Source organism: Medicago sativa, chromosome 3 (assembly GCF_051527215.1).
Source record: "Medicago sativa cultivar Bolivia chromosome 3, Bolivia_mono, whole genome shotgun sequence".
Classification (NCBI taxonomy): domain Eukaryota; kingdom Viridiplantae; phylum Streptophyta; class Magnoliopsida; order Fabales; family Fabaceae; genus Medicago; species Medicago sativa.
This window is the reverse complement of record NC_140751.1, coordinates 34329453-34473179: the sequence shown is the minus strand read 5'-3', so window position 1 is coordinate 34473179 and position 143727 is coordinate 34329453. Positions and strand designations below refer to the sequence as shown.

Below are 143727 nucleotides of genomic sequence, written 5' to 3'. Positions count from 1 at the left end.
ACAAAACAAGGAAAACTAGAGCAATTTTTTCTAATGGTGTTGTGAAGAGATTTAAGAAGATACTGGTACTCTACACCAACTATTGCAAAGAAGGAAAACCAGAGAAAGATGGGAAAATAACAATACTCAAGAAACAAAAAATGAAATTTTATAAACTACAGTAACTAAAAGAGATTCTAATCCTTTTCAATTTTGACAACGAAATTAATCTTCAAATTAGTAAAAGTAAGTACCACAAATTACTATTCAATCACAATTATTTTCAACACCAAACGTGAATCCAAGTGTAGGTAGTTAAGCACACTAAAAACCTTAATAAGTAAAACAAAATAAACCCTAAAATTGAACCAAGAATCAGGTACAAGTTTATGGGAACATGCTTGATTTGTTGAAGAAAACACTGAGAAATTAAAAAAAAAAATACAGATAATCCACAGATCTGGAGAGAAGAGAAGAGAATCTTGGATACCTTGAAAGATTGATTGACCAGCTTGAGAAGTTTTTGGAAGAAATTGATTGAAGAGCAGCACAGGAGAAGTTGATTGAAGAGCAGCACACTGAGAAATTGATTTTGAAGTTGGTTTTAGGGTTATGAAAGAGGGAGATGAAATTTTAGGGTTATGAGAGAAGCACACGAGGGAAATTTTGTGAGATAAGCGGGAGATGAAATTTTCCCAATTAAAACCCTCAAAAATATTAGCCGTCCGAAATCCGTCTCAATATTTCACACGGTTTTGGGACGGAATTGTTTTTTTAAATAAATCCGTGCGAAATCCGTGGGAAAAAACCCTGTTTGAACATGTGCTAAAATTTTCACACAATTTTGGGACGGATTTGAGACAAAAATTCCGCTCCGTTAAAACCGTCCCAAATCCGTCCGAAAAATTCAGACAAATTCGAATCCGTCCGAAAATTCCGTCCGAAACCACTGTTTTTTTAGTAGTGTTAGAAAATTCCTTACAAAGAGATGCATTAGTAGAACCAAATATTATATCATCAACATATATTTGCACAACAAGAATGTATTTCCCAATAGTCCTTCTGAAGAGTGTTTTGTCAACCTGACCTCTTTTAAAATCATTTTTGATCAAGAAATTACTCATTCCATCATACCCAAGTCACTCGTTTTTTGTTACAAACTCTCCCTATAAAAGGAGAAGTTCGCCCCACTCATTCTTCACACCGAAAAGAATTTCATTGAGTTGTCAGGAATTCTTTTCTTCTCTTCTCCCTCCGACTTGTGTTAACAAGTTTCTTCTGCTTCTACTCCTTTCTGTCCCTTTCGGTTTCAAATAGAGCGGTTACGTAACGTATCGAGTGGCTTCGATCAATCGATTGAACCATATTCTAAGAGTGTTCTTAAGACCATAGTCCCTTCTTCGGTTTAATGTCCCTTCGGAATTAAGAGTGGTCTTAAGTTCATAGTCCCTTCGGAATATAGAGTACTATTAAGATCATAGTCCCTTTTCGTAATACTAATGTCCCGTCGGAATTAAGAATGATCTTAACAGTATATAAATTATTTCAATAATTTTCTATTTAATGAGAAATGGTAGTATCACCATATTTGAGTGGTCGTAGTGCCATATTGATATTTTGGAGAAGTTAAAGTTAGAATGGTGGTAACACCATATTTGAGTGGTCTCAGCACCATAATAGAATGGTAATAATACCATATTAATTTGAGTGGTTTCAATATTAAAGAGTGGTCTTAGAACCATATTTGAGGGTGTAATTCTCGAACGATTTTCTACAGTGCAGTAGTTAATCGAACAGTTGTAGCTGGGCTTGTTTTATCCTGGAGGCGGCGTGGTTGATAGTCTACCTTGCACAACTTTGGGTAGTGCCACGAAACGTCTTAAAGAGAGCGACCTAGTCGTGACTCAACCTAGTAACAACTTCGGTAGATAACAGAATTTGGAAATCCAAATTTAACAGTTTGGAAATCCAAAAACAACAGACTCAATGCTGGATTGTGATGATTTAATTTAAGATAAATAAAACAAACAAATAATATTGCAAAGAAGAGCTAAGAGGCTTGCCGTGTTATGTATTAAAGTACGCATGTGTTGTTTATGGTTATGGAGAAACAATGGAGAAAGGGCCTGGTGTGGTGATGCACATTCTCTCTCTTACTTTCTGATTCTCTATTTTTTATTAAAAAATAAATAAATTACATGCATATGTGTTGTCAAGTTCTTGTTGGATGTGCCCAAATGCCAAGTGTTGGTGCCGTGACCAAGGAAGAGTTTCTCACCTTTGAGAAATTTATCTTCATTTTTTAACCTATGATAATTTACCATATAAATTAGTGTGTTCATGCCTGGCAGTTGAGTCTAATGGAATATGTTAGACCATGCATGGTGAATCTATGTCTGGCTTGTTGTAAAACTAGCCTCTTCTCAATCCCTCCACCGTCTTTATCTCCCCGTAATTTTGCAAGTACTTTGATGTTTTTTATGGACCACAAAACTCATCTTCTGAGAATGGTGTTTATATGGGACTGTTATGTAATTTGTAGTCAATAATTTGCAAGTACTTTACCTCATCATGTGTTGCTACTTAATTATTTGCACAATCTTCTGAATCATGAATTTCCTCATTACCAGCACAAAAGACTTAAAAAGGAATGCAAAGACGGGGCAAAGAACTTGACCCAGTAAATAAACAAACCATAATAGGTATAATAGATTGTGTTTAGCAGAAAAGTGGAACAACCTAAAAGTAAAAGACAAGCAACCCTAAACGAAAAACAACAGAACCCAAAACAAACACCTACATGGAAACAATCTAACGAGTTAAGGTACTGGCACGAAACGATACTGCAACTAAAAGAAATTGTGTGCAAAAGTTCAAAACACCTAGAAGATTGGTGAGTGAATCCGACCATCAACATAGAAGCATATCGACGACAACACTTTATTTTAACAGGACTTTTGACCCGTACGAAGCACGGGTCTATTAAAAAACATATATAAGAGTTTAACAAAGATACAATGTTGAGACTTAAACCATTCTAATATGCCTTTCCTGGGCATTCGAAAACAAAATGTATGAAATTTTATATGATTAGCATTTCAAAAGAAAACTTTTTAAATTGATATAATACATTCAATCAAACTTATATCAAACTAATTTTGATGTTAATAATTCAAAATTAAAATATTCAGTAATTAGAATTTTATTAATAATATCCAAACTCAAAATCATAATGAGAATACTCTAACAAACTCATATGAATTGATTTCTCTTAATTTGGTTATATTTAATATAAGAGTACTACATAGCAACAAACAACCTTTTGTCATCGACGCTAGTTCCCTACATTCCATAACTGCTATTTTTTTTTCCTTCTAGCAAATCTATTTCATGATTAGCTTCTCTATTATTTTTTTAAAACGGAATAGCTTTTCTATTGATATGAACAAACATAATATGCCAACTACAAATTCAAGAATGCTATTATAGTTAACTTAATAGAGCAACAAACTCCATCCTATTTCAATACCTAGTCCTGCTATGATTGTTAGAAATCTCCTTGAATTGCATAAGCAAGTTACATAGCTATATCATGATTTTGTCTTGCAGCATATCATGGTCATGAACCTTTACTTTCGTCCCTACCATAATGACAACATAATAATTTGTGACAAGAACCAATTATGCAAAATATATACACCCAACCATTTACGCAAAATATATACACCCAACCATTTATGCAAAATATATCTTTTGGTGGAATTTTATGTCCATACTCTAACATTAGTGAATATCGACTGTGACATGGCAATATAGACATTTTAGGCAATTTAAGTGTGACATATAATCATAAATATGCATGTATATCTTTATTCAATTTATCAATTAAAGATAAGGAAAATGCTTTTCTCTAGAAAAACTGCATCAAGAATTTTTCAAGACACAGCTGACAAGTTTTAATTGCATGATTTATTTGTTCACTTCCTATTTTTCAGCCACACCTCCTTGAATTGTGGCAAATAGTGCATTGTGATTGGCTGCTCTTTATTCTTGATGTCATTTTTCTAGAGATATAGCATTGCTCTAAAGATAAACATAAGTAAACATATCAACCGCCAAAGAAAATAATTTAATACTGATACTTTTTCAACATCAAAAGAAGTCAAATACACAACCAGCAAAAACTAAACCAAAATGTTGAGCATGATGTCAAGACAAGCGATATGTCAAGTAAGATGTCAAGACACATGACAACACATATAACAAATAACAACTTTATTATAAAGATCCCTTCAAATAATAAATTAATGCTAAAGACAGAAAGTAAAAGACATAAGTTATTTGTTAACCCAGTTCGGTGCAACGTCACCTACCTCTGAGGGCTACCTAGTCAGGAAGGAAATTCACTATAATAGTATTAGTTTGAAGCCGGCACAGAAACCTCCGGTCTACTAGCTTCGCACCTAATCACTACCCGTGTAATTTCTATCTAAGACACACAATATATGACACCCCTTTCACTTCCCATCAATCACTCACTAGTGATAATCAACGATTATAAATGAAATGGAGACACACTCCGTGAAAAACATAATCCACTCTTTCTTAAAAGCTTATGAGTGACTCAAAGCTTACAACTCAACTAACAGTCCAGCTCTAGCATCAACGAGATACAAGATTGGCTCACAAACAATAAGGACAGACTAAAACCCTAAATGACACTTTTGTAAATGACGACTTCAATAAACAATTAGGTCTTGAGTCTTCCTTTATATAGCCTAAATGCATAATGGGCTTGATGCATAAAACGGGCTAAACACATAGCTGATCCACACAGTCTTCAACACAATATTCTGAAACAAATATTTTGTTTTCTCAAATGTTACAACATCTTATTTAAGAAACACGACAAACTTAAACCACCTATCACTGCTTCTAGAAAATACGCTTCTTGGTAAACACTTCACGTGAATCATATCTTCATAGAATCTTCAGAGATCTCACGTAAAAAATAAAACATCCAAGAAAGCTAAACAAGGTACATTATGATGTCGTACCAACATGTCAATACATCTTGTCCGGCATCTTGCTAGAACACTTGTTTTAATAAAATACAACCAACTATAGTCTACAAACCTAACACCAAGGGTCAAAGAGAATGATTTTATTAGGTTTACTCTCCAGAATCGCTTGTTTCCTTAATCACTAACTAGTTACCTCCTAGGTTCAGCAGATTTTACTCAGTATTAGTAATGTCACCTCATAAGTACTTACTACTAGGTTCAACTCGGTTTCGGTATCTTTCGCTAGTTACTAACTAATTACTTCCTAGACAAATAGATATTAATATAGGAGCAATAAATATCAAGATATAAGAAGCAAGATATTAAATAATTCATAATAAAACTAAATAGCGAACAGAAAATAAATAAAGTCAAACGACATTATATTAAATAAATATCTAGCAAAATTAAATAGAGGTTCATCTTAGAACTCTTACCTAAAAAGAATTATTAGTTACACAGGGTAACTAAAAACAAATTACTAAAGATAAAAACATACCCTAAAAAATCAAGGAGAAAATAGAAACTCCTCTGAATCTCTAGAATTGCCTTCCTCTTGAACTGCCAAAGTTCTGAACGAGAAATTCTGAATGAGGAATGCTAGTCTTTATAGTGAGATTTTCTAACTGGGTTTTGGCTAAAAATGTGAGATTTACCTATAAGAAAGCATAAAATAACGTCTGCGCCCCTCGCATTTTATGTGCTCGAGGCGCATGAGCAAAGGTCTAGGCGGATAATTGTGCACCTAAAGCCATGCTCTAGGTGCATGGAAAGTTTTTTCCACGCTCTAGGCGTATGGTGTGCCTTCTTGGGCCCTGTTTCCCTGATTTTCCGTCGTTTTAAGTCTTCGTCTTCAATTAACTTGCTTCGGAACTTGGGAATAGAATTCCTCCCATTGTAAAGTCTTCTGAGGCCTCTTGAATCTTCATTATTGGTCTTCCCAAAGTCTTCACAAATCTTCGAATGTTCTTGATTTGCCGATTTGCATGATTACGTTGTGAATTACTTCAAAAACCTCCTAAAATTGCTATGTTTTGGGAAAACTAGAATTACAAACTCAAATATAGAAAACATTACAAAAGTCCCAAAATCATAGGCAATCGTTCTAATACTCCTCCTTTTTGCTGCTAAAATCCTCTAAAATTGACTGAAAAACATGCTAAGAATAACATAAGATGACATGTCATCACAACCCCAAACTTAAATTGTTGTTTGTCCTGAAGTAAGGATGGAAAAACATATTTTATTCTTTGCATTTTTTCAGGAAAAACATACCTTTCTGGAACTTGTGCTTAGGACATCATTCATCACATTTATAGCAGAGCGGCAACTAACTTACCACGTTACATTCAAGCGCGTCCGGCTAGGCGAAAGTAACCTATATATTCTCAACCATATCCTTTTCCATGATACATGTACATATCTCCTAAATCCAGTAGGGCTGGTCAAGGCATTTTCCCACTCCAGTTGTCATGTGATTGTACCTTGCTATAAATTTGAAACAATTCTAAACAGACAGTCAAAATCAGATTATTTACACACTAGAGGACTTTAAGGGTTATAACTTGGCTTATGTTAACGATGGATGTATTTAGGAAAGTAGGCTAACAAAAGAACTTGGAGTTAGTTCACTATGATGGTGAGAAAAACACAAGAAGGGGGGGTTGAATTGTTTTAGCTTTTTCTTCGTTTTCTCCTAGGCTGAAACTACTGATCAGAAGCAGATAGTATTCCACTTCTGAAGTAATGTTCAGAATCTAAATGCAGCGGATAAAACAAAGAGAGATAGAAGAAAGACACAAAGCAATTATACAAGTTCCTTCCACAAACCGGAAGTAGTCTTGTCCCCCTTGCCCTTCCAAGAAGAGTTCACTAAAATGTAATATCTGATCAAAATTGCTCACTGCTACACTTAGCAAGAGACTTCAAATTACTCAAGCACAATTGCAAGAGATTTCCTATGCTCCTGAACTCAATCAAGAGACTTCTATGCTCAAGCACAACTGCAAGAGACTTCTATTCAAACAGAATGACAAAGAAAAATGTTTGAGGTTGAACACTTGATATACAATCAGTGGTGTTCACAATACAAATCAGATACAGACTCTTAAAACTCTAGAATTTCTAAGCTATGAAAGTTGTTAAGAAATTCTAAGTGAACTTTTGATGCAGAACAATTTTGACAGAGATTTGGCACTTGTAAATTGTTGTTGAGTCCTCGCCATTCTCTAAGTCTTCACTCCTTTATATAGAGGTGTGAAAGAGACGTTGTGAAATTGCCAGCACATCAAAATAGAGTCATTTGAAGCTTTGATCAATCACCAATGATCTTTTGCCTGATATGGTTATTGTCCTATGAAGGATCAATTTCAAATCCATTCCAAGTCTAAAGGAACATCGTTGTAGGCATAGCTGTTATTCTTGTCCTCCCTTGTTTTTCCTTCCAAAGTAGGATCAATTAGAATTTTCTCTGTTTCTTCCAACTTGGTTGCATTCCTGTCATAGACATACGCCCTAACCCAGAATTGTCTGACCAAAGTCTTGTATGTTGGGCCATTCAACATTTTGAAGTACTCCATCAAACCTTGCGCTTCATAATAACTTCTGATATCACACCCATGATGTGCCAGAGAGATGATGTCTACAGGATTCTCAGTCGAATCCTGAGATCCCATTCTTCCAGGGACATAGTCCTTCCTTTATTCTCATATGCTGGAGCTTCTTGCATGCTTGATGACGTTTCTGGAACTGAACTAGATGATGTCATTGATGTTGAAAGATGTTTTTAGGGTTTTTGATTGAGGAAGATAAATTGCTTCGCAGAGAACTGAGTGAAAGGGGAAAGTGTAGGTTGTGAAGTGAGTTGTGTGTGTTTTTGTCTAAGTGTTTTGAGTAAAAACGATTGCAATTCAGTAGGGGACAAACAAACACAGCATTAATGACATAGAGGGTGCGAGATAGTGTATTCAAAGCTAAAAATCATCATTGCCCTCTTACGTTATACACCAGTACACATATGTTACGTTAGAGTTTTTCAGAGTAACTGCCAAGCTAGTAGGACAGGTGTTACTAAAAAGTAACTTCCAAAGTTTCCACTAACTCTGCTATTTAGGAGCACAAAATCCAACTTCTGGGGTTCAGATGTTGATGTCATCTTCAGAAGCACATTTTCCTCAGAACCTCAATAAAGAGCTTCTGATGGACTATAGCTTCTGAACGACTTCGGGACCTAAATTCCTACTCATGAGCAAGCAAATTCTAATCAGACACAAAATGCATGTTCAAATTTTTCTATGTAAAATCAAATCTTTCCACAGTTAAAGGTTTAGTAAATATATCAGCCCATTGATGCTCAGTATCAATGAATTTTATATCTAAGATTCCCTTTTGAACATAGTCTCTAATAAAGTGGTGTTTCATTTCAATATGCTTGGCTCTTGAATGTAGAATTGGATTTTTTGACAAACAAATAGCAGCAGTTTTATCACAATAAATGGGAATACTGTTAGCATTAATCTGATAGTCTTCTAACTGGTGTTTCATCCAAAGTAGTTGTGTACAACAACTTGCAGCTGAGATGTATTATGCTTCTGTTGTAGACATAGCAATAGTTGCTTGTCTTTTGCTAGCCCAAGATATCAGATTATCACCTAGAAATTGGCAGTTGCCGCTGGTTGACTTTCTTTCAATCCTGTCACCAGCATAGTCAGCATTGATCCACTGTCGCACGCGGATCAAAACGAGTGATTCTATAAAACTGCAGATAGCGACAATGACTCGAATCGTCTCACAAGGATTCTCGATTTTATTAACTAAAGGACAGTAACGGTAAAGGGGGTTTGTTTAGATGTTCGATTTAACAAAACAAAGTAAAAAGTTGATTATTGAATAAGATGAAGAGGCTAATTCTACTGGTACGAATTTTGGCTTATCATCGGTTACTGTAACTCCAATTCGCAAAGCGGATTTATTACTATTTGATTATGAGGTATATTAGACAAGCGCTAATATTATCATGTGAAGTATATTCCGTTTTACCGCATTAAGCATGACGGTTTAAAGTTTTAGGCGAAGCTAACGAAAAAGCTAAGTTAACATGCGATTAATATTAGGAATATGCCAACAATCAAATTTAATCAATTCAATCCTATGAGAGCAATCGAATTAAGCAAACGAAAGCAATCGTATTAAGCATGCGATTTCATAGAAAGAAGAATTGAAATGAAATCAAATATACATTGGAATTAAAATAACCTCAAAAGCCTGAATCCGTAACCAGCAGAAATTTGCCTTCTGGATTAGTTCTCCATTACACGATCATACAAGGAAGAGTGAAATCTCATTGAATTTATTATTGTCTCTCTCCCCTTCTGCCTCTTACACTGAAGATTATAGTGTATATATAGTGACTTACGTGATATGGCAGCTGTTGTACATTCATAGCACTAAGCTTAAAATAAGACCACTAACATATTAATGCTATATCTCTAATATGCACTAAGCTTAAAGTAAGACCACTAACATAATAATAATGCTATATCTCTAATGGAGGCTAATGCTGTATCTTTGTGGAGTCCAGACAATAACAAATTCTGTTTACAACCCAACCTGGTCGAATACACAACTCAGGCCCATAACAAATGATGCAAAAGCAAATAATTATTCTTAATGCAGCAACTTCAACAAATTATTCAGGTCTTCTACGCTCCGAATCAGCTTATGGCCAAAACATGAAAGTTGTAGCTATTTCTCTCAGCTTTCCAACGCATATTAGAACGTGTCGATCCGATACTCGTAGCTCCCGTTATGAATTTTTTTTCGTGAAAGCTGCAATTGCTGAAAATAAAATACGAAAATCAAATTAAACCAAAAATAAACTAAATTAGAAAAACATTATAAAACATAAAAATAAACAAAGAAAAACATAGAAATGCTTAAGTACAAACATGGAAGAATGTGCATCAAAATGCACTGATCAAATTCCCCCACACTTGAACTTTTGCACTCCGAGCAAAACTCAAGATTAAAGACTCAAGCAATTAGCACATTCCAGGACTCAAGGAGCATAGCAGTCATGAATAACATCTTATAACAGGCGCAATGAACAAGGTGGCTATTAGACTAAAAACTGCATCAAGAATGATAGAACCTCACGGAATATATAAGTATAAAGTGCACTCAATCCCTCGTGGTGTGTGCAATTTGTATAAAATGGAGTGTGAGGGTTAGTATTTGCACTCAAAGCACATCATCAAAGTTAGCACTGCCATAGGCTTGACAAGCCTCTTACATCCCCAAAGATGGAGGACATCCACACAATGACGCACATACATGTACAGATCAAAAGGTCTTTATTCAGGTTGTAACGGGGCCAAGGTACAGGTGGAATAAACCTAAGGAATACTAAGGCATAAATCAAAGAGGATAAAGAAGCATGAATTCATTGAGTAGCAAATATGAGTGGTGTTTGAGATTTACAAAATACAACAACATAATAGAACTCAACACCATAATTTCTTCATATCCTATGATAGCTTTTTCACAAGCCTTCACATCAGAAATTGCCCACAATACAACTTTCAGCACATAATTTTTTTTCTTCATTTTTTTCATTTTTTTTTCATTTTTTTTTTTATCATCTTCCAAACCAACATAATATTTCCCTTTCCCTTATCAGATCAAAATTAGAACCATAATGAGCACCCCCACACTTATTCAAAATTTAAAATTCAAGCTCCTTCATCCCCTAAGATTGGGATATAAAAAGAATGGATAAAACAAAGGCTTAATTGGCTTGTAGTGAGGTAATAAACAAGAAATGGGATAAATAGCTCAAAGGGGCTTAACAAAGGGATAATAACATCAGGGTAGGCTTATTTGGCTAAAAGTAGGTTATGAAAGAAAGATGGCCTAGATCATTTCCGTACATGCATGTGAACAAGTGTTTCAAGAGTCAAGGCAAACCCTGGAAGTAACTAACAATATGAGTGAATTCACACAAGAAACAACGAATGTTGGAAGCTCAAAAACTCACAAGGTTTCTTGTTCTATCACAAATGATGCACAATCTAGTATCAAGTCAACTTATCACACTACAAAAGTAAAAAAAATGTTATCCACATCATGACATACAACTCTACGCCTAAAACAATGAAACTACACATAACAATTGTTGGCATGCCAAAACTATAATATTTCTTTTCTTTTTTTTTTTAATATGAAAGAAAAAAAAAAATTAAAACCAACTAAGTGTAAAATGCTCCCCCCCCACACTTAAATCAGACATTGTCCGCAATGTAACAATTAATATAAAGTGAGAAAAAGGAAGGAACACACCCGAGGAGCTAAGGGGTAGCTGCTGAAGGGTATGAAGGCTCCTCCAAGGAGAGCTCTTCAAAAATTTCTTCTTCAGGCATCAGATTTTCATGGAACAGCTTCAGCCGCTGTCCGTTTACTTTGAACACTTTGTCCGTACCTGCACTTTTAATCTCAACTGCACCATAAGGGAAAACATTAGTAACAACAAAAGGTCCAATCCATTTGGACCGAAGCTTACCTGCCATGACTTTTAAACGAGAGTTAAACAATAAAACTTTTTGGCCAATTGAGAACTCCTTCCTAGAAATCATTTTATCATGGAAGTGCTTAGTTTTTTCTTTATAAATCCTAGAGCTTTCATAAGCCTCTAGCCTAAGCTCTTCAAGCTGTTGTAATTGTAGTTTTCTTTCAATACCTGCTTGTTGCATCTCCAAATTACAACTTTTTACCGCCCAATAAGCACGGTGTTCTATCTCTACAGGAAGATGACATGCCTTACCAAAAACAAGTCGATAAGGAGACATCCCAATGGGTGTCTTGAAAGCTGTTCTTTGAGCCCAAAGTGCGTCTTCTAGACGGCGGCTCCAGTCCTTCCTGTTTGGCTGCACCATTTTCTCTAAAACTTGTTTGATCTCCCTGTTTGAGATCTCAGCTTGCCCGTTAGTTTGTGGGTGATATGCCGTAGAGACTTTGTGCACAACTCCATACTTCCGGAGCAAAGCTTCTATGGTGCGGTTGCAGAAATGAGTGCCTTGGTCGCTTATGATAGCTCGCGGTATTCCAAACCTGCAAAAGATATTAGACCTGACAAAATCTGCAACAACTCTAGAATCATTAGTCCTAGTGGGGATAGCTTCCACCCACCTTGAAACATAATCAACAGCAAGTAAAATATAGAGAAAACCAAATGATATAGGGAAGGGACCCATGAAGTCGATTCCCCATACATCAAATACCTCACAAAAAAGCATTGGTTGCTGAGGCATTTCACTCTTACGAGTGACGGTTGTACCTGCTATCTGGCACTCTTTACAAGTGAGGCAAGTCTCATAAGCATCTTTAAAAATAGTGGGCCAATAGAACCCTGAGTCAAGGACTTTTCTGGCAGTCCTTTGCGGACCAAAGTGTCCCCCTACTTGAGATGCATGAGAAAAATTCAAAATGGATTTAATCTCATAGTCGGGGACACATCTCCTAATTACCTGATCACTACCAAACTTCCATAGATATGGATCATCCCAAACATAATATTTGGAATCACTCTTGAGTTTGTGGATTTGTGACCTTGATGCACCTGTAGGTAAAACACCAGCAACAAGATAATTAACAATGTCAGCAAACCAAGGGGTGATCCCATGCAAAAGTAAAAGTTGCTCATCAGGAAAGTCATCCTGAATGGGGGAAGGATCTTTATCTCTCTCTATCCTGCTCAAGTGATCAGCCACTAAGTTTTCAGCTCCACTTTTGTCTTTAATCTCTACATTAAACTCTTGGAGCAACAACATCCACCGAATCAATCTCGGTTTTGCTTCAGGCTTCTTCAACAAATACTTTAAAGCTGCATGATCAGTAAAAATAACAACCTTGGAACCTAGCAAATATGATCTGAATTTATCAAGAGCAAAAACAATAGCTAGAAGTTCTTTTTCCGTGGTAGTGTAATTTGACTGTGCAGAATCTAAAGTCCTAGAAGCATAATAAATAACATGGGCAGCCTTGTCAACTCTTTGCGCAAGGACAGCCCCAACAGCATAATTAGAAGCGTCACACATAATCTCAAAAGGAAGAGTCCAGTCAGGAGGTTGGATAATAGGAGCAGTGGTCAATGCTTTCTTCAAGAAGTCAAACGCTTGTTTGCATTTGACATCGAAGTTGAATGTGACATCATTCTTCAATAAGTTTGATAGCGGAAGAGCTATCTTGCTGAAATCCTTGATGAAACGCCTGTAAAAACCTGCATGACCAAGAAAAGAACGAATCTCGCGAATGCAAGACGGGTAAGGTAGTGTAGAAATCACATCAATCTTGGCAGGGTCAACAGAAATTCCTTTTTCAGAAATTATGTGACCAAGAACAATTCCCTGCTCAACCATAAAATGGCATTTTTCATAATTTAAAACAAGGTTAGCCTCGATGCATCTCTCTAAAATCATATTTAGACTGTTTAAACATGCATCAAAAGAAGAACCATAAACAGTGAAATCATCCATAAAAACTTCCATGCAATTTTCAATGAAATCAGCAAAAATGCTAATCATGCAACGCTGGAAGGTGCCAGGAGCATTGCAAAGACCAAAAGGCATCCTTCTGTAAGCAAAGGTACCGAACGGGCAAGTAAAAGTGGTCTTTTCTTGATCCTCTGGTGCAATATGGATCTGAAAGTAACCTGAAAAACCATCAAGAAAACAGTAATGTGATTTACCAGCAAGCCGTTCAAGCATTTGATCAATGAACGGTAAAGGAAAGTGATCCTTTCTAGTAGCCTGGTTCAATCTCCTGTAATCAATACACACTCTCCAACTATTCTGAACTCTAGTAGGAACAAGTTCATTTTTTTCATTTTTTACCACTGTGAGTCCAGATTTCTTAGGTACAACCTGCACCGGGCTTACCCATTTACTGTCAGAGATAGGATAAATGATACCTGCTTGCAACAGTTTGGCTACCTCTTTCTTCACAACATCAAGAATCAAAGGATTAAGCCTCCTTTGGGGCTGCCTAACTATTTTCGCTCCATCCTCAAGTAAAATTCTGTGCATGCACATCGATGGACTAATACCTGGGAGGTCAGCTAATGTCCACCCAATTGCCTTCTTGTGTTTCTTCAAAACCTGCAAAAGCTTGTCTTCTTGATCGAAATCAAGGTTAGAAGAAATAATAACAGGGAGTTTTTCATTACTCTCCAAATAAGCGTATTTCAGATTTTCAGGGAGTTGTTTCAGCTCTAAGGACGGGGGCTGCTCGATGGATGGAGTGGTTGGGGCAGCCGGAATATCAAGAGCATCAGTTGCAAAAATAGCTTCATCGGCAACAACTTCACATGTAGGAAACATATCAGTCTGCAAGGCATCATCAATCTCAGCACATACAACACAAAGGTTAGTGTCAGTACAATCAGCACATGAGTAAATATCATCGAAACCAGATAAAGATGGAAAATCAAGTGAAAATAATTCAGAACAAGTGTCATCAATCAGCTCAGATATTAATTCAATATGAAAAACGGAATGATCTTCCAAAGGATGTTTCATTGCATCGAAAATGTTAAACTTTACGACAATGTCACCGAATTCCATGGACATGGTTCCATCGTCAACATCAATTTTTGTCTTCGCCGTTTTCATAAACGGTCTTCCTAAAATGATTGGAGCTCTGCTTGTCTTAGTTTCTCCTTCCATGTCCAGAATGTAAAAATCTGCAGGAAAAATTAAATCGTTAACTTGAACAAGGACATCTTCCACTACGCCAGTGGGACGTGCATTGCTCCTGTTCGCCAGTTGGACGATCAAACCTGTACGCTGCAAAGGACCAAGATTAAGGTTATTATAAATAGAAGTAGGCATAACATTAATGCCCGCTCCTAAATCAAGCATGCAATTCTCGAATTTACTATCCCCGATGGTACAAGGGACAGTAAAAGTTCCTGGATCCTTCTGCTTTTGTGGCAAGAGCTGAGTGATGGCTGAAACATTTTGCTCGCCTGTAACTTTTTCAGATGGAGGATTGGGCTGAATGAAAGAAGAAATATTTCTTCCCAAGTTGACTCTTTCACTTCCTTTCATCTTCCTCTTGTTCGTACACAAATCTTTCAGAAATTTTGCATACTTAGGAATCTGTTTAATTACATCAAGAAGCGGAATGTTTACCGCAACTTTTCTGAAAACATCCAAGATCTCTCTTTCTTTGTCTCCCTCCTCAATTCTTTTATTCTTCAGAACTCTATGTGGGAAGGGGACTGGTGGTACATACTCTTTTTCTTTATTTTTTTCAGTTTCTATCACGTTAGAAGAAGGTGAAGAAAGTTCAGCAGGAGAAGGTTCAGATGTTACCTCAATGATTTTTTTATTTTTTTCGGGGGCGGGTTCTGCAACTTTGCCGGATCTCAAGGAAATTGCACTTACATTAGCAGGAGCCTTTGGATTCACAACTGTTTGGGCAGGAAGTTGGTTTGACCCTTGGGCTTGCATGGTGTTCATTTGAGTAGCAAGCTGTCCGAGTTGTGTATGCAAGGTCTGAATGCTAGACTCGGTTCTTTGTTGGAACTGGAGATTATTGACGGCCATTTGTTTGACAAGGTCCTCTAAGGAAGGTCCGGAAGGTGCAGGGGCAGCCACTTGGGGTGGGTTCTGTTGTTGGCTGGATTGTGGGTTTCCATATCGAAGGTTTGGATGGTTCCTCCAATTGGGATTGTATTTGTTGGTGGACAGGTCAGGAGTGTTGTTGTACCGGTTCTGATTGTTGCCTTGATTATAAAGGTTTGCTGCGTAGGCTTGGGGTAACTCGGTGATAGACTCGTCATGCAAAATGGGACATGTATCGGTAGGATGTTCAGGAGAAGTACAAATACCACACAAGTTTGTTGCTTGAGTCTTACCCATTGCCAACTGCTTCACTAAAGAAGTAAGCTCGTCAATTCTGGTTTCTAAAGCTTTGTTGGAAGAAACCTGAATCTCATTCACACCCTTGGTTTGGACAGAATTGCTTCGAGTGTTAAACTGCTGGGAGTTGAGAGACATATTTTCGATCAGGGCTTTGGCAGCAGCTGGAGTTTTGTCAACAAGTGCTCCACCACTAGCAGCATCAAGAATGTTTCTATCCATTGGTAACAATCCCTCATAAAAGTATTGGATGAGCAATTGTTCAGTGATCTGGTGTTGAGGGCAACTTGAAACTAACTTTTTAAATCTTTCCCAGTACTCAGCTAATGACTCATTGTCCTGTCTAATTCCACATATCTCTTTTCTGATTGATGCAGCTCTGGAGGCAGGAAAGTATCTTTCTAGGAACACTTTTTTCAGGGCATTCCAACTTGTGATAGAATTCGGCTCAAGGTAATATATCCAATCTTTAGCTGCACCTTGCAATGAGAATGGAAATGCTCTGAGCTTGATATGATCTTCTGTAACTCCTTCAGGCTTCGAAGGTGTAGAGCACACAACCTGGAATTCTTTGAGATGCTTGTGCGGATCCTCACCTGCAAGACCATTAAACTTTGGCAACAAGTGTATTAAACCAGATTTTAGTTCAAATGGTGCATCAGCATCAGGATATTCAATGCATAACCCATTGTAATTCACATCAGGGGCAGCCAATTGCCTTAAAGTTCTTTGGTCAGCCATATCTAAAACAATTTCAGAATCTGAATAAAAAAAATTATGCAGAAAGTCAGAATCAGAGTCAGAATCAATTGTAGATGGTGAACTAGTGCTGGCCTGGAATGCTCTACGACGAGTGTGCAAAGTTCTTTCTACCTCAGGATCAAAATCAACAAGATTAGAACAAGAAGACCTAGTAGCCAGGACTAATGCACATCAATGCAGCAACAATTGTGAAAATGCTAACAATATCCCTAATAGTCAAAAACAAACACAATGAAGGAAATCGATTAAATAAAACTCGAAAAAATACAAAACTACCAGAATTGATCTAATTAAGCAAAATAACAATTTTGAGAATTTTTTTCGAATATTTTCCGAAATGGTGAAACAGTAAATAATTCATTAAAAATAGAAAAAAAAAAGAGGAATTTGAAGATTTGAGGTCGAAATCCCTTAACTCTTCTAGAGTAAGGGACAAATGATCCCACGATTTTTCTGCTCCTAATAGTCGAGACCGATTTTGAATTCAACGCAATTTTCCCAAAAACCGTTTTTTTTTTTTTTTTTAACAGTGAATTGGACAAAACCGTGACAAAACTAAACCTATGACTCTAAAATTAGTTAATAATAACAAGAGTCCCCGGCAACGGCGCCAATTTGATCCACTGTCGCACGCGGATCAAAACGAGTGATTCTATAAAACTGCAGATAGCGACAATGACTCGAATCGTCTCACAAGGATTCTCGATTTTATTAACTAAAGGACAGTAACGGTAAAGGGGGTTTGTTTAGATGTTCGATTTAACAAAACAAAGTAAAAAGTTGATTATTGAATAAGATGAAGAGGCTAATTCTACTGGTACGAATTTTGGCTTATCATCGGTTACTGTAACTCCAATTCGCAAAGCGGATTTATTACTATTTGATTATGAGGTATATTAGACAAGCGCTAATATTATCATGTGAAGTATATTCCGTTTTACCGCATTAAGCATGACGGTTTAAAGTTTTAGGCGAAGCTAACGAAAAAGCTAAGTTAACATGCGATTAATATTAGGAATATGCCAACAATCAAATTTAATCAATTCAATCCTATGAGAGCAATCGAATTAAGCAAACGAAAGCAATCGTATTAAGCATGCGATTTCATAGAAAGAAGAATTGAAATGAAATCAAATATACATTGGAATTAAAATAACCTCAAAAGCCTGAATCCGTAACCAGCAGAAATTTGCCTTCTGGATTAGTTCTCCATTACACGATCATACAAGGAAGAGTGAAATCTCATTGAATTTATTATTGTCTCTCTCCCCTTCTGCCTCTTACACTGAAGATTATAGTGTATATATAGTGACTTACGTGATATGGCAGCTGTTGTACATTCATAGCACTAAGCTTAAAATAAGACCACTAACATATTAATGCTATATCTCTAATATGCACTAAGCTTAAAGTAAGACCACTAACATAATAATAATGCTATATCTCTAATGGAGGCTAATGCTGTATCTTTGTGGAGTCCAGACAATAACAAATTCTGTTTACAACCCAACCTGGTCGAATACACAACTCAGGCCCATAACAAATGATGCAAAAGCAAATAATTATTCTTAATGCAGCAACTTCAACAAATTATTCAGGTCTTCTACGCTCCGAATCAGCTTATGGCCAAAACATGAAAGTTGTAGCTATTTCTCTCAGCTTTCCAACGCATATTAGAACGTGTCGATCCGATACTCGTAGCTCCCGTTATGAATTTTTTTTCGTGAAAGCTGCAATTGCTGAAAATAAAATACGAAAATCAAATTAAACCAAAAATAAACTAAATTAGAAAAACATTATAAAACATAAAAATAAACAAAGAAAAACATAGAAATGCTTAAGTACAAACATGGAAGAATGTGCATCAAAATGCACTGATCAAGCATCACAAAATCCAACCAACTGATAATCTAGGGATTTCCTATAATGGAGTCGAAGATTAGTTGTTCCTTTCAAATACCTGAAGATTCTCTTAACAGTAGTTAAATAAGATTCTCTAGGATCTGATTGGAATCTTTCACGCAGGCATACACTGAATAAAATATCCGGCCTAGATGCAGTGATGTATAACAAAGAACCAATCATACCTCTATACAGCTTCTGGTCTACCTTTGTTCCAGTATCTTCTTTGCTTAAGGTGCAGGTTGGATGCATTGAAGTGTTGATCACTTTACAATCTTCCAGCTTGAACTTCTTCAGAAGCTCTTTAGTATACTTTGTTTGATGAACATATACTCCATCTTTACTTTGATTGATTTGAATTCCAAGGAAGAACTTCAACTCTCCCATCATACTGATTTCAAATTCATCGTGCATTAACTTAGAAAATTCCTTACAAAGAGATGCATTAGTAGAACCAAATATTATATCATCAACATATATCTGCACAACAAGAATGTCTTTCCCAATAGTCCTTCTGAAGAGTGTTTTGTCAACCTGACCTCTTTTAAAATCATTTTTGATCAAGAAATTACTCAGTCTATCATACCAAGCTCTGGGAGCTTGTTTTAAGCCATATAGTGATTTCTTAAGTTTGTATACATGGTCAGGATGCTTAATATCCTCAAAACAAGGAGGTTGCTTGACAAACACTTCTTCTGATATTACTCCATTGAGAAATGCACTCTTTACATCCATCTGATATAATATTATGCCATGATTTACTGCATAGGATAGAAGTAACCTGATTGCTTCCAATCTTGCAACTGGAGCAAATGTTTCAGTATAATCAATGTCTTCTTGTTGACTGTAAACTTGTGCAACAAGTCTTGCTTTGTTTCTAACTACTTCACCTTGTTCATTCAACTTATTTCTGAATACCCATTTTGTTCCAATAATGTTCTTCTGCTGAGGATTGGGTACCAGATCCCACACATCATTCCTTTGAAATTGATTAAGATCTTCCTGCATAGCTAGTATCCATCCATCATCTGAAAGTGCGTCATCAACTGTAGCAGGTTCAATCACTGACAACAGTCATATCATAGACTCTTCTTGTCTAAAATATGATCTTGTTATTCTAGGACTCTCTTTGTTTCCAATGATTAGATCCTCAAGATGTGAAGACTTGTACTTAAATGTGTTCTTCGATTGATTAGCTTGTTGAGAGCCATCTTGAGCTTCATCAGAAGCAACTTCATCTTGTGCTTTTGGAGTTGGTTCAGCTTCTGGACTGTCTTCAGATTCAGCTATCTGATCAGGTTCTGGAGTATCTTCAGGAACCTGTATATCTACAAAACTTTCATTTTGCTCTGGTGTTTTACTTCCAGGCTCTTTGTCATCAAATTTAACGTGCATTGATTCTTCAACACACAGTGTTTCTGAATTATACACTCTGTATGTCTTTGACCTTTCTGAGTAACCTAGAAAGATTCCTCTTTGGGCCTTGGCATCAAATTTCTTTAGGTAGAGCTTTTTATTTAGAATGTAACAGGTACATCCAAATTGATGAAAGTAAGAGATATTGGGTCTTATTCCCTTAAAGAGTTCATATGCTATTTTCTCCAAGATAGGTTTGATATAGATTCTATTTTTGACATAACATGTTGTATTCACTACTTCTGCCCAGAAATGTTTAGCCAAATTGTTTTCATGAATCATGGTTCTAGCCATTACTTTTAAAGTTCTATTCTTTCTCTCTACAACCCCATTTTGCTGTGGAGTTCTAGGAGAAGAGAATTCATGGACAATTCCAAGTTTTTCACAAAAATTTTCAAATGGCTCATTTTCAAATTCTCCACCATGATCACTTCTTACTTTTAAAATCTTCATTTTTTTTCAGACTGTATTTGAGTGCAGAAGTTGCTGAATACATCATAAGCATTATCCTTACTTTTCAAGAATTTTATCCAAGTCCATCTGCTGTAATCATCAACAATAACTAATCCATATTTACTTCCATATAAGAATGCAGTGCTAACTGGTCCAAATAAGTCAATATGAAGTAGTTCTAAGGGTCTGGAGGTTGAAACAATGTCTTTTGTTTTAAAAGATGATTTCACAATTTTCCTTTTCTGGCATGCTCCACAAAGTGCATCTGAATGACAGTCAATGTCTGGTAGCCCTTTGACAAGTTGTAACTTACTAAGTTTAGAGGTTAATCTCCAGTTAGCATGTCTCAACCTTCTGTGCCACATCCATTTCTTATCATTCACTGACAGAAGGCAAATTACCTTCTGGTCAACCAGTTCAAAGAAGTTAATTTTATAGACATTCTCCATCCTCTTTCCCTTGAATACTATGGACTTATCATCTTTGTTTATTACTGTGCAGTTGGTCTTTTCAAACATCACATCATAACCATTATCACAAAACTGACTGATACTCAAAAGGTTATGTTCAAGACCATCACACATTATTAGTTGAGATAGAGGAGTTAACAATAATTCCTGTACCAATGATTTTGCCAGACTGGTTGCTTCCAAACTTCACATTTCCTCCTTCTTTCATTGTGAGGGGGAGGAACTTAGACTTCTATCCTGTCATATGCCTTGAGCAACCGCTGTCTAGGTACCATGATTTTTGCTTTTCCTTTGCTCTTAGACATATCTGTAGCATTGACAATTTCAGATTTAGGTACCCATAATTTTATAGGCCCTTTCAGGTTAGTACTAGAAGTCTTACTTTTCACATCTTGTACCTTGTGTTGTAAGTTTGGTAGCTTCTGATTAATCATTACCTTAGGTTTAATACCTTTTGGTTTTGATTCCCTATGAGCAACAACTGTTTTGTTCTTCTGAAGCTTAGACTTCAGGACCTCAGATTCAGGTTTCAATAGACTCTGAGGAATAGGTTCTGATCTCGTCAGAATCTTGATCTTTGAAGTCTTAGAATCAGAGTTTGTCATTCCCTTTGGCTTAGAGTTCTTTGGCTTTGATGTAATCTTAGCCTTAGAGCTGGAAGCTTCAGGTTCTGACTGAACCACAATTTCAAACTTAGCACCTTCAGGTACAAAGAAGGTTTTCAATCCTTCCTTGATGCATTCACAACATGCTTTATGACTGATTTCATTAGGTTTCCCTCCTGAAAATCCAATCCATTTACCATTGTTTCTGTAAATGCTGTAAATCATTGAAGCAACATTGCTTCTGTCAATACCAGATATGATAAAATCCTCAAGAGCAATTTCATGTTTGCTTAAAGACTTTCCATTACACTTTTCTTGTAGCTTCTGACAAAGAAACTTGAGCTTCTCTTCATAAGTTTTACAGATGAAGTCAAAGCCTCTAAGTCCTTCTTCAGAAGCTTTCAGATCCAATAGAGTTAATTCTTGTTGTTTCATTAACTCAACATATTTTTCTTTTAAATCTTTCAACTCGTTGGTTCTTAGTTCAAAATGTGTAAGGAGTTCTTTAAGAGACTTAATAAGTTCTTCTCTGGAAATTTTAGAATATACCACATTTTCATCTTCAGAGTCTGAGTCAGGATCTGCTTCTGAAGTCACAATAGCTACTAACCCCATAGCTACATTTGCTTCATCTTTAGCTTTTTCCTTTTCAGACCCAAATTCACTATCTAAATCTTCCCAGGTTGCCATTAAACTCTTCTTAATCTGCTTTCTGAATTTCCTTGTGTTCAAACTTGATTTCTTTGACTTATCCTTTGATTTCTCCTTCTGAATATCAGGGCAATCAACAATGAAATGTCCAGGCTTCTTACAGTTGAAGCATCCTTTCTGATCTTCTTTCTTGGAGCTCTTGTTACCACTTGTCTTACTCAGAAACTTCATGTTCTTCCTTGCCATATACTCAAGCTTGTTGGAGAGCATAGCCATCTTCTCTGTAGGATCTTCATCAGAGTCTCCATTAGGTGACTCTTCTTCAGATTCAATAGGTTTAAGAGCTTCTGATGACTTCCCTCTAGATGGTAGAGCAATAGATTTACTCTTCTTAGCAAGCTCATGCTCATTTAGACTTATCTCATGAACTTTGAGAGAGCTGACAATATCTTCAACACTTAAAGTGTTTAAATCTTTAGCTTCCTCAATAGCAGTAACCTTAGGTCTCCATCTAGCAGGAAAGCTTCTTAGTATCTTGCTAACATGATCAAAAGCAACATAACTCTTCTTCAAGATGTGTAGTCCAGAGACTAGGGTTTGAAACCTTGAGTACATCTCCTCAATAGTTTCATCACCCTTCATCTTGAACAACTCATACTGATGAACAAGCATAAGAGCTTTTGCTACTCTGACTTTCTTGCTCCCTTCATTGTTTGCACTAAGAGAAGCAAACTTTGCCTTAGAAGTGAATTTGTCACTCATCTTCATGTACTCTGCTTTAGGTATGGCAGTGACAAGTGCTCCTCTGATAATATGATGCTTCTTGTAGATTTTCTTCTGAGCAAGAGTATGTTTCTTTCTATCAACAGCAGCTCCTTCTTCATCAAGGACCAAGTCACCAACACCATCTTCAAGTATGTCTCATAATTCTTTATGTAGACCCATGACATAGCTGTAGACGTTGGTTTTCCACCGAGAAAATTCTTCAGGATCTCCATTGAACTTAGGAACTTTTCCAGAGTTAGATTTCTTGTTGTCACCATAATCATATGGAACAGCATTGTTGTTCCTAGATCCAGAATTGAAGGAATCACCAGACATGTTTTTCTCAGATCTTTTTTTGTTACACTTTTAAGTGTTAAGACAACAGACCAAGGCTCTGATACCAAATAAAGGTGAGAAAAACACAAGAAGGGGGGTTGAATTATGTTTGCTTTTTCTTCGTTTTCTCCTAAGCTGAAAACACTTATCAAGAGCAGATACAGTTCTGCTTCTGAAGTGATGTTCAGGACTAACTTGCAGCGGATAAAAACAAAGAGAGAAAGAAGAAAGACACAAAGCAATTATACAGGTTCCTTCCACAAACCGGAAGTAGTCATGTCCCCCTTGCACTTCCAAGTAGAGTTCAATAAAATGTAATATCTGATTACAACTGCTCACTGCTAAACTTAACAAGAGACTTCAAACTGCTCAAGCACAACTGCAAGAGACTTCCTATGCTCCTGAACACAATCAAGAGACTTCTAATGCTCAAGCATAACTGCAAGAGACTTCTATTCAAATAGAATTACAAATAAAATGTTTGAGGTTGAACACTTGATATACAATCAGTGGTGTTCACAATACAAATCAGATACAGACTCTTAAGGCTCTAGAATTTCTAAGATATGAACTTTGAAAAAGAAATTCTAAGTGAACTTTGAATGAAGAACAATTTCAGTAGAGTTTTGGCACTTGTAAATAGTTGTTGAGTCCTTTCCAATCTCTAAGTCTTCACTCCTTTTTATAGAGGTGTGAAAGAGACGTTGTGAATTGCCAGCGCATCAAAATAGAGTCGTTTGAAGATTTGATCAATCACCAATGATCTTTTGCCTGATATGGTTATTGTCCTATGAATGATCAATTTCAAATCCATTCCAATTGTGAAGGAACATCATTGCAGGCAGAGCTATTTTTCTTGTCTTGTAGCAGAGACAAAAGCAAAATAGTGGAGGTAGTGGTTGTACACTTCGTACAATTGTACTTTGTCAACGCTCTTTGAAGAACAAGCATCCAATGCCTTGAAATCCTTTCAAATTAGCCGTTGCTTCACACTTCCAGACTTTTACAATGCTTAGACGAGATTAAATCCATTGAACAGCCTTTGAAGCTTTAAGTTTTGCATCTCCTGATGAACTTCAGCTTCTGGTGATCTTGCTTCTGATGAGATGCTTCTGATGAACTTGCTTTTGATGACGTCATCACTTCAGGAGCACTTCTCTTCAGATTCTTCAAGCTTCCTTTTTGTTGATTCCTTAGCTCTCTTTTGTTCTTCCAGAACCTATTTAAGATGTCAAATTTTTGTCTATGGTCCTGTACACTTGAACAAATATTAGCTTATCCAATTGACAATATTTAATACCTTGTTATCATCAAAACTCTCAAAGGTTTAATGTTAAACACATTTTGTTCCAACAGAAGAAGATCAAATTGCAGCTGCTACTGACCTGGTTACAAGAGAAGTGAAGAAGAAGAAAATTGAAGATGATGTTGCGCTTGCCAAGATCAGAGAACTTGCAAAGGGTATTGAAGTTCCTGCATCAAGCATAGTAAGGGAAGATGTTGGTGCTATTGCACACCAAGTGGTTCAAGCTACTGAAGAAGTACAAGATTTGGTGACTTCAGAAGATGGGAGTCTACTGATGATTGCTGGTGAAAAGGCTGCTGAAAAAGTTTAGGAGGATGAAACTGCTGGTTCAGGAGCTGCTGCACCAGAAGCTGATAGAGGTAATCCTGATTCTCCACACATTGATAATGTTATAGTAGTAGAATCAGATTCAACCCCCTCCATATCCTCTCAATCCACCTCCTCAACATCCTCTTCAGACATGGATAATGTTCCTTCGAACAAAGTCTATGAACATCTACATAAAGCTTTATCCCCATCATCATCCACCAAACTCCACAAAAATTCTGCTGATAACACTCCCCATGAACCCATAAATTCAAACATTGATGAAAGGATCATTGGTTTGTCTCAAATGAGAGTAGACTTCTCTAATAGACTACCTGCTAATCATCCTTTAAAACCACCAATGATTGAACCTTTAAATGTTGTTCCTGCTGATGCAGATTTGATAGATGACTATGTTGGTTCTGAGTTTTCCAATCTCAATGAGTCATCATCATCTCATCCCTCTTCAACCAACCAAACATCAGGAACTTCAGTTTTAGAGAACTTGCTTAGTCACTATTCTGGTGAACTGCCAGGTGTTGAGCTTAACTTACAGAAAGCCTCTGAAGTAGCTTCTATGGAAGTTGCTTTACAAAGCCCCCCCTCATCAAACACCAAACTTACAAATGGCTTTAACAACATGTCCAAACATCTCACTCCTGAACATGATGTTTCTGAACTTTCTGTTCCTGAACAACTTGTTCCTGACCAAATTGAGTCTCTTTTTGAACAAACAGTCAGTGAACCTGACTTTATGATCACATCAGAAGCTTTTGATGTTGAGGATGAGCAGTTAAACTCTTCCTCTACTGTGATTGTAAAGTCTGTTTCTGATCAACCCTCAATAACCAACAATCAAACTTGAACCTCCACAAATGACCAACCTTCTTCATCAAGCTTAGCCATTCAGCCTTGTGCTCCTGCCAAACCAATTTTACCTTATCCACCCACACTGTTTCTAGATTCTACTATTTTAGCAGATGTGTGTGAGATTAGTTCTCAGGAGCTGAACAATCTGGTTCAAGCAAAGAATGACCTTATTCATAAGGACAGTTATGAGAAGCTTTGGAAAAGACTAAAGGAGAGAGTTGATTTTGTCTTGAATGAGCTTCAGAGAACATGTATGGATGCTCAAGACTCAGCTCAACAAAAGCTTCAAGATTAGCTCAAAGGAGTTGATAGCAATCTGCAACAAGTTAAAGTTCTAAGAACTTGGTTGCAAAATCCTCTATGCATAAGAGAAAGAAATCCTACTGATTTCATTTCTACTGGTGTGCATCCCAAGGAATTAGACTTAACTTGGTTAAACAAGGTTAACTTCAAATCAGCCTCTACTAGTTTGGATTTGATACAAAGGAATACTGATTTGGAAAGAGAGAATAAGAAGCTAAAGAAATAACTCATGGAACAGAAGCTACTTTTGCTTGAATACAAGTCATCCACTGAGGCAAAGCTGGAAGAAGCAAGAGTGAGAGAAGAGAATCTGATCAAAAGCAATGAGGATTTCAAGAGAGAAATGAAGCAGCAACAAGAAGAGACAAACAAGATACTGAAACAGATGATGGATATGTTCAACAAACAAGCCAACCCTTAGTTGCACACATTATTTTTAGCTTGTTTAGTTTTTGTCTTGAGTTTCTGAACTTCTTGTGCTCATGGCTTCAATTTTTGCATTTGATCATATTTTGCTTCTGAACAACTTTTTGCACTACTGATCAAGTTTTTTTTGCTTCTGAACTAAGTTTTCTTGCGTTATTATGTTTGTGCTTCTAAAAAAAAATTAATGCTCTGATATATATATATATATATATATATATATATATATATTTTGTGATTATAGAATATTTTTCTCACTATCTTTTTCTTAACTCTTTCTTTTTGTCTTTAGTTTTTATACTTTTTGTTGATGACAAAAGGGGGAGTAAATGTATAGTATTTATAGGCTCTGAGCCCCATTAATTTAATTTTTAATCAAGTTAAATTAATAGGACCTTCTTCTTATCTTTTAGTCTATTAATGTGAGAATATTCTGAGTGTTAATTCGTTTTTAATGATGAATATAATTAACATGGATAGAACTTAGGGGGAGCTTACAAACCTCACCTTAAAGTATTATTGGACTTAGGGGGAGCTTACAAACCTCAAACCCTTGTAGTCAACTTGTTAATTAGATTAACAACAATTGCACATTTTAAATACTAATGTTTGTCATCATCAAAAAGAGGTAGATTGTTGGAACAAAATGTGTTTAACATTACCCTTTGAGAGTTTTGATGATAACAAGGTATCAAAAATTGTCAATTGGATAAGCTAATATTTGTTCAAGTGTACATGACCATAGACAAAAATTTGACATCTTAAATAGGTTCTGGAAGAACAAAAGAGAGCTAAGGAATCAACAAAAAGGAAGCTTGAAGCATCTGAAGAGAAGGGCTCCTAAAGTATAGTGCTCCTGAAGAGATGACATCATCAGAAGCAAGTTCATCAGAAGCATCTCATCAGAAGCTGAAGTTCATCAGGAGATGCAAGACTTAAAGCTTCAAAGGTTGTTCAATGGATTTAATCTCGTCTAAGCATTGCAGAAGACTGGAAGAGTGAAGCAAAGACTATTTTGAAAGGATTTGAAGGCATTGGATGCTTGTTCTTTAAAGAGCGTTGACAAAGTACAATTGTACGAAGTGTACAACCACTACCTCCACTACTCTGTTTTTGTCTCTACTACAAGACAAGAAAAACACTACAAGAAATGTTGCATTTTGCCAGGGGCAGAAGCCCTGGCAAAATGCAGAAATCCTTGGCAAATGGACGTTTGCCAGGAGTTTTGCCAGGAGCAAAATACCCAGCAAATATGCTCATCGCAAATGACCCTGCCAGGGCTTTAGCTCCTGGCAAATTGCGTGGGTCCCATTCTCTGGTACAACCCCTGGCAACTTTTTTGACGCGTCCTGACCCACTTTTCATAGATAAAATCAAACGTTGCCAGGGGATTTGTGAGGGGCTAACCCCTGGCAAAATGCGTACGAAATTTTTTTAAAAAAAACATTTTTTAATTGTTTAAAAAATCAAAATATTAAAATCTAATAATTAAAATAATTTTATAAAACATTTTAAAATGTATATATTCCATAATAATTTGAATATTCAACAAGCATATATTCCATAAATAATTTGAAATATCATCTAAATAACATCCAACATATATCATTCTATATAACATTTATTTTTGTCCCGAGACCACAAAATTGTCTGTTTATTCATCAATTGAAAGACAAAGTCCAAGGATCCTGAGTTGAGTAAATAGACCATCAACAACATCAATCAAACTATGCATACCAAGATAACTTCTTCCTACATTCATCAATTGAAAGACAAAGTCCAAGGATCCTGAGTTGAGTAAAGATACTTCCATCAGTTGAGATCAATCACGTGAGTAAGACCTAGATAAATGAGAATTCCATCAGTGGTACAATCAACATAGAAAGCCAGCAAGTACATCTCAATCTTTCTTATAAACTTTGCAGAATCACATGTATACCTAGATAAATGACACATAGGAATAACAAAATGACTCCATTTCAATCAAAGTTAAGATCTCATTGCGTAAACACGATATAATTCTCACATGTTTTAGTCAAGCTTATATCATGGCAGAAACAACGGAAAATTAAAAAAGTTCAGTGATACACCAGCATTAAGAAACAAGAATCACTAACCAAATTCACACAACTCAGAATTCTGGACAACAACTCTAAGAAGGCTGACACGTTTAAGCGTTCACATAGTTTGATGATTTGCCTGGTTGAAATCACACCCATATTAAGCGTTCACATAGTTTGATGCTTTGCCTGGTTGGAATCACATCCATATTGTAACTGTCATAAAAATAAAAGAATGAATGAAACAGATACATGCAAGTAGCTCACAACATTTACTGTTATCTTTTTGTTTCAAACTAATATCAGCTACCAAGAATGAAAGGAAAGCAGGCACTAAACTAGAACAATCATCCTTTTTGAAATGGCAGGTCTAATTTATCATTCTCAAAATCCTAGACAAACTTGTAAATTATATAACAAAACTATGGTCATCATGACAAGAGAACCAAAGAACCATTGCAGTCAGTTCACCTATTTTCATTACATTTCATTTGGTCATCTGTATTCACTATTTATGTCACATAGAGAAATAATGTGTATGACATAGCTAACCTGCTTCAGATGGCTTGGATACAGACTAACTGGCTCGGAGAATAGTGTTCATGGTTACTAGAACAATGGTGCTCTTATGCCTTGCATCTTGCAACTTTTATGTCAATCTTGGTATATTCTATATAAAAGCAATATACATGTCCAGTTGCAGACTCTGGTTTTCTCATATCTTCTCTCTGTGTTTCTCTTCTAATGATGTTAGAATTAAATAGAATTACATGTAAATGATGTTTGGGTACTATATACTGAATCAAATATGCTATTTGCATATAGCTTTTACAGAATTCATACACAAACACCCATTTACTGCGGTGAAACCTTGCATTCCACTGCATATCAAAAAGATTAAGCCACGTAGTATGAAGAGTTCAGCAATTTAACCATTAATGAAAGACTATCACAGAAGAGAAAGGCCCAACATTCGGTTGCTTAACACTTGCACGTATAAATATAAAATTATCAACTCAAGATAGTTTTGCAGGCATACCTTGTTTGGGGAATCAACTACAACATCACTTATTGTGGCAGCAACTTCCACTGATCTTTCTGGTTCACCAGTCTGCATAAAAATAGCAATTGTCTGAAAACCTGTTCATGGATGATAACCACAATATACCTTAGAATTGCAAAGCTTACAAAATAGCATTAGCCTGAAATAAGTTCAAGTAATCGAATAAAATAAAAAGAAAGACCAGTTAACATTAACCTTACTGTAAGATAAAGAATGTAAGCAACAAAGTAACATAGGAAACAAGAATGTAAAAGAACAAAAGATAAGCCACAAATACAAAATCATGTTGATAAATACAAGGTAACTCAATCTTTCATCAGCATATTTGTAACGCACAAAGGCGAAACCTCTCGATTCACCAGTCCTTTAAAAAATACAAGAAAAATTCAACAAATAAATAAATTTGATAAATGAAAAATTGGGGGAAATTAAAAAAAAAACTTTTTTAACACCTTCGATCTTTGGGGATGAAGATGTCAACAACCTTTTCAGAAACATGTTAATGATTGTTGTCGCTTACAACTACCAGACGCGTAGCACCCATAGCAGTCGATCACGTGCAGTGTGACTGACTTCCATCGAAAATATAAATTAAATCAACATTTATTATTTCAATTTACATCCCATCCCAATCCCAATAATCCAAACATTAAATTCTTAACCTAAAATTCAAACTGTAAGCAACAAAGATGTGTCATGAAACCCGGAACCCGCCAAAAAGATTGCAGAATGACAGAGTAACAAAAATAATATATAAGTAAAAACCAGTATACACCTAAACGTTCTACTTGAGCACTTACACATAACATACTTCAGATATAAAACAGAGTAACAACATAACATAAAATCTGAATTAATCATAAATAAAATATAAAATCAAAGGTATGTGAAACTCACATTACTGACATAGATCGATCCAACATCCACTTCCTCCTTTTCAGCTTGAGACACAGAAGACCCAGCAGGATCTAAAATCAAAAAGCTTAAAAAACCAATAATTGAACCAAATTATAAACAGATCTGAATTGAACAAACAATGAAATAATGAATCAATCAACAAGAATTTATCGAATCTTCAAAAATTGAAAAGCATAATAAGAATGAAACCTTGAACAGCACCCATCTCTTTCTCAACCTTAGCTTGCATTTCGCGAAGGGCACTAGCTTCTTCCTCGATCTCTTTCAGCCTCTTCTTCATATCCTCCAATTCCTGCAAAATCAATTCATTCATGTTAAAAGGGAATATATAGATAGAGAAAACCTAACCTAATTCGATAACCCTAACCCTATGTCGGCATCCATGTCAACCTCTTCATCGGGAATGTCAGCACCATAGAATTCGTGCTCTGCCTGCTCCATCTTCGCTACTCCATCGTCTTCTTCTTCTTCCTTCTTCTTCACCTTGTCGTTCTCTCTCTCTCTCTCTCTCTCTCTCTCTCTCTCTCTCTCTCTCTCTCTCTCTCTCTCTCTCTTCCACACCGAGAGATTGTGAGGTGCGGTACGTTTAGTCCTCTTGGACTTACCTCCTGCCTTCAAATCGATACCCATGGTGAAGAAGCTTCTTCTTCTAGCTGCGGTCGAACGAGCGAAATGGGGCTAGGAGAGAGATTTTGAGGTTGAGGTTTTTATTTTTGGGAAAGTGATAATATTTTGGTAGATTTGAGTAAAAAGAGGTAAAAAAAATAATATTATAAACCCCTGTTTTATGATAATTGGGTCCCACCTTTTCCAAAGTCATTTGCCAGGGGCACTCCTGGCATTGCTCCTGGTAAATTTTCCAGGAGTTCTTGCTCCTGGCATAGTTCCCTAGCAAATTGCAACATTTCTAGTAGTGAAACAGCGCTGCCTGCAACGATGTTCCTTCACAATTGGAATGGATTTGAAATTGATCCTTCATAGGACAATAACCATATCAGGCAAAAGATCATTGGTGATTGATCAAAGTTTCAAACGACTCTATTTTTATGTGCTGGCAATTCACAACATTTCTTTCACACCTCTATATAAAGGAGTGAAGACTTAGAGATTGACAAGGACTCAACAACAATTTACAAGTGCCAAAACTCTGCTGAAATTATTCTGCATTCAAAAGTTCACTTAGAATTTCTTAACAACTTTCATATCTTAGAAATTCTGGAGTCTTAAGAGTCTGTATCTGATTTGTATTGTGAACACCACTGATTGTATATCAAGTGTTCAACTTCAAACATTTTTCTTTGTAATTCTGTTTGAATAGAAGTCTCTTGCAGTTGTACTTGAGCATTAGAAGTCTCTTGATTGTGTTCAGGAGCATAGGAAGTCTCTTGCAATTGTGCTTGAGCAGTTTGAAGTCTCTTGCTAGTTTCAGCAGTGAGCAGTTGTAATCAGATATTACATTTTAGTGAACTCTCCTTGAAAGTGCAAGGGGGACAGGACTACTTCCGGTTTGTGGAAGGAACTTGTATAATTGCTTTGTGTCTTTCTTCTTTCTCTCTCTCTGTTTTTATCCACTGCAAGTTAGTCCTGAACATCACTTCAGAAGCAGAACTCTATCTGCTCCTTATCAGTGTTTTCAGCTTAGTAGAAAACGAAGAAAAATCCAACACAATTCAACCCCCCTTCTTGTGTTTTTCTCACCTTCACATTGATGTACCATAAATGATCCCGATTTAGAACCTTAAGTACCAGCTTCTTGTTGGCAAGTTGGCATTAACATTTGGATGTCATACCAAAGTTTAAAAGGTCCTGGACTCCGAAAGCAACAACCTTCACAATAAAAATAATGAGAAGTTCATTTGGAAGTTTATCCATTACATAAGGAGTTCTCCTTTCTGTCGCATCAATGGAAGAATGTAAATGGATAATGTGTTGTGAAAGTAATTGTCGTGACAAAATTAGTTCCTATGCATAGTAACCGTACAAAGAGGGGAAGTTAATTTTTGGAGTTAGTGGGAAGTTGAAGGAGTTCTTCGGATGAAAGAAAAGAAATCTGAAAAGACTACTCGTTGGAATACTTAGAGTTTTCTAAAAAATGCCAATTCTCTCCTTTGAATATATTCAGTCGAAAATGGCATTTTTGGCGGGCAATTTGTTAGCTGGTATTTTCACCAGCCTCATTTAATGTGGTCATCATTAGTTTACTTTTACTCTTGAAGGAATTGATGTTTTTTCTTCAATCAAAGGAGTTTCGACGAGATGTTGGATTTAGCGTAAAAAGTCTCAAAACTTTGAATTTCGACAAGATACAGAGCAAGAGGTGAACTCGTCGAAGTCAAGCAACTGCCTTTGGAGCGGAAAGATTCGAATTTCAAAATAGAAGCGGTTTTCTCAAGGGAGAACGTGGGAGACAAGAAAATGTCTACATGGAAGGAGTGCTGATCGTGGGATTAGTTTCTTTCCATTTATTTTCTATGTAAAAATAGTAGTTTTCCATAGGGAAAACGGGTCGTAAATCACCTATACAGAATTCTAAAACACTCGAAGTACCGGCGCGAGAGAAAAGAGTCATAAAGAATGTATGTAAAGGATTTGTCGAACCACCTTTATTTTTAATGCACTTGCATTTGTATTTTTTTCTTTTCTTTAAATTTCTGCAATTTAAACTTAGTGCACCTTAATTGCTTTTAAAATATGTCAAAAGACGCCACACGATCTCGTCCCGTTCATTAAGCAACCTACGAACCCGATGAACGCACAACAAAAGAATGCACAACATGTCCTAGGATCTCTGGTTTGGTCCTTCTTGTTTAAATTGAAAGACACCACACGGTCTTGTCTCGTTCGTTAAACAACCTATGAACTTGATGAACGCACAACAACATAATGCACAACATGTCCTAGGATCTCTGACTTGGTGATTACTTGCATTGGTGAAATTTGGTGAATGTTGTGACTATGTGGAAATGTGGACTTTTATATGTTGCTTGATTATGCTAGTATACTTGAGGAATAATGTTTATGTGAAGATTCATTGTTGGATGATTTGATTAAGAGTTTATATACTTGACTTGGAAAATGAATATGCTTGGATAAAAGTATGATAATATTCATGTGAAGTTAGTATTCTAGGAATGATGAACTTGTGTCTATATATATATATATATATATATATATATATGTGTATATATATATATATATATATATATATATATGTGTATATATATATATATATATATATATATATGTATATGTGTATATATATATATATATATATATATATATATATATATATGTGTGTGTGTATATATATATATATGTATATATGGTGAATGAAATCTTTGAATGCTATTTATTTGGTTATATTTTATTATGTGGAATATTATCTAACCCCGTTGGTCATTTGGTTGACCGCCTACCCTTTTGTATGAATAATGTAGACGGCGTGCATGATTGAATTCTTGTTGCTTGTGAGTGCTTGAGGATTATCTTGGAAGCTACCTCTTTATCTTTGCTTGGAGTCTAGTTTAGGGCTCTGATTAGGAGTGTCGGGACTTTTGCATTTTATGCTATGTATTTTTGTTTGTTGCCGAGACTTATTGTCTATTGATGTCTGAGATTTGGGATATTTATTGGTGATGTATTATGAGATCTGAAACATGGTGTTGAGATTTTATTATTCATGTACTTGAGGATTATTACATGTTGATGAGATATTTATGTATGATGTTTTTCCACTGCGAGTTTTATGAAAACCGGTTTTTGTATGTTTTGGAGAAAATGACGATGTATCATCTAAACTCTTTCAAAAAATTGATTTAATTGCATGATTTATTGCATTCGTGGTTTAGGGTGTTACAACTACAAGTTGTGTACCCTTTTGTCATTTTACACATGGGTTGTCCTTATCATATCCTACCTCTTGGGATATTCCTTTATTATTCCAAGGATTCCAATCATTGGAGACAACTCATATTCTTCCTCGTTAAGAAATGGCCAGACTGGACCCGCACACTCGTACTTTGTACGACCCGGCTAGAGATTCAGGATGCTGCAACTTTCCAAATCTTCCGAGAAACAATCTTCGTCCACGTTGCTGCTTCCCACATCTTTAGAGTCATTCCTTAACCTACATCTTCAAACATCATAAACATGCATCAGTAGTTATAAATGATTAATTAACACACAAAACAATTAAAACTATAAAATCTTAAAATAGGCACCGATTAGATGTTTAAGGCATTACAATCACTAAATTACTTCTCCATTATATTTATGGGGGCTAAGTGCAACATGATAATTAACTTATTTCCCGGTTATTAGTACACCACCCTCCTTCAGTGGAGAAGGACTCATGAAGCACCACAACGGACAACGACGAGCTCAATCCCTCTACACAACGGATCTCCATCCAGATAAACCATTTTCCTAGGTCAAAGAGGATCAGTCCTCAAATTATATTGGGACAGGATGAGTAACCCAAGGGGTGATCTGAACTCAGTCCATATTTCAATTATGTCCTTGTCATGTCCTATATATTTTTTCTTTTGATCGGGTCAGACCCGGGCCAATGCATTATTGTTGGGATGAGTCGTAAGACATGGCCATATTTTGTCCAACCCTATAAGACTATTTTTTTGGTGGTGTTCCCTATAAGAAAATATGACCAAACATTTTCTCGTTTTTTACTCAAAAATGAATTTAAGTGTAAAGCATAAAAGATATACAACAATTGAGTTCACTCATCTCAAACAAAATAATAAATGTGACAACAAAGTTTCGATCAACCCTCTTCTTGAACTAATTCACTCCCTTACTAACATGATAGCTAGAAAACAATATTTTTTTGTTACATAGCTAAAAAACATTTCTTAAAAATGAAAAAGATAGCTAAAAAATTAATTAATTAAAAAACGTTTGTAAGACCATTGACCGAATTAAAGACAATTATATAATTCTTATTCTTAAATTTCTTACTGTTTATATTAAATAATATGTATAAGGTTATATTCACATTTATAATAGGTAAATAATATTATTATTTAAATTTTTTTGACTGCAATTACTTATCAATTTGACCAAAAATAAAAGGGATATTTTTTTATTGTTTTTCCTATCTTATCTCTGGATAAAGACTAAATATTATTTTATTCACTACCAACATTATATTATAATATCCATGGTTTCCTTTAGATCAATATATAGCATAGTTCATTCTCTTGTTCTTTCAGCAAAAAAAAAAAATAAAAAATCATTTTCTTCTTGAAACCCTAGAGAGAGAAACTCAAAACCATGTCTGATACATTTTGCAGCGACTGCAAGCGAGCGACGGATGTGGTATTTGACCACTCCGCCGGCAATGCAGTTTGCTCGGAGTGTGGTCTTGTCTTGGGATTTCACTCCATCGATGAAACCTCCGAGTGGCGAACTTTCGCTACCGAATCTGGAAATAACCATCTTGTTCATGTCGGTGGTCCCAGTAACCCTCTCCACAATATTGATACTATGGCTGAGAGGTTGGGACTGGTTCCGACCATTAAGGACCGAGCTAATGAGATATATAAGCGGGTTGAAAATCAGAAGTATAGTAAGGCAAGAAATCAGGACGCATTATTGGCTGCTTGCCTCTACATTGCTTGTCGACAAGAAGACAAGCCACGCACGGTAAAGGAAATTTGCTCGATTGCCAATGGAGCCACGAAGAAGGAAATTGGTCGCGCAAAAGAATACATAGTGAAACAACTAGGTTTGGAGAATGGTTGTCAATCTGTAGAAATGGGAACAATTCATGTTGGGGACTTTATGAGACGATTTTGTTCTAATCTTGGTATGAATCATCAAGCTGTTAAAGCAGCTCAGGAATCTGTTCAGAAATCCGAAGAATTTGATATAAGGAGAAGTCCAATAACAATTGCTGCAACAGTTATATACATCATAACTCAGCTTTCAGATGACAAAAAATCCCTGAAAGATATATCAGTTACTACAGGAGTTGCAGAAGGAACCATTAGGAACTCATACAAGGATCTCTATCCCCATGTTTCAAAGATAATACCAACCTGGTATGCGGAAGAAGAGGATCTGAAGAACCTATGCAACCCTTGAAACAAAACAGTACCGGTGATATTAAACAACCTAGATGAAGTATTGGATTGATTGAACTTTTGTATACTTTTTGTTTGAAATAAAGGCGTCTTTTAATAACAAAAAAAAATAATATATAGCGTAGTTAAGTTCAATTCTCTCATAAAAAAAAAAATAAACTGTAAGTTTACTCACACATTATTCACAAACAAGTTTTAACTCTAATAATACAGTTTCAATCAACCCTCTCTTTGGTATAACATACTCCCTTACTAAGAAGATAGCTAGAAATAGTGGATTTCAATTTTAGTTCAAATTTACTTTTTACTAATTTTTATTATTTTTAAATCTAAAATGCACTTTTGGCCCCCCCAAGTTTCACCATCTTGCGATTTTGGCCACCCAAGTTTCAAATCTATCTCGCATGAACAGTAGCGTCAATCTGCTTCTTTGCAACATGGATATGAGTTATGAAGATTGAGTTTGGTTTGATTTGTTTGAATGATTTTGATTTTGAGGATGACGATTAGGGTTGAAGATGTAGAAGATTTTTCCAATGTTTATTATTAGTTTTAATTTCATTTTACTATTTTGCTATTTTTAATTTTAATTAATTTCCATGTGTACACACAATTGTCAATATTTTATATAAAAAAACTATCCACATCAGCTTTGACTGAGTCAAAATCAAGGGGTACCATGGTTTTGCAAAGGGGTAAAACTTAAGGGGGCAAAAGTGCTATTTTCAAACTTGGGGGGCCAAAATCTCAAGTTTGTGAAACTTGGGCGGCCAAAAGTGCATTTTAGCCTACTTTTAATGTGTTGCTTTTTCTTCAGATGATCCTAAATATGATTTTACTATGAATGATTTTTGCAATCACGTACTTGAATCCCTAGATCTCATAATTGGCAATGGACACCTACCTATGATTGTAGTAGAGTTCAATTCTTACCTAAAAAAATTAATTAAGGACCCATCCATTGCATTTCTTTCAAAATATGATTGTTTTTTCATTTGACCAGATGTGTCTTTGCCAACTCTGTTTCAATATGTAGGCAAAAGAGTTGATGAAATGGTTGAGGCAGGGATGATTAACGAGATTCGAGAATATTTTGTACCTGGGCAGACAACTCAAAGGGAATTATAAGGGCTATTGGGGTTCCTGAGCTTGATTCTTTTGAGATAAACAAGAAAAACAACATTGATGATGCTCAAAAGGAAAAGATATTGAACGATCACTACAAAAAAACGGGGGAATTCTGGCGGTTTTATTATGGCAGTTGTCAATAACCGCCGCTTTAAACTGTACATTGTGGCAGTTTTTTAAGACGCCGCTATATACCGTATATTACGGCGGTTTTACCCGCCATTATAAACCATATTATGTTTGACAATTATTATGGTGTATTGTGGCAGTATCAGCCGCCGCTATTCTCCAATTTTATTTTCGGTCTTTCCCTCTCTGAAAAAACAAATTTTTACTTTCCCTCTCCTTCTTTTCATTTCAGTGAAATTATCCCTCTCTTTTCTTCCCTCTTATTCTCTATATCGATAAAAAAAAACTCCTCTCTCTGTCTATCTCTCTCTCGAAAACTAAACACACAAACCCTACTTGAACCTCAACACTTCTCTCTCGTCATCAGTTCTGTCTCCCACCGTACGCCGGAATCTTTTCGTGGTCGTCTCCCATCTTCGTGAGGCAAGTTCTTTCCCTCTGTCTCCAATGATTGTAGAAACTGTAAGGTTAATTGCTTCCCCCATCGTTGCTGAAAAACGCAGGTTTAGTCTTTCACTAGCTTCAATTTCTTTTTTGCGTTATTGCTCAAATCCCATAAAAACCCTAATTTTTTTTCCCTTCTCGTCCCCAATTTTGCTTTGGTTGGGTATTAATTTTGCGTGTGTCAAGGATTCAGTGTTGTTATAGTCTAATTTTTTGTGTGTGTATCAAGGATTCAATGTTCTATGCTTAACATGCAGTACTATCAATTCTTAATTTATTTTTTATCTATTTTTGTTCAGTGAAAAACGAAGACAGCGAATCAGAGAGAACCATTTACAGTCATGCCTAAATGTGTGATATATTTGGCTTTTAACTGGTTTGTTAAGATTCCAGGAATAAAATTTGTAAATTTTTTAGAATGGATTTATATATTGTTATGTTATGCATGTATACATTTAGAGAATTCATACTTTCTTTAACATTGGAAATTTGTTCATGCCAGTTCCAATTTATATTGGTCTCTTAATATTGTAACCATGAGGGGCTTATTATATCTATCTGGTGAAAAGTTCATGATGATATGCATTAACATGATATTTGTTTTTGGGGTGGATGAGTTGGTGGAACAAATCAAAGTGTTGTCATGGCAATGGAGCTTGTCTCGATTGAAAATTGCAACGTGTTTATTCTACGAATGGTGTTCGAATCCTCGCTTTTGTCTTGGGGGTTGATTCGGTTTTATTTTTGGTGGTGTTTTGTGTGTTGTTTGGGGGTGGCAGTTGGTGGTAGGGGCTTTGGTTCTGCCGGTTCAGTGGAGTTTGTGCTGTCATAGGTTCTGGCTGTTCGGTGGGCTGTTAGGCGTTGTCCAGGCAGCAGTTTTGCTGTTGTGTTCTTACGTAGCAGTGTCTGTGTTCCTTGTGTGGGAAGGGGGCAGATTCTGTGTTGACAGTAGCTTGTTTAGTGGGTCTGTTTGCGGTGGCACTTGGCTGTTTTGCGAGCCTGTATACTGTCCTGGCGTGGTTGTGCTGGTGGTTCTCTGTGGGTGTTATTTAGTTCTGCTTCAGGCTTTGTTTTTAGGGGGGTTTTTTAGTGAGTTGGTTCTTGGTGGAGAGGTGTTCCTTGCGTCAAGGCCCTCTCCATTTGTACTCTTTTTTCCTCCTATGCAGGTTAAGTACATCTTGTTGGAACTATAAAATTTTGTTGTTGGTTGGTGGAATATTATACACAATTAACAAAATTACTATTTCTTTGGATTAATGGTCTTCATTTCAATTTCTGTTGCTCGAAAAACGGCTTATCTGTCAATTTTATTTCGAATAGCAATCACTTGAAAAGAATGTTTGATTTGTGTTTATGGTAAGAATAAGCTTTCCTCACAACTAATTTTTGCTGTTAATTAATGTGTGATTTGTTTCGTATGATATGATTAGGTTAGCTTTGTTGAAAATCCCATCATGAGCAGTTGTGTCAAGCCACTGGTGCAGAACAAGGAACCTCCAATTGTTCTTCTACACGGTTTCGATAGGTGCTCAAAATTTGCAAGAGACAAAATTAGTTTTTACATTTTATGCTCAAGTTGATCCTGAATTTTATATTGTTCATTATTCAGTTCATGTTTAGAATGGAGATACGGATATCCATTGCTGGAAGAGTCTGGTTTTGAGACTTGGGCTATCGACATACTTGGTTGGGGTTTCTCTGATTTAGGTTTGTTTTATTACTTTGCTTAATGCAACTTGTTCCTTTACCCCTTTCTCTGTAAGGCTTTTTTTAGCTTTCAACTCAAAATTTTCTTTGATCCATCAGAAAATCTTCCTCCTTGTGACGTGGTATCAAAATGCAATCACTTCTATCAGGTTCTTATGTACTCTTTTAACGTAAATGTATCTCTTGTATCCCCGAGTGTTGATCAAACCTATAAAGTACTGACACAGACACGATCACCCGACACAACAGTGACAATGACACTTAATTCAAGATAATTGAATGGAATTGATTGAATGTAACCACATGTGTCGGTGCTACATAGTATCGAATCAGTTAAATTATTGGCTTTGACTTGTTCATAAACTATCATCTGAAGACTTGGCTGTCTTCACCGATGGTCAATTTCTTTCAACATTTCTTCTTTTCTTTGCATTGTTTCACTGTGTTGAGGGTGAGTTGTATTTTTCTATAACAGTTTTGGAAGTCCTACATCAGAAGGCCAATGATATTGGTTGGACCAAGCCTCGGTTCTGTTGTTGCCATTGACTTTGTTGTCAATTATCCAGAAGCTGTATGTGCCATCCAATAATTTCACGTCTTAATATCCACCACGGCACAGTTTTTGGAAAGATTTCATTAAAATAAAGTTCATGAAATGACTTTAGTGATTTATTTGCAGTTCATCTTTTCAGGTGGAAAAACTTATTTTGATTGACGCTAGTGTATATGCAGAGGGAACTGGAAACTTAGCAACCTTACCTAGATCGGTAGCCTATGCTGGGGTAAATATCTCCGCATCTTACTAAAACATTAAGCTAATATTGATCATCGTCATTATAATTCAATGCTTACACTGTTTGGCATCAGGTATATTTATTGAAGAGTCTTCCATTACGCTTATATGCCAACTATTTGACCTTCACTAACATGTCCTTACGCACCATCCTTGACGGGACTAATGTGAGTTTTCCTATCCTTAAAATGACTACTAGGCATCACATTTTTATCTTCATATTGGGACATTAGGCACATGTTCCCTTTGATAACTTGGCATCACATGATCAAGAACTTTGTGCTTGGTTGGTAATAGGATAGCCGAGAGTTTTAACAACCCAATATATGTTTCAACATTTTTCATATATCCTCTTTATAGGTGGGCCGCTTGCATTGCTTATTGCCATGGTGGGATGATGCTACTGTTGATTTTATGACTAGTGGCGGTTACAAAATTGCACCCCTCATAAGAAAGGTATATTCAATATTTTATGTTAATTTTATGGATTTTGGTGTTGGTCCCCTTCGAGACAAATGAATACATTGAAATATGATTTTTTGCCCATGGGGTATGATGACAGTAGTCACTTGCTTGTTGACTGCTTGCCAATTTTGCAACAAGATGTATTAACTTGCTTTGACTGGTTTTCATGCTTATAGATTTGCAATTGTCTCTTTAGCTAGCAGGGAACTATTCTTTTGAGGAATACAACTTATTGGTAGAGGGGAAGCAAGTATGAAGCGGTACTTGGAAATTCATCCATACTGCACATATTCGATGTAAATTCAGTTACTGAGTTTCATAAATTAACAGTTAGTTCACTGTTTGTAAAAGACCTGTCAGATTATGTAATTGTAGAGTTTCTTTTCATTTATATGCAACATATTTATGTTTGTTATACTTTTTATCAGCATTTTTTTTTTAATTATTTTTGCTCCATAAATGTATGCATTTTATGTAGTAATTGTTGTTCAAATTATTATTATTTTTTTAATAAAAAAGGTGGCAATTGTGGCGGTTGAAACTGCCACAATTTTCATATTTTTTTAACAAAAGAAATGACAATTCTGGCGGTTGGAACTGCCATTATATGCACAAAATTAGCCGCCATTTTAAACGTTGCTTATTGCGGCAGTTGTTGTGGCGGTCAACAATAAACTGCCACTTTACACCTAGTGGCAGGAAAAATTACGGCAGTTTTGAAACTGCCAGTTTAGTATATAGCGGCGGCTAAAACCGCCAGAACATGCAAAATTTAGCCGCCGCAATGCTCGCGATTTTTTGTAGTGGATGTTCTCGAAAAAAACCAAACACAACACTTGCATATTGTCTAAAAATCAACTCTTGAAGATCGAGAATATGTCTCATATGCTTGGATCAATAGTGTACAAAATTGATTCTACGGAAGTCTTTGAGGCCCTTTTAAGGGAAGAAGATTATAAAAATTTGCATCTAGAGATTAAGCCAAGCATGGAGATAGTAAAAGAGATTCCTAGAGGAGACAGCTGATCGATTTAGATATGAAAAATATTCAAATGAAAATGAAAAACATGCACCCAATGGTATTGGAAACATTGGGGCAAAAATTATATAAAAAGAATTTTGTTTATTTTCATTGAAATATAAGAATTACTTTTCGCACTAAGAGGAACTTGGTTGTCTTCCCCTCAAAATAAAAATAAATATTTGATGTCCTATTTTCTTGTGGGAATAAGTTTAAGGTGGATAGTACCCCTTTTAGGACAGATTATGTGCTTGGTAGGTCAGGTTTATGCCCCCTCAGCTTTTTGTATTTCTTTTTTTTTCTAATATAATTTTCCTCACTTAAATAAAGTCTCAGGTGAGTTGGGTTTTAAGGATTTTGTTGTCTTTTTAAAATCAATAATACAATAAATAAAATAAAATGTAAAATTAGTTGAATTTTACACAAAATTAAGAGATGCTTTTTTTATGAAATTTTTTTTATGAACCATAATTAGTAAATGTTAACGAAGAGAGAATTATATCCTTTGAAAAAGTTATATATAATATATATTTGATTTGTAATTTTTCTTCTTGTAGTGAATAACCTTAACTTTTGTGTCAATTAACTTAAACAGCAAGACTTAAAAGAGTAACGGGAGCTTCAATATATGATACACTCACATATTAAGATGTATCTGTATTTTTGTGTTTTAAATTAATATAGTAACAAAAAATTTCATGAAATAAAAAGTTATTTGTCAATTTTTATACTTTAAAAAAATATTATTTCATAAAAAAAAAAAATTATTTCATTGTTTATAGAATCATACTAAATTTTTTATATTTTATCATAAAAAATAATTAATATTCTAGTATGAGTAATAAAAATTCAAACAAATTCCTCTCAAATAAAAATAAATTTTATTACTCGAATATTATGGTAAATGATATTTAGTTATTATATGATTGTAAATGATATAAAATAAAAAAAATTCAAAAAGAACTCATTTAACTATTAGAGGCTTCCCGGGATGCCAACCTTGTTGGGATGTCGGTGTTTCCTCTTGATGCTTGTCCTCTCTCCCTGCTTAGCAAAAAAAAAACTATTAAATTAAATATTAGATATGTACCGGTACATATTAAATATCTAAAGGTGTGTTTGATATTATAAAAGAATGAAGGACATAACAAAACAACTTCGTTGGGGGCAAGGGATGACAAAAACTGAAATTTTATCCCTCACTAAATCACAACACAACTTTTTGTCTCAAGTACAAGTTGTCTAAAATACAAAATAATATTTTGTCCACAAAAAAAAAATGTTCAATACCATAAAAATTTGTTCTTGTTGTTATGTCTTGTGTTATGTTGGTATGTCCAATACATATTTTTTAGCATATCTAACACACCATAAGTTTGCCATAGAAATTACTTTTGTTAACCCTAAAAATAATAATTTTTATAAACAAATATATAAGTACCCTTAATATAATTTTCTAACGGAATTTTTTCAAACATTAAAATGTAATCCAAATCCAAGGTGAATGTTATAAAATTGACATTTTGTTTGGTCAAGTAAAATTGATATTTTGAAATAGATGTAAGTAATTTATATGTAATCGAGTTAGAGACTGGTATTAAGTGATGTTACCATTTTGTAACCTCGTTAGATTTTGTGATAAATGGTATGCATGGTTTCTCCTGAAGTTTGTTAAATTTGTGTATGTGTCTAGAATTAACTTGTCCATGAGTTGGACGGTAGCTTTTATTTATCTTTTTTTTAACCTATGATATTTTACTATATCAATCAGTGTGTTCATAACTAGGAGTTTAATTTATTTTTTTTTTACCACAAAAATCATCTTCCGAGAATGGTGTTTATAAGGGACTATTATGTAAGAGAAATGATATTTGAACATCCATTTAGTGACAACTTTTGCAACAACTTTCTCTCTCATACTCACATTACTTTTTACTTTATCTCTCTATTGCTATAGTTTCTGTGCCAATACCACTTTTTTCTTTGTAAAATAAGGTTGTCACCAAATTGGTTGTTCAAATAACACTCATCATTATGTAATTCCTGATCATTAATTTGTGCTTACCTCGTATCCGTTGGTACTTGATTATTCGCACAATCTTTTGAATCATGAATTTCCCCATTACCAGCACAAAAGACTTAAAAAGGAATGCAATGACGGGGCAAAGAACTTGACCCAGTGAATAAACAAACCCTAATAGATAAAATAGATTGTGTTCAGCAGAAAATTTGAACAACCTAAAAGTAAAAGACAAGCAACCCTAAACGAATAGTAACAGAACCTGTATCAATCACCTACATGGAAACAATCTAACTGATCCACGTACGGGCACGAAATGATAATGCAACAAAAAGAAATTGTGGGTAAAAGTTCAAAACACCTAGAAGATTGGCGAGTGAATCCGACCACCAACATAGATTCACATCTTCATAAAACTTATCACAATGCAAATCATTATAATTACCATTATTCTTGTCAGCTAATGATTTACTCTTAGGTTTTGTTGATTTGCTAGATTTTGAGTATTTCTTTATTTTTTTCTATCGCAACTCCCACTTCATTTCTTACATTTTTAATTTTCTTTTAATTCATGTTTCCCTAGAATCATATGTGAATAAGGTTGAAACCAATATGTAAAAAATGTAAACACATTTGAAATAATCATTGTATTTGAGATATGAAAATTCTAAGAACACGAAGAGGAAGGAACCTACACTCTAATAAAGATCTGAGTCCTCTAAAAGGATTCGAATTGTCTAAAGTGTGCAACTAATATTAAAGAGTTAAATTAAATAATATTGTTGATTGATAAACACTTAATAGTTGATATTATATATATATACATGTCCATAACCAATTATGGGTGATTGTAATGTAAACTTATATGTTACATGCTTATGCTATAAGTGTTTCATTATCGTTTATCCAAACAGAGTGTTTTTATTATCAGAACTAGTTACAAACCCGTGCTTCGCACGGGGGTTCAGTAACGTATTTGACAAAATATTATATTGAAAGGATAGATTGCGAAATGACAGATAATTATAAATCATAATACAATATTTAGAGTATTTTTTTTTGACAAATACAATATTTAGAATACTCTTGCATTGCGGATTACAAAATTAAATCTTCAAAATGGCTTGATCACGAGTAACAAATGAAAACATATTTAGCTTCAACGTATATAAATCCTTTCACATGATCTACAGCAAAGGCAGATATTAACTGCAATTTAGTATCCAGATCTTTCAGGTGAACAAACTTCTGCATCAGACAGATAGCTGAAAGCCTCTCTACCTGATTTATATCATTGTGTTTTAGCTTCAACGTATGTAAATCTTTTCACATGATCTACAGGAAAGGCTAGGGATGTCAATGGATACCCATGTGTACGGATAATATGATACCGTCCCCGAGCCGGTTGGATAAATATGATACCCGTGCCCGCCCCGTATCCTCGTGGGTGCCCACTATACTGGTACCCGTGGGTATTGAGGTATCCATGAGTACCCACGGAGTTTTGAATTTATTTATTTTTTGGTACAAATAATAACTTTTTTTAATTACCAAAAAACTTCAACTTTTAAACATCCATACATAAAAATTCAAAATTTCATAAATCATACATAATCCATAGAAAATTCATGATTCTTATATAATCTATATGTTTTATGATGTGAATGAAGTGAAAACGGTGAACTTAATAAGATGATATAAAAAATTTAAAATAAAAATAGGTTATTATTGAGGATTTTTAGGTGGGCGGTAAAATTTTCTTCAATAAGGTAACAACTTTAAGTAATAAGATATGATATATAAAGATATTTTAGCAATTTACTTAATTTATTATCGGGTATGGGTACCCGTGATTATGGATACAATCAAATCTGTGTCTGTGTCCATATAATAATGGGTAGTCAAATACCCGTATATTATACCTGTGGATACCCGTGGGTATGGGTATTTTTGCCACCCCTAGCAAAGGCAGATATTAACTGCAATTTAGTACCACGTATATAAATCCTTTCACATGATCTACAGCAAAGGTAGATATTAACTGTAATTTAGTATCCAGTCCTTTCAGGTGAACAAACTTCTGCATCAAACAGATAGTTGAATACCTCTCTACCGGATTTGTATCATTTTGCCTTTCAGTTTCAACGTATATAAATCCTTTCACATGATCTATAGCAAAGGCAGATATTAACTGCAATTTAGTACCGAGTCCTTTCAGGTGAATTATACGTACTTTTAAAACATTTGTTTTAAAGGAAAGATGTTCAAATTACGGAATATTACCATTCTTCGTAAATTTGAGAATGAAGGTCGCATAATCCAAATATTTGTGATGCATGGTCTAAGGCATGGGGTTCAGTAATGTATTTTGTAGAAAAATTGTTCTAAAGGAAAAATGAGTAAATTAAGGGAGATAGCCGCATTTTTTTAAGAGATTTTTGTCGTTTATAATTGTGAAATTCAAGCAAAGCATATTGCACAAACATTAGAAATGCGCATCTTTATAAAATATTTATCAAAGCATTACAAAGCCTTAATTCATGAAAAGAGCATATATTTTGTTCATGAGAAATGTGCAAATTACGAAAAACTGTTATCCTTTCTATATGTGGAAATCAAAACCACATAATCTAAAAAATTAATTTTTAGTTGAAATTCGAGAAATTTATCTGAACTTTTCCGTAAAAGGATGAAAGTTTTAGGACAAAACTTATTAGCTAAACATATATTAATGTTATATTTATAAAATTTTATGAGAGATGGTTCATGTAAAAATATCATATAGAATCAAAATTCAACATTGTACACCAATTTTTTTTTATTTTTAAAAGAAAAATTAAACATTGTACATATGTGTCTATCAAAATCAAACATCGTTAATCTAGAATCTCTACTCAGCCTATTTCCCACTTGACGTGAATTGATGGAGTATTAACATCTTCCAAACTATCCTATACAAAATAATTAAATAAACATGTTCACATTAGAGAAAAGTGTATATGTTAATACAATAAGAATGCTAATAAAAAATTAAAATAACCTTCACTGATATCCACATTCTTATAGACCTAGGACCACTAAAAAAAACTCACTGAAATTAAAAAATAACTGTATCCATTGCTCAACCTCTTAACAAATTGAATGCTTCAGCATCCTTAAGTCAAAAAATAAAAAAGACCATAAACCTCCTAGTGACCAACTCAAGTAGTTCCAGGGACGAACATAGAGGCAAGAATATGCTATAACCTTGTAACCACTTCTATGCCCTTGGCTTGCATACCAAATTACCAACAGATCGCACCATAAAAGAAACATTACAGTTCAAATTTCAATGATTGTCAAACACGGTAGACCTCAGGCATAGTTATTAAAAAGAATCTAAAGTCATAGATGAGAACCATACCTCAAGATTACTTCCATAAGGAAATGATGTGAAAGCATTAACTCAACGATGTGATCACAAACACAAAGAAGCCAATCTACTTCTCTCAACCACATTGCTTTATTTTCCAAAGGTAGACCTTTTTGTCTGCAGACCTTTATGAAGCTTAAAAATAAATCAGTCAAAAACAGATTGTGTCTATAAAAAGAGTGCATGTAAAATCAATAAAAAGAAAAGCTAACTACCAATTCAAAGCAGAGCTCTAATGTTGTCTCATCTTAGAAAAACCAATAACAACAACATTATGGATACAAACTCTACCAAAAATCAACTTTAGTATTAGAATAAAAATTGAAAAAGAAATATATGTAAACAATGGTTATAGCAATGGTGTTCAAGATGAGTTCTTATCAGCATTTATTTATTTATATTGAAAAGAAAAAAAAATCACATACTACTCCAAGTATTACAAAATAGTATTGCAAAAGAAACAAAACAATAGTATCTGAAGTATATTTGCATAGAACCCATACCTTATTCCAAATATCTACATAGGAAGATACACCAGATTTCAGTTAAGATGCGTCCCAAAAAATTGAAAAATCAGAATATATACAATAAAGAAAACCAAAGTCAATATTCAACACCAAAAATAGCAATAACTAATAAAAAATTAGAAACATAAATGATTCTAGTCTAGGCTTTGTAGATCTATATATCTCCATAGTCGGTCCCTGCTTACAATTTTCTTAGTGAGTCAAACTTTCATGCATGCAAATCTGCAGCGGATAAGTAAGAAAACAAAAAAAAGAGTTGGTCAGAGTAAGAACAAAAGTGAGTGAAGGGACAAATAGAAATAGAAAGGGTGAGAAGAAAAGAAAAATATAAAGAAGATTTTAAAATATTGGAAAGCACAATAGCCATTGGAGATATCTTGTTCCAAAATTAATTTACATGCTAGAGAATAAAAAATTGGAGTTCCTAGAAGAAAAGAATACGGCAGATGAAGGGGGAGTGAAACATTTGAGGCAAAAATAAATTGGGGGAGTGAAAATGTGATGAGGCAAAAATTGGAGTTCCTCAAAATTTAAAGTTCCAAGGTTAGCTTATATTCAGCCTCTATACTAAAGTTTGCAGAGATTATTTTCCAGTGAAGAACAGGACGACCAAGAATTCAAAACCTGTGTTAATCGAGCTCGTCACCAACCATAGTTATCTTTTGAGAGCTTAGTAGCCACTGTAGCTTCATAATCATCTTCCTGTAAGGACCAAATAAAATTTAACCAATCATCCAATGTTCCGCTATCATGTCTTCAACACTAACCTTACAACATTATAGGTCTTATAAGTATTTGTTAAAAATTTCCCTTACATTTTAGAAATATTTTATATCACTTACACCTAAATCATTCCACCTGTTGAGAGTCCATGCAATTTAAGGAAATGAAAACTGAGTTAGGGACCTTAATATAATTTTGAGAACTTGTTTTAAGGCATTTTACTTTTACATTATTCAACCCGAAACAGAACAATCACAGAATCCACAATCTGCAAAAAATATATTCAGTCAACTCTCCACATCACATGATATTGCAACGGAAGGCAACTCTATACTACTCTATGAGTAACATCTTTTAACATCACAAAATCTTTCTATAGAAAACCAAAATCAATTATCTTACATAGGTATAGATTCAAAGACTGAAATAGAAGGATTAGAGAGTATATCAAAATCACAGCATTATGGTGACAAGAACTATTTCTTGTTCCTTTAACATGGTAAAGAATGAAACAGTTCAACTTTCATCCTTAGCATTTTAATTAATCATACCATTTATGGCTTCCATGTTATTGTCCTTGTAAACACCTAGGGGTGATCCATGGACAGAAAGAAGCATCTCTCCAGGCTTGGGAACCCGAAGTGTTTTGGGTGTCATCCCAACAGAAAACCTCTGACTACTCACCTGCAAAACGCATATTCAGCTGTTAACTCTTCAGTTGAAGGCCATTTGTGACAACCTTTTACACTCAAAAACATATCAGAGTTCATTTAAATGAAATGCAGGAAGGAGAGATACTTACACCAGGAGTCAGAAGACCTTCTTGCATCGCTAACATCTGAGTTTCAGATGGCTCCTCCAAAGCCTATACAATAGACATTAAATCACTAAAAGAAGCAAAACATTTCCTTTTAAATTCATGGATAATCTAGATCATGTTACAGAAACGAACGGATGAGCAAGAATAATGTCAGTAGTACCCTCATGTTTCACAACCTATTTTTGTCACAAAAGGTAACTTAGCCTACTATTTTTGTCACAAAAGGTAACTTAGCCTACGATTATCAACGCTAACTAATGAAAGATTGAGCTCTATAAGTTAGAATTTTTTATTTTACATTATAATCATACATATTAATATTATATGTAATATTTAAGCCATGAGGTACATAAATATGCTTCTACCATATCCTTGCAAGTGATCCAAAGGTATGTGAGTGTAGCAGGTGAGTGTAGCAGGAGAGTGAAGAAAGAGAACATACAAAATCCTTGAAACACAGATTATCAGCACCAACAAAGCTTGTTCTCCCTGACAAAATGAAAGTAACTGAAGTCAGAAATATAAAATGCATCCATGTAGAAATTTAAATACATTTGTACTTCTATTTTTTGAAATCAGACCCTGAGCTTGCAGCCAATAAAGTTAGCTTATAAGACTGATAACTACACCTTTCAACATCATAGAGATGGATCATACAATCTCGTCCCCCTGAGGCAAGAAAGTTGAAGGTGAGAAAAACACAAGAAGGGGGGTTGAATTGTGTTTTGAAAAATTCTTCGTTTCTCCTAAACAACTGAATACACTGATCAGAAGCTAGATGAGACAGCTTCTGGAGTGATAATCAGAATCTAAATGCAGCGGAATAAAACAGAGAGAGAGAAGAAGAACGACACAAAGCAATTATACTGGTTCCTTCCACAATCCGGAAGTAGTCCAGTCCCCCTTGCACTTCCAAGGAGATTTCACTATGAGTAATATCTGATTACAAATGCTCAAGCACACAAGCAAGAGACTTCCTTTGCTCAAGCACACAAGCTAGAGACTTCCTTTGCTCAAGAACACAATCAAGAGACTTCCTGCTCAAGCAAAACTGCAAGAGACTTCCTAACTAAACAAAATTACACAGAAAATTGTTTAAGGTTGAACACTTGATATACAATCAGAGGTGCTCACAATACAAATCAGATACAGACTCAATGGACTTAAGAATTTCTAAGATATGACTATAAGACACAGAAATTCTAAGTGAATGCAGAACAATTTCAACAGAGGTTTGGCACTTGTAAAAATGTTATGAGTCTTTCGTTCAGCGTTCATGCATTACCAAATCTCTAGGTCTTCACTCCTTTATATAGAGGTGTGAAAGAGACGTTGTGAAATTGCCAGCACACCAAAGAGTCGTTGTTGAAGCTTGATCTTTCACCAACGATCTTTTGCCTGATTTGGTTGTTGTCCTACGAAGAACCAATTTGAAATCCATTCCTTATCCAAAGGAACATATATGCAGGCGAGACCGTATTCTGGAGCTGTTTTCTTGTCTTGTAGCGTGGACACAGAACAGAGTAGTGGAGAACGTGGTTGTACAATTCGTACAAAGTACAATGTCAACGCTTTCGTCCAAATTGAAAGCACAAGCCTTCAAACACCTTTGAAATGACCGTTGCAAAACTCCACTAATCCTTTGTTAGTGTTTTCGAATCCAATAGACAGCTTTTGCATTGATAATTCTTCAATTCTTGAATCTTTTGCAAATCCAGTTGAGATTCAGCTTCTGGTGAAATAGCTTCTGATGAGGCAGCTTCTGATGATATGACTTCTGCAGCTTCTGATGATGCAGCTTCTGATGATATGACTTCTGGACTTCTTGTCTTCAGGAGCACTATTCTTCAGGAGCAGCTTTACTTCAGGAGCGCTATTTCTTTCAGGAGCAGCTTGACTTCAGGAGCGCTTTGCCTTCAGAATCATCTAAGCTTCATTTTCTTTTGCTCTTTATTTGCTCATTCAGAACCAATGATGATGTAACTTTATAATTATGGTCCTGTACACTTGAACAAATATTAGCTAGTCCAATTTACAATTTTTAATACCTTGTTATCATCAAAACTCTTTAAGGTTCATTGTTAAACACATTTTGTTCCAACAATCTCCCCCTTTTTGATGATGACAAACAAAAGTATTTAAAATTGATCAATTGTTGTTAATCTAATTAACAAGTTGACTTTGGGGTTCTGAGGTTTGTAAGCTCAGAGTCTGAGGTTTGTAAGCTCAAACTCCCCCTGAGTCTGATAGTCTTTAAGGTGAGGTTTGTAAGCTCCCCCTAAGTTCTATCCAGGTTAATTAAATTCATTTTTCGCACAATAAAATTATCAGAGCTTTTAAAAAAAATTGAATCATTGAAAGAATTAACTTATAGATAAGAAGAATGGTTCAATTAATTTTACTTGAATTTTGATACTTCTTCGTTCGTTCATAGCTTATACCAATAAGGTAAAAAAAATGATAGAAGTTTTTCAAAAATTTCAAATGCCATTAATGGGGCTCAGAGCCTTTAAATACTTGTCACATATACTCCCCCTTTTGTCATTATCAAAAAAAATGAGATAAACAAATAAGCATAAAAGACAAAAAGATTTGAGAAAAACTCAAACAAAAGAGAGTATACAAGAAATTAATTAAATAAAACAGACCAAAATATATGAACATGAATATCCAATTATCAGAAGCAGCTAAGCAGTCAGAAGCAGTAAGCATTCAGAAGCATAAAAATAAAACAAGATGGTTTCAGAAGCAAGGACTAAGAATTTGAAAACAAGCAACAAACAAAAATAACACAAAGGTGTGCAACTAAGGGTTGGTTTGTTGTTGTTTCTTCATCTCCTCCATTTCTTCAATTTTCTTTTGCAACAGTTCTTCAAGCTGTTGTTGCCTCTGGAGAAGAGCTTGTTCCCTTTCTCTAGCTTCTTGCTGCTGCTGTGCCATCTGTTTCTTCAGAAGCTTACACAACCTTGCTTCTCTGGTTAAGTAATCCGTTTCTAAGAAGAAAGGCTGGTTTGCCAGGAGCAGTGTAGAACTTCTTACTCTGAGACTCTGATTCAAATGCTCCATTAGCCTTCTGACTGAAGCCTGCTTGACTCTGATGCATTTAGCCTTGATATCTTCAATAAGCTCAGCTGCCCGGTTCTGAAGAGATGCCCAGGAGTCTTCATATGCACTTGTGAGATCAATTGTCCTTCTTTGATCCACCAGATTATGCAATTGACTAAGGATTGTCAGAAGCTCAGAATTAATATATCCAGATTCCAGGATGTTTGTGGGTGGTTGTTCAAGGGTTTCAAGATCAGAATCACTGATTTCCAGGTCTTGAACAGGGTTAGGAACTGGAATGGTAAGGTGTGTTTGTGTGTTTGAAGATGAAGGCTGGTCAGAAGCAATGTGTGTGGTAGAGGTTGAGGCTTGAACATTGACTTGAGAGATGTCAACATCCATAGGAGTTGGTTCTGGGGAGTGTTCAATTTTAGTTGGTGGTTGTTGTGGTGAAGTTGATGTTTGAGTGTTGAGTTGGGGGTCAATGGTAGCTATTGGTGATTGTGGGGGTGGTGTGTGTTGATGGGGGTTTTCAGAAGCAGCTGCTTCTGGAGTTGTTTCAGAGGCCTTTTCTGAGGTGAATTCAACATTTTCTGGAGGAATCATGTTGAGGGGTTGAATGTTAAGGGGTTGAGGGTTAAGGCGAAAGATAGTATCAATGACTCTTTCTCTCTGCTCAGCCATTTCAGCCAACTTCTCATTAATTATGTGACCAACTGGTTCATAAGTAGTTGACTGAGGGGGCTTTGTGTTGGTTTTGGTTGATGTTGACTGGCTTTTTACTGGTTTTTGAAAAAGTTGGGCTAAGGGTATATCATCATCAGAATCTGAAGATGATGATGAGGATTTTGAAGAAGGTGAAGGAGAGTCACTGGATATCTCATGTACTACAGGTTCTGAGTGTGTGAAAATATTACCTGTAGTAGAGGGTTCTGAGCAATCATCTTTAGTAGTGTCAGGAATTTTAAGAAGTTGTGATGCTTCTGTTATTACCCTCTCTTGAAGCTCAGAAGCAATCTCCATAGCTTTTCCAATAGCTTCTGACACATTAGTAGCAGCTTCAGTCTTCTTAGAAACATGAGGAAAGTTCTTGGTCCTCCTTACTGCTTGCTTTCTTTTCTTCTTTGGTATAGCAGGTTGATCAAGAGTAATGCCAACATCCATGATCATCCTGGACTCCATGTCTTCAATGGCTTCTTCAATTGAAGGTACTGATGAACTACCAATCTTGAGCTTGTCAGTAGCAACTTTTGCCTTTTTAGCAGATTGTTCAACCTCTAGATATTGCTCTGCAGTCATCTTTCTTTTTGACTTTCTGCCTCTGGCTCGTGGCAGAGCACCACCATACATTTCCTCTGGAATATCTTCCTATCTGATTCTCTCATTGGTTGCCTCAAAATGTTCCTTGATATAGTACATCTGCACTTCAATGGGATCCTTCTTGCAGATGGGTGGAAAGTCCTTCATAAGATCAGACTTAACAAGTGATTCACTCAAATCTGTATGAAGCTTGGTGACAGCAGGGATCAACTTCATATTCTTGAGGATTTGTGCATTAATGAACTTTCCAGTTTTAGTATCAAGCAGCTCATCTGTGAAGGCTTCAGCACTGCTTAGCTTGTCCAAGACTCCTCCTTGATAGATTATTTCTGACAAGAGTCTTCCATAAGGTACCCAGGTTCTATTCTGCAGCTGACTCTGTTTCAGACACTCTATCAAGTATTTGAACATATATTTTGGCACGTTCACTTTCTCCTTCTTAATGAAGTGTTGAAGAAAGACCTTTTGTGCCAAATTGGGTTTCTCACTACCACCACATGGAAGTAAGTCCTCATTCTGAATCTTCAGAAGCAGCTTCTTATCCATGCTTAGATCAGCATACTTTCCTGCTTGCGTTGAGTTGTACAGGGCCAAGTTTACTTTCTCTTTCCAGAGGCGTTCTTCAGCTGTATTTGAGAGATCAATTCCAGAGTATTTTCCAGAGGCCTCTCTACAGAGTACAACTTCTATCTGCCATTCCGCAATTCTCACTGGAATACCACAAATACTTGACCTGATTTCAATACCTGTAAATGGCTCAAGTCTCATTTCTTCTTTGGTCTTCCCTTCCAGTTCGGGATAAATCAACACCATTTGACTTTCTTCAGTTATAGACGCAGCTTTGTCATAAACCTTAGCCCTCACCCAGAAGTGTCTTACCAATGCTTCGTATGTTGGTCCATTCAACATCTTGAAGTAATGCATAAGTTCCTGCTTTTCATAGTAGCTTCTGATCCAACACTCATGGAAGGCGAGTGATTCAAAATCCACCGGATTTTCTATTTGAACCTGTAGTTCCCATTCTTCCAATTTCATGCTTCTTCCTTTGTAGTCAAATTCAGGGACCATCCGTGAAGTAGATACTGAAACTTCTCGTTGCGAGCTTGATGATGCCATTTGATGATTGACGAAGATTTGAAGAAGATGAAGATTTTAGGGTTCTAAGGTTGAGAGAATGCGCTTACTTCGCAAGAGGTTTGAGAGCAAATGTGTTTGTTGGGAGTGAGTAGTGTGTGAATTGTCAAAGTGTTAAAAGTAAAACGATTGCAATTCAAAAGAGACAAACAAACATAACATTAATGACAAAATTGGGGGCGCGTGAAAAGTACTTTCAAAGCTATTAAATCATCATTGCCCTTTTAGTTATACACCAACACATACAGGCCACGTAAGAAGTTCACAGAGTAACTACCAAGTTAGTGGGCCAGAAGTTACTTTTTAAAAGGTAACTTCCAACGTTTCCACTAATTCAACTATTCAGAAGCAACAAATCCAGCTTCTGGACTTCAGATGCTGACGTCATCATCAGAAGCGAGTTTTCCTCAGAACCTCAATAAAGAGCTTCTGATGGACTACCGCTTCTGAACTAACTTCAGAACCTAAAACCCTATTCAGGAGCAAGCAAGCATTTAATCAGATACAAAGTGCATGTTCAAATTTTTCTTTATAAAATCAAATCTTTCAACAGTTAAAGGCTTAGTAAATATATCAGCCCATTGATTTTCAGTATCAATGAATTGTATATCTAAAATTCCTTTTTGAACATAATCTCTGATAAAATGGTGTTTGATTTCAATGTGCTTAGCTCTTGAATGCAAAATTGGATTTTTAGACAAACAAATAGCAGCAGTATTATCACAATAAATGGGAATACTGTTAGCAGTTATCTGATAATCTTCCAACTGATGTTTCATCCAAAGTAGTTGTGTACAACAACTTGCAGCTGAAATGTATTCTGCTTCTGCTGTAGACATAGCAATAGTTGTTTGTCTTTTGCTAGCCCAGGATATAAGATTATCACCCAGAAATTGACAGTTGCCACTGGTTGACTTTCTTTCAATCCTATCACCAGCATAATCAGCATCACAGAATCCAATTAGCTTATAATCTAACGATTTCCTATAAAGGAGTCCAAGATTAGTTGTTCCCTTCAAATACCTGAAGATTCTCTTGACAGCAGTCATATAAGATTCTCTAGGATCTGATTGGAATCTTGCACACAAGCATACACTGAATAAAATATCTGGCCTAGATGCAGTGAGGTATAACAAAGAACCAATCATACCTCTATACAGCTTCTGATCTACTTTAGCTCCTTCATCTTCTTTTCTTAAGTTGCACGTAGGGTGCATTGGAGTGTTCATCACTTTACAATCTTCAAGTTTGAACTTCTTCAGAAGCTCCTTTGTGTACTTTGATTGATGAACATAGACTCCATCTTTGCATTGATTGATTTGAATGCCTAGGAAGAACTTCAGCTCTCCCATCATGCTCATTTCAAATTCATCCTGCATTAACTCAGAAAATTCCTTGCAAAGAGATGCATTAGTAGAACCAAATATTATATCATCAACATATATTTGCACAACAAGAATATCTTTCTCAAGGGTCCTTCTGAAGAGTGTAGTATCAACCTGTCCTCTTTTAAAATCATTTTTGATTAAGAAATTACTTAGTCTATCATACCAAGCTCTGGGAGCTTGTTTCAAGCCATATAGTGATTTCTTCAGTTTAAAAACATGGTCCGGATATTTAATATCCTCAAATCTAGGAGGTTGTTTGACATACACTTCTTCTTCTATGACACCATTTAGAAATGCACTCTTGACATCCGTTTGATATAATATTATGCCATGATTAACTGCATAGGAAAGAAGTAACCTGATTGCTTCCAATCTTGCAACTGGAGCAAACGTTTCAGTGTAATCAATGCCTTCTTGTTGACTATACCCTTGTGCAACAAGCCTGGCTTTGTTTCTTGTTACTTCACCTTGCTCATTCAGCTTGTTTCTGAATACCCATTTTGTTCCAATAATGTTCTTGTGCTGAGGTTTGGGTACCAGATCCCACACATCATTTCTTTGAAATTGATTCAACTCTTCTTGCATAGCTAGGATCCATCCATCATCTGAAAGTGCTTCATCAACTGTTGTAGGTTCAATCATTGAGATTAGTCCAATCATTGACTCTTCTTGTCTGAAATGTGATCTTGTTCTTCTTGGACTATCTTTGTTTCCAATGATTAGCTCCTCAGGATGTGAAGACTTGTGTTTGAAAGTGTTTCTGGGAGGATCTTTTTGATGTGAGCCATCTTGTGCTTCATCAGAAGCTGTTTCATCTTGCGCTTCTGATGTGGGTTCAGCTTCTGGACTATCTTCAGATTCAGCTATCTGATCAGGTTCTGGAGTAGCTTCAGGAACCTGTATCTCTGCAGAACTTTCACCTTGCTTTGAAGTTTTAACTTCAAGCTCCTTGTCATCAAATTTAACATGCATAGATTCTTCAACACAAAGTGTTTCTGAATTATACACTCTGTATGCCTTTGACCTTTCAGAGTAACCTAAAAAGATTCCTCTTTGGGCCTTGGCATCAAATTTCTTTAGGTAGAGCTTGTTGTTCAGAATGTAACATGTACATCCAAATTGATGAAAGTAAGAGATATTGGGTTTTCTTCCTTTAAAGAGTTCATATGCTGTTTTCTCCAAAATAGGTCTAATATAGATCCTGTTTTGAACATAGCATGCTGTATTCACTGCTTCTGCCCAAAAATGTTTTGGTAAATTGTTTTCATGAATCATGGTTCTGGCCATTTCTTGTAAAGTTCTATTCTTTCTCTCTACAACCCCATTTTGTTGTGGTGTTCTAGGAGAAGAGAATTCATGGAAAATTCCATGTTTTTCACAAAAAGCTTCAAATGGCTCATTTTCAAATTCTCCACCATGATCACTTCTGATTTTCAAAATTTTTGATTCTTTTTCAGATTGAATTTGAGTGCAGAAGCTACTGAATACATCACACGCAACATCTTTACTCTTTATGAATTTCACCCAAGTCCATCTGCTGTAATCATCAACAATGACTAATCCATATCTACTTCCATATAAGGATGCAGTACTCACTGGTCCAAATAAATCAATATGGAGTAATTCTAAAGGTCTTGAGGTTGAAACAATGTCTTTGGTTTTAAAAGATGATTTCACAATTTTCCCTCTCTGACATGCACCACAGAGTGCATCTGAATGATAGTCAATGTCTGGTAGCCCTTTCACAAGTTGTAACTTACTAAGCTTAGAGATTAACCTCCAGTTAGCATGTCCCAACCTTCTGTGCCACATCCATTTCTTATCATTCACTGATAGTAGGCAAACCACCTTCTGATCAGCCAGTTCAGAAAAATTGATTTTATAGACATTGTCAACTCTCTTTCCCTTGAACACAATGGATTTGTCTTCCTTGTTGATTACTGTACAGTTGGGTTTTTCAAAAAGCACATCATAACCATTATCACAAAATTGACTAATGCTCAAAAGGTTATGTTCAAGACCATCTACCAACCATACATTATTAATTGAGGTAGAGGAATTACCAATAGTTCCTGTACCTATGATCTTGCCTGACTGGTTGCCTCCAAATTTCAAATTTCCTCCCTCTTTCATTGTTAGGCTGAGGAACATGGACTTGTCTCCTGTCATGTGTCTTGAGCAACCGCTGTCTAGGTACCATGATCTTTGCTTTGGCACTGCTCTTAGACATACCTGCATCATTGACATTTTTAGTTTTAGGTACCCATTGTTCTATGGGTCCTGGAAGGTTAGTACTTAAGGCTTTACTCTTCACTTCTTGTACCTTGTGCTGTGAGTTGGGTTGCTTCTGATTAACCATCACCTTAGGTTTTGGTACTTCAGAAGCAGTAACTGTCTTCTTCTAAAACTTAGACTTCAGAACCCCAGATTTTGGTTTCACCAGACTCTGAGGAATAGGTTCTGATCTTTTCAGGATCCTAACCTTTGAAGTCTTGGAATCAGATTTGATCATAGCATTTGACTTAGAGTTCTTTGGCTTTGAAATAATCTTAGCCTTAGAACTAGAAGCTTCAGGTTCTGATTGAACAACAGTTTCCAACTCAGCCCCTTCTGGTACAAAGAATGTTTTCAGACCTTCCTTGATGCATTCACAACAAGACTTTAGATTGGTTTTCTCAAGTTTCACCTCTGGAAAACCAATTCCTCTGCCATTGTTCTTGTAAATGCTATAAATCATAGAAGCTACTCTGCTTCTGTCAATGCCAGATATAATGAAATCTTCAAGAGCAATTTCATGATTACTTAAATGTTTTTCATTACACTTTTCTTGTAGCTTCTGACATAAGAACCTGAGCTGATCTTCATATGTTTTACACATGAAGTCAAAGCCCCTAAGTCCTTGTTCAGAAGCTTTCAGATCCAATAGAGTTGATTTTTGCTGTTGTACCAAATCAGCATATTTTTCTTTTAAATCCTTCAACTCATTGGTTCTTACTTCAAAATGTGTAAGAAGTTCTTTAAGAGACTCAACAAGTTCATCTCTGGGAATTTTGGAATATACCTCGTTTTCATCTTCTGAGTCTGAATCTGATCCAGCTTCTGAAGTTGCTGTTGCTACCAACCCAACAGCTACCTTTGCATCTTCATCAGCTTCCTCTTTATCAGATCCAGATTCACTACCCAAATCATCCCAGGTTGCCATTAAACTCTGCTTAATCTGCTTCTTGAGTTTGCTTGGTTTGAATGTGGACCTCTTTGACTTGTCCTTTGACTTTTCTCTTTGAAGATCAGGGCATTCAGCAATGAAGTGTCCAGGCTTCTTACAGTTGAAGCATCCCTTCTGATCTTCTTTCTTTGAGCTTCTGGAGTTACCCCTTCTGGAGAGAAACTTTCTGTTCTTCTTGGCCAGATATTGAAGTCTGTTTGAGAGCATGGCCATTTCAGCAGCATCTGGTTCAGAATCTGAACTTGACTGTTCTTCCTCTTCAGATTCAACTACTTTGAGAGCTTTTGATGACTTGCCTTTGGATGGAAGAGCTATTGATTTACTCTTCTTAGTAGACTCATGTTCATTAAGACTTAACTCATGAACTTTGAGAGAACTAACAAGATCTTCGACACTTAAAGTGTTTAAATCTTTAGCTTCCTCAATGGCAGTCACCTTTGGTCTCCATCTGGCAGGTAAGCTTCTGAGTATCTTGCTTACATGATCAGAAGCAACATAGCTCTTCTTTAGAATCTGTAGCCCAGAAACTAAGGTTTGAAACCTTGAGTACATTTCCTCAATAGTTTCACCATCCTTCATCTTGAATAACTCATACTGATGTACAAGCAGGAGAGCCTTTGCTTCTTTCACCTTCTTGCTCCCTTCATAATTTGAACAGAGAGAAGCAAACATAGCTTTAGCAGTGGATTTGTCACTCATCTTCATGTATTCTGCTTTGGGTATGGCAGTGACAAGAGCTCCTCTGATAATATGATGCTTCTTGTAGAGTTTCCTCAGTTCTGGAGTATGTTTCTTTCTATCCACAGCAGCTCCTTCTTCATCAAGGACTAAATCACCAACACCATCTTCCAGAATATCCCATAATTCTTCATCTAGGCTCATGATGTAACTGTAAAAATTGGTCTTCCACCAAGAGAACTCTTCAGCATCTCCATTGAACTTTGGAACTTTTCCAACACTGGTTTTCTTACTATCACTATAATCATGTGAGACATTTTTATAGCTAGTATCACTAGAACCAGAACCATTAGGAGGAGGAGTAGTCATGTTTTTCTCAGATCTTTGACTGTTGCACGGTTAAGTGTTACACAACAGACCAAGGCTCTAGATACCAATTGAAGGTGAGAAAAACACAAGAAGGGGGGTTGAATTGTGTTTTGAAAAATTCTTCGTTTCTCCTAAACAACTGAATACACTGATCAGAAGCTAGATGAGACAGCTTCTGGAGTGATAATCAGAATCTAAATGCAGCGGAATAAAACAGAGAGAGAGAGAAGAACGACACAAAGCAATTATACTGGTTCCTTCCACAATCCGGAAGTAGTCCAGTCCCCCTTGCACTTCCAAGGAGATTTCACTATGAGTAATATCTGATTACAAATGCTCAAGCACACAAGCAAGAGACTTCCTTTGCTCAAGCACACAAGCTAGAGACTTCCTTTGCTCAAGAACACAATCAAGAGACTTCCTGCTCAAGCACAACTGCAAGAGACTTCCTAACTAAACAAAATTACACAGAAAATTGTTTAAGTTTGAACACTTGATATACAATCAGAGGTGCTCACAATACAAATCAGATACAGACTCAATGGACTTAAGAATTTCTAAGATATGACTATAAGACACAGAAATTCTAAGTGAATGCAGAACAATTTCAGCAGAGGTTTGGCACTTGTAAAAATGTTATGAGTCTTTCGTTCAGCGTTCATGCATTACCAAATCTCTAGGTCTTCACTCCTTTATATAGAGGTGTGAAAGAGACGTTGTGAAATTGCCAGCACACCAAAGAGTCGTTGTTGAAGCTTGATCTTTCACCAATGATCTTTTGCCTGATTTGGTTGTTGTCCTACGAAGAACCAATTTGAAATCCATTCCTTATCCAAAGGAACATATATGCAGGCGAGACCGTATTCTGGAGCTGTTTTCTTGTCTTGTAGCGTGGACACAGAACAGAGTAGTGGAGAACGTGGTTGTACAATTCGTACAAAGTACAATGTCAACGCTTTCGTCCAAATTGCAAGCACAAGCCTTCAAACACCTTTGAAATGACCGTTGCAAAACTCCACTAATCCTTTGTTAGTGTTTTCGAATCCAATAGACAGCTTTTGCATTGATAATTCTTCAATTCTTGAATCTTTTGCAAATCCAGTTGAGATTCAGCTTCTGGTGAAATAGCTTCTGATGAGGCAGCTTCTGATGATATGACTTCTGCAGCTTCAGATGATGCAGCTTCTGATGATGCAGCTTCTGATGATATGACTTCTGGACTTCTTGTCTTCAGGAGCACTATTCTTCAGGAGCAGCTTTACTTCAGGAGCGCTATTTCTTTCAGGAGCAGCTTGACTTCAGGAGCGCTTTGCCTTCAGAATCATCTAAGCTTCATTTTCTTTTGCTCTTTATTTGCTCATTCAGAACCAATGATGATGTAACTTTATAATTATGGTCCTGTACACTTGAACAAATATTAGCTAGTCCAATTTACAATTTTTAATACCTTGTTATCATCAAAACTCTTTAAGGTTCATTGTTAAACACATTTTGTTCCAACAAAAGTAACTGCCTTTTGCAATCAAAATCACAAATTCATACCTACACAATCAAAATCAGCACTAAACATCTGTTGGCTCATATATAATATTTGTGTACCGTTACCAGCACCAACCATGCGCGCTTCAATCGCATTAGCAAAGTAATGAGCTGTTCTCTGTGATGCATCACCTGAAGGACAAGAATGCTTCCTAATCTGCTTCAACAATTCATTAGTAGTCCTATTGTCATTAGCAGACACAGCTTGTGCACACAGAACCAAAAGGGTCCTCAAATCCACAACAGCCCTCTTCCTCCCTTGTTTCTTCGAACACGCCTTCCCTCCATCAAGTTCACCAACATGTGTTCTACTCTCCACCACTGATCCATCCTTTTGTTCAGCACACAACGGCACATTTTCTTTTTGTAAGTTGCATGGCCAATGAATTCAAATTTCTGTACATACCAGATGCACCATGTAGAACCTGTAGCAAAAAACATTTTACGCTAAAGTTTCAATTCCATGACAAATATTATATCCAATACACAATGAAGAAATGCAATTCACCTCAACATTTTCAATCTTTGCAAAAATTTGAGTCTCGCTTAGATCACCTAATGTAGAATTATAAGTGTCCCTACAACACTATATAACATGACTAATAAAAATAGTTCTTCTAAGTGCCTATGATACCACACCACTCCTATCAAAGAGGAATAAGCTAAATGTTGCTTCACCAACAAATGCCAACATGTTTAATATTAACCCAGACCCTGCACCTAGACACAGCAGGAAAAAAACCAGCAAAAATGATAAAAAAAAAACATCAGCAGCAAAGCCACAAAGAAAGCTAGTAACCACACCAAAAACCAGACCAGCAAAATGAAGAAAAAGGACACCAAAACTCAGCAACACAGGCTGATCAAAACAAATCTAAGGCACAAGTTTGAAAAGTTCTACCTCTTCTTGTTGTTCTTCTACTTTTTCCTCCTATTCATTCATTAGTTCATCCCACCATTGTTTCATTTCTCTCAAACGATCCTTCATCCTTTTTAGCATCTGCAATCACATAAAAAACAGGAAAAAAAAATGCAGGATTCCAAATCCAAAAAAATCAAATTTTTCTAAGAAACAAAACAAAACAAATTATAAATGATCACTAATTTCCCAAGTTCATAGACAACAATTCCCATTTAGAGCATAACACTAAATTCATACAACAATTTCAGTCCTATACAACCAAATTAAAGCCTAAAAGAAGAAACTCACCTTGCTAAATCAACACCAAACCAAACACTGTTAACCAAACCAAACAAAAAACTGAAATCACCAAACAACAAACCAAATTAAAAACAAACCCAGAAAATCAACCAAAAAAAAATACAAAATCACCAAACAACAAACCTAGAAACTTCAATTTTGCAACTTCAATTTTGCAGACGTGCAACAACAAACAATTACATAACGAAAACACAAAAACCCAATCAAACAAAACTCACCATACTCTTCACAATTCAATCTTCTACTATCTACCTCACACAAAACACTGTTAGAACAAAACCAAAGCACAAAAAAACCAACAAAACACAAAAACAGAACAAAATCACAATAAAATCATAAAAATTGAACCAAAAAAGAACATGCAAAGCAATAAGAAAAAACCACTGACCTTGAAACTTGATGGCAACTGAACCTGAGGAAGAAGATGAATTACAACCTTAGAACAAAACCAAATCACAAAAAAAAAACAACAAAACAAAGACATGCAACACAATCAAAAGAAAAGGGAACCGGATCAGAACCTGTTATGGAGAAAGAAAATGGAACCGGACTCCAGTGATGAGAAGCATGAATGAAGCGGTGGGAAGGAGTGAATGAAATGAAATAGTGGGAAAGAAGAATGAAATGAAACCGTACCACAACATATATATATATATAGGGGGAATATAGTTATTTACCAATTTACCAAAATACCCCTCTAAGGGCAAAATCGTAAAAAGCACGGACAATTATTTTCCTATTTAGTTTAGTAGATACAAACAAATTTAGTAGAATATTGTGCAACCATGCAATTTCCTTTAATTAGACTAGAGGTGTGAGTCGTCAAATGTCCATTTGGTTCAGCCTTTTCTAAAAGCGGGGATCTAGAGTTGTTGTTGACCACCAAATTTAAAGAGCTTTCCAAGAACTTGTCTTGTTGTTTAGGAAAATCCTGAATATGAGTTGCTGGAATGAAGCATAACTCTTCTCGAGAGATATCAATGTCACTGAAAATAGTATCTTCCTCCGTTGTCACAATGTCAATCCTCTGTTGTTCTATATGGCTAGATGGTTACCAACCTAGAGGGGGGTGAATAGCGCTTTTGAAAAACTTTTCGGAGATTTAGTGAAAAACGATTTTAACAAATTGACTATTTGAAATTTGCTTGAACAATCACAAACAATGAATCAACAAATATCAAATATATGTAGAATAAGATTTTATCTTAGAATTGAGAGATTCACGATACAAATCTTTCTAACACAATCAATTATTAACAATCCTTGAACAAGATATACAATTTCAAACCAAACCTATATGACAATAAAACTAATTATCAAGTGAAAATTCAATACACATGAAATTGAACAATTGAATGAGTATTGCAATTAATTGATCCAAGTAAAATTGATTTAACCTAAATCAAATGGATTAAGATTAACCTTTTGAGAAAACACTACTTAGATCAATACTAGCAATTCACAAGTCAACTATTCAGTTAATCAAGTGCAATATTAAAAGTAAAGAGAGAGAGAGAGAGAGAGAGAGAGAGAGAGAGAGAGAGAGAGAACACCAATGTTTATAATAGTTCACCCTTGTTCGTCCTTGCTAAGGGTTACCTCTACTCTACTAGATGAAGTACTCCTTCACCAAGGTCATCCACTATGTATGAAAAGTTGTTTACAATGTTTACAAGAGTTCCTTCAAATGAAAGTCCTAATTCTTCAACTCCTATGTAAAACAAAGCTCCCCCAAACTTCAAGTACCCCTTGAATTTGGTGCTCCTTGAATCTTCGAATCCTTGAATTACCCGTGCACTCCTTCGATCTCTTCACTCGAGTCTTCAATGCTACGTTCTGTAAACGAACCCCCTTCGACTTCAGGAACGGTTAGAAAGACCCCCAAGACCATTGGAGGTGGAATGAGATTATTCACTTCCTTTGAAGCCTTGATTATGCCTAATCAATCTTCTTGAGAGAACCAACTTACAATCCCTACTACCACTCTAGAGAATCTACACACTCAAAGACAAAGTGATTCTAAGAAAAAGTGTTTAATCTTGAATAATGTATGAGCAATGAGTTTTTGAGACCTAGATAGAATAGATGCAAATGATTTAATGATCTTGGAGTTGTGAGGAGAGTACAATATATAGGAGCAAGGGGAAAGGCCAAATTTTCGCACAAAATGAACTGTGTGAATCGATTCACTTACTATTTGAATCGATTCAGACCATATAAGACAAGGGAAAATTATGATGAAGAATGAAACATGTCAAGTGATAATTGAGTTGACTCAAGTAGCCCAGAAGGTGTTTGATACGATTCAAAACAATTTTGAATCGATTCAGACCATGTCAGAGAGTTTGATGAATCGTTTCACTGAAATTTGAGTCGATTCATGCAAGAAAGAAGTGAAAAATTGATGCTGACAGCATTTGATTCGATTCAGACTTTTTGTGAATCGATTCAGTTGTGAATCGATTCAAGAAAATTGTGAATCGATTCACTGTGAATCTATTCACGAAAATTGTGAATAGATTCACTGCGATACTATTCAGCAAAATTTGACTCGGTTCAAAAAGAGTGACACAAGGAAAATGGACAAAAGGAATGCTTGATATGAATCAATGAATCATGAATAGAATCAAGCAATTTACGGATGAATTTTCCATATATTACAACACACAAGACATCAAAGAATCACATGACAACACACAAGACATCAAAGAATCACATGACACTATGAGACATGATTTGCTAGGGTGCTTTAACAAGTTTCTAAGTTAAAGCTAATCAACATAAAAGAATATCATCTAACAAACCTAGCAATCTTAGACATCATCAAAACATAAACTAAAGCAATAAGAAATATTAACTTCATTCTCATCTTCAATAATATCATATTCTTTTACTTAACATCATATGAACTCTTTTTTTTTTCCATGTTGACTTTTTTATCCTAAGTTCACATGATTGTAGAATCTGATGTTAATGAAGGTGAGAAAATTGACATTATGACAGTTGAGAAAGATACTTCTTTCAGTGACTCTGATATCTCTCAACAAGAGTTATAGTTGCTGCCAGCGACTCCTACTCGGGATGTTCACGAACAACAAGAAAAGTGCTCAGAAAGCTCTTTAAATTTGGTGGATAACAATAACTTGAGATCCCCGCTTTCACAAAAGACTGATTCAAATGGACATTTGACGAATCATGCCTCTAGTCTAGTTAAAGGTAATTTCATGGTTGCACAATATGATTCTAAAATATTTTGAATTCTAATATTAAATAAGCTATTTTGGATAATCGACTAAAGAAAGCGCTTATATCATAAGCACATAACACATAAGTTGACATTCCAATAAACCATAATTGGTTATGCACATCTACACATATAATATTAACTATTAAGTTGTTTATTAATATGTGATATTATCCACTATACTTTTTAACGTGTGTTGCACATTTAAGAGGATCCAAATCCTTTAAAAGGACTCAAATATTTATTTGATTGTAGGCTCCTTCCCCATGTTGTTCTCATAATATGCATATCTCAAATTCAATTAATATTATATCAAATGTGTTAAAAAAAATCTGCATATTGAGTTCAACATTTTTTACACATGATGTTGGGAAAGCTAATATTATAAGAAAGGGAGAATGTTAAGAGAATGTTAAGAGAAAGTCAAGAAATCCTCATAAGCTAGCAAATAAACAAAACCAAAAGTAAATCTTTAGCTAAAAAGAATAACGGTATATGAAAATAATTTTTTTTTAAGGAAGAAAATAACTTTTTAACAAGGGGTTGATTAAAAAAATCCATAGGGTCTTCTTGTGTGATAGTTTAATAATGTTTATATAGAGCTCGAACTCATCTGATGAAAAATCACTGAACCAAGTATATAACTTGAAAAATTAGTGCAGGATAGCCAACTGATGAAAGGGAAAGGAAATGATTATCAATGGAAAAAAAAAAGATAGAAGAAGGTAAAATAGTCAAATGTGCTTTTGAATAAAAGAATGAATAATGGCAGATTTCAATTCTTTTATTCAAAAGCACATTTGACTATTTTACCTTCTATCTTTTTTTTCCATTGATTATCATTTCCTTTCCCTTTCATCACTTGGCTATCCTGCACTAATTTTTCAAGTTATATACTTGGTTTAGTGATTTTTCATCAGATGAGTTCGAGCTCTATATAAACATTATTAAACTATCACATAAGAAGACCCTATGGATTTTTTAATCAACCCCTTGTTAAAAAATTATTTTCATATATACCCGATCCTCAAGCTCAATTTGCAGAACCCAATGATCCATGGATACAAAAGGTTGGTAAGAAGCTCAAACTAGAAAATACACAAATGGATGAAAGATACATCTGGCAATAAAATGGTTAACCTTGATGAATCTGATGCTTCTTCCAAAGAAAATAATTGTATTCAAAGAACATACCATAAGAAAAGATGGAAAAATAAAAGTATTGTTACTCTTTGTAAAATCAACAGAAAACAATGTCTCACAGGTTGCCATGAGCATAAGATCCAAAGTATGCCATTATCCCATCCTTACTGCTTCAAATGTTGTTTAGAAAGAAAAATTAGAGGAAGCGAAAATAGTATATATATTGTTGAATAAAATCCTACGCATACTATATGTACTTCTGCTTCTAATTATGTTTATAATATATCAAATTAGCAAAATTGTGGGGGTGTACAAATACAAAATCGATCCTCCATAACCAATCTTATGGTGCAATAAAATGTTCTCTTTTTTTTTTTTTAGGGAAAATAGCTTATAGCTTTTCATTGATAATCAAAGTCGCAATACAAAGAGGTGCAAGTAAAATGTTCTCTTATAATCTAATTGTCTGCAGCTATAGCTAGAAAATATCAAATTCCCTATGTAATTTTTATTGCATTGATCATTTTAATGACAAACAATCTATTCAATATATCACATAATCCATAATCAATGCTTGTAATCCATTTGTAAATAATTCATATGTTATTATTTTTATTTATTTCTCATGTATACTAGATTAGGGCAAAGAAGGGAGAAAACTTACGATTCCAAAAAGATGATTCCATTGTTGCAAATGCCTTTTTCTAGTCGCCTTAGAATCAATTTTTAACTGCGAATGCAGCAGCCGATCATTCAAAGGTCTTCCATAGTTGAATAGTCTGCAAAAAATACAAGCACAAACTTGAAGTTAAGATTGATCTGATCTGTGTATAAATCATAGAAATTTTAAATATCTTTCAATTAAATTGAAATAAATAATTTAAAATATTGTCTTTTGAGAACAAATTTTACATGATTCGAATGTGTAAATTTGAAATTATGGCACTCAGTAAAGATCTTATACACGATGTCAAGACAAGCGAGATGTCAAGAATGATGTCAAGACATCATGACAACACTGATAACAAACAACAATCGTGAATAATAAAAGCAAGAAATAAACGGCACAAGTTGTTTGTTAACCCAGTTCGGTATGTCTCGGGACTACCAAGCCAGGAAAGAATTTAACTATAATAATATTAGTTTGAAGCGTACATAAAAATTATCTTCAATCTACTAGCTTCGCACCTAATCACTACCCGTGTAATTTCCATCTAAGACTTTCCTAAATATTAGATCCCCCTCTCACTTCCTCTCAACCGCAGTCCCAGTGATTGACTCAATAATAACAACAGTAATGGAGATACACTCCTAGACAAAGAATCAACTCTTGCTTACAAGCTTTGAGTGATTCAAAGTTTACAACTCAACTACAGTCCAACTCTATGCATCAACAAGATACAAGAGCTGCTCACAAATAACAAGGATAGACTAAAACCCTAATAGACAATTTTAACAATTGCGGCTTCAGTGAGTGAATTATGTCTTGAGTCTTCCTTTATATAGCCTCCTGAATGCAGAATGGGCTTGACGCATAACTCGGGCCAAACAATCAACAGAACCACGCGGTTTTCAGCACAAATCCTGAAGCAGATAAAATGTTTCCTTAAGTGTTACAACATTATTCTTAAGAAACACGCTAATTAACAACTGCCTATCTCTACTTCTAGAATCACACGCTTCTTGGTCAACTCTACACGTGAATAAAATCTTCAGAGAATCTTCAGGGATCTTCATGTTTAATAATAATCTCCAAGAAAGCGGAACAATGCAAGCTATGATGTTGGACCAACATGTCAAGACATCTTGTCCGACATCTTGCTAGAACTCTTGTTTTAACAACATGCAGCCAACACAAGTCTACAAACCTAAACATCTCCCCTTTGGCAAATCTTGCCTAAAACAACCTTTGCAGCGCATAACTTCAAAAGCCAAGGAACTTGCATAGATAAAACAAAAGAGTGGGAGATCATACAGTCATATCTTCTTTCACTTTAACACAAGTACTCATCACGAAAGAAGATAACAGGAAAAACTTCAGCATTACTTAAAAAGGAATAACTTTAAAAAATAATGTGAACTTGGACATGTTGAGACATCATCCAGCACATCAAAGGAATACACAGTAGAAATGAATAGAATCCAACCTCGCAGAAGAACGAACAGGAGAAATAAACTCCTCATATAGAAATAGACTCTCATACAAAAACATCGACCTAGGGAGAAATAAACTTCTACATAAAATGTTTCAGAGAAAAATAAATTATCATATCATCATGATGTTAGAACATCTAGTATGACATTAGTACACCAGAACTCACACACACCCACATGCATTCAATCATCAAGCACATACTAGCATCATCTTAAATATGGCATCATCCGGCTAGTAAACGGATAAAGCCCCCCCCCCCCCCCCCCCCCCCCCCTCAATGGTAGATAAAAAAAAGGGTTAATAGGTCTTTACCCCCCTGTAATATAGGTCATTTCCGGTTTTCCCCCTGTAAAATTTTTATTTTGATTTACCCCCTTGTAAAAAATAAAATTTGTTTTGATTTACCCCTATAATAGGCCAAACAAAAACAAAAATTTCTTGAAAAAAAAAAATTGGTTTTAGCTTGGCCTGTTAGGGGGTAAATCAAAACAAAAAAAATTTATAGGGGGTAAATCAAAAAAAAATTACAGGGGGGAAAACCAGAAATGACCTATATTACAAGGGGGTAAAGACCTATTAACCCAAAAAAAATTACTCCCCTTTAGGCAATACTACTTTAATAATCATGCAGAAAAAAATCTACCATAACATATGAGCTACTCCCCCTTAGTTGCAGAACTCATGCATAACAGAACATTTCAAAACATGTCAGAACATCATATAAAACATCATACTACTCCCCCTTTTTAGCCATAAATTATGACAAACTATACCAAGCATAAGAAGTAGAAATAAAATAACTGAAGTAGCAGAATATAGGAGTGCAGAACATAGATGTGCAGATATTACAGACCAGAAACATAAAGTGCATATGAATCCAGAGCATAGTCCACAAAAGAAAGACAAAAAAAAGATCAAAATATGGAGACTACAAGAGTCATGTGATAAGAGAGAATGAGTGATGTGATAAGAGATAATGGTCAAGAAAAAATTAGACGAGGTGTTCAGTGTTTGATAATTATGGGTTTTGAAATATAAAGGTTGTTAAGACATAATTTTGTTTCAAAAATTGATTTTTCACACAAATTTAAAATTAATAGTCTTCTAAAAAAGTTTTATAGTTATGAGGGAGCCTGCAATAGGTTGGATCATCACATTTGATTAAGAGAAGCAATACAAGTGAGATTGAGACCACATCTTCACCCAAAATCTTAAGGCATTAGGTATATTAATCATCTCACTTATATCTTTCTCAATATCTACTCTTGCATCCAATATAGAAGTTTAACTTACACATGACACATTAATATCTCTTCCTTAAGTGCGAGACTCTTTGCATTTGTGATATAGAGACATATCAAATAAGATCATACAGAAGCACAACATGCTAAAAATGGTTGGGTGATGGTTTCTTGAAATGAGGTTTTTGTTCATTTATTTTATGAAAAAATAGAAAGAAAATTAGAAAAAGGAAAAATATGACAAAGGAATTTAAACTTTATGTAAATGATAAGGACAAAAAAATAAAGAGTGTGTGGTTTGTCTATGAAATTGATGGAACTTCAACCCAAATGAACCAGATGCTTAGTGATGTCTTATTTTCTTATTATGCACTTTTATGGTTGCTTTAATGTCTTTATTTGTAATAATGGTTTTACTTTCAAAACTATTCTCTTATGCTAGTGGGTTGTGGTAATTAGTTGTGAGCTGGTAAGTATTCGATAACTTTTTACCGTAAGTGAGTAAAACTTTCTGGTTTAGTTATTTAGAGGTCTTAGGCCCATTGAAACTTTTTAAGGGTTAAGCCCATTAGTGTGGACACTATTTAAGCTCTAGTCTTTGTAGAAAAATAAGGTTCACATTCATTTTGTAAGAATTTGAGAGAGGTAGAGAAAGAAAGAGCAAGAGGAAGAAAGAAGAGGGTTGGAAGAGGAAGCTTGAAGAATCAAGAGGTGATAGAGATTCTAGGAGCTAAATTGAAGATTTTGATAGGATTTTTGTCAATTGAGGTAAGGGGGATAGTGTTCATTCATAATCTTAAGTTCTAATATCTTTTTCTACTTAAATTCATAAGTGCTTAATTGTGAAAAGCGATTATTGTGAATTTAAATGGTGATTTTCATGTTCCTACTTTGACACTAATTTTGGGTATGTGAAATTGATGCTAAACATGTTGTTGTTGTTGATTTTACATACTTGAATTGTGGTTATATGAAACTTTGTTGATTTTTGCTCAATTTGATGAAAAATGATGTTGTGGTTGTTGAATGATGGTGAGATCATGATTATATGATGTAGTTGTTGTTGTGTGATGATGTTCTCATCAATTTATGTGATTGAATTGTGGTGATTTTGCAACTTTTGTGAAAATGGATTGATAATGAAGAAGTTTAATTTTGATGATGTTGAATGAGTTAAGGAAGTTGTTGGAATGAATTAGGATGATATGATTTTCTGTTTTAATAACTTGTTTTTGGAGAGAAATCATTTTTGCAAAATAAGTTGTTTTTAAGCATTTTTGCAAAATAAGTCATTTTGGGATGAGTTTGATTAAGTTGTTTTGAGTTGAAATGTTAAGTTTTCAAGTGTAGTTTGTATGGTCTAAGTGTTAGGGATGCATTGGCGAAAACGGAATCGAAAACGGATTTGAAAACAAGATTTTATGCGCAAAAACGTGCAAATGCATTTTTGCTGTACTAGTGAGGTGACACGACCGTGTCAGGGTCTCATGTAAGGGGTGACGCGACCGTGTGTCCTGATGACGCGACCGTGTCAGTTCTGCAGAACCCCGAAACCTAGCTTTTCGTGTTTTTGTGTACTTTTAAGCATGCCAATGGATTCCAAACACCTAACCCTATTCAATCAATGTATAAATAAGCTTCTAAGCATGTCATAGCTTGATTCTACCTTGGTTTACAATTGGTTTTCACTTGTGTATAGTTAACTTTGTTTTGAGCCGAAAATTGTCGAATTGGCGTTTTAGTCGCAATTGGCCGGTGAAACACACATGTATATGCAATTGCACACAATTGTGATTTAAGTATGCATAGTTGAGGCACTAGAGTTCGTTTACTTGGTTTTGGTTCAATTGTCTCAATTGTTTTTTGTAAAACGATAGACGAACTTTGTTGAAAATACTCTTTAAGGACGAATACTTTGTAGATCTTTTGTGAATAGTTTTATATGGTTATATGAAAATGTATGAATAATTGATAGGAGTTGAATATGATGTTTATCATGATATGGTCTATTTTATCTCTTATTTTAATTTTGAAAAATGGTATGAAGTTGTTGAATTATATGCTTTAGTTGATGTTGGTGAAGGTGTATATGTTAATTGATGGTGATCTTGTCGGTGAACGCATATACGATGGTGATTTGTTGTTGAAATTATGCATAGTGTGTCATAGGTTCATACATCATATGTTGTCGGATGTTTATATCCAGGTGAGGTGACCGAATACTTTGTATTCAAATGTTGGTGATATGATGTTCTGTTGGCATCTTAAGGTGACGACCTTGTTGGTGACGGTACCGCATGCATATAGGTATCATGTATAGTTGCATTGTACATGAGTCTTAATGATCTATGTACTTGGTGAATTTGTGCAATGTTGAACGTTATGATTGTGTGGATTGGTGTATTTGTGCATTGGTAGAACTAGCTGATGGTTGAGAATAATTGAACTATGCTCTAATTGCATGGCTTATCTGTTTGTGCATGTACACTTGGTGAACCTATTGATGATAGTTCGGTTGAATAATTTGAATTGAATTATCCCTTATGCAATGCTTATCTTTTCAAATCATTTATGTTGATTATGATTGATGTGAAGCTAACTCCCCATTGGTTTTGACCGCCTACCTGTTTGTATGAATGCGTAGACGGAGTGCAGGAGTAGTTTGCTTGTCGGTGAGTGCTCGAGGATAGCGGGAGCTACCTCTATTTTTCTGTTCGATGTCTTAGATTAGACTCTGATCTAGGATGTCAGTCGCGATTTGTTTATTTTGAACATGTTGTTGAGATTTTTACCCTTATCTTTGGGATTTGGTGATTTTACGTATTGGTTTATATGGAGTTTTGATATGTATACTTGGAGATGTATATCCGCTGCATAGTTGTTTGAATTTTTATGCATGTTATATTTTGGAGAACTTTTTTAGACGTGACGTCTATTTCTTGAATAATTGCATTATTCGCGTGTTTTTATAGCTTTAATAGAAATAGGGCGTTACATGAATCGATTCAAATCCATTCTGATGCGCATCAATCTTCATAGAATTCTTGATCTTCCCACACTGTCATGTAGTGGTTGAATCGATTCACACATTTGTTGAATCGATTCATGCTGTTGTTTTTGTTTGAAATTTTACTCTTCGCCTCTTTTACTATATAAAATCCCTCCTCATAACTCCCAAAATATTGAATCATTTGCAACTATTCTCTCTAGGTCTCAAAAACTCATTGCACATAAATTCTTCAAGATTAAACACTTTTTCTTAGAATCACTTTGTACATTGAGTCACATTGATTTGCTAGGGTGGTAGTAGGGATTGTAAGTTGGTTCTTCCAAGGAGATTGGTTGGGCTTAATCAAGGCTCCAAAGTGAAGTGAATAATGGGGTCTTTCTAACCGTTCTTGAAGTCGAAGGGCATTCGTTTACCGGACGTAGCATCGAAGGCTTGACTGAAGAGTTCGAAGGGGTGCACGGGTAATCAAGGATTCGAAGATTCAAAGAGCACCAAACTCAAAGGTTATTTGAAGTTTAGGGGAGTGTTTGCATAGGGGTTGAAGAATTAGGTTTAATTTCAAGGAACTCTTGTAAACACATTGTATTCAACATTGTTACTTAGTGGATGACCTTGGTGAAGGACGAGAAAGAGCGAACTACTATGAAAATATCAGTGTTATCTCTCTTCCCTATCATATTTACTTTTCATTATTCCATATGATTAATTGAATAATTGTTAGGATAATTGCTAGTGTTGATCTAAGTTGTTTTTCATTAAAAGTTAATCTAATTTGTTAAATTAGGTTTAAAAAATTTGCTTAGATCAATTGAGTGCAAGTTCTATTCAATTTGCTTAGTATTATTGTTCATATAGGTTTGGTATTGAAATTGTCTAAGTTTTGCGAATTGTACAAGTTACATTAAAGTTTGATTGAAATAAGATTTGTATTGTGAATGACTCAATTCTACATTGAATCTTATTGCACATAGATTTATCTTTTTGTGTATTGTTGTGATTGATCGTGCACGATTCCAATTCGATTTATTTCATATCAAATTTATCAAAACTTCGAAAAACTTTTTCAAAAAGCTATTCACCCCCCCCCCCCAGCTTATAATCTTATTGGCCATATAGACCAACACTCACCAATTAAGAAATGCATGCAATGTTCTAGACTCCTCTAGACGCATATGGTACCATTAGATTCTGAAGATAATTTTACCGTTTCAACCCACACCCACGTAAGACTACCTCCTCCTACGTATTTCACCTATGTAAAACTACACCGACCATGATGCATGGACTTCAAGTAAGACTCGACAATGCACCTAACACCAACTATATAATCGCCAAACAATGTAAAAGTACACCTCCAATTACATTCTTCATAAATCAACACCATATGCATTATCAAGTTTTACAATCCACACAACCAACAAGTCACAATTCAAACAAGAGTCATCATTATATTATCAAGTCAAAATCACCAAAAGAATCATCATCTTAATCAACATCTTTCACCTTAAGGAAACATTATCGTTTCAAGTTCATATTTCACAACAAAGACAGGTAACTAAGCACACCATGGTATTCATCATCTTAAACATCCAATCAGCATTGATTCTTCCTTATTTTACTTTATAAACACGAATTAAAAGCTACTCACAAGTTATCCGACTACAAAACATTAATCCGACAAAGTTCGTCTATGTTTATGAAAACTAGAATTTTCCGATTAATTCTCCAAAACCAAAGTAACCAAGTTCAATCGCCTCAACCAATTATATACACAATTCGCATATGAGTGCAGTAGCATATACATATACGTATCATAGGCCCATTCCGATTAGTTCCAAGATTCACCTAAGTTCGTCTCATTTTATCACAAAACACCGATTTTGACATTTCATACAAAACACCGATTTTCCAAAAATCAAGTTCCATGTTATTATAGTCCTATATTAAGCCTACATACTTCATTTAAAAGCTCATCATTATAGTAGACAAGTCAAAACATCACCATTATTCTTAAGAAAATTCATTGCCCGATTATCTCAAAACAAGTTCGTCTCTAAATTCAAGTTTCCTCTCATTTTATGAAAACCAGAGTTAGTATAAGCATACTATGTTTCAGCAAGAATATTAATGAAAACAGCAAAATAACACCCTCAAAAGATCGCCTAGGGACCATACATGTCGCCTCCCAAGCACCTAAACGCGAAACAACATTGGTTGTTGTTTCTGTCTGGGTGCCTAGCGCCAGCCACCTGAGGACCAAGCATTGGCTCTTTGTAATTGGGCGCCTAGCGCTCCAGTGCAGGTGCCAGCGCTGCGAAAAGGGTCGTTTGGTGTGTTTTTGCCTCGGATTTTCGTCAAAAACGCCCAAAAAGGGCTTATTTTGATTCCCCCATTTCCCAAAACCATTAAAGTCATGTTCCAAGGCTCAAACACATCAAATAAGTTATTCTCACAACCCTCAAATTAGCTTATGGAACAATTCACTTAGTTTTCAAACAAAACACCAACTTTCAACAACAACACTTTGATTTATCCAAACACGACACAACAGCAACAACAACTCAAATTATCAATTCCAATTCATGAATTATCATTATCAACACAACCAACAACATTCATAGCATGAGATCATGAATTCACCAACCATCAACAACAACAACAACATCACTTTTCATCATTTTAAGCCAAAAGTTCAACATAATCACTTTAACACATAAACATCATGAAGTTTAAACATAATCAACAAGTTTATGAGCAATTTCACATACCTAAATTTACCACATAAACATGAGCACGAAAATCAATATATAAATTCGTCAAAATCACAATTCACAAATAATAACTTATGACCCATAATCATTTATTGAAATTATAGCTTAATTGATGAAAGGAAACTATCCCCCTTACCTCTAGTCTTCAAGAATTCTAACTTTGGCTTCACTTTAGCTCCTAGCTCTTCAACCCCAAGCTCTCCCACTAACTTCCTCTTCTTTCCTCTTGATCCACTTTCTCTCTCTACGTCTCTCAAAATATTTTGTGAAGTGAATGAAATGAGTAGAAAACCAAGTTTTCCTCTTGATGTTTTATATAGCCACCTCTAATTGGGCTTGGTTTCTAATTGTCATAATAGACTTAACATTCTTACCAAGTAATTCTCAAAAGTTACTACTCACTTAAACTGACAAAATACTGAATAATTACTGTCTTTAAATAATTACTCCAACTCACTAGTAACTTAGTAAAAATAATCATTCTCTAAAAATGACTAAAATACTCTTCTAAGCCAAAAATCCTCTAATCTCAAATAAAATACACACAGCGACAAATAATCATACACAAGCACATACAAACACACAAAATAAATAATTAAAATAATTCTAGTGAACAAAATGTTGTTATATTTTTCATGAGAATCCCTCACATTATTGTAAGACCATTTTTTACCCATTCTCCATATTTTTAACCTATTTTAGATTGATGAACAATATTTTTAACCTATTTTTAACCTATTTCAAATTATATAGTTCAAAATATTGTAAAACACGTGATAAAATAGTATAGCCAAGTAAAAAATACTTCCTCCCTCCTTATATGTAAGCACCATTTGTCTTTAATAAAAAGGTGCTTACATATAGGAACCAAGGCAGTACGTGTTATTCATTTAGTTTAAAAAAAAAAAAAAAAAAAAAAAAGTTTGATAAGTACTAAGTGATGAAGTTAGTTAAAGAACGAATGAAAGATATTCATAGGAATGAGTGAAGCAGAATTCCGTTTCCTCGAACTTTTCGGAGACCCATATGTGAATGAGAGACACAAACAAACAGAAAAAAACAAAACACCCGTTCTTTCATTCCACTTCTACAATGCACAATCTCAAACTATTATCAATCTCACAATCCTTCCTTCCTTCAATGATTTCATAGGACCCCACCTTCATCACAACGCAACGCAACGCAACGGTTTTCTCACACCAGTAAGCAACTTTTCTTATTTAATTAACCGCTGTAACAGATTTTGTTTTTTTGATTAATTTTAATTCCCAATTTAAAAAAAAAATTCTTTAAATTTCCATCTTGGCTGTTAGTTTAAAGATTACGAAGGTTTTAAACAGCGGTTGCAGAGAATCGCAGTCAAATATGACAGATATGGCCTCAATTGTGGCCGCGTTGTCAAAGACATTGAAAACTCTGATGTTACAGCCATACTGTGAATGTTTTCACAGTATGGCCGAAACATCAAAGTTTTCAAATATGATGAACGCGGCCCCAAATTGTGGTTGAGGAGGCATCAGAAACTTTGATGTCAAAATTTCGTGTTTATTTGTTAATATAATTTCATTTTACACTATCTAGGGATTTTATAACGTCTGATGCTACAGCCATATCGTGTAACATATTGTGAATGTTTTCACCATATGGCTGAAATATCAGAGTTTTCAAATACGATGGACGCAGCCCTAAGTTGTGGTTGCGGTGGCATCAGAAACTTTGATGTCACCGAAATATTGCAGTTGTTTGTGGACTTGTATTTAAAATCTGATTAATTTCGCATTTATTTGTTAATGTAAGTTCGTTTTGTATTATGTAGGGATTTTATAAGGTCTGGTTTGGAAATATTATAAAGATTCATCATCATTATTATGGCGACGAAAGGGAACCCTGGAGATAATAGAAACAATAAAGGTCCAGTGTCAATTTTCATTGTAGTTGCTTTGTGTGGTTTCTTCTATATCTTAGGTTTGTGGCAAAGGAGTGGTTTTGGAAAAGGAGATAGCATTGCTGTTGAGATTACTAAACACACAGATTGTAGTGTTCTCTCTGATCTAAATTACGAAACTCACCATGATAATGATGCTGGAACGCCTGATGATGTCGATGATCAAGTCAAGGAATTCAAGCCTTGCGACGATAGCTACATCGATTACACACCCTGCCATGATCAAGCAAGAGCAATGACGTTTCCGCGAGAGAATATGAATTATAGAGAAAGGCATTGTCCTCCTGAAGAAGAGAAATTGCATTGTCTCATAGCCGCACCGAGAGGGTATTCTACGCCGTTTCCTTGGCCTAAGAGTCGTGATTATGTGCCGTTTGCAAATGCGCCTTACAAGAGTCTGACAGTTGAGAAGGCTGTGCAGAATTGGATACAGTATGAAGGGAATGTTTTTAGGTTCCCTGGTGGAGGAACTCAGTTTCCTCAGGGTGCTGATGCCTACATTAATCAACTTGCAAGTGTTATTCCATTGGATAATGGGATGATTAGAACTGCATTAGATACTGGTTGTGGGGTAAGTCAAATGCTCCTAACCTAACATCCTTGTTTATATCTAAATAAACTCTTTTGTTGGCAGTGTTGTCAACTGCGGATTGCGGTTTGTTCAAATTCCCCTACTAAATTTAGTGTATCATGAAAGAAGAAAACTTTATTCAAATAACGCTACTCTTATAGCTGTTATTTAACGACATTGTTTGCTGGTCATACATACATGATGGTTGCATGAAAAATAAAATTGCTCATCATGAGCAGCCCTGGCTAATGCTTACAAGCTATGTAGCACCAGCGTTCTATATTGAAGGCGTGTCCGGTGTCTGACACCAAAAACACACCGATATGTGTTGTTACATTCAATTAATTGATTTTCTCAAATCATTATCTGTGTCGGCATGTCAGTGCAGTGCCTCTGTCTGATGTCAAGGCTTCTTAGCTTATAAGCTTTTCTAGTGGAAGCTTATGCTTCTGAATGCAACCATGCAATGTTCTCTCTTTTACAACTTGTTTCTTTCCCATTTTCCACTTTTAACCCTGCGAGTGTGTGTGCATGTAGCTTCTATTGTGTATTCTATGCTCTATCTCATTTTCCTGTCATTGATAATGCCAGGTTGCTAGTTGGGGTGCATACTTGTTTAAGAAAAATGTTATTGCAATGTCAATTGCACCAAGGGACTCTCATGAAGCACAAGTTCAATTTGCTTTGGAAAGAGGTGTTCCTGCAATCATTGGTGTTCTTGGAACAATAATGCTGCCTTTTCCTTCTGGAGCTTTTGACATGGCACATTGTTCTCGCTGCTTGATTCCATGGGGTGCAAATGGTGAGAATACTTACGAGTTTTTTTGGCCAATGTTGATTAAAATATAATCTATTGGATTAACTAATTATTTTCTCGGCCTCGTTATAAAACGATTCCATAAGCTTTAGACCACTACCCGTATTTGTTTGGACCGACTCTAGACAACTAAGAATTGGGTTCATATACTAAATCTATGTTGATTATTAAACCATAATAATTGGAACTTTTTTCTCAGGTGGATTGTACATGAAGGAAGTTGACCGAGTTCTTAGACCTGGTGGATACTGGATACTTTCTGGTCCTCCAATCAATTGGAAGAACAACTACCGAGCGTGGCAACGTCCTGAAGATGAGCTTGAGGAGGAGCAAAGGCAAATTGAGAACACTGCTAAACTTCTTTGCTGGGAAAAGAAACACGAGAAAGGTGAAATTGCAATCTGGAGAAAAGCATTAAACATTGATGAATGCGGTGAGCAAGATACTCAACCTACAATATGTGAATCCGCAAATTCCGATGATGTCTGGTAATTGCTTCTCTTCTCTCTCTCTCCCCCTTTTCTTTTTTTCTTTTGCTTCACTGGTTAGTTCAGAAATTATGTTCAGATTGTCAGATACCTATTATTCTTAAACCAGATTCTGTGTCAACATGGACGGACAGCACTAATTATTCTTCTTCACAATTTACACGTAATTAATATTAAATTGTATTCCCTGTTTTTGAAAAGAAAAACAGATGGCATGTTTCTACCGTAAGTGGCTAGTCCCAACCTATTTCGCAAGTTCTGTTATTGGAAGGATTTAACAAAAACTCCAATTTTTATTCTATATGCATTATGCAAGAATTACTCATTGCTTGTAAAATGGTGTCTTTCATGATATTGAGTACTTGATAAACATGTTTTCTTAGCTATGAAGCACCGACACTTCATATTGAAGGTGTCTCTGGTGTCTGGACATGTCAGACACTGACACATGTGGTTACAATCAAATACTTCATTTTCTCAAATTATTGCCAGTGTAAGTGTGGCAGTGTTGTGTCTGGTGTCTTACTCAGTGCTTCATAGGCATCAGAGTTTTTCAGTCTTTTATGATGTGAAGTTACTGTGCAACCCCCTACCCTTTGGATTATGGACCATTGGTTTTCAATACTCATCTAAATGGTTAAACAATATCAGGTACAAAAAGATGGACAACTGTGTAACTCCTGCTAAACCTAGTGGTGCATGGAAGCCGTTCCCAGAGAGACTCAATGTTGTTCCTACCAGAATCACCAGTGGATCTGTTCCTCATGTATCCACACAGTTATTTGAGGAGGACAACCGATTATGGAAGAAACATGTGAATGCTTACAAGCGGGTTAACAAAATTATTGACTCGGGGAGGTATCGCAATGTGATGGACATGAATGCTGGATTTGGAAGTTTTGCTGCTGCCCTGGATTCTCCCAAATTATGGGTTATGAATGTCGTGCCTACAATTGCTGAGAAAGCTACCCTTGGCGTTATATTCGAACGTGGATTGATTGGAATTTATCATGATTGGTAACTTCCTTAACTTGGTTTTCTCTGTTTTCTCTTTCCTTTTGGCTTTTCCTCTGTGAACTTTATTAGTCATTGAGTTGGTTATCTTTTTCTATAATTTTCTCCCTGAATCTATAAAGAACCAAACTTAGATACAGTCCTTACGCCACTGTTCTTACTCTTACTGCCACTTCAAGAAAGTTTTTTCACACATTTGTAAAACTGTGGTGACAGATATGCTATATTTTTTAGAATATAGCACTGTCCCTGATCCATTTATAAATTAGGATGTCAACATTAAGATTATACTGGCTATGACCATCTGCTGGATAAAGAGAAGTGTAAATATTATAGCATTTGGTGTATTGTTAGAATTAAAGAAAAGTAACAATGAAGTAGGAATGTTTTGGTGATTTATTCAGAATTTTGAATGGTTCGTATGTTTTATTGAAGAATTTTTTTGTTGAGGTTATATATGGATTCGAGCGGAGAGTGAACTCTGAATTATTGAGTACAACAATGATGTGTTGCAAAATCGAAAACAATATGTCTTTATATAGTACTAAACTCCTAATCCCAATCAAACAAGGAAGCATATAAATAAATATGAAAACCTCTTCTGAATTAGTCTAAGATACATATCATTTGGCACTTGAAACTCAAGCATAATGAATTTGGGACTAAAGACGGGATGAACAGCATGTGACTGGAGATAAGGCCGTAATGCCTTGAAGAGAGTTACACGGCCACCGGTTGCATATTTTGATAAGCACAGGGCTCGTGTGTGAGTCATGACCGACATAAGCCACTGTTACTTTGGATTCTGTGTGAGTTGTGACCAACATAAGCCATTGCTAGTATAAGTCATCACTACTGGTAGATTCATTAGTGCAACAAGGGCATCATGACAAACACTTTCACATGTTTTTCCTCCGAGTGCTATGCAAAAGTTCATAATAAGCCGTGTACCAAAACAACAACATATCAGATATATAGCCACCTCAATGAATGCAAAATAGTTGACCAAACACATCAAACCTAAATGCGGAGAGGGGTAAGAAATTAGTCAGATCTGTAACTGTTCTAAACTTTGGGGAACTTAATGATTAAAAAAGGAACAGCTCAGGACAAGACGGATGTACCACTTTAATACCTTGTTCAGATTTAAGTGATTCAAGTAGAGACAAGAGAGAACAAAATATAAATTATAAAATATAATATCTTTGGTGTGTTTATCAGGGATCTGTTTGCTGCAGTACATTTTAGTAGTCAAATGTTACAATGATATTTATTTCATTGTTTGCAATATGCATGCTATGGCCAATCATCATTTGTTACCGGGTATAGACGGTAGATGTTTAATATATTGGATAAAGCATACAACCCCAAGGTTAAAAGAAAAACGGAGTTTAAAGAGATGAAGCATCAAAATCAATATAGTAGATGATCTGCTGAAATATGTAATAGGATCACGCTCAGAATTTCTTCTTTCAGAAACAAATCCTGCTAAATTTGCTTTCAGTGAACTTTCATATATTATAACCTGCAGAGATTTTTAATCTGAATTAAGTATGGCAATGTTAAGTAAGCAATAGATGGTCAATGTTGAGCTTACTTGTATGTCAATAATTATGTTCTCATCCAGTTCAAAAACCTAGCCTTGTTCTGTTTATTAATTAATTATCTATTTCCGTATCAGGTGTGAAGCCTTCTCCACATATCCGAGGACTTATGACCTTATCCATGCAAATGGTGTTTTCACCTTGTACAAGAATGCGTAAGTTTATTTCTCTTTCTTTCCTAGCTTGTACATGTCAAAATGATTTTACCAGAAACAAAAAAACAAATTGGCAATAATGTAAAATGCTTAAAATAGACACTGCAGTAGAAACCATGGTTATCAGTATCTTACAAACATGCGAGTTGTATCTCAATTCGATATTGAACCCAATTGCCAGGAATCTCTAGTGTGTATCTTTTTGGACCTCATCTTGAGTTAGGCCTCACTGTGGGTGGTAAATCTCGTCTCGTTGTGATGAAGCACTACCTAATCGTTTAATGCAAACTACTTCAGGTTTTCCCTAACTCTGGTGATGATCAATGCAGGTGTAATGCGGAAGATATTTTATTGGAGATGGACCGTATCTTACGGCCTGAAGGAGCGGTTATATTCCGAGATCAGGTTGGTGTGCTGAAGCAAGTGAAAAGAATTGCAAAAGGAATGAGATGGAATACCAAAATGGTGGATCACGAGGATGGTCCACTTATTTCAGAAAAGGTCTTGTATGCCGTCAAGCGGTACTGGGTTGCAGGTGACAACACCACAAGCTCATAGTGATTTCAGCTGACATAATGGTTCTAATTGAGGTTTTTATTTGGGGTATAAATTGTCTAGAGTCTTAACATCAGTGAGCATATATGCTTTATTTTGTTGAATGTAGAGTTGTAGATGCCTTAATTTTTGTAGTATATAAACCATAGTCATTATTCATCAATCTATGATATGAATCTTGAAACTACTCAAATCATAGTAGAGCTTGGTTTGGGACTTATGTTTCAAGATTCTTTTTTGTTAACTATTGTCTCCTACTTTATGTATATAACTTTAAACCGCTGTTTTAAACCAAACCAAACGACTCGGTAGACTGAATTATTAACTTACCTTTTACTAGGTTTACGTTATTTTAGCGATTCGGTCATGGTTTCATCTTGATTCGAGCAGTTTAAGGTGATTGAACGATGACTTAAAAGTCTTGCCGGTTCGACATTTAAAATATTGTTTTAAACTATTCCAGTAGATGTGGCTTATGGCTGAAAAGGTCTTTGTGTGCATCAACTTTTGTGGGTTTAAGCTTCATCTTTTTTTTTAATTGCAAATGTCATTAGTTGTTAAAAATGTTAGTGAGTGAGTTGAGCTCACAATTTCTTATTTATACAGCCCTTATGTTCGTTTTCTCAAACCTTCAAACTATCTTACCACAGCTTTGTCAGTTTGCCCCACCCCCACCGTTAGTCAACATGACGTGGTCGTTGGTTGTTTATGTTGAGTTTCATGTGATTTCCCCTTCTCCAATATTAAAAAATCTAATCAAATAGTTGATTTTGATTCTAACTTTCAATATAAATCTAATCTAAACAAAGATTATTAAATTTTGAATGAAAAAAAAATAAAAATCAAATCTAAACAAAGATTATTAATTTTGAATGAAAAATAATAAAATATTATAAATAAAATAAAGAAAAATTGGTACTCTAGAATTCGGTTAGATTTTTTTTTTAGGGAAATTCAGTTGGATATTGATAACTAGGAAAAATTCATTCAAAATTTAAATTTATTTTAAAATAAATTAATAATAAAATGAGATGACATTGAATGATTGAAAAATAGTAGGTACATATGTACCAAATCAAACTCCAATATATGAACGAAAACCCAATTTACGATAGGGGTGTTTAAATTCAAACCGATCCAAATGAAAACTGCAAACCGATCAAAAAAAATCGAAAACCGCACAAAGCCGAATAATATTTAATGTGTTTGGATGACATTTTATGAAACCGCTCAGATTGGATTGGATATTGGATTGATTTTTCAAAACCAAACCGAACCGAACCGCATACATATATTTTAATATGTATTTCCATTTTTATAAGTTTAATATATTATATTAAGCTATTATTATTTTTCTTTTTAATTCTTTTTGAGTTTAATTTAATCAATTTTGTTTCTATTTCATATGTTTCAAATATAATCAATCATTTTTATTTTATACTATTATTTTTTTTACAAATCATATGTTATATTTTGTATCAAACATATTATTTTATCATATTTTTATAAGATTATTATTAATAAAAAAAAGTTACAATTTGTAATTTGGATATCCAAAAACCGACCCAAATTAAACTGCATTAAATTGGATCGGATCGGTTTTTCAAAATTAATCATCCAAAACCAAACCGAACTGCATATAATTTTATCTTTGGATCGGATGAGTTTTGCCTCAAAATCGATCCAAACCGGACTGCGAACACCCCTAAATTTTGTGAGGTGAACCAAGATAAACATTGTCAATCTTCTTTCACTTAACTCTTTATTACCCGCACTTTATTTTCAGTCCAGTCTCAGAAAAAGAGTTAATCGTTGCTAGGAAAAGTAAACACAATTCAACCTCCTTCCTCTGTTTACTCACATTCAAACAAGGGTTAATGGTGCTTTACCCCCTGTAATATAGGTCATTTCCGGTTTCCCCCCTGTAATTTTTTTTTATTTACCCCCTGTAAAAAAAATTGTTTTGGAATACCCCCTAACAGGTCATTCAAAAACCAACTTTTTTTTTTTGGCAAAAATTTTCGTTTTTGAATGACCTATATTACAGGGGGTAAATAAAAAAAATTACAGGGGGAAAATCGAAAATGACTTATATTGCAAGGGGGTAAAACACCATTAACCCTTCAAACAATTGTGATGTTATGTAACTGTCTTACCCCACTTCTTATTGTTTTCATTGGTTGTCTCGATAAAGTTACTTTGAACTGATAGTGAACTATCTTTATACTCTATATAAAAAGAAATGGAAATGCTAACGAGTACTTAAGATATTCTTTAAGAACCTCCTTAAACAAAACATTGTTTACTTTTTAAAATAATGTCTTTAAAAATCATGCACAAACCTTAACCTTCGTTAAGATGAAGGTACTTAAGTATTTGACTTTGTTAAAAGGTAAAAAAATGTTTACAATTGAGATCCGTTAAAAGGTATAAAAAAAAAAGTCAAGTTAACTTGTGTCATAGAATGAGTTGATTAAAATGTGTAATTAAGGACACAAGTTAGCATTTGCCAACAAGAAATAACAAAAATCGAATGATGAATTTAGGGGTAAGAGTCACTTTGGTCCCTGAATGTGTAATGAGTAGTCACACCAGTCCTTCAATGTACCAAAAATTCAAAATAGTCCCTAATTGTGCGCTATGTTAGTCAAAATAGTCTCTAACGCTAAAATAATATCTCAATACTCAAAATAACTCTTTTTATATAGAGACTGAAATGACAATGAATAAGTACTTATAACGACTGATATGATAGGATAGTAAGCAAGTATATTGAAGACTGATATAACAATATTAATAAAGTATTTTAATATCATGGACTATAATGATTAACGAAATGCACAATCAGAAATTATTTTGATATTTTAATACATTAGAACTACCGTGGCTACTCGGTACACATTTAGGATTAAAACGATTAGGGAAATGTTAACTAGTGCCCTCGGGACACTCTTTAATGACTCTATAAATAGTAACTATTTCTGAAAAATATATATAATCAATGCATTAAAAATCAAAATATTTGACATTTTAAAAAAAATGAGTAGTTGCTCAATTTAAAATGTTTAAAGAGTGTCCCAATCCATTTGTTAACAAGACCCAAACGATTATTACCGAGGTGAATTTAAGCATAGATGAGACAGATGTCATGAGCTAATTAGTTTACTCTGTACACCCGCACGCGCGCACCGTTGTTAGACACACACACACTCACTCACTCACTCTGTCCAATATAAACCCTCAAAACCCTAACACTTCCCTCATTCACGCTCGAAGAAAAGAACACAAATCTCTCCACTGCGCTAGGGTTTGAAACCCAACACCTTCTGTTTCTTCAACCATGGTGGCCGACAAGTCTAAGAAGTTGAAAGTTTCTGAAAAGGGTGAAAACGCTGAAGAGATCGACGGAGAACTTGTTCTCTCCATTGAAAAGTTGCAGGAAATTCAAGATGAGATTGAAAAGGTATCCAATTTTTCATTATTTTTTTCTTTTCAATTTTGCAAATTTTTATGTTTTTTCTTGATTATTCTGTTGTAGAATTCAATTTATCGCATACAGTAAAATGTAATTAAACTTAGTGGAATCAAATTCTGGGGTTGATGTTCAAACTTAGGGTAACATTGTTTGGTTCACCCTAATTTTGGGTGAACCCTAGGATCCAACATACAGAAGTTTTACTTTTCTCAAAAAGAAAAAAATTAGTTTTTAATTAAGTAAATTGTATGTTTAAAAAAAAATTAAGTAAATTTTAGTTAAGTAAATGGTTCCTATGAATATCCAACATTTCGTTTTTAGTCTTACAAAAATAATCGCACTTTTTAGTACATGTGAATTTTATTTTCCGCCAGAACTTTTAGTCATGTAGTAAAAATTTTAGTTTTTAGCATCTTTTTCATCGGCATTTTTGGTAGGAAAAATTAATCGGAACTAATAATTGCGATTTTTTTTTTTTGTATAGGCCAAAAAGGAAATTATGGATATTTATAGGGACCTATTACTTAATCTGAATTCTGAATGAGTGTTTTCTTGTTATTTTTTTAATGCAATTTAATTTGATTCTGGTGATTATGGTACCAGATCAATGAGGAGGCTAGCGATAAAGTTCTCGAAATAGAGCAGAAGTACAATGAAGTAAGGAAACCGGTGTATGACAAGCGCAATGATGTGATCAAGTCCATTCCCGATTTCTGGCTAACTGCGGTAAGTTATATGTTTCTTTATGTTTTAATTTTGGTTTTGTTTTTATCGTTGGCCGTTAGTTATTGTGTTGTTAAATTGTTGTTGTGAATAATGTTTACTATATTTTATTATTGTTGTGCAGTTTTTGAGCCATCCTGTTCTTGGTGATCTCTTGAATGAAGAAGATCAGAAGGTTCGATTTCTTTAAGTTGCTTTAAGTGCCATAATTTTACCATAGCTATTCAAGTGCTATTCAGTTTGCTTTACCAGAACTTTATATGAAAAAGAACTTGAGTTGTTTATTGGTGTAATAACTTCTCGTTTTTGGTTCTGTTTATTTGCCATTACTTAGAATATTGTTTGAAAATACTCTCATGATGTTATTCAGATATGTTTATCGTGATCTTAATATACATGCGTGTTGTTTCTCTTTTCAATTTAGAAGTGAACTTTATCAATTCCCTATGTGTATCATGATCTTACGATACATGCATGTTGTATCTGTTTTCTGTTTAAAAGTGAACTTTATCAATTCCCATGTGTATCTATTTTGGACTTTAATCGTGATTTATTATGATGAATCTTGATTCATTATGAAGTATTTTGGTTTATTCCAATGATCACAGTATGAACGTAGTGTACCCAACCACTTTTCTTCTCATTTGATTTATGACTTCACTTTGTTTATATTTTTAGTACTTGTTTTTACTTGCTAAATTTCATGATTGTGTATCTTACAATTCATAACAAAATTCAATTCACAATTCGAAAGTGACTCTTCCAATTTAAGATTTTAATCTTGATTTGATAATCATGTTGTTCATTGTTGTTGTACTTTAGTCACAAATATATGATGGTTAATTCAAATATACTAATGACCATTTATTTTTTTAGATATTTAAGCATTTAATCTCTCTTGAGGTGGAAGATCATAAAGATGTTAAATCAGGCTATTCAATCACATTTGTGAGTTGCTTCTATTTCCCTTCAGTGCATAATTCATTAGTGTTTTGCAAATCTCAATTAGGTTTTGAGAATTTGTATTTTGCTTAAATTAAAGGAATAATAATAACTTTTGAAAACATTTTTTTGTTCAGAACTTCGACTCCAATCCCTTTTTTGAGGATTCAAAACTTGTTAAGACTTTTACCTTCCTTGAAGAAGGAACCACAAAGCTTACCGCCACACCCATAAAATGGAAAGAGGGCAAGGTAAGACTTCGTATTTTAGTTTTGTTCCTCATCTATCCACTTTTTCTCTTTTTCATTTTGTTTATTTTTTAAAACGTGATCGTGAAAGTAAAACATTATCTTTAAACATGAAGGGCATTCCCAATGGAGTTAGTCATGAGAAGAAAGGGAACAAGCGAGCTGCTTCTGATATCAGGTTGGTGTTAAAAGTGTTTCGATGGAAAAACAAAGGAAATTACTTTTGAACTTCTAGTGTGTAAATAGAAAGTAAAAGCAAAACAATTATAAATTGCACCTTTACTAGTTTTATATGTTAGATCACTTGTTGTTCATGTATAAGTTGGGTGAATTTCCAGAGTTTTGCATGGTTCCAACTATATTTGTGTCCCAAACAAACATGGTATGGTTAACATAATTTTCGGTGTTATTTATTTCACGAGTAAGGCTGAAATCAAGTTTATCAATCAGTACATGATGAATGAGCTCATGATTAGTGATACCTAGTTGGGTTATTGAAATATATTTCTCTATTTTATCAAATCTTCTTGAAAATGCCAAATGGAACAAATAATTAATTATAATGTGCTAATGAATGCAGTTTCTTTACCTGGTTTTGTGACACTGAGCAGAAAGATGAAATGGGTGACATTCATGATGAGGTATATATATTTTTTCAAGTTTTTGTTAAATTTTTAAGAGTTTGCATTTGTTGCATCTATTGATTACAACAATCGTTGATGTGCCTTGATTTGTTTTCTGTTGCATAATTTTGTGTGTAATTTTTTCATTCCGAATTGTAGATTGCTGAAATGATCAAGGATGATTTATGGCCGAATCCACTCAATTATTTCAACAGTGTAAGTTGACTTGTGATTTAATAGTAACATTTATTATTTTATTTTTCAAACAACTAATTTTACGCTCCAATACCTACCACTCTCTATACTTGTGTCTCTAATGGTAGTTGACTACAATGTAACAGGAGGACCCTGATGAAGCAGAGGAGGAGGATGATGAAGCTGGTGATGCGGTAATTAATATTCCATTAATTTTTTTCCTTTTTTGAAAAACTTGTGATTAGCAAATACCGTGAAGTATTACCTGCATATTTAGCCCATCAATTTTTTGTTGCATGTTGGTTATGCTTTAGTAAAATAGTTTATTTTGGGTCACCTAACTGACTCATGTCATTTGATTCTAAGATCTGGCATCAACTAGGTATATTATCAAAAGTAACTCTTATGAAGAATTGGGCAGTCTGAATACCAGTGTTTTCAAATAGTCGCGCTATAGCTTAGTGTAATTTGAACAAACTGCCAATGTTCTGCAATATGCTATTTGGTACAAAGTGTTGTCGAATAGAGGCTATTGTTGTGCTACAGCAAAGCGGAATTTAAACATACAACAGTTTTCTACAATGGACAATACTGCCTAATCCCTTAAACTTACTTTTTGGTTAAATTTATGCCCAATCTAATTCATAACATAATATGCAAGTTATCTTTGACTTATATATAGCCCACCTGCATATCTAGTTTTATAAACTGTCTATATGCCTAGATATATGGTTGACATACTCCTTAATATAAATGTTTGGGTTATGCTAGCTCTTGTGATAATTTAGACCCTATTCTCAATTCTATTAGACTTTATAAATTAGAATGTAACTTAGTTTAGAATTTACTTCTCTTTACTCATCATCTAGGAGTCAGACTATGTCTGTTGAATCACGAATATGAAGTGAGATCTAAATTTCATTTAATTATTGTACTTTACATGCATTTTCAAAGAAGATGTGACAATACACCATAGCTATGTAGTTGCTTCACTAAGAACCAATCTCTTTATTGAACTTTTGTGCCTTGCATTTATAATTAAATATATATATATATATATATATATATTTTGGTTCTATTTTGAAATAACAAGTTCCAAATGTTTTCATTGGCAGGGAAAGGATGATGATGACTCTGAAGATGATGATGATCAAGAGGATGACGACGATGACGAGGAAGAAGAATAGTGTAAAATGCTTTAAAATAGTAATACTTGGTTTTAATTTATTTATTTTAAGGTTATTATAGGAGTATCTTAGTGGTCTTTAGGGGATGATGAAAGACCAAGGTTGGCTATTGGTTTTCCCCCTTTGGGCGTAAACCTTATTTATTGTGCTTTGAAGGTGATTTCTGGTTTTATCTTTGTGCGCTTCTTTCAAGATACCAATGATACATCGGATTTTATCTTAGTCCTATATTGAAACCATATAGTAGTTAAAATGTAGTATATTCAGTGTATAGCTGCGTAATCAGTATCATTTTATTGCTATCACAACTTTACAGTACCAACCGGATAAAACTACATGCTATGCTGAAATCATTTGTATGTACATTTTCATGTTAAATTTTATGTCCAAACTAGCCATCTAAGATTGCGGGTTTCATGCATAATTTGGCTTAGGTTTTGGTGGTGTGTGATTCTCAAGTGGTAGTGCGTCTATTTTCTAGCTGGGTATAATCAAGTTTTGGCTTGATTGGTGGGTGGGTGGTCTAAGTTTCCCATATTTGTCAACCTAATATTTTAGAATATTTTTAAAATGCACTTTAAGCTAAAAATGTAGTAAATGATGAAAAAGTGTGATTAAGTTTTTAAGATTAATAAAATCTAAGTAAACATTTGTCTATAAATAAAGTGAATGGCTACCACGATAGTTAATGAATATGTAAAAGATAGTTCTGGAAATATCTTTTAGGGTTAAATATGTTTTTAGTCCCTACATTTTGTGCTCCTTTGATAAATAGTCTCTACATTTAAGTAAATGTTTTTAAAATCCTCAAATTTTATATCTGTTACCAAATTTAGTCCCTGCCGTCTATTTCCTGTCCAGTCATCAAACAGACTACTGTTCTGGCAATTTTTTATTTATTTTTTTTTACATTTAAACATATGTTTTTGGTCCGTATAGAATTGAGATCTTCTAAGTTTAGTCCTTACTTAAATTTAATAGGTTTTTTTAGTCCCTATAAAAAAATTATGCATTCAATATTAGTCCTTACTCAATCCAATTTGTTTAATTTATACTTAAAATTATCGCAAAATACAATTGATAATATCATTGTGATCACACACACAATTGTTGATTTATCTATCCATAGCTACTGAACAAAATTTAAAACGAATTGAGCATGCATATACACAAGCTAAGCTAGCAAGGGAAGCCATATGGTTGATTATTTTCCATCTAATTCTCTTCCTCTTCATAACAGAAGTGATATATGAAATTCTCTCTCTTCGTATGAAAGCAACTTCACTTTGCCTGCATCAAATAGTAATATATGAAAGTAACAGAAGTGATACATGTTGATATGCCCGTAAAAGAATGAACAAGTAAGACTGCAGAACCTTCATAATCATTAGCAAAATAAACACATCCATTAGTATTGCATAAAATGCAATTGGCATTCCAATTGTACATCATAGTGAACCTGCAATTGGTACTCCAATTGTCTATGTTGGAAATGTTTAACCAACCAAAAACAAAATAAAAGAAGGCCAGAAGTTGGAGTAGTTGGACCTAGGTTAAGCTTCATCACATATTTAACAAAAAAAGATGAAGCATTGCATGTCAAATGCTTGATTACACACACTTAGTTCAACATAAATAGACATCAAGCATCAAAAAAGTACTACTAATATAAGTTATAATTCCATGCTTCAATTTTCTTCCTCTTCTCCTGCATTTGATTTCTTTTTTCCAACTTCATGATGCCATTTCACGAGCCCAGTCACCAACTCCTTCATGGTGTTAGCCAAAACTCCTGGTGTCATAGTACTAAATCCCCTTAATATGTGGCTAGCCTCATTGTCAATTTTGTTACTTTTTTTTTTTTTTTGAAGGATGTCAATTTTGTTACTTGTGCTTGCAGTAGGCTATATTTCAAAATGAAAACAATTAAGAATGTATGAAGCAGTAACATTACCATGCTATAAGACTAAGATTTAATATATAGTGAAATACCTTGGTCACTTTGGATACACTATGATTCCAACGAACTAGTCCATGAACTAATCCACCTATTGTCTCTTCAAAAACATTTGGTGGTAAGGCTTTCAATCCTTGCATCATGGCTTCCGCCTCATTGACAGTAGACTGCAATAATTTCAGTTACAAATAACTTCACATTAACAAAATTGGTTTCATTTGTTCTATGTTATAACCAAACTTTCAAGCATAACAGTGAATTATATGTCTTTGTTCACATAACAGAAACCAATAAAGAACCCATAAAGTGCAGTAATGAGTTAGTGGCTTAAATAACACTTACAACATCAGGTTGAGGTTCCCTCAAAAAAAAAAAAAAAACACATCAGGTTGAGGTGCATCACCAGCCTCAGACATCACTGTCACAGATTTAGCAGCAGCAACTTTTCTTTTCTTTGGTGCAGGTTGTTTTTTCCTTTTCACAACATCACTAGCCTCATCAACTACTTTCTTTCCCCTGGCAGAACTACTCTCAACAGCATTGGATGGATTTTTACATGGCCTCCCCTAATATTCAAACATACAATAAGTAAGAATTATAATGCAACATGATTAAAACATAATAGAAAAATCTTCTAAGATAAATATTCATACTCTTTTCTTGTGTATATGTATGTTCAATTCGTTTTAGATTTTGTTCGGTAGCTATCTATAGATAAATCAACAATAGTGTGTGATCACATTGATATTATCAATTGTAGAAATCAATTTTTTGCGATAATTTTAAGCATAAATTAAACAAATTGGATTGAGTAAGGACTAATATTGAATGCAGAATTTTTTTATAGGGATTAAAAAAAAACTATTAAAATTAAGTAAGGACTAAACTTAAAAGATCTCAATTTTATAGGGACCAAAAACATATTTAAAGGTAAAAAAATTAAAAAAAAAAATTGCTAGATCAGCAGTCCGTTTGGTGACTGGACAGGAAATAGACGACAGGGACTAAATTTGATAACGGATATAAAATGTGAGGATTTTGAAAACATTTACTTAAATGTAGGGACTATTTATCAAAGGAGCGTAAAATGTAAGGACTAAAAACATATTTAACCCTATCTTTAATCACATAGTTGAGCCTTAAAATATGTCTTCTATCAAATAGTTGAGTTCTTAAAAATGTCTTTCATTAGTCACATCTATAAAATTACAATATAGAAGATATAATTAAAAAAGTTTATTTGTTTGTCAAAAAATAAGTTTATTTGTTTTTGATACATTTAGAATTATAGCGACGTTTGTTTCGCACTATCACACATTTAAATATTACAATGACTATTTTACTCTTGAATCTATTTTTTTTTTTTTGAGGTATACTCTTGAATCTATTGTTGTCACCAATTACCGTGGAATCAACGATGATCGGCGTAAGAGTTGAAGTTGACGAGATCTTTACCGGCACAACATATGTTAATATCTTGGAACAATGAGCTAAGTTTTTTTATATCAATCAATAATGTATATACTTTTATACATACGTTGTATCACCACAAATATTCTCTTTTTGTTTTTATACATACACTATATATATATATATATCACCACAAATATCAGTAGTGTAACATTTTGCTACACAAGCTTTAGTGAATTATGAGATTCTCCTGTTTTAAAAAAGAAATGAAATATATTATAAGGGAAGTAAACACAACTAATTTAAATGATATATAAAAACTTTTATAATAATAATAATTTTGCAACAACAATTCTTAGTTGTATTTATCTCTCTGTCCTCTTTGAAAATAGAGGGAATCTGGGTTAGTTAGACCGACATTGGTCTTCACAAAGCTTGTACATTTTTTTAAGCAACACAAAGCATGTACATTGTACATAAACAACATTGAATATTTAAACTTAGGCGTGGCATTGGTGGAGACGGGTTTTACCTTCTTCATTTCTATCTCTGATTCTTATATACTTATTTGTTATCGTACTCATATCAAGCCAAGATGAAAAATTGAATTTCATCCTCGTCCCTAACAGACTTGAGTATTCCAGCCACATCCTTGTATTCGTAATGAATCATTTTTTTAATTTAAATAAATAAATTCAGCCTCGAGCATAATGTTGTAATACATTATTCAGCAATATGTTCATTTTCACATTTCTTTGACCAAATGATTTGGTTGCTCCTTTAAATATCAATGACATTTTTATAACATAACAATTATCAAACCAAATAACATGGTATATTAACATATAGCCAAAATATGAATGTTCCGATAATCCAAATTATCAAAATAACATAACTAAGTACAAACTACATCATTGTTTATTGAAAATTTAAAATTGCTAAAAGAAGTAGCCACATAAACATTGTCTTATTTCTTTCTCTAAATGCTACCGAAGTCTTCAGCTTCACTCTTCAAAGTGGGAAGCAACAACCCTAAGAAGAGAGAGACCAAGAGACAAGAGTGTGAGATGTGGAAGGAGAAGAGTGAGAACTCGAGTGAGTGTTGTTTGATAGACATCGACTGCGTGAGTGAAATGATTTAAAGTTTGGTTTCTATTCATATAAAAGAGTAATAAAGGGGTAATAAAATAATTTTCAACATTAGGGGACTTCCAATATCATTCTTGTCTTCAATCTAAATCGTCTATGCTGCTTTAGCTACTATATCTCTATACATACTATACCAAAAGTTTACATTTGAGAAGCTATTAGAGAAGTAAGAGATGATTGAGCCTAGTATTCCCACAGTTGATCTCTCTCCATTCCTCACAGAACATGAGGATAGCAACAAAAAGAAAGCCATGGAAACAATCACAAAAGCATGTTCTGAATATGGTTTCTTCCAAATTGTGAACCATGGTGTTTCTTTAGATTTGATGAAAAAAGCCATGGAGCTATCCAAAACATTTTTCAATTACTCAGATGAAGAAAAAAACAAGAGCAGTCCTTCTTCTAATGCTCCACTTCCTGCTGGCTATAGTAGACAGCCACTACACTCACCAGACAAAAATGAATACTTGCTTGTTTTTCCTCCAAGATCTAACTTCAATGTTTACCCTGAAAATCCTCCTCAGTTAAGGTATATTCTATCACTCATCTCATCAATATATTTATCTTATCTATTATTGTCATTTTTTGCTTTTCATGGGGAAAAGATATTCGGCCTCCAGATGAGTTAAATAAGTTTTTGATCCTTAAAAAAAACACAAACTTCATTTTTTAGTCATTCTAAAATTTTTCAGCAAATTTTGATCCTCAAATGTTTTGCATCATAATTTTTTTTGTCCATGTTTTTTATTGAAAGATATTTAGAATATTATAACAATCTTTCGGACAAAAATTATTATTTTTTGAACAAAATATGATTTTGTAAGCACTACAAACTTTCCTTATAAAAAAAAGCACTACAAACTTAGAAATTTATTAGAATTCATCCATTGTTAAAAAATTTAAACCTTTGTAAGAGAGATTTATATAATCTACTAAATATGAAAGGAAAAAAAAATCAAAATTTGGAAGGATACACGTGAGTTTGCATTAAAATAAATGAACCAAAAGTTGTGACAGAAAACATTTGTAAAACCAAAACTTACTGAAAAATTATAGAGGAACCAAAAAAAGGTGATATTTTTATTTGGACCAAAAACTTATTTAAATGTGGTTTTGGACCAATATACTTATTTGGACCAAAAACTTAGTAAAAAGAAATTCTCTTCCGCAATTTTACGTTTTAAAAACACTCCCACAGAAATAGAATAAAACCAAATACGAACTCTTTGAACTTTGAAGAGCCATATTTGTGAAGAGCCATGTGCGTGGGAAAATATCCTAACTTCATTTTTTTTTATTTTTTTTTGGTCAAGTCATTGTTTTATTTCTTCTGAGTCAAACCTATAACGTCATAGTTTATTACAAATATTAGCTATATTAGATAATTTAGGCTTTATTAGATAAAATAATAGCTATTGAAAAATATAGTCTCACGTAGACTAAGTGGTGAGAAGTGAGGAATTACGGGTTTAAACTCACACCCCAGCGTAACTTTGCATGCCAAGATTTAATTGGTTGACCGAAATTTCATGAATGATTCGGGAAGACATTTGTCGCTACAAATAGCACTAATTCATTACTCCATCCGTCCTAAATTAGATGACGTTTGGGGCATTCATAGAAAAATAACATTAATCAACAACTCATTGAATATTAAAAATCTTTCACTGATAATATTCAAGTACACATAAAATGTGTGCCTATAATGTGATAGGGAAGTAGTTGAAGAACTATTTGCACAAATGAGCAAGATTGGAGTGGTAATGGAGAACATTATAAATGAGTGTTTAGGCCTCCCTCCCAATTTCCTCAAAGAATTCAACCATGACAGAAGCTGGGATTTCATGGTGGCCTTGCGTTACTTACCAGCTTCTAACGACGAAAATGTCGGAATCACGGAGCATGAAGATGGAAACTGTGTTACCTTTGTTCTTCAAGATGAAGTAGGAGGTTTGGAAGTCCTTAGCAATGAAGAATGGGTTCCTGTTGTTCCTGCAGAAGGCACCATAGTGGTTAATGTTGGTGATGTTATTCAGGTAATCCTATGCTTACACTCAAATTCTTAATCCTATGGTTTTTTTTGTTAAATTTTTAGATGATTTGAACTGTTAATGAAAAACCAATAGATTTTCATGTGTTAAGATTACAACTCATTTTAAATTCGACTAAATGGTCCTTTTGGAATTTAAATATGTGATGTGCTCTCACAATAGTCTCCGAAAGTACAAAAACTCATGCATACATAAATGCGTCTTTTGCTAGTCACTATGGTCTTCAAATGTGTCTATTTATAGTTAGTTTAGTCGTGAAAGTGTCCTCCGATAATCAATTTGGTTTCAATATTACTAACAAAAGACACTTTTTGTTTAAGAAGCTAAATTAACCTCCAAATTGACACCAGAGAAAATCGAACTTAAAACCTCGAGGAGGAGCACACTACTAGGTTCCAAACCAATATCATCAGACCAACTCAAGTGGGTTAACAAAACAAAAGACACTTATAAATATTTGTATGATTTTGATAGATTCAGAAACTAATTACATTAGAAAATACCGTCTACTCTTTAAATTATATCAAACTGTCAATATTACTTTATTTAATCTCCTTAGAATCAAGTTCACTTTTAAATAGCAAGCAATTTCTTTCTAGGTGATGTCACTACATATGAAATGTTGGCATACCCCTATTCAATTGTTTGTTAGATGTATTTTTGTATCACACACTCACTGGTGGTGTTGTCATTTTGAAGGTCTTGAGCAACAAAAAGTTCAAGAGTGCAACTCATAGAGTTGTAAGAAAAGGAGAAAAAAGCCGGTACTCATTTGTGTTCTTCCATAACTTAAATGGAGAGAAATGGGTTGAACCATTACCACAATTCACCAAAGAGATTGGGGAATCACCAAAGTATAGAGGATTCCTTTACAAGGAGTATCAAGAGCTGAGAATGAGGAACAAAACACATCCACCTTCTAGGCCAGAGGATGTAATCAACATTACTCATTATGCAATTGATACCTAGATTTTTGTCTCTTGACACTTGTGTTTTGTGTGGATTCAACATAAAAATAAATATGATATACTTCCACCGTTTCATTTCATGGTTGTTTGCGATGTTTCATTGTTTCTCAAATGGCACAAAAGACATGTTACATGCTTCACTTCTGACCCATGACCACTACAGACAACATCTACATTCCCATGTTGAGTAATAAAATGTTTGTGATGTTTCATTGTTTCTCAAATGGCACAAAAGACATGTTACATGCTTCACTTCTGACCCATGACCACTACAGACAACATCTACATTCCTTTCTAAAACTAGTATAGTGACCCGTGCCAAGCACGGGGAAATAAAAAACTTTTGCGAACCGCTCGCTTTGACATCAGAATTTTCACCCGATCGACAAACAGAATCAGAGCTTAAATACTCTTTCTCTTCACCTGGAATCAGTGACATCGTATATTCGTTAACATGCTCAACTGAATCAAGCATTGGTGCGAGTATTCCCCTTTCTTGGGAAAATAGCGGGTCACCAAGATTATCATTCAAATCGGGATACACAAAGTTTGTAAGTGACATCAACGGATTTGTTGTGTCCGATATGAGCAAATCTTCAGGAATTTCTACCTTCATTTCACCATTCTCATCCGAAGCGTAATTGCCGTCTTCAATTGAGAGTATCCATTTGCCAAAATTAGCAATTTCTTCCTGCTCTACAGGCACCGAAGATGCACCCAATCTCATATTAACAGTAAGCTTCAACACATTACAATAAGCCCGTATCTTTGATGAATTGATTGAGGCATCAACAATATCCTGTCTCGTTCCTTTTCGGACAACACGCAATATTTGCCTGATATCACCACCTAAAACTACTGTCATTCCACCAAAAGGTCTAAACTTGTTTAGGGGATCATTCTTTGACATGATATCACGCATTGATCGGTCAACTGCCTCAAAACACCACCAGTGCATCATTGGAGCCTCATCCCAAGTTATCAACTTTGCAGCACGCACCAGGTCTGCCCTAGGGCTATCCTTTTCCATCGTAAGCGATGATGCCTCGTTAATCTCAATATGGACTGTCAGCGTCGAGTGTGCGGTTCATCCACCTGGTAATAGAAGAGCCGCTATACAGCTGGATGTAGCATTCAATACAATTAACCCCTTCGATCTAACAGCAGCCGACAATGTTTTTCATATAAAGGTTTTTCCAGTACCATCGTAACCATATAAGAAAAAGAAACCATCGTCGTCAGAACCAACGGACTCCATGATCTTGTCATGTACACATCTTTGCTCATCAATCAGCATCAGTAACATATCAGCGTGTGTCTTTTCCAGTTCATCTTTGTTGTAATTTAGCTCATCAACGTTGAGCTTGTTTGTGAAAGTTGGCATGTCTGTTGCATCTGGCCTGGACATAGATTTGAAGTCAGTAAGCGACTGTCCGTTTTCCTGAAGCAGCATTTCAATTTCAATCAAACAAAGGTTCTTCAAGTCATCATCACCGATACGTAGATTTGCATATTAAATTTAAAGTCACGAAATTAATATTAACACCTTTGCATGCATATGTGTGCACGTTGAAGAGAAAGAAAAAAAATATTAGCTTTATATGAGAATCCTTTATATTTAAACATATCAGCATAAAAAATATAGAAAATGTTGAATGGTATCGTAGAGTTAGTAACTCTTAATTTTTTCTTTACTATATCCTGAAAAAAGTACCTCTTAAATACTTAAACTATTCTAATCAGCCTTTACTATATCCTAAAAAACGCACCCCTCGAAAACAACCTTGTCATCAAGGTTGGAATGTGCTAAATTTCTTAATGTGTAATAGTCTTCAAATGTATCACCCTTATCCCTATTTTTTTTATCAGTGAAGTACTGTTTTGATTCTCACTTTAATTTGAACTCTTTGGTTTCACCAAGATTCTTTACTCCTAGCAAGGTCCAAAACCTATTAATTCTTCTAGTGTCTCTTTTACTACTTTTCTAATCTCATATGTCATCTTGTTCCACATATCATTTTCGCTTCTATGTAGCTTCACACAACCTTCCTTCAAAATCTTTTGTAGGAAAACACTTTGATTTTAATCCTTTAAATGTTACCACTTGATCCTTGTATCCCAATCATGGCCTCTCATCTCCGCTCTTATCTTAACCCTTACATCCATAACCAATACTATATGTTGGATAGTCAAACTCTCTCCATGTAAAACTTTAAATTCAAAAAAATATTTCTGTCATAATTCCTAATAAGAAATAAATCTATTTGAGAACATGAAATCCCACTCTTGTATGTAATAAATTTTCTTTTTATTTTCCTAAAGTAAGATTAAAAGACAACAAAAAATCTAGGATGGATTTACCCTATGCATTTATGTCCCCGAGGCTATACCCTCATTCACGCCTTTAAAACTTATCAAACACTCCTTACATGCCCATTTAGATCCCCTCATAGAAAAACATTTTCTCCTTGTGGTATATCTTGAATTAAACCTTTCAAATCCTTCCAAAATTTAACTTTAGAATATTCTTCCAAACCTACCTAAGGTTGGTAAACACTCATAACATTAAAGATGTCTTATTTCCTTAAATAAAAAATAAAGATGTCTTATTAAACTAAATATTTGTGGGATACAATCAAATCTTACATCCTCTTTACATCCACAATATCCTTTTTCAATTCCTTATCCACAATAATGCCTACACCATTTCTCGATCTAACTTTTCCAGTTTATCAATGCTTAAATCTTGAACTATCTAATTCTTTCGTCTTTTCACCTACCCACATAGTTTTTTGTTGGCACATAAAATTAATCTTCATTTTAGTCATTGTGTCAACTATTTCCATATATGTTCAAGTAAGGGTACCTTTATTCCATGTTGTAAAATGGATCATACTCTCATTAACTAACTTCTTTACTCACACTCGTTCACAAAGATGTGGATACCCTTGCTTATTTTTTACCGCATTCAGGCAGCAATGTATCCATCCTTGCTCATTTAACATTGTATTTGACCTATACAACGCGTTTCTTCTACGCATTAATCAAACCTAATGAAACTTGATTGCATCGGGTAATTATTTAATATAGAATGTCATTTAATTATATATATTTTTAAGATTTTTTTAAAAAAGTTACGTGTAATTATTCATTGATCAAACCTAATGAAACTTGATTGCATGGGGTAAAAGATTACAATGAAAACCGACTCATCCCGTGAACACCTGTAGGCGGGATGTTGAAGCATGTTTGTTAATTTCTTTTTAAATAGGTATCATCATCCATAATTAACTTTTTTTATACCCATGACGATCATAAACTTATGTTTGCTTAAATTTAATTTTTTTTATTGAATGATTTTTGTTACAAACGACGAAGGAATTAAATGATTGTATTTCCTATGTTAGTCGTCATTTACTATTGACTGATTTTATTTTCCTCATCAATGAAACTCTCTTCAATTCATTAAAAACAATGACATGTTGAAAGTGCTCATCCCACTTTTACTTAAAAAAAAAGTTATTTTTTTAGGACAAAAAACAGGTATATTTTTATTTTATTTTTCAGGAGAAAGAGATGGTTTGCATGGTATAATATGAGTTAGACTACCCATTGTACTCTCTTTTATTATGTATTATTTTCCTTATTAAAACTCAAACATTTAAATATGCAATTGTCATTCTTTATCTTTTGATAAAATATCTTTTTTAATTCTGATTTAATGCATATTAGGATTATAGAAATCAATACTTTTTTAATAATTTCTATAATAAAAAATCTATAATAAAAACAATAAAAATCGAAATTCCTGTAAATAAAAAACTATAATAATCATTTATATGTATAGTAGAAATTCCACAACTAATGAGTTACCTTATTTTTAACTTTCATTTAAAATTTACGGTTGACCATAATTTTTTTCCGTTGAATTTTAAATTAGCAACCACATAACTTCAAATAAGTTATTTGTCCTAAATTTTTTATTTCATACTTTGATTGATTCTCTAGATTCCGAGAACTTGCTTGGTTTGATTTTTTTTTTTTAATGATGGTTCAATGATCTATTGTTTACCAAGAATAGTAGAAACATAAATTGAAGAACGGGATGAGGGTCAAGATTAAATAGAAATAAGAAAATGAGACATTCATATTCTTTTTTTTTATTTGAAGAAGACATACATATTCGTTATTGAGTGGTTTAAAATATTCTTTGAATTTGTTTTTTGTGATTGCCTTGATTGAAGAATTTCAATTTTTCTACAATTTGTTTACCTTTAATGCAATTAATTCTTAATTCATGAGTTTTATTTTTTTAAATAAAAGAGGATTTTTTTTTATGATGGTTTAAAAGTTATTCAATGGTGATTGACTATTGAAAACGGAAAACTTGCTATATATTCTTAAATGAGTTAACGAATACCGCGAATTTTTAAGATATTCTTGATTGCAGCATGTCAAAGTTTCAACAATTCATTAATACTTCATCCGTTTTAAAATACATTTCACTTACTTTGACCACATTTTTTAACTAATATATAAATACAATTTTTTTTTTTGAAGAAGCATATAAATACAAATGTTAGCATGTAAGATGTTGTTTGATTTGTCTCAATGAATATTTTCAAATAGGATTATCAAAGTATGTGTTTATTTTTGAAAAAAGAAAATAGGATTTTTTTTATGCTTATTTAAAGATTATTGACCGTAAAAAAGGATAAATATTAGAATTAATGAATATATATCTTGCACATTAATACATATACAATTCTACAAATGTACTTGTTGGATCCAATTAACCACCCAAATTTGGGAGCTCCGTTGTTGACCGTCTTAGTCTATATTTTGACATCACAATGTTAGGTTTGTTTGAAGTCTAATTCGAAATGTTTTTGAGGCAAAATATCATATGATCCAAATATAAAATCAAACACGGTTAACTTTGACTTGGATGAATCTTTTGAAGAAAAAAAAATTCAATCAAATTTAATGCAATATAATTTGGATCACTATTTACATATCCAAAATAAAGTTTTGGAAAACTCTTTTAATGTTAATAATATAAAGGAACAATAGATTAATAGGTTTGATACAAAAATAGATTAAACTAATAAGTATTATTAAAAAAATTGGAAACCCTTTTCATTTCATTTTATCACAAGTTGATAAAATTTGACACACACACTCACTCATAAGATAAGAGTAGGATGAAGTATCATAAAAAAAAAATTAAAATTAGTAAATAATAGATTAATGTAATAAATTTGTAAAAGTTTAGTCTGGTGGTAAAAAGACATATCACCAAATTAAATCAACTTGTGATAAAAAAAAAATTGACCGATTTTCCAAAAAAGGTTAATAGAATTATTTTAAAAATGTCTTTAGGTTTAAATTTTTTTAAATCAAAGTATTTTTATTCATAAATATTTCATTATGTAAAAAAAGTTAGTTAACAAATTAATCAATTTATTCATAAAAAATCAAATACATTATACATAACAATTATTATTAAAATTTCTCATTAAGGATAATCTTCTCATTAAAGCTAATTATTATTTGAAATCTTATAATAAAATGACTTATTTGAAGACATCATTATTCATTAAGGAAAATATCCTCATGAAAATATTACAATTCGATGACTTGTTTAGGAAGTTTGGATCGCATTAATATTTTTTTGGTTAAAGAGGGAAATATCACATTAATATATTTTATTAAATAATTTTATTTTTATTATTACTTTATTACTTGTATTTATTTGATTGGTTGTATATAACATTTTTAAAAGAAATATTGGTTGTATATAACTATTAATTATTATGTGAGAGTTCACCTTAGAATTTCTTACGTGAAAAGTGATACCGAGGGTGAGAAGTTGTTAAAATAGTTTAAGAAAAAAGGCATGTTAATGGTGTTGATAAAAACTCGTGAAACAAAAATCTAAATTCATACACATGTATTAATATATTTGTATTATTCATGTACATGTGATATACAATAAATTAATAATTATAAATCATGAAGAAAAAGGGGCATTCACGACACGCCGCACTAAAATTTCCAATATAATAAATACAATCTTCAGTTTCTTTGTCATTCTTGTATTTGAAAAAAAAAATCAATTAGAAAAATAGTGCGCTATTTCTTATACACTAAATTGAAACGCCTCATTATCAATGTCTTTTGCAATGCTCCATCATATGACTCTTCTTCCTCATAAACGACTTTTTGTGTGTCACAATTTCTAATCACTTTGTCTCCCTGTCTAAACTAAAAAACAATAAAAGATATAAAAATAAAAGCTTTATGTAATCTAAATTAAAAATGAAAACGACAATATATGTTAAGGAGAATGAGAGATTAACATTTTTGAATCACATATAAACCAAAGTCTACCAACAGAAACAATGAAAATTGAAATGATTATTCAAATAGGAGTCACAGAAAATAATATGAAAATAAGAAAACAAAGAACAATTCAACAAAAAATTTGAGTTTATAGAAGACTTTCAGAAAATTTATGTTGCATTTTCCAAGTGATGTAAAACTTGTGAGTATCATAAACAATATTTATAGGAAAAATCATCAAGTAATAACAATAATCACTCCCTTGATTTCTTCAAAAAAAAAAATCACTCCCTTGATTTACAGATAAAATAAATGTGAAAAATATCCATTAATTTTCGAAAAGTCACACATTGGAAATTAGAAACAAAATCATATTAAGTTAAGTTGTATAAAAATAATTAATGGTTCTGAATAAATATAATTAAATTATTTTAATTTGAATTACTTTAATCAAAACGTATTTTTATTACTTACATATATCAATAATTTGATCTCTTTGAAATTAAAATATTAAAATATAAATTATTCAATTAGTATTTTATTTGAATCTTTGAATTTAATTTTAATAATATATTTAAATATAAATTTGTCTTATTTGTCTTATTTAATAATTAATTAATACTAATTGAAATAAAATACTAATTGTAATAATATTCCACAAATAAATTTATTATTAAATTAATATTAATTAATTTGGAATATCAATGCATCAATTCAGAATTGTTTTATAAAAAAAATAACACCATTAGTGCCCAATCATTAGAATGTTGAATTAAGTCCCTGATGCCACGTCATAAGGATGCTTTAGGGAGGGTTTCGTTTTCATATATACGTTTGAGGAATAAGCCTAAAATGTACAATTTATAGATATAGATTGATAGATATGGATATAGATTTGAGGGTAATTTGGTAATATGATCATTACTGAAAATATAAAAAAAATGATAATTATCTCAATATCGTTTAAAAGAATCGTAAGTTTTTTCTTCAAAAAAAAAAAAGAATCGTAAGTTTTAACACCTTTAAGAAACGGATGAATTTCATGCATTCTTAATGCACAAATTTCATGTTAACGCCTCAAAGAAATGGAGGAATCAAAATAAATGCATTTATTTAGCATTTTTAATGGTTTTTTTTATTATTTCTTTATTTGTTTCAAAGTCAATAAAGTTAATTATGGTATATTTTTGTGCTTCCAAAGATCTGAATATTTTTAATTTAATAATTTTTTGTGGTAATTTTCTTTGGCTAATGAGGAATTACATGAATATATATTTTTCATAATATTAATAATAAATATATGCTATTACTATTTGTTTTTAAGGAATAATATATGCTAGTACTAGTTGTAATCCAACAAATTAAAAAACAATTTATTAATAGTCTTGTTAATAATATATTAATTAGTACTATTTTCTTTCTTTGCAAAATTCTAATATATTAGTATTATTTTATGAAATCCAATAAATTTATGACTCTTTCTAGTCTCACCCCATATAATTTTAGTTACACCCAAATTTATTTAAAATTTTACAATAATACCAAAATTGTCCTCTTCATGTAAATTTCTAAAAACCCTTATTTCATTATCATTCTAAACCCTCACCCCTTTTTCACCCACAAACCACCATGGATATGCAATCAATACCTACTAAAATCGCCAATTAAATCAACATCTCATCCATTGATACGTACTCGATTCATACAAGTAAGTGAATTTCATAATTTTCTTCGAGTTTCTATTTATCGTTTGCTCTATGATTTATTTGATGTTGTTAATTTTACCATGGATGTTTATCGTTATTGTTAATTTCACGTTTGTCTGTCGATTTGTTTGATTTAATTTTACGTAGAAGGGTAACGTAATTTACGTTTACATAGGTCTCACGTGAATTTAGTTCACGTACATATTCTAAAGAGGAATAACATACACGTAAACTCAGTTTACATGAACTTAAGTAAAATCAGTTTACATGAACTTAAGTAAACTCAGTTTACATAAACTGTGTAAACTACGTTAGTTTACTTAACTTATGTAAACTCAGTTTACATAGTGTATGTAAATTCAACTTACATAAACTACGTAAACTGTGTAAACTCTTATTGTAAACTCAGTTTACATAGTGTATGTAAACTCAGTTTACATAAACTACGTAAACTTAGTTTACATAAACTGTGTAAACTCAGTTTTCGTAGTATATGTAAACTCAGTTTAGATAAACTACGTAAATTGAGTTTACATAAACTACGTAAACTCAGTTTACTTAAACTGTGTAAAATCAGTTTACGTTAGTTTACTTAACTTATGTAAACTCAGTTTATGTAAACTCAGATTACATAAACTACGTAAACTTAGTTTACATAAACTGTGTAAACTCAGTTTACATAGTGTATGTAAACTCAGTTTACATAAAATAATTTATTTTAATTAAAGGGTATATTAGTAATTTTGGGGTGTAACTTGGATTATTTGGGGTGTGGGTAGTATCTGTCTAAATTTATAGACGTCATTCATAATGAAAACAATAATATATTACTACTATTATCTCGATAGTTAATTATTATATTATTAAAAAAAATTATGCACAATATTAGGCCTATTCTTTTTTTTTTAAGAGATATTAGGCCTATTCTAAAAAGTAGTATATAGAATCATGCATATTGGTGCACAAATTTAATTTGAAACTACAATGCCTTTTCTGGTTACTATCATAATAATGTTTTTCTCTAGAAAATAATAATCATAATAATGCTATTTTAGGAATATTAATATTGCAATTTATTTATAATATCAAAATCAAAAATATAAACGGTTATAAAAATTAATTTGGGATAGCATTAAATATGAAATGCATGAGAGAAGAGTGCCACATGTTGAGACTTGGAGCAAATGCAAATGCTTGAGGAAGAGTGCCACATGTCAACACCAAAAGAGAAGAGAAAATGAAATAGGTCTCAAAATTTATATAATATAGATTATATTGTCTTTTTTGGTGGTGGCTGGGGTTTGAATCCCGGACCTTGTATATATTATGTATTGTTTATACCAACTGAGCTAAGCTCATGATTGACTTTATTATCAATTGAAAAAATAATATTTAAAAAAAATCGATTACACTAATTTAATAAATGAATTTGCATTATAAAACGTTAAAAAATAAAACTTAAACTAAAATTTAGTAATTTTACTAAAATACTATCATTGACTTTAAAAAAAGTCTCAAATTAAAATTTTCCTTAGACCTCCATCTGTGTTTGGCCGACTCTAAAAGGAATCGTGCTCAACATGAGATTTATCTATTTTTTTTAATTAATAATTTAAATATTCTTATAAAAAGGATATCATAGTAAATAAAATACTTTAAATGAATGTTAAATTGGAAAAATAAAAGTCAACTTAGACTCATGTATTTTCTTTATATATATATAGTATAGATGTAATGGTCATTTTTTTTTTTTTATCAAAATTGGTTCATACTCAAAGCAGAAGGAGAATAGATAAAATGAAACTTCTAGATGAAAAAGAATAAACACACACTCAAGTCATATTTTGAGAAAAAATTCATGTAATTCTAGCTTGAGCACGCGGCACATGTGGACTAGAGACATATCCTCTTATATCTGCTTTAGCATGTGTAGGACATGCAGAGAAGATGTCATTTTCCTTGCTTTTCTTCATTCATCATGTGACATTCATCCTCGACATGAACTTGAGACTTAGGGAACATAAATTTCCCAAGTTCTTTGGGCTACAATAACTTCATTGCACTCGATCTCCTTGCTTCCAAAACTTACACGAGATTTCTTGAAAATTTCGTGATCTATACTAAAATAAAACTTTAAACACCTATAGAGTTGTTTGATTATGGAAGAAATGAAAATATAATGACTAAAAACAAAACAAAACATTACAAAATATTTCTAGGTGTATTTTGTAATATTTTGTTTTGTTTTAGAAATATTTTGTAATCGGTTCGTAGCTCAATGGGATTAAGACCCAATCCAATCGGTTCGTAGGCCCTAATAAAGGTATTCTGAATATTTCAAGAGGTCTGTAAGCAAATAAAAGATCCTAACAAGCAATTTTCATAAATTGCTCTTCTCCCAGCAAAAAACGCTCACTCCCATACAAAACTGATCAAATACCACCGCGTGAGATAATTCACGTTCGGTAAACTAAAATATAATCTACATGAGTCAACTCACGAAGGGGTTATAAATTATAAACTTACATGAGTTTATGATGGGTTATAACCTGCATGATTTAACGGTCTTAGTTAACCTTACACCGGCTTCGCAAGAATTAGTTAGGTGAAACTTATAAAACCCCATAACACGGGCTAGATTTTGAATCTAAGTCACTGGTGATTATGACGGGCAGAACTGGAACATTCATCTGTTCAAGTCATTCCAAAAAAGTAGCGTCGATCTGGCTTATCTCTGCCTTATGCTTCTTCATTTTGTTCCAAATGGCCCTTCGTAATTCCTCAAACACCCTTCCATCACCTTCTTTAGGTAATTCATTTCTCTCAATTTTACCATTCAATTTTCAATCCTTGTTTTGTTTCTTCTTTTCAATGTGTGCGTGTTTTAAGGTTAGTTTGGTTTGGATTTTGTAAGAATTAATGTTAGTTTCTTGATTTAGATTTTGTTCTATCGCTTCAGAAACAAATTAATTCTCAGGTTTTTTTTTTTATGGTTTTCTTCAAACAAGTTGGAATTTTAGAGCTATAAAACATCCACACAGACACCAGACACGATAATGACAGTCGACACCGGTGATAATTGAAGAAAATGAATTAATTGATTGTAATTACATGTGTCTGTGTCATCTCGGTATTGGACACCGGACACGTCTCTAATCAAAGATGATATTTCAATGTTTTGTTTTCGCCGAACTAATAATAATAATAAGTAAAATGTTTTGGACTGAGTTATATGCGAATTTGGTACTAAAATAAAAAGGGTTTATCTCAGATTCTCTAAATTTAAATACGGAGCGAAGATCCAAATTATATGATAAGATGGCAAGAGATCTCGATGAACACGGAGCTGCTTTTCTGAAACATGGTGAAACCTCTCAGTCGCTTTCGATTTCAGATATTTTTACCTTGAAAGATGGATCTGTAACACCTGTACTAAAGGTAACATATAGCATTTTGAGCAGTTTTTGTTCCACGGGGTTGTTTTGGTAGAAGCTGATGGTAATTTTTCTATATGCAGCCTGCTAGTCCTCCGATTCGAGCTAATGTGTTGTATTTGAGTACTGAATTCTCTTTCCCCATTGCGTAAGTTACTGAATTATTTTCATGGATTTCTATCATTGATTATTTGATGCATATATGGTTAAATAAAGATTTAAGGGTTGTTTACTTTGCAAAAACATTTCCTATTTTCAGTTCCGAAAATTTATGTTAATAAGAAAAAAAAGACTCTTGAAATGAACAATTCTCGTGTATTTCCGAAAATAATAAAAATGACAACAAAACTATTTTCATTATTTCAGGAAATGTATTATCCCTAACTAACATTTGATCTTCTCTCCATCATAATGTTTCACTTCAAAAGTCTCTCATCTTAATAGCAAATTAAAATAAAAGCATATTCCAAGAATGAAAACAAAAAATGTATCAACAAAGTAAACAACCCTAAGTTTTTGAAATCCGGTTATGATTTTGAATTGGATGCTCATATTTATATACTCATTTGAATATTTCCTTTTCCTTCAATAAAATAAAGTTGCATTGTTGTTAGAATTTCAGTTGGGACTAACTCAACAGCCCTAAATCGGATCGGGCTTATAAGGCGAGCGATGCCTCACACTTATAAACACATATTCAGGTCATATATAATCCAATTAGGGATCTCAACACACAACCCTCACGCCCAAAACTGGATATCTAGGGCGTGATCCGAGTGGCATGTTAGAGGAAAAGAAAAATTAACCCATGTGGTAATCGAACCGAATCAAAGGATGAAAATAATCTTTGTGTGAAACCTTCTTAAAATGAACTAGCATGGTTTCCTCTGCTATGGCGATGTCGACCATTATTGAATGTGACAGATTCAATTTTTTTAGCCTTTCTGCCTCTTGGGGATTGATCACGCACTCTGATGCAGGTGAGACTTTGTATCTTATTTTGTCATAACCGTAAGAGTATGTCATGTGCTTCTTTCTAAAATTCCCCATTTTGATTCTTTGTACTAGTGTATCACCAAAAGGAATGACTTAGAATTTTCAGAAATGTCACAGTTTGCTCCATGCTCAATCGGATTGAGTGCATACATGTGATTTACACTGTACTTTCCACCATTGCTGGCCCAATCTGATGCATCCCATATCGTGGCATATAGAGTCATAGCCTCATAGGCTTTGAGGGGAAATCACCTTCCATAGATTTTGTTCGCTTAACTTCTCTAATGGGAATGTTATCTACATAAAATATGGTATGAGAATTTGTCCAAAGCAATGTAGTCAGGATCGAGATCCTACGCAGGATCGTTCGGTCGGTGAAAGAACGTAAACACTAGGAACGTAACACGGCTCGTAAGTAGGATCAGTAGGTTTTTGAGAGTTGAGAGAAATAAAGAAAATTGAGGGAAAACAGAGGAACCAAGCAAATAAAACAGAGAAAATAGAGGAACCATGCAAAAAAATAGAGAAAACAGAGGAAAAACAACAAAAAACAGAGGAAACAGAGGAAAAAAGGGCAAAAACGAACTGGAGTAAAGTCGAAGCACGGTCGAGGTGTTGTAGGACGTAGAATCGTACGTACGATCCTACGAGCCAACACTCGATCCTGACTACAATGGTCGAGAGAATACTGTATTGAGGAAATTTTCTACACGATCAGACTAGAGACCATATATTTCCTCTCTGCCAATGTTGGTGCTTCTACTACCATAAACATTGGTCTGAATCCTCTAGTTTTTGCTTCTTTTGTTTCCCAAGAACTCAAAGTCTATTCATAATGGTTCTTATCATATATGTCGCGATTTGACAAAAAATGGCAACCCTAACTCCAACAATGTAATTAGTAGGTAACTTAATGGAAGCACTGTAATATCCATCAAGGTAAATATCAAGAGACACAAATCCAGAACCTGTTATAAACCGATTTACCATCGTTATGAACAAAGAGTTTATTATCCCCAAACAAGGGTGTTGCTGAATTCAAAGATATTGTTAAAAATAAAATTTTCTAATTTAGAAATGATAATAGAAGTTATAAAATGTTAATAAACATACAAATATGTAACCAAAAAAAAAAAAACATACAAATATGCGATGAAATTACCAAAATTCATCATATTAAAGTTAAATTATTTAAATCCATCATCCATATAATTAAAATTACTCATATCTAAATATTATTACAGACAGAAAATTAATTAAAATGCAAGAACATAAAATCACGTCTCATTCACTAGCATCCTCATGCATATCATCATCAACATCCTCTATGAAAAAAGATTCATCATATGTTGAAGGAACATTCCAAGCTGGTGGTTGTGCTTGTGAGTATGCCGCAGCAGTCCACCTTGGTGAAGGATCATTCCAAGCCAGTGATTGTGCTGATGAGTCTCCTGCAGCAGTCCTGCCAGTTATCTGTTGATTCAGTGCTACTGTTGAAATGGTTCGGCACACCATAGCACAATCATTGTCTTGGAATGCTCCTTCACCAAGTACTACTGACTGGACTGCTCCAGCACATTCCTTAGCACAATCACTGCTTGGAATAATCCCTCACCAAGTGCTACTAGCTAGATTGCTCCAACACACTCCCCCAGCATAATCATCGGCTTTGAATTCTCCCTCACCTATTGCTACGGTTGGGCTGCTCTGGCACACTTCCCAACACACTCAACGGCCCTGGCACACTTCCCAACACGCTCAACGGCTTGGAATGCTCCCTCACCAAGTGCTACTGGCTGAGCTGCTCCGACACACTGCCCTACACAATCACTAGCTTGGAGTGGTTCCTCAACATGTGCTACTGGCTGAATGGCACACTCCCTGGCACAATCACCTGCTTGGAATGCTCTTTCACCAAGCTGGACAGATGTGGCACACTCCCAAGCACAATCACCAACTTGGAATGCTCCTTTTCCAATAGGATATTGATGATGATATGCATGAGGATGCTAGTGAATGAGACATTATTTTATATTCTTGCATTTTAATTAATTGGATGTCTATAATAATAGTTGGATATGAATAATTTTAATTATGGGTGATGGATTTGAATGATTTAACTTTAATATGATGGATTTGGATAATTTTATTTGTATGTTTAATTTTACTGCATATTTATATCTTAATTTCAATTATATTGCATATATGTATGTTAATTTAAAATTTATATAACTTCTATTATCATTTCGAAATTATAAAAAAATTATTTTTAATAATGTTTTCGAATTGAACTTGGGATTTTTACAATATCCCCAAACAAGGGTGTGTAACTTTTTTTTCATAGGGATGACAAATCGATGCATCTTTCATTAGATGAAAGAAAAAGGACTGGATTTGTGTATGATATTTACCTTCATGGGTATTTCAGTGCTTTGATTTAGTTACTGCGTACACTGCTGGAGTTGTTTGCCTTTTATTTGTCAAATTGTCGACATGTATGAGAAGAACCATGATGAAATAGACTTTGAGTTCTTTGAAAATATAAGAGGCAAAAACTGGAGGATTCAAACCAATGTTTATGGCAATGGAAGCACCAGCATTGGCAAAGAGGAAAAATATGGTCTTTGGTCTGATCCTTGAGATGATTTCCATCAATACAATGTTGTCTGGACAAATTCTCATATCATATTTTATGTAGATAACATTCTCATTAGAGAAGTTAAGCGAACAAAATATGTAGGAGGAGATTTCCCCTCTAAGCCTGACTCTATGCCACGATATGGGATGCATCAGATTGGGCTACCAATGGTGGAAAGTACAAAGAAAATTACAAGTATGCACCGTACATCGCAAAGTTCTCCAACCTTTTCCTACATGGCTGTGCAGTCAATTCCATTAAGCCTGTAGCCAACTGTGACACTGCTCAAAATTCTGAAGTCATTCCTTCTGGTGCTACACCAGTACGAAGAATCAAATGGAGAATTTTAGAAAGAGGCACATGCCATACTCTTACCGTTACCAAAAAATCATATACAAAGCCTCCCCTCTATCAGAGTGCGTGATCAATCCAGAAACGAAAAGGCTAAGAAAATATTATCCTGTCACATTCAGTAGCGGCTGACATCGCCATCGAAAACGACACCATCACAGAAAAGGTAACCACACATAAATTGTTTCATTTTATGAAGGTTCCACACAGATTATTTCATCCTTTGATTCAGTTTGAATACCACCTGGGCCAATTTCTCTTTTCCTTTCTTTGTGATGTATGGAGAGAGAGAGGGACATATAATTCATTAATATGATCATTTTGATGAGTCCTGTGTTTTGACCACATACATGAGGGTTTTCAATAATTTACATTTAGCATGAGTTATTTAATGAAGTTTGGTATGACTTAGTTCTGTTGGTAAAGTTGTACATTTTACCCCCTTCTTTGTTTAAGAAATACATTTTTTTCCTTTGAACATCCTTTAAGTTTTAGAATCAATAGCCACAAATAATTTAGTTAAAACTGAATCCAAGGTTATCGTCCATGCCTGCAATCATTTTCTTTCCCAAAAGTACATCAAACGAGCACATTGCCTTCTCTGTTTTCTCATGTTCATGGACTAGGAGATGTAGTGTGTCTCTACTTTTTTTTCTCTCTTCAAATTCATCGCAGAACAAACAGCGCATCTTGATGAATAAGGTTACTTTAGGGGGAAAAATGTCTCACCTGCAGTGTTTTTTCTAAGATTTAAAGGGATATAATGTATCATTTTGAAACTGGATGAGAGTAAATTATTATTTTACAGGGTAGCACTTTAAAATTGATATAGACAAAAAGTTACAAGGGGATAACATTTGATTATACCTCCCCTCAATTTTTTTATTTTTTTATTATACCTATTTTCCTTTTGTTTCCTGGTACATGGGGCATATTACACCACGTTTGTAAATTATGATCATTATTATATCTCTACTTTCATGTATCCTTTGCTGCTGTACCTCTTTAATATGATATATTATTGCTTTATATTACTTATTCAATATTCACTTATGAGATTCATGGTTTCCATGATACAGGGAGGCTGTTAAAAATATTTTCGCTCCATACTTTGATAAAGGTAACTCATAGTTGGATTCATCTACCTATACAGTCACAATGATAATAAAATTCTTTATTTATCTTTGAAAATTTCCCATTTCGCTTCAATCTTTTCTTTATCTTTTTAATTTTTTTTATTCACTTTCTTACATGTGTGTCAATTAGCAATCTGGTTTCAGAACTCGAGTATGTACCATTTTAGCATGTTCCATGCCTCCCACCATATTGTACCTGTAAGTGCCACCAAAGTAGAGGTATACCTCAAGTATCGATGGCTTCAATTCGTATTGGCAGTTTGCTGAAGTAATAACTCATGAGAATCATTGTTTTTTCAGGTAGAAGCTGAAGCATCATCTGTGGAAACTGTTGCTTCAAAGCTATGCCCTTTGAAAATTGTTTTAGATAGAGTGGTTTTAACTTCAACAGGGGTGCTCCTTGGTTGCTGGCAGGTTTTATTTTCTTCCCCATAATCTAAATGATTCATCTCCTTATCCTTCACACATGCATTATAGATTGATTTTCACCCATGCTTCCCCTTCACCTTTTCTTTCTATCTCTCTTACCTAACAAAATAGATTGGTTACCGAGTCGCGAGTCCTGTCAAACGATTTAGAATGGTAAAGTGGTGATTGACATAAATGTTGAATATTTTTTATTTACTTTAATTAATTATTAAAATATAAATGAAATATATAGTATTAAATATTTAATGTTATTGTACTTGTTATTTATATTGGGCTTATTGTGAACGGACTGTGATGGGTTGGACCGTTCTTATTAGTCAGCCCATTTGAGAGGTCCCTGCCTCCACTGATGAGTATATAATATAACTATCCCATTAGGTTAGATACACTGAAAACAAAAGACCGCTCCATCAGTAATAAGGCGGCAGAAGAATCTCTCAAAAATCTCTCAAAACCTAATTCTCTCAAGTCTTTTTCAAGTCTCTATGGATTCTTCAACTATTCAAGGTACACGGTTATGATGTTAATTAATATTGTTTAATAATATGCTATATTTTCATATATATGATTTTGATTCTCTGTTAAATATCTTTGAATTGGTATCAGAGCCAAATAGATATGTTATATGGCTGTTTGAATAATTGTAACCGATGCAAAATTTTCAATTGAAATTCTCTGTTGAACATTATTGTGATAATAACAGAGAATTTCAATTGAAAATTTTGCATCGGCTACAATTATTCAAACAACCATATAACATATTTATTTGGCTCTGATACCAATTGAAAGATATTTAACAGAGGACCAAAATCATAGATATGAAAATATACCATATTATTAAACAATATTAATTAACATCATAACTACCTTGAATAGTTGAAGAATCCATAGAGACTTGAGAGAATTAGGTTTTGAGAGATGCTTCTGCCGCCTTACTGATGGAGCGTTCTTTTGTTTTCAGTCCCATCTAACCTAATGGGATAGATCAGTGGAGGCAGCCCAATATAAATAACAAGTACAATAACATTAAATATTTAATACTATATATTTCATTTATATTTTAATAATTACTTAAAGTAAATCCAAAATATTCAACAATAAATTGTTTCATCTGTTTTCTTTTTACCAGCAAATGTTGGTATATTATTTGTTACATTACTATTTTCTCCTTCCCCAGGGTTTAAACCTTTGGTCTATTAATTCCTCCAACTTCTTCAACCCGTTAGTTGACCTAGCTCAAACCAATTGAGCTATGCAATCCTCCTTTTTTAACCGTTAATTGCGATCTGCCCCTAGTTGCCTTATGTTGGCTTGTCTTTGAGGGGGTGGATTTAGTCCCACATCGGTTAGATAGGAAGCTTGATCAGAGTTTATAAAGAGGAGGCACTCCTCACCTTACAAGCCGGTTTTGTAAGGATGAGTTAGGCCCCAAATTTCAACAATATATATTCTTTTGTATGATTCATTTAGTATGTTTTGGTTTACTGATTCTAGAAATTCTTCGGCATTATTATCATTCAAGTTAGAGGGAAATACCAAAAATTTGCTGTTATTCATGCCTTAAAAGGAAACCTTTTTTTCTTTTTGGTGGATTTCTTTGTTATTTCAAGGTGTACACAATGTTGAAACTTTCAACCTTGACATTTGTCGAGGAATCAGTTTATAATTTTTTTAAGCCCTGTGACCAAACTAAAATAAAATAAAATAAAAACTATATAACTAAGACATTAGTTTTACTTGTGCCAGTGTTAAAATTTCAGAAAGCACCGGCAAGCCTAGAATAATGACTGTATGTTTATTTTTGTAGGTAATCTCGGGTAGTGATCCCATAACCATTCGTTCTAGGTTGAAGAATGTGCTCCCACGTGCACCAGAGAAGCAACTTGTAAGTTACACAATTTTATTGTAATGTCACTGCAACAAAGATGAATCTCTTATTCTTATACTATGGCTCGAAGCAGAACTACACTGAATTTCGAGATGCAATTAGAAAATTGGGAAACCTCGTCAATTTTAGATGTGCTATATTTTTCTGAAGTTATTTGGTGATTTTATATACTAAAATTGCATTGCATTGTGATGCTTGTTAATCTGTCATTATTTCATATGCAGTATGATGCTGCAATTCTTCACACTACATTCGCAAGGCTTTTGGGTCCACCAAGAACATCCTCTATGGTACTATGCATTTACATTATTTCTTAGAATTTGTTAGAGTTAGCATCATCACTCATATTAGAATTGCATTTGGTCCTAACATGGACATTGCCACGGTTGTCCATCACCTACAATGATGTAAATTGGATTATTTTTTTAATTCTTACTCTGAGTTTTAATTTTTTAATTAGGGTGTTCATATTTGGGATTCTTGATTGTTTTTTATTATATATGAATTTTATTGGACTTTGGATTATCTTATCCATGCTAAGAATCAGAAGGTTATCTTTAATTTAGCGATTCATCTGAAGAATGGCAAAGTGTCATTTGGTTTTTGGATAAAATTAGACAAAATGGTTGTTTTTTTAAACTCATTTTAAGAAATGAAGTTCACTTAGACAGTAGTTTGCAACATTTAATCCAAACATTCACGAATAAGTTAACATTGCAACTTTGAAATAGGTAGCGTTCACATGTTGGTTGTCTTTGTGATACTTAAATTTAGAACGGTCTCTGTTCCAAATTCTTGGTAGATGGGTAGCTGTATCATATTATAATAAAATTTCTCCTTTGACGCATTGTTTACTTTTGTTTCTTGTGATACGCAGGAACTTAAAACATCAAATGAACTCCAATTTTTCCATGAGTTAGTGAATCAACTTAATAGTCAGTTCCAAGGATTCGAGGTTTGTGGTTATTTATTTGTTTGTTTTATAGATGGCAGAATCAAAATTGCAGTTGAAGACTTAGTTTAAATATTATAGGAAAGAGCCTTTTCTTAAGGTTTTTTTTGGTGAAACACCAATTTAATGGACAAAATTTGTCGGGTTAAATATATGGAATAAACCATCAATTAAGTCCCTAGAGTGTCGCTTTCTCTTCAATTTAATCCATAAAGAATTTGTAGGGTTTAATTTATGGAATAAACCATCAATTAAGTCCCTAAAATGTCACTTTCTCTTCAATTTAATCTCTAAAGTATATAAATTTTAAATATAATAAATAGTTGCTAAAGCATAAAATCGGTCAATTTAGTCAACGCTGTTAAGATGTTTGAGACTAACATGACAGATTTTCATATACTTTGGGAATTAAATTGACATATTTCATATACTTTTAAGGATTACTTATTATTTTTACATACTTTAGGGACTAAATTGAAGAGAAAGTGACACTTAAAGAACTGAATTGATGGTTTATTCTAAATTTTTGTATCCTAAAGAACTAATCCCATGGAGGAATTTCACCTTTCGAGTCATTTCAGAATTTGTTAATTTTAAGCACCAAATTTTCTAATATATCTACATTTTGCCATTTAGTAATAAACTGAAATAATTATTCACTGGTAGGGTTAAAAAATTTACAGACATTCAAACATATGATAATTTTAAAATATCATCACAGATATATATGGCAAAAGACGAGTATTAGCAATAGAGTGTGTTAGAGTGAGTGTGTGATCGAGATTTCTCATATGATTGAATATCTGTCTGAAATTTACCCTTTTATTGATGTTTTGTTGTCTAATGAGCAACATTAGGAATATCTGTCGACAGATTTTCATATACTTTAGGAATTAAATTGACATATTTCATATACTTTAAGTATTACTTATTATTTTTAAATACTTTAGGGACTAAGTTGAAGAGAAAGTGACACTTTAAGAACTGAATTGATGCTATATTCTAAATTTACGCATCCAGAAGAACTAATCCGATGGAGGAATTTCACCTTTAGAGTTCATTTCAGAATTTGTTAGAGTAAGCATGTGATCGACATTTCAAATATGATTGAATATCTGTCTGAAATTTACCCTTTTAGTGATGTTTTAATGTTTACATACTTTTCTATAAGCATACCTGACCTTTATTTTACTTGCTGAGTTTCCTCCGGACATATATCCAGGCAGTGGTGTCCGAACTGTGGTACGTTGAGGAATATGATGTGCTTGCTCTTGCACTAAATGGAAGAATGACCATTCGCAAATTCAAACTTGGTTGCTCAAGAGATTGATGTTTAGACATGCATATTTAATTTACTGAATCAGAATGCAATGAATTGATTAATATTTAATACACACATGTACAAGAACTACATATTCTCTAAAGAAGAAACCATTTTTTTTTCTTTTCAAGTCAGTGCAAATGATATATATTTTTCTAGGTTGATGTAACAATATGTGTGATTGTAGAATAATCCTTTATATGGTTAATATGACCTTCAATATCTCTCAACCGGGAATATTTCGATGTGTGGATCTTCTTTTTTGGTCTTGAACCTTCGGCTCACAGGCGAGAAAGATTGTAGTATTCTAGATTTTGGTTGCGAGGTGAGTAAAGTATTTGTTTAAATCAAATTGCATATCTTTCTTTATATTTTCTCTTCATATGATTTCATTTGAGTTTATATCTTTCTCAAAGTTCAAAAGCTTCCTTCCCTCTATCGAGAATCTGGTTTACTGAGAGAGTGGAAGTAAATAGAATGATATATCTGTAGTGTATATAGATGAAAAGTGTTCAAAATCACGTTTTGTTGTCTAAATTTGGTCTAAAATGTTTCACAACATAAAAATCTAAAAAATGTCTACTGTACCAAACAACGCCAATTGTGTTAAAATCAATTTTTTTAGCAGAAACAATTTTAAAAAAAATAATAATAATTTGCTGATAAATAAACTAAAATTAATTTATCAAAGTTAAATTCATCGAGAACTAAACCAAATGCCATCTTCACCTTGCAATAGTATGCTTATTGTTCTTCTTCAGAAAAAGTATACTTATTATTCAATTATTGATAAGCAGAAAAACCACAAGCACTAAAACTTTGAACCTTTCTCACAATTTGCAAGATAACATCACCAAAGGTTTACCAAACAACTTTAACTTTATTTCAAAAGCTTTTATTTTTATTAAAGCCGAAAAACCACAAACTATATAGAGTTAGAACTTCTCTCAGAAAAGCACATCACGAAAGAGGTTCTCCAAATTCATAAATGATGATCCATGTGGACCAGAAGCAGCATTGTGTGCCAATTTCTTCCATTGCAAAGCTTTTTCTTTCATCTCTTTACCCTTTTCACCATCCAACAACTCCTTCACAAGTCTCTCAATTTTGCCCCTCTTAGTGTCTTCAATCTCCAAACCAATCCCCCATTCCTTACAACAAAACCTACAATTGGTTTGTTGCTCCGCAAAGAAAGGCCAACATATCATCGGAACACCGGCACACACACTTTCCATCGTCGAATTCCAACCACTATGTGTCAAGAATCCTCTTATAGCTGAATGAGCCAACACTTCCTCTTGTGGACACCAACTTGACAACAACCCTCTATCTTTTGTCTCTTCCAAAAACTCTAGAGGTAGAACAGCATTTTCACCGGCTACAAGATCCGGCCTTATGACCCACAAAAACGGTTTTTTACTATTACTTAACCCCCAAGCAAACTCAATCATTTGTTCTTTTGTCATAACAGTGATACTTCCAAAATTGACATAAACAACAGTGTTTGGTTCTTTGTTGTTTAGCCATTCCAAACACTTTGGATCTTCTTTCCAAAGGTTGGACCCTATTGAGTTCAATTCTTCATTGGTAACATCTTTCAAGAGTAAATTTAAGGGACCAATGGAATAGATAGGAGGGAAAATTGAAGAGAATGCTTCCAAAACATCATGCTCTAAAGCATCAAATGTGTTCAAAATTATAGCTGATGCTTTTTGAGCTCTTTGGCACTCTCCTGACATGAACTCAACCATTGGATCATTTGGGTCTGTGGTTCTTATGAAGCTTGGAAGATCTTTCAATCGAATTTCTTTTATGCCTGGCACCCAATCTATTGGAGTCTCCAGATATCCATTTGTCATGTAACTCAAGTCTGCATGTAACACAAAATTTACTTATAGTTAGTTGGTGATTTTTTAAAACATGCACCCCATAAAATTTTTGGAAGTAGTTGGTGATTGTTTTAGCTTATTAGTTTAAAAAAAATGAGGTGTTAAATTGATTCATGACCATCTAATTGGATCAACGTCTCGTGATTTTGACCATTAATTTGATGATATGACAATATGGTGTTAAATCGTGACCAAACATACATGGTCAAAAGAAGATGAATTGAAATAATACAAAGGAATGAGAGTGAACAATATGGTGTTACACCGTTAAATTGGATGGTCAATTTTAACTTTTATATAAAAATTCTTAAAATTTTATCTCTAAACTGCTTTCGTTAACACTTTTAGTCCAGATTTCAAGTCTCAACATATCCTGAGACATTGAAAAGAAACAAATTTCAAGGTCTCAAACAACACCACCAGACCAACCCAAGTGGGTTATATTTCTTATTTATTAATAGAGGTTTTAACTAATTTATTTATTATTTATAATTGAAACAATATCTTTTTTGACTCAATAATTGATATAATATTAAATAATGTAATTTAGTGTTTTTAAGATAAAAAATATTCATTTGGTCAAATGAAAGATAATTTTTTTTTTCCCAAATTTCCTAAATCAAATGCATGAATGTGGTGAACACTAAACAAATTCAACGTCTTAAAAATTGTACTCCCTTCGTATCAAAATAATAATCTTTTAAGATTTGTGCGCAATTTTTAAGGAAATGATCAATTGTGTTGATTTCAATGGTAAAACTAGTATCATTTACTAAAATGTCCTTATTAATTGTAGTTAGTGAAATGGTTAAGTTTGATGAAATTCAATAAATAAGATTAGGGAAATGTTAACTTGTGCCCTCAAAGCACAAGTTAATGATTTAAATATAGAAAATTTTTATTGGAATGTGTGCATTGCATTTAATATTTAACTTTTTTATCATTTAAATGCACAAAATTTTAGAGAAAGTTTCTTCTTTTAGGTTTCTTAACATGTGCCCTTAGGGCACAAGTTAACACTACCCATAAGATTATAATAGTGGAAAAAAATAATAAATGTTGCATTGAGAGAAAATAAAAAATGTTAAAGAGAAAATTATTTTGAGACGGATGGGGTATGGTCCATTAAGTGATGCAACTTGTTCACAATGAAATAAATTTTGGGATCATTTAATGTGGGCACTAATAGTCAAAGAATATTTTTTTTATTTGACTAAGGTCAAAGAGTTTTTTTATTTAGAGACTAAGAAATGAGACAATATTATAGGCACAGAAAATGAGAATTCATCTAAGCAAACTGTTTTTCAATGTAACCAAACAAAAATAACTTACCTTTGAGTGGTATTAAGCCCTTTTCCATGAGTTGGTGATATTGCGCATAGCACATGAAACCACATGCACTAGTTGACCAAAAAATGACTTGTGGGATGTTAAGTTCTTGAGCAGCATCCAAAGTAAAGCTCATAACACCATCAGAAACAATGCAAGTTACTGGAGGAGTGTCTAAAGCATTGTTGAGTTTTGAAAGAAGATTCTTAAAATGAGGTAAACAAGTTTTTCTTGTGGACTCACACAAGGACGGAATATCTTGTGTCGAATCCACGTTGGACTCTGGAAGACCATCAGGGATTGTTTCGAAGCGAAAATTTGGTAGACCGTTGAGAGAATCAGGACCTCTAGCTTTGAGATGACGTTTGTGATTGTATTCTGTGTTAACAAAGGTGACATGAAAACCACCTTTGAAATGAAGAAGCTTTGCTAGGTTCAGCATTGGGTTTATGTGACCTTGTGCTGGAAATGGGACACATACAACATGAGGAACATTCTTTGTTGTGCCTAAAGAATCCATTTTTCAACTCCTAATTCTTCTTTCAAAGAAAAAAAAAACGCAAAGCTGATGTGAGTTTGTCTTCCCCAACACTAGGTATTTTATAAGGTGAAATGGTACATTGAACTTTCTCATTTTCTAATACTTTTTTTAATTAAAATCAAATATAAATAATAAATTATTGGAAACTATATATATACATTTTATTTTTTTGACTAAGAAACTATATAAATACATAAAAGATGAATAATTATTAATTTAATAATTTAGCAAAATAAATAGTTATATTAAATAATTTATGTTAAGATATATAATAATATAGTCTACATGTTTTTTCTTCATATTTTATCATAATAAACACTATTCCTTTTGATGAGGTTAAAAAGTTGTTGAAAATACAACATAATAAAATGTAAACTATGTTTAAATATATTAGAGAATAGATTAAGGTATTAAATAGTCTAAATATGTTTTTTATTCTATAATTTTTCTAATAGTAATCATGTTTCTCAATTTACTTCTTTGTTTTTCTCAATTTACTTTTTCCTTTACTTAAAAAAAAACTATCAATTCAAGATGTATATTAAAAAAATTGTGGAAGAATTTTTTTCCTTGCTAAAAAAAATTATTATTAATTAATGTGGTATTTTATAATTCTTTGCAGTCATATGTTCCTTCGAGTTAAGAGGTCAAAGTTGAAATATAAAAAATATAAATAAAAATTGACTAAATTTAAATAATATTTTTATAGATAATTTTATTTTTTCCATTTATTTTAATGTTTTGATTCAAATTATTTGTTATATTATCTATTATTTTATTTTTTAGGGGAGTTATATTATCTATTATATATTGAGTGAAAAAAAGCAATAAATTAAGAGTTTGACTTGTTCAAAAAAATAAATTAAGAGTTTTACTAGTTTGTATATAATGATTGTTAATAAAATGAAATAAATTAATAGCTATTTCGAAAAGGAAAAAAAAATGTCTTAATTGGTTTGTATATGTTGATTTTAAAATAAGTTAAGAGACCAAAGTGGTCATATATTTTTATTATTAATTTGGTATTATAATAGCTATTAAAATATTTTGGTCCTTTAGCCTATTAATAGTTAACTAGTTTTGTTTTTGTAGTAATATTATATTGTGGTCCCTTAACTAATTAATAGCTATTTTAATAATTAATTCCACTTTTTTATAATTATTAGCTAAACCGGGTTCCTACAAAGGATAAGCTAGTTCAAATGCATGTTTTAGCAGATAACGACCAAGGATGTGTTGCGAGTTGTGGTTACAATGAAGATGGAGATCATTCGTTTATTAGTTTTGCTTTTTTTTGGTAGACTGTGGTTGCATATATATTTCAAATTGGTTAGGTTTTTCAACGACATTTCATAGCTCTTATTTTAACCATCTTCATTAATTTGTGGATTAGGGCGATTTTTGAATAGAGTTCGGCTATCTCTCAACATTATTTGGCTTTCTGTTCTTTGGGTAATTTGGAAAGAGCGTAATAATCAAATTTTTCAATGAAAGGAAGATAGTTTGCAGGCGTTGAGTGAAAGAGTGAAGTTTTAGTCTTTCTGGTGGTTGAAGTCGAAATATGTCACTTTCGACTTAGATTATCAACTTTGGAGGCTTAATCCTGTATCTTTTCTAGTTGTAGTTTTTTAACTTGTTTTCCTACCTTTTTGCTGGTTTGGCTTTTGGCTTTTGGCTTTTGTCTGTTGTATTTAACATTGTCCTTGTCAAGGCGTTTTTGGTACTCCTTGTGCTGAATCGTCTTGTTTTGTTTATTTAATATATATCTTTTTGGCCTTTTCAAAAAAAAAAACTTATTAGCAATTTTAATATTTTGGTCCCTTAACCTATTTTAATTTCCTTTGTCTTGATTAGTTTGTATATGTTCATTTTTTTTATTTTATTTTTTCAAAATTTACAACTCGTTTACTATGATATCACAACAGAGAAATCTGCTACAGGCCTGTGACAACTTAGTTTTTTTTTTTTTTTTAGGCAAAGTAAACTCGTAGCATTTCATTCAAAATAATAGTGTCAATACAACGAGGAGGGGAGCGAAAAATACTTGGGCTAGACTGAAATAAAGACGCTCTAGCCATATTGTAAGCAACGATATTAGCTTGCCTACAAATAAAAGCTAGTTTAAAGCTAGCATGATCAAAGAGATATGACTTGCAACTGGTAACAATAGTACCCAATTCATTTTGGTAGATACAACTGTTGAGGCAAACTCCCTAATTAATTTTAAAGATAATAAACCCTGATGATTAAGGAATTAATGGACTTTGATTAATTTCTTTGTATTTAACTTGTGCTCTTGAGTGTTTTACTGAGACAGGAACAATGTTTAAATTATACCAAGATACAAGAAATCAAAGAACATTTGGATGACTTAACTCTGAGTTCAGAATGTTGCTCATAGCTCAGAATGTTCAAGCAAAGTTCAGAAGGTTGTTCTTATACAAGCCCATAAACTCAAGAACATTATCAAGAACATGCAAGGCACACGTGACATGAATAAATTTTTAGTAAAGTACATTGTCATGGATCAATCAAGCAATAAAGGCATTTACAAGATTAATGTCAAAAAGGATATTCAATGTTCATTCAAGACTATGAACATTTAAGTACTGGAAATATTCCAAAGAGGATATCATCCTAGATGTTACAATCACTGCTCTTCATTGTTGTTTCATTATTAGGATTTGATTATATCAAATAGAAGTCTTACAAATCATCCTAAGTTAAACAAAAGGAACATTCTGATGATCAGAATGTCAGCTCAGCACATGCTTTATGAACAGTACAGTAGGTGAAAAGTAAAAAGCAAAAGCATAAAGGAAATCCTGTCTCATTCAATCAGAGTTAGACGCGTATGGGAGTTGGTACTGTACATGGACCACACAATCCCTCAAAGCATGGGCATGAAGATGCAGAATCCACTTTTCTATCTCCTGCACGCATTCCAAGGAAAATCTGGAAAGGCATTATCCAACAACATTCTGATGTTAGTGCAAATGACACTACTCATGGATAATGCCCAGAAATTCATCTGACATTCATATGATAAACCCAGAAGCTCATCAACATTCATACATGATGAACCCAGATGAAGATCATCAAGAACGCAACAACATTCTAATGTATCCTCAAGAACACAACAACATTCTGAAGTTCAGAATGTTCACCCAGATTTTCAAGTAAAATCTAGTGGGGCCCAGGACACATGGCACAAGACCATTGGTCACCCTCCAACGGCTACAAGAGCTGAAGAAATCTATAAATTGAAGTGAAAGGCTCAACATTACTTGCACCATTGCAAAACATACAAGAAAACAACATAAGAGTGTTTGAAGCTTTAGCAAAAACATTGATCTCACAAAAATTCCACATAGTCTTTAAAAGTGTGAATCAATTCTCTCTTATCTTTTTAAAGATAAACTTCTCCCTCCATTCTTCTTCTCTTGTCTGATTTCAATCATTCAAACTTCCAAACAAATTGTAAAGAAAGTCTCATCTAGCTTTAGGGGTACTAAAGTGTTAGGTTGAGCAGGTGTAAAAGTCTAAGTGGCTAACTTAGGAAGAAGGTGCAAGCCTATTGAGGCTTAGAGAATACATGTGTTGTAATTGTTCAGGTGAACAAGATTGTAAGGTGCAGGATTTGAGAGGTTATCTCAAGCATCATAGTGGAAACTCTCACAAGATTGTGAGGATTGGACTAGCCCACATTGAGTGAACCACTATAAATCTTTGTGTGTTCTTCTTCTCTTCCTTATACTCTTCACTTACTGCAAACACAACACACACAAAATTCATTTATTTATTCAAAGAGTTTTTGCACTAACACTTCAGAACGTTCTAAAGTCTGTTTACTAACTTAACTATTCCAAGTCAATAACTTGAGAATTAATTTTAAGTTACATGTTTTAATTTTAAATGGTCACAATTCAAACCCCCCTTCCTTGTGACTATTTCATCTACTTCAACAACCACTAAGCACAACATGAACTACAGACTGGTTATCGCTCTCATACGTAATGTAACACCCCGTTTTCCCAACATAAAAAATTTCATAATAAAAATCAGAGTTTCTCAATCATAACGGAATGTCACATTCTTTTCTTAAAATCATAAACTGAATAAATAAATATTTATCCTTCAAATCCAACAACGTAATTGTCATACCCCAAATTTTGACCATTTTGCTCTGTTTTTACCTATTTTTGTATTTTGACCATTTTGCTCTGTTTTTACCTATTTTTGTCCGTATTTTAAAACGGCTCAATTTCTCTTCTTTTCGCTTTAACGAGTTAAAACTTTTCTCAGTCGTTGTTTAATCATTCAAAGTCTGTGATCTTGCAAGTAAAATTTTGTCCAGTTGAAATTGCTTTATTTGTCTTTTCAGGCATTTTAAATTTTTACGCGTGCTTTTAAAATGTTTAAAGTCTTTTATTCATTTCTTTTTATAAATAAACCTTTTTAGGTAATTTCCTTTTTGTCCGTATGATTAAACCGTTTAAAAAGTTTTGTTCGTGTTTTAAAACACCGCAAGTTTTAGTCGTCTCAGTCGAGATTTCGACAGCTTTAAATTTTATTACCTTTTTTATTATTACTTTTATTTTATTTTACAACTCTATTTTCTTTTATTTTATTTCATTTTTATGTCATTTTTATTTTTTTTATCAACAATTTGTTTTGTCTTAAGTCCACTTGTTACATTGTTATTGGTCCAAAGAGCATCCAAAACATTTTCTTTCTCTCCAAGTTTCATTAAGGGTAGTTTAGTCTTTAGTCTATTCATCCTTTTTTTAACCTAGTTTTGGCTATAAATAGTCTCTCAATCATTGATGAAGGGGGCTGGCACAGAAATAATCACTGCCAATTACACTGTAGCCGCAGCCAATCATTACAAACACAATTCTACTTTCTCTTTCTATCTTTCTCAAATCAAATACACAAAAATTAATAAAAAATGGTATGAACATATGATGAACACTCAAAGCTTTTCCTCAGCAACTTAACATCATTCTCGGATCTGTTCAAGATATAACCACAGTGTCTATGCAAATCAAGTTTCGGAATCATCACTAACAACACATAAGCTCACAGATCCGAAATCAATTGGCAGCAAGCTTAATGGGTTTTTTCGGAGCCAGCTAAAGCAACAACAGTGAAACCGATCTGGAATAAAGGAAGAAGAGTAGAAGTTTTTCCTTGAAGATTTAATCTCCTAATTTAACAAGAGGTAACCGTCTTTTCACCCCTTCCTTCACTCATCTGTCTGCGTTTTCGTGTGTATAGGTAATTGTTATTTCAAACACTTAAAAAAAAATTTTGGAGTTTGAATCCGAATCTTAAGATGTAGATCTAGAAAATTTTACTTTGATTTTGGGAAAAATAAGATTGGATTCAAACTCTACGCAAAAAAAATATATCTAGAAATGTTATCATTTTTGAAAACGGTGATGTTTTGTGTTTCCGGTACGGCGGCGCCGCCCTGTTGGGCCGGCCAACCACCGTACCGGAGCGGTAGGAGTCACCGGAAGAGATGAAGATCCATCTCTGTTCATGTTTGTTTCCAGAAATTTTTTGAGTGAGAAGGGAGAGTGATTTTGAATTGTAGAAAGAGAAACATATGTTGAAAATGGTTTAGAAAAACCGGTCCATTTCTTTTATACCCTACCAACCGAACCGGGTTTGTTCAAACCCATGGATCTAACCGATCCAGATCTCAACCCTACCCATCTCAGACTGGGCCCTGTTTGTTTGGCCCATTCCCTCTTCTTGTTTCTTGTGTTTACTGTTATACACCCCCATTCCTGCTGCATGCACCCCCCTGCTTTATGTTGAATTTGTCTTGCTTATGCTTTATCATTTTCGTCGCTTTCATATTTCACTTCATTTTTATCTTAGCATATTAATTTTATTTACACATTCATGTGTTTTTTTGTTTAAATTGTGTTCCTCCTATCATGCATTCATTTAATAGCTAATTTTTTTTATCTCATGCATATTTTTACTTTTAATTCATGTAGGCTTTTAGAAAGAATTTACATCATGCATTTTTTGGGTGTGTTCAAATCATTTTATCAACTCATGCGGTTTAAACCTATTTTGTGACTTTGTTCCAAGCATTTTAAGTACTCTAATCTCCATCACTTTTATTTCGCTTTAATGTTTTAAAAGGCTTTATTTCATGCATTTTAAATGTTTTTACTCCACAATATCCTTTGTTAATTTGGCTTTAATATTTCAATTTCTACTTCACGCTTTACTTTAATACTTTGACATCATGCTTTCTTTTGATAATTCATGCAATGCTTTTAAATTTCTTATCATGATTGCTTTAATTTTAGTATAATCTCATGCATTCTTTATCATTCTTGCAATTTATTTATTTTCCCATATCTTAGTGTGTACTTTAGGCGTTGATGTAATTTATCTTTGAGCTTTTATTTCTTGCTCTAGAATGCCCCTAGGATGGTATGTAATAGCTTAGTAATTGCACACACCGACACAAGCACCGACACTACACCATTTTATCCATGCTTGCTTTACTTTTCGCATCGTTACGCCAATTTACCGTTAGTTTAGTAAAACCTTTTTCGTTCCAAAAAATTAAATAAGCAAAAGTCAAGTTATTTTCATAATAAACCTTGGATCCAAATCCAAGTGATTTTTCCCTTTATTTTCTTAATCAAATTCCTAATTGAACTTTAATTAAACTTAGACTCAATTTCTTAAATAAAATGAAACAACCTCACTTCTATTTTTATTTCTAGTGCCTTGAGGCCCCTCAATCTCCTTCTTGAAAACCATTTTTCAAAAATAATTAAAATCAACCTAACCCACAAAAATATTTTTTATAAGAGAGAACTACGGAGGTTTTGATCCCTTTTAAAAGGGTACGTAGGCAGAGGCTTTATTCCTTTCAAATCGATCAAATAAAAATAACAAAAAGCTCCTACTTCTTCTCCCTCCATTCTTTCACTTCAATTTTAAACAACAAATTTTCAAATAAAAATAAAGTTAGAAAGAGGTTCTCACGGAGTACCGTGAACGACGCGGGTGCCTAACACCTTCCCGAATCGTAACCGACCCCCGGATCCAAAAAGGGTTTTTCAATCTCATTTTTCCCTTCCCAAGAATAAAATCGAGCAAGTCCGGTAGATTGAAGGTTCAAGTCCAATCAATGGCTTGACACCCGAAAATCTTGGTCTACAAAAATGGCGACTTCACTGGGGATCCTTCGCGGGTTAAGCCCACCTTTCTTTCTTTATTTCTTATGCTTTATCATTTGTATATACTTTGTAGAATATTTTTAAGGTGAGTGGTGAGACAAAGTCCTATACCCGGACTTGAGTGAAACATAGGAATAGGACGGGGTAAGATCATAGTGACATACCAAGAGCATTCTTGGACCATGTTTACAAGTGATAACCCTACTCGGCGGAGGCCTCACGGAAGGTAGTAGTCTTGTTAACATGAGCATTCGTGTTGGCGTTATTACTTTCAATGTGAGTGTCCGGTGAAGCCGTGGAACTTAGTAACCCTTAACCCCACTTGGCCTTTTTAGGACGTAGTGCGGAGACTGAACCAAGAGCATTCTTGACTTTAGTTTTCACGCGATACTACACTCAAACTAGACTTCCTTATGGATGATATTGGACTAGGAGCATTCCTACGCACCAATAAATTCATAAGGGTAGTTGTAATTTGGGAACCTTGGTAGAACCCTTGTTACATGTGCAAATGGAAACCATAGTCCTTACCAAATGGCGTTGTGATCCCTAAACTCCAACTTTGTGGAACTTAAACCTCATCATGTATTCTATGTATTCTAGCATAATCATGCATACATGCATTCATTCATAAACCTTTTTTTTCATCAAAAATTGAAGGACTTAGCCAAGTTATTTGTAAACATCAAAGGAATGGACCTTGTAAGAATGAACACCAAGCAATACAATTTCAAAAAATCTTAACTAAGCCTTTGCTTTTGTTAAAGAACTTCGTCCTTGGTTTCGTTCTTACCTCTTGAAAAAGGAACCGATTGCGATATCTTTACAACAATGTTTACAGATTAGCTTCGATAAGTCCTTCAACAAAAAATGTATATTTTTGCATAAACATATCATGCATCACTTTGCATCCATAGTTTCTACTCAGTGTCTCACATTGTGTCTTCTCAATAAAAGGTCAATCCATCAGTCTACTCGTATCTACAACACTCAGGCAAATCAGAATGGATCATTTTGAACAAGAGAACCACAAGCTTCGTGAAGAGGTGACAACCCTTCGGGCCGAAAATGAGATTTTGAGGAACTTAGTGTCTTTGATTACAGTTGCACAGAGTCAACCATCATCTCTTCCTATTGTCAGCACTCAAGCTCAGACGGTTGCTTCCACAACTCCGATTTCAACAGTGTTTGCTAGCACTCCTCAACATGCTATGTTGGAAGGTTATCTCTGAAGCACACCTTTAAGTTCTGGTGAAATATTCTGTCCTGTTATCTCTAAGGTTCAAGCTCCTTTTGTGCAACAGACAACACCTATCTCTCAATCGGGCCCTTTGATCCCTCAAGCTGCTATGACCTATTCAGCTCCTTTGATTCATACTACTCAGCAGGGCCCTAGACCCATCCATCGCTCAGAAAATGTGGTTGCATACGACCGGATAGCTGAACTGGAAGAAAAGTTTGACAGAATACAGTTGGAATTGAAATCTCTTCGTGGGAAAGAACTGTTTGGGAAAAATGCTTATGACCTTTGCTTGGTTCCTAATGTCGTTATACCACCCAAATTCAAGGTCCCTGATTTTGAAAAGTATAAAGGGAACACCTGCCCCGAGCTTCATTTGGTGATGTACGTGAGAAAGATGTCTGCCCAAGTAGGTAATGATGAGCTCCTTATCCACTGTTTCCAAGATAGTTTGACTGGTGCCGCGCTGATATGGTACATGGGTTTGAGCAAGAATGATATCAAAACTTTCAGTGATTTGTGTGAGGCTTTCGTCCAGCGATATAACTACAACTTGCACTTGGCCCCAAACAGAAAGGAATTGCAGGCCATGACTCAGAATGTTAATGAATCCTTCAAAGCTTATGCCCAACGTTGGAGAGATGTCGCCGAACAAGTCCGTCCACCTCTGGAAGAGAAAGATTTGACCGAGATCTTCCTGGAAACTCTGGATCCGTTCTATTTTGAACATATGCTTGCAAGTGCATCTGGCAATTTCGCAGATATGATGACCGCGGGCATGCGTATTGAAGATTGGGTTCGAAAAGGACATTTGATCAAAGAAGTTGTTCCCACTAATGGTTCAGAAGAGGAAGACCAGGAAATGAGTGTAGAGGAGAGTCAGCCTCAACAACTGTATCCGGCTTATTACACTGTTGCCGCTGTTATGCCTGTCACAAATGTTGTTCAAAGTTCGGGTTATCAACCCCAATTTCAGCAATATCAACAACAGCCTCGACAACGGATTTCAAAGAAACAGATTGATCCTATTCCCATGACGTATGCAGAGTTGTTTCCAAAGTTGCTTGAAAGGAATTTGGTATATCCCAAGGCACCTCTGCCAATGCCAGCAAAATTGTCAGCCCGGTACAGGCCCGACCTCTTTTGTGCTTTCCATCAAGGGGCACCAGGTCATGATATTGAGCACTGTTGTGCATTGCAGAACATAGTTCAGAAGTTGATCCAGAAAAATCTCATACCTTTTGAAGAGTTTTGAATTTGAAGGTGCAAGCTAATCCGTTATCGGATCTTGGCGTCTAATGTTGTTACATGGAATGTTTAGCTGCAACTGGGTCGTCGTTGATGTTTATTTCTACTGCTCATTTGGTCAATTAATATGTTTGTTTGTTGCTTTATGTTTTTCAAAAAAAAAAAAATCCTTTCGTCCCACCCGAGACGGAAGTGAACTTATTTAGGGCTTTTTACTTTATGTAGTTTCATCATTAATTAAAAGGTCGCTTTGATCCCGACTTTGTTTTTATTTTGTGCTTTTTCTGGAAAGATGGTAATACAAAAAACCAAAAATTCTTTACTTTAAATCTTTTCCACATATTTGCATAATCATAATGTTTATATCAATAATCAAATCATGCATTAATAAACCTGTTGAACACTTAAACCATGTACTCTCTCTCAACTTTGAGTTCCTTGTATCCGAGACTGAAGAGGAGTATGAAGAAGAAGTTTCCAATGTGATTTCTCGCCTACTGGGGCATCTGGGCCATCGAAGCTGCGAATATCAAGAAAGATTGTCCAGAAGAGGACTTTCATGTACAAAGACTGGCACGAGATGCTACCATCTGCCTTGCAGGGATGTTATACTTCAAATGCACACTTCAACAGGGGCAACCCCCCCACCATCCCTCAGTATACAATATAAAGGCAATGCTTCACATGGAGGTCAAAGTCCCGGCAACGGAAGTTCTAATGAAAGCTAAACTTGATTGAAATTCAAAAGTGTTATTGTTGTGTGCCACCGACAGTTATATCAAGTATTCGACAAAGAAGGCTCGTCCCCGTGAATGTCAAGAAAGTGGCTTTGTGCTCAAAAATATGTTGTCTGATTCCAGGGGCAAAGGAATGCCTAATTACAAAAGCATAGTGACAAACTTGTATGTCCTGTGAATGCCAATGCAGTTAAGAAATACTTTGTTAAAATGAAAAGCTCGATAAGTCGCAAACTGGAAAAGGCGGCTTAGGCAAAAAAGAGCGTCTCGATGGATTGAAAACCTGAAAGGGCGGTCCATGCAAAAATTAGAGACATGAAAAAAAAAGAAATCAAAAATCAGCTCGATAAGTCGCAAACATTAAAAAAGCGGCTTAGGCAAAAAAGAGCGTCTCGATGGACTGAAAACCGGAAAGGGCGGTCCATGCAAAAGTTAGAGACATGTAAAAAAAAAATGATAAAAAAAATGTGCTTATCCTGATAGGTTGACACCCGCAAGGGCGACCTATGCAAAAGTTAAGGATTGTGACAAAGTAACTGCATCTGGTCGGACATGACTCACTTGGGGCAATTCAGCCGTCAAAAGACGTCCGATTTATGGCAAGGTAACTGCATCAATTCAGATATGATTCATCTGGGGCATTTTCAACTGTCAAAAGACCTTCGACATGAAGCATCTGCAAATTAAAGACTCGGAACGGTGGAATTCAAAGTTGTTAGAGAGCATAGTGGTTATCGTGTTCAATGTACCTTTTCCAATATAATTACCATTTTCCAAACTTTTTAAAATCTTTGGAACCACGCCTTTGGCAGGTCACCACTCCTTTACATCTAATTTGAGCCTGTGCCCATTTATTTGAAATTCTCATTTATTCTGTTTGCATAATTTTCTTCTATTTTTGATGTGAATACTTAAAGCAAAAAAATAAAAAAAAAATCTTTTTTAATGTCTTTTGAAAAGCATAAACAACAGGTACATCTTCTTTGAACTTATGAGTAGTAGAAACATACATCAACATTCGTCCCAAGGACAGTTAAACTCTGCAAGATAGTTATGGACAAGTGCTGTGCGATGACCTCTGTCAAAAAAAAAAAAGAGAAAAAAAAAATACAAAAAAAAAGGAAAAGCTCGCTAAGTTGAAAACCCGAAAGGGCGACTTAGGCAAAAATGAGCGTCCCAGTGGATTGAAAACCCGAAAGGGCGATCCAGGCAAAAATTAGGGGCAAACAAAAAAATATATTCCCGGTGGATTGAAAACCCGAAAGGGCGATCCAGGCAAAAATTAGGGATTAAAAAAAAACAACAAAAAAAAGTGAATGAAAAATAAAGATAGAGGCATCACAGTTCAAGTGGACCAAATGGAAAGATTGCACTTTGTGCTGGGTTACAAGTGGCGACTCATGCCAATGGTTGTATTGATGGCGACTTCTGCCAGCGGTTTGATTAAGTGGCGACTTCTGACCGAGTTTTTCCATGAGAAATGGCGACTTCTGCCAAATCGTTGATTGATGAGCTGTTTCCCCAAGTGGATTGATTATTGGGCTTTACCCTTTCAAGTGTTTTAATTATGGGGCATTTTCTCCCTTCTAGTGGTTTGATTATGGGGCATTCTCCCTTCAAGTGTTTTGATTATTGGGCTCTTTATCCCATCAGCTGGTTTGAATGTGGGCTTTATCCCCATCAGTGGTTTGTTTGAAGGGGCTTTTACCCCGACAATGTTTAACTCATCTCTAGTAATGTTATCCCCAATGAAGATTGCCGAGTGTTTGTACGGCGGTGTCAGTCTATCTCTCACCTTACCTATCCTCTTTTGTTTCATCAAGTTCACCTGTCATATACAGTCATACATTCATACATTCATGTACTCATCCATTCATTCATACATATATTCATGCATATAAACATTCATGCACATATTGCATGCATACAAATATCATTTATACATGATTGCATTTACCACCTCGTGTCTTATTTCAACTGTATCTCATAAAAGCGTCTACCCCAGTGTGTCTGGTCCAGAGATGTCATTCACTGTAAGCCCGGTGGATTCCGGCGAACTCTTACCAAGCCCGTGGATTCCAGCAAACTTATCAAAAGCCGAGTGGATTCTCGCAACCTCTTATCAAAAGCCGAGTGGATTCTCGCAAAACTCTTATGAAGCCCAGTGGATTTTGGCCAACTCTTATCAAAAGCCGAGTGGATTCTCGCAACCTCTTATCAAAAGCCGAGTGGATTCTCGCAAAACTCTTATGAAGCCCAGTGGATTCTGGCCAACTCTTATCAAAAGCCGAGTGGATTCTCGCAAACCTTTCATCAAAAGCCGAGTGTATTCTCGCAAACCTTTCATCAAAAGCCGAGTGGATTCTCGCAAACCTCTCATCAAAAGCCGAGTGGATTCTCGCAAACCTCTCATCAAAAGCCGAGTGGATTCTCGCAAACCTCTCATCAAAAGCCGAGTGGATTCTCGCAAACCTCTCATCAAAAGCCGAGTGGATTCTCGCAAACCTCTCATCAAAAGCCGAGTGGATTCTCGCAAACATTTCGTCAAAAGCCGAGTGGATTCTCGCAAACGTTTATTTTGCTTCAAAAGGTCAGTCTCAAACCACGGACAGCTTGTGTTTACCTGTCATTCCCTTAATATGTCGTCCCCAGCTTGTGTTCAAGAGGCGTCACTAATCCAATACATAAAAAGGTCATCCTCAAGGTGTTTAATTCATAAATGTCACCAATCAATTTGTGTTCAAATGGTAGATCCCATCCAGTAATCACTTTATCAATAATAATCGATATAGACAAGCTTTATCTTTTGTACTTTCATCCTTACCACGGGCTGTTGGTAATGGACAAGCTTTACTTTCCGTCTTAAGCTTTATTTTCCGTCTCAAGCTTTATATTTCGTCTCAAGCTTCATCTTCCGGTTGAGCTTTATGTTCCGTTCAAGCTTTATCTTCTGTATGTTCGTCTTTACCACGGTAGTCGGTAATAGACAAGCTTTATCTCCCCAGTGATACCTATCAATTTGTTCCCCAATCAGTTTATTTCCGTTGTCTTTGCATTCATACTCGCATCGCATGCATTCATATCATTGTGTTCATCGCATTCTCAGCTTTTCAATTGGTCAAAATTCGGTGTACTTAGTATTTAAGTCTCTTCGACCCATCGATTTAAAAGTTTTCTTTCAAATCTTCGTGACGAAGAAACTTAAATAGGGGCATCTGTCATACCCCAAATTTTGACCATTTTGCTCTGTTTTTACCTATTTTTGTCCGTATTTTAAAACGGCTCAATTTCTCTTCTTTTCGCTTTAACGAGTTAAAACCTTTCTCAGTCGTTGTTTAATCATTCAAAGTCTGTGATCTTGCAAGTAAAATTTTGTCCAGTTGAAATTGCTTTATTTGTCTTTTCAGGCATTTTAAATTTTTACGCGTGCTTTTAAAATGTTTAAAGTCTTTTATTCATTTCTTTTTATAAATAAACCTTTTTAGGTAATTTCCTTTTTGTCCGTATGATTAAACCGTTTAAAAAGTTTTGTTCGTGTTTTAAAACACCGCAAGTTTTAGTCGTCTCAGTCGAGATTTCGACAGCTTTAAATTTTATTACCTTTTTTATTATTACTTTTATTTTATTTTACAACTCTATTTTCTTTTATTTTATTTCATTTTTATGTCATTTTTATTTTTTTTATCAACAATTTGTTTTGTCTTAAGTCCACTTGTTACATTGTTATTGGTCCAAAGAGCATCCAAAACATTTTCTTTCTCTCCAAGTTTCATTAAGGGTAGTTTAGTCTTTAGTCTATTCATCCTTTTTTTAACCTAGTTTTGGCTATAAATAGTCTCTCAATCATTGATGAAGGGGGCTGGCACAGAAATAATCACTGCCAATTACACTGTAGCCGCAGCCAATCATTACAAACACAATTCTACTTTCTCTTTCTATCTTTCTCAAATCAAATACACAAAAATTAATAAAAAATGGTATGAACATATGATGAACACTCAAAGCTTTTCCTCAGCAACTTAACATCATTCTCGGATCTGTTCAAGATATAACCACAGTGTCTATGCAAATCAAGTTTCGGAATCATCACTAACAACACATAAGCTCACAGATCCGAAATCAATTGGCAGCAAGCTTAATGGGTTTTTTCGGAGCCAGCTAAAGCAACAACAGTGAAACCGATCTGGAATAAAGGAAGAAGAGTAGAAGTTTTTCCTTGAAGATTTAATCTCCTAATTTAACAAGAGGTAACCGTCTTTTCACCCCTTCCTTCACTCATCTGTCTGCGTTTTCGTGTGTATAGGTAATTGTTATTTCAAACACTTAAAAAAAAATTTTGGAGTTTGAATCCGAATCTTAAGATGTAGATCTAGAAAATTTTACTTTGATTTTGGGAAAAATAAGATTGGATTCAAACTCTACGCAAAAAAAATATATCTAGAAATGTTATCATTTTTGAAAACGGTGATGTTTTGTGTTTCCGGTACGGCTGTTGGGCCGGCCAACCACCGTACCGGAGCGGTAGGAGTCACCGGAAGAGATGAAGATCCATCTCTGTTCATGTTTGTTTCCAGAAATTTTTTGAGTGAGAAGGGAGAGTGATTTTGAATTGTAGAAAGAGAAACATATGTTGAAAATGGTTTAGAAAAACCGGTCCATTTCTTTTATACCCTACCAACCGAACCGGGTTTGTTCAAACCCATGGATCTAACCGATCCAGATCTCAACCCTACCCATCTCAGACTGGGCCCTGTTTGTTTGGCCCATTCCCTCTTCTTGTTTCTTGTGTTTACTGTTATACACCCCCATTCCTGCTGCATGCACCCCCCTGCTTTATGTTGAATTTGTCTTGCTTATGCTTTATCATTTTCGTCGCTTTCATATTTCACTTCATTTTTATCTTAGCATATTAATTTTATTTACACATTCATGTGTTTTTTTGTTTAAATTGTGTTCCTCCTATCATGCATTCATTTAATAGCTAATTTTTTTTATCTCATGCATATTTTTACTTTTAATTCATGTAGGCTTTTAGAAAGAATTTACATCATGCATTTTTTGGGTGTGTTCAAATCATTTTATCAACTCATGCGGTTTAAACCTATTTTGTGACTTTGTTCCAAGCATTTTAAGTACTCTAATCTCCATCACTTTTATTTCGCTTTAATGTTTTAAAAGGCTTTATTTCATGCATTTTAAATGTTTTTACTCCACAATATCCTTTGTTAATTTGGCTTTAATATTTCAATTTCTACTTCACGCTTTACTTTAATACTTTGACATCATGCTTTCTTTTGATAATTCATGCAATGCTTTTAAATTTCTTATCATGATTGCTTTAATTTTAGTATAATCTCATGCATTCTTTATCATTCTTGCAATTTATTTATTTTCCCATATCTTAGTGTGTACTTTAGGCGTTGATGTAATTTATCTTTGAGCTTTTATTTCTTGCTCTAGAATGCCCCTAGGATGGTATGTAATAGCTTAGTAATTGCACATACCGACACAAGCACCGACACTACACCATTTTATCCATGCTTGCTTTACTTTTCGCATCGTTACGCCAATTTACCGTTAGTTTAGTAAAACCTTTTTCGTTCCAAAAAATTAAATAAGCAAAAGTCAAGTTATTTTCATAATAAACCTTGGATCCAAATCCAAGTGATTTTTCCCTTTATTTTCTTAATCAAATTCCTAATTGAACTTTAATTAAACTTAGACTCAATTTCTTAAATAAAATGAAACAACCTCACTTCTATTTTTATTTCTAGTGCCTTGAGGCCCCTCAATCTCCTTCTTGAAAACCATTTTTCAAAAATAATTAAAATCAACCTAACCCACAAAAATATTTTTTATAAGAGAGAACTACGGAGGTTTTGATCCCTTTTAAAAGGGTACGTAGGCAGAGGCTTTATTCCTTTCAAATCGATCAAATAAAAATAACAAAAAGCTCCTACTTCTTCTCCCTCCATTCTTTCACTTCAATTTTAAACAACAAATTTTCAAATAAAAATAAAGTTAGAAAGAGGTTCTCACGGAGTACCGTGAACGACGCGGGTGCCTAACACCTTCCCGAATCGTAACCGACCCCCGGATCCAAAAAGGGTTTTTCAATCTCATTTTTCCCTTCCCAAGAATAAAATCGAGCAAGTCCGGTAGATTGAAGGTTCAAGTCCAATCAATGGCTTGACACCCGAAAATCTTGGTCTACAGTAATTATTTATCCTTCTCATCCCGTTACGTATCAGAGCACCTAAGACACACACTTATGAGGAGTCCACTCACGACCGCAACTAGTCTTGGTTACCTGCAAGTTACCCATACGAAGAGCAACATTTTCAAGCAGAAGGGGTGAGATTTCACAAACAACAATATTAAGCATATAATTCATCAATTACATTTAACAACATAAACATCATCAACATATCATAATAATAATCATGTAACATCATATCATCATCATCATAAACAACTTCATATTAATCATCGACATCAACTTCATAATCAATCATCAACATCAACTTCATAATCAACTTCGTAAATTAACCTTTAACAACTTGATGACTTTGACTCAACTATGCAACTTCAACTCGACTATGCAACTCTTAACATCTTAAATCATCTTGACAATGCAAATGCATGTGGTACCAATCAGGGCATCAAGCCCCCAACATATTTGAGCGTAAAAAGGCTCCATGGCATCAACCCCCCAACATATTTGAGCAAAGCTCCAGGGCATCAAGCCCCCAACAGATTTGAGCGTAAAAAGGCTCCAGGGCATCAAGCCCCCAACGTATTTGAGCAATGGCTCCAGGGCGTCAAGCCCTCAACTTGAATGAGTATGCATGGACTCAACATCTTACATCTTAAACATCTTGAACATCATGAACATCTTATATGACTCCAATAATTTGGACGACATCTTACAACTTTACAACTTAGACCGATATTTACAACTTTATGACATTAATGGTCAACAACGGCAAAACAGCAACATATGCAGCAAATAACAGCTCTTATACATCATATAATCATTAAAGAATGAATCGCATCAACATAATCATCATAAGTAATACTTAAGGTGCATATTTAACAACATCACATTACTATTAATATTAATCATCTTAATTCAGGTCTTCTGGACAGCTTCTAACATCATCAATAACTTTCATTTCCTACCTCAAGGTCATCTCAAGACTACACGTGCGAAAAGGATCGCAAGGCAACAATTCAAGGCAACCTACCACTAGTTAGACTCATCACAACATAGGTTAAATACTCTTAAACACCTTAATTAAACTCATAGTACACAAGCTTTGAAGTTTGGAGACAATCCATAAGTTTTGGTTTAACTTAGAAATAGTTATGCTGAATTTTCATAAAGTTTTACTAAGACCCACTTGGAGTGTTTTCATCATAACTCAAAATCTAAAAATCATTTTTGATCCAAACCAAGACCATTAGAAAGCTAACACAATTATCTAAAACTTTCATGTTTACACCTAAGGCCAATTCAAAACAGAAATGTGTGAAAAGACACAAAAACGCAAAGATCGAAGTCCTGACAGCACACAAACGAAGGCACAACAAAGCAGTCACCCATGAGGGGCTGCCTTGCTGCGCTCAAGCGCTGGCAAGCTGCACCCAGGCGTGGACAGGCAGTAGCCAGCGACCTGCACTGCAGCTCTATGCAGTCCAGGCTTTTCCCTGGTTTTACCGTTTCGTCCGTAAAAACTGAACAGTTACCCCGATTCCAATTCCGTTTTCGCCTACGCGTTCTATTCGACAAATCCTATCATATTTTACTGAAAAATCATATTTGCAAATATCCAAAACAGCTTATCCCAGAATCACTTATTTCCCAAAAACACTTAAAATCGCTTTTTCTCAAAATCTCAATTTTCATCAACCCAACCCCAAAACTGGTTCTAATCATTGTACTATGAAAGTTCTAAGGTCTGAACACTATTTTCCTACATCAATTCAACAGGTTTCCATCATCTAATCAACAATTCCTCACTTTAACCCTAATTCTCAAACTCTCACAAACTATTCCTACAACATGTTAGATGCAATTCAGAATTACAGACTTAAAATTACTGAATGTTAGTCTCACCCTTACCTTAGATTGATTAGCAGCAAGGTATACAGACTTCTCCTTCTCTGACTCTTCTCTTCTCTTCTCTTCTCTTCTCTCTAAACCTTGTTTTTTCAAAATCCTTGTTTTTGCATATATTAATCTTTCAACCTAATCTCTCCTCTATTTATATTACTAATTACTCTTCTTAAATCTGATTAGGCCTAATAACTCTCTTCTTTCTATTTCAGCCCCCAAATTTACTTATTCTAATAATTATATTTCTCCATTAAATATATTCTTCTACTAAATATATTCTTCCACTAATTATATTCTAATAAATAATAAAATAAAGCCACTCAATAAAATATCAACATATCACATAATTAAATAAATCATATAATTCGACTCTATCTCAAGAAAAATAATTAAATAACAAGGAGGGCGTTACACGCAACACATTCAAACCCTTTGTCACCGGCTATCGTCATAACAATGAGGAGATTTGTAGCCTCACATTTGATAACCGAGATAATATAAGAAAAACAATTTGTATACACTTGAACCAAATGTCCCGAGCTATCACGATAACAAAATCCAACTAAAAAACAACCTTTGTCTGTGAAAAGAGCAGAGTCCACGTTACACTTAGGACAATTTGGAGCATGTTTCTCCCAAGAAAAAACGGGTGGTGGTGTAGGCGTATGATCTTGAGAGCATAGTTTTAAAAACCGGATCACTGATCGACTCGGTAAGGGTACTGAGTCACTGGGTCATTGGTTGAACCATTGGGTCACTGATCGAACCGCATGACTGAATCGGATGATT

General features: G+C 34.2%; 10 protein-coding genes, 3 long non-coding RNA genes and 2 pseudogenes across 37 annotated transcripts in view; 7 read left to right on the top strand and 8 right to left on the bottom strand.

Annotated features, from left to right (window-relative positions):
- LOC146937300 (lysophospholipid acyltransferase 1-like) overlaps positions 1–940 on the bottom strand; it is a 3612-nt gene extending 2672 nt beyond the window's left edge. The window contains exon 1 of the mRNA XM_085751699.1: positions 470–940. The gene's annotated coding sequence lies outside the window, so the exon portion shown is untranslated. The remainder of the gene's footprint in view (positions 1–469) is intronic.
- Positions 941–9362: 8422 nt separating this feature from the next.
- Positions 9363–17993, bottom strand: LOC146937299 (uncharacterized). Of its 2 annotated transcripts, none has more exons than XM_085751697.1 (2): positions 17878–17993; positions 9363–16929 (listed from the first exon to the last, which is right to left on the bottom strand). In XM_085751697.1, the coding sequence occupies exon 2, from the start codon at positions 16697–16699 to the stop codon at positions 11387–11389; it is 5313 nt and encodes a 1770-aa protein (XP_085607823.1). In that variant the 5' UTR covers positions 16700–16929; positions 17878–17993; the 3' UTR covers positions 9363–11386. The 2 variants fall into 2 exon arrangements, with proteins under 2 accessions (XP_085607823.1, XP_085607824.1); XM_085751698.1 differs by having other exon boundaries at positions 9363–16719.
- Positions 17994–28083: 10090 nt separating this feature from the next.
- On the bottom strand, positions 28084–31419 carry LOC146937298 (uncharacterized). Of its 5 annotated transcripts, XM_085751696.1 has the most exons (7): positions 30958–31418; positions 30757–30859; positions 30547–30617; positions 29626–29697; positions 29139–29327; positions 28644–28802; positions 28084–28367 (listed from the first exon to the last, which is right to left on the bottom strand). In XM_085751696.1, exons 1-5 carry the CDS (start codon positions 31195–31197, stop codon positions 29241–29243), a joined length of 573 nt encoding a protein of 190 aa, XP_085607822.1. In that variant the 5' UTR covers positions 31198–31418; the 3' UTR covers positions 28084–28367; positions 28644–28802; positions 29139–29240. The 5 variants fall into 5 exon arrangements, 2 of the variants coding, with proteins under 2 accessions (XP_085607822.1, XP_085607821.1); XR_015030900.1 differs by lacking the exons at positions 28084–28367; positions 28644–28802 and having other exon boundaries at positions 29189–29697; positions 30547–30631; positions 30935–31400; XR_015030899.1 differs by lacking the exons at positions 28084–28367; positions 28644–28802 and having other exon boundaries at positions 29189–29697; positions 30547–30631; positions 30958–31398.
- A 4413-nt stretch (positions 31420–35832) lies between these two features.
- On the top strand, positions 35833–36698 carry LOC146937297 (transcription initiation factor IIB pseudogene; annotated as a pseudogene).
- Positions 36699–37890: 1192 nt separating this feature from the next.
- LOC146937296 (alpha/beta hydrolase domain-containing protein VTE7-like) lies at positions 37891–41751 on the top strand. Of its 8 annotated transcripts, none has more exons than XM_085751688.1 (9): positions 37891–38343; positions 39800–39894; positions 39979–40076; positions 40176–40225; positions 40552–40647; positions 40769–40858; positions 40944–41036; positions 41230–41325; positions 41531–41751. In XM_085751688.1, the coding sequence occupies exons 2-9, from the start codon at positions 39824–39826 to the stop codon at positions 41588–41590; spliced, it is 654 nt and encodes a 217-aa protein (XP_085607814.1). In that variant the 5' UTR covers positions 37891–38343; positions 39800–39823; the 3' UTR covers positions 41591–41751. The 8 variants fall into 8 exon arrangements, with proteins under 8 accessions (XP_085607814.1, XP_085607812.1, XP_085607817.1 ...); XM_085751686.1 differs by having other exon boundaries at positions 37891–38348; XM_085751691.1 differs by having other exon boundaries at positions 37891–38428; positions 41538–41751.
- A 5588-nt stretch (positions 41752–47339) lies between these two features.
- Positions 47340–50541, bottom strand: LOC146937295 (uncharacterized). 10 transcript variants are annotated; one of them, XR_015030896.1, is made up of 9 exons: positions 50300–50535; positions 49840–49902; positions 49589–49721; positions 49157–49172; positions 48939–49016; positions 48501–48536; positions 48291–48368; positions 47779–47912; positions 47340–47646 (listed from the first exon to the last, which is right to left on the bottom strand). XR_015030896.1 is itself a non-coding variant. In XM_085751684.1 (5 exons), the coding sequence occupies exons 1-5, from the start codon at positions 50497–50499 to the stop codon at positions 49271–49273; spliced, it is 291 nt and encodes a 96-aa protein (XP_085607810.1). In that variant the 5' UTR covers positions 50500–50541; the 3' UTR covers positions 48953–49270. The 10 variants fall into 10 exon arrangements, 4 of the variants coding, with proteins under 4 accessions (XP_085607810.1, XP_085607809.1, XP_085607807.1 ...); XR_015030895.1 differs by having other exon boundaries at positions 47340–47922; XR_015030894.1 differs by having other exon boundaries at positions 47340–47912.
- An 11930-nt stretch (positions 50542–62471) lies between these two features.
- LOC146937294 (uncharacterized) lies at positions 62472–64156 on the bottom strand. 2 transcript variants are annotated; one of them, XR_015030890.1, is made up of 4 exons: positions 63458–64156; positions 63065–63276; positions 62689–62981; positions 62472–62559 (listed from the first exon to the last, which is right to left on the bottom strand). It is a non-coding gene; the product is annotated as an uncharacterized LOC146937294 (long non-coding RNA). The 2 variants fall into 2 exon arrangements; XR_015030891.1 differs by lacking the exon at positions 63065–63276.
- A 3941-nt stretch (positions 64157–68097) lies between these two features.
- Positions 68098–68945, bottom strand: LOC146937293 (uncharacterized). Its single transcript, XR_015030901.1, has 2 exons — positions 68830–68945; positions 68098–68332 (listed from the first exon to the last, which is right to left on the bottom strand). It is a non-coding gene; the product is annotated as an uncharacterized LOC146937293 (long non-coding RNA).
- A 9357-nt stretch (positions 68946–78302) lies between these two features.
- LOC146937292 (putative methyltransferase PMT2) lies at positions 78303–84735 on the top strand. Its single transcript, XM_085751703.1, has 7 exons — positions 78303–78544; positions 79159–79858; positions 80450–80660; positions 80875–81163; positions 81815–82180; positions 83859–83936; positions 84266–84735. Exons 2-7 carry the CDS (start codon positions 79211–79213, stop codon positions 84492–84494), a joined length of 1821 nt encoding a protein of 606 aa, XP_085607829.1. The 5' UTR covers positions 78303–78544; positions 79159–79210; the 3' UTR covers positions 84495–84735.
- A 3018-nt stretch (positions 84736–87753) lies between these two features.
- Positions 87754–92106, top strand: LOC146937291 (NAP1-related protein 1-like). The gene is made up of 10 exons (XM_085751702.1): positions 87754–87954; positions 88570–88692; positions 88814–88864; positions 89566–89637; positions 89769–89882; positions 89996–90057; positions 90460–90520; positions 90662–90718; positions 90844–90891; positions 91813–92106. Exons 1-10 carry the CDS (start codon positions 87832–87834, stop codon positions 91882–91884), a joined length of 783 nt encoding a protein of 260 aa, XP_085607828.1. The 5' UTR covers positions 87754–87831; the 3' UTR covers positions 91885–92106.
- A 1146-nt stretch (positions 92107–93252) lies between these two features.
- On the bottom strand, positions 93253–94380 carry LOC146937290 (uncharacterized). Its single transcript, XR_015033263.1, has 3 exons — positions 94184–94380; positions 93877–94008; positions 93253–93788 (listed from the first exon to the last, which is right to left on the bottom strand). It is a non-coding gene; the product is annotated as an uncharacterized LOC146937290 (long non-coding RNA).
- A 1736-nt stretch (positions 94381–96116) lies between these two features.
- Positions 96117–99499, top strand: LOC146937289 (flavonol synthase/flavanone 3-hydroxylase-like). The gene is made up of 3 exons (XM_085751680.1): positions 96117–96929; positions 98115–98436; positions 99151–99499. The coding sequence occupies exons 1-3, from the start codon at positions 96574–96576 to the stop codon at positions 99418–99420; spliced, it is 948 nt and encodes a 315-aa protein (XP_085607806.1). The 5' UTR covers positions 96117–96573; the 3' UTR covers positions 99421–99499.
- Positions 99500–110106: 10607 nt separating this feature from the next.
- LOC146937287 (uncharacterized) lies at positions 110107–120854 on the top strand. 3 transcript variants are annotated; one of them, XM_085751678.1, is made up of 10 exons: positions 110107–110279; positions 110742–110908; positions 110988–111052; positions 115969–116009; positions 116156–116223; positions 116326–116439; positions 118262–118339; positions 118567–118632; positions 119220–119297; positions 120517–120854. In XM_085751678.1, the coding sequence occupies exons 1-10, from the start codon at positions 110135–110137 to the stop codon at positions 120622–120624; spliced, it is 930 nt and encodes a 309-aa protein (XP_085607804.1). In that variant the 5' UTR covers positions 110107–110134; the 3' UTR covers positions 120625–120854. The 3 variants fall into 3 exon arrangements, with proteins under 3 accessions (XP_085607804.1, XP_085607803.1, XP_085607805.1); XM_085751677.1 differs by having other exon boundaries at positions 116156–116244; XM_085751679.1 differs by having other exon boundaries at positions 116156–116244; positions 120245–120854.
- Positions 114237–114799, top strand: LOC146937288 (putative xyloglucan endotransglucosylase/hydrolase protein 28 pseudogene; annotated as a pseudogene).
- Positions 120855–121371: 517 nt separating the features above from the next.
- Positions 121372–124405, bottom strand: LOC146937286 (7-deoxyloganetin glucosyltransferase-like). The gene is made up of 2 exons (XM_085751676.1): positions 123837–124405; positions 121372–122485 (listed from the first exon to the last, which is right to left on the bottom strand). The coding sequence occupies exons 1-2, from the start codon at positions 124351–124353 to the stop codon at positions 121563–121565; spliced, it is 1440 nt and encodes a 479-aa protein (XP_085607802.1). The 5' UTR covers positions 124354–124405; the 3' UTR covers positions 121372–121562.
- Positions 124406–143727: the final 19322 nt, after the last annotated feature.

Bases quoted from the DNA above. Each gene is read 5' to 3' on its own strand.
- LOC146937291 (XM_085751702.1), top strand. From the start codon at position 87,832: ATGGTGGCCGACAAGTCTAAGAAGTTGAAAGTTTCTGAAAAGGGTGAA. The intron at 88,865-89,565 runs GTTCGATTTCTT...TTATTTTTTTAG, and splicing joins TGAATGAAGAAGATCAGAAG to ATATTTAAGCATTTAATCTC. The intron at 89,883-89,995 runs GTAAGACTTCGT...TTAAACATGAAG, and splicing joins TAAAATGGAAAGAGGGCAAG to GGCATTCCCAATGGAGTTAG.
- LOC146937286 (XM_085751676.1), bottom strand. From the start codon at position 124,353: ATGGATTCTTTAGGCACAACAAAGAATGTTCCTCATGTTGTATGTGTC. The intron at 122,486-123,836 runs GTAAGTTATTTT...TGTTACATGCAG, and splicing joins GGGCTTAATACCACTCAAAG to ACTTGAGTTACATGACAAAT.
- LOC146937298 (XM_085751695.1), bottom strand. From the start codon at position 31,197: ATGGGTATCGATTTGAAGGCAGGAGGTAAGTCCAAGAGGACTAAACGT. The intron at 30,860-30,957 runs GTTGACATGGAT...TTGATTTTGCAG, and splicing joins CTGACATTCCCGATGAAGAG to GAATTGGAGGATATGAAGAA. The intron at 30,618-30,756 runs GTTTCATTCTTA...TTTTGATTTTAG, and splicing joins AGAGATGGGTGCTGTTCAAG to ATCCTGCTGGGTCTTCTGTG.
- LOC146937296 (XM_085751688.1), top strand. From the start codon at position 39,824: ATGAGCAGTTGTGTCAAGCCACTGGTGCAGAACAAGGAACCTCCAATT. The intron at 39,895-39,978 runs GTGCTCAAAATT...TTCATTATTCAG, and splicing joins CTTCTACACGGTTTCGATAG to TTCATGTTTAGAATGGAGAT. The intron at 40,859-40,943 runs GTAAATATCTCC...GTTTGGCATCAG, and splicing joins GATCGGTAGCCTATGCTGGG to GTATATTTATTGAAGAGTCT.
- LOC146937287 (XM_085751677.1), top strand. From the start codon at position 110,135: ATGACGGGCAGAACTGGAACATTCATCTGTTCAAGTCATTCCAAAAAA. The intron at 118,340-118,566 runs GTAAGTTACACA...TTTCATATGCAG, and splicing joins GTGCACCAGAGAAGCAACTT to TATGATGCTGCAATTCTTCA. The intron at 119,298-120,516 runs GTTTGTGGTTAT...ACATATATCCAG, and splicing joins GTCAGTTCCAAGGATTCGAG to GCAGTGGTGTCCGAACTGTG.
- LOC146937289 (XM_085751680.1), top strand. From the start codon at position 96,574: ATGATTGAGCCTAGTATTCCCACAGTTGATCTCTCTCCATTCCTCACA. The intron at 96,930-98,114 runs GTATATTCTATC...ATAATGTGATAG, and splicing joins GAAAATCCTCCTCAGTTAAG to GGAAGTAGTTGAAGAACTAT. The intron at 98,437-99,150 runs GTAATCCTATGC...GTCATTTTGAAG, and splicing joins ATGTTGGTGATGTTATTCAG to GTCTTGAGCAACAAAAAGTT.
- LOC146937295 (XM_085751681.1), bottom strand. From the start codon at position 50,389: ATGCATTTTATATTTCTGACTTCAGTTACTTTCATTTTGTCAGGGAGA. The intron at 49,903-50,299 runs GTATGTTCTCTT...TCTATTGTATAG, and splicing joins ATCTGTGTTTCAAGGATTTT to GCTTTGGAGGAGCCATCTGA. The intron at 49,722-49,839 runs GTAAGTATCTCT...TGCGTTTTGCAG, and splicing joins AAGGTCTTCTGACTCCTGGT to GTGAGTAGTCAGAGGTTTTC.
- LOC146937299 (XM_085751697.1), bottom strand. From the start codon at position 16,699: ATGGCTGACCAAAGAACTTTAAGGCAATTGGCTGCCCCTGATGTGAAT.
- LOC146937292 (XM_085751703.1), top strand. From the start codon at position 79,211: ATGGCGACGAAAGGGAACCCTGGAGATAATAGAAACAATAAAGGTCCA. The intron at 80,661-80,874 runs GTGAGAATACTT...CTTTTTTCTCAG, and splicing joins GATTCCATGGGGTGCAAATG to GTGGATTGTACATGAAGGAA. The intron at 82,181-83,858 runs GTAACTTCCTTA...TTTCCGTATCAG, and splicing joins ATTGGAATTTATCATGATTG to GTGTGAAGCCTTCTCCACAT.